The following is a 134,066-nucleotide window of genomic DNA, read 5'->3' on the forward strand; positions in this document are numbered from 1 at the left end:
GGCGAGTAAAGTTGCACGGCAGCCCTACCTTCTTATGGATGAAGGAAGACCCTTTGCTCAAGTCTCCAGAACAGTTTTATCGCCAAGCAACCAACCGCTCGTCCTGTCCTACGCAGCGCCCCATGGGCTATGTAGCCCACTGCGCTGGGTTGCCTACAAAAAAATGCCTTTATCTCAAAGCCGTTGCAAATGCTATGGCTTTTAGATGAGGTTTGTAATAAGAAACGCACCGAACAACACTTAGCTGTTGGGACATATTATGGCGGTTCAATTCTGCAACTGTAACCAATCAGAGATCTCCGTAGGCCAGCTTTGTGAGAATTTTGGACATCAATAAAAGTCCATTCATTTTAGCATGCAGTGTTAAAAGTAAAAACAAACTTGTATGGAAAAAATTGGCCGCGTATCTGCTCCTTTCGTTGCAAATGTCGTCAAAAGACGATAGTCTTTATCGGCTTTTGCGAAGTAAATGCCTCCCTTCGCTTTCCCGCTCACCTCTCATGTTGTTCCTCTTGCGTCGCGCTCCTCCCAAGGTAAAGACGCCAAAGGTTTGCTTAAATCATTTTAAATTTCCCGCGTTCCACTGCTCCAAACCGGTCTCGATGCGAACGCTGCCGTACGACGAAGGCGCGCGTTAATCGAGGCGCCCTACTTTAACGTTTATAGAACCGCGTTTCCCTACTCCACGTGCGTTGCAAGCAGAACGTGGAACCTATCTAGTGGAACCTTGCGTAACTGTTGCCGGTTGATTTCTTAAAATGGCGCCAGAAGCTATAGTGGCGCGGGTGACAGCAGGCGACGGCGGAGGGAATTCTTCTTCTGCAGTTGATGAAGTATTTAATTTCGCAAAAGTCAAGCATGTTTGATTTTTTTTACAAAGGAACACTGCGAATATCACTTCTGTATTGATTTGTCTCATATTTGAGTAATGTCTTGTTCTTCTTCAACAATGTTGACAAGTATGAACCTTACACCGGACATAGATTGGTAGATTTAGCTGTGACTATATAAGACTATTGCGCAGGCATTGTTTTGCTTCGGCCGGGTGGCTGAATCGAGTCACAGACAGACAGACGGACAGACAGACAGAGACATACAGACAGACCAAAATTTCTGGGTTTAAGTAGCCCAAGAAAGACTATCGTCTTTAAAACAGGTGATAATATTTATGCTCACACTGTTATAAGAAAACTTTTTCTCCAAGGTGTTCCATTTATTTTCAGTCCAGTGACAAGCCGTCTACTTAACCCTAGGCTACCAAGCTTTCGTAACCAAGATATTGGCCCAACGAGCTCGTTAGGAAGGTAGTTAAGCGATGTGCAATATTGGGCGAACCGGTAATTCATCTGAAACACTACAGCACAGCAATAAGCAAGGACGAATGCTGCATTCCAACCGGAAACAAGCGTCAGGAAGCACCGCAATGTATGGCGCAGTTCTCGACGTACCTGTGAGCACAAGGTCACATCCATGACCAGGTCAGATACGAGGTTGAGTGCAGTCTCAAGAATAAAGACGATGTCAAAGGCCAACCAGACCCCTGCGCCAACATGGTGATCGTGACGCGCTGTCGATCTCTTATCATGGGTAGCTCGGTAAACTGTTTAGCAGAAGTACTAGGCGCCACTGAGATTACGCAGAGCACCCGAAAAAAGCTGGAAGTGTCCAGAATAGTTTTAATATTAGTGCCTTCTGCGGGTCAATACTAGCCAGTCTTTTTATTACTGCGAAAGCATTGCATGCATTATGCGGCGTAAAATTCGGCGCTGTCCACACCGATAGGTTTAGAAAATGCACGTGCCATGCACCTCATTTAACTGAATGAGAAATGGCTCATTTTGAACATTTCTGCAGCTAGTCATCAACACCAAAAACAAGGACTATGCACAGTATTTCGTGAAATTTTGTATTATGAGATCTCGCAGCCTTCCGTGCGGCTTTATCTTCTGGATCATTGTATTCTCCCTTTCGCTTGCGCTGAACGGCGCCCACAGTCACCCTAACCACCGCGTGATCAAAGCCAAGACTGACGGACCAAGCGCGGGCAAAGCAGCCGTTACACCTCACCCGCCTAGTCACGTGATTCGTTTGCACTGAAGCGCACGCATAGACGGCCCCGCCGGAGAGGCTCCGAGCCAGCGAAGGTACGAAAAGAAAAAGCGTTGCTTGCGCGCCGGTGGCTGAAGGTCACTTGATGCTAGACGAATGACCTTGAAAGATGTAGAGTAGTAAAGATTCCGCTCTTAAAACCTCGACAGGGACGGGGATCGAACTTGTGAACATGGCGTGACAGATCACTACGCAATGTCCACGCCGCAAAGAATAGTGCTTTCGCTGGGCTTTAAACATGGGCGAAATGGGGAGAAAACTCCAACTGAAGCTAACACGAGCGCCCGCCCCTCAGCGTGTAATTAGAGGAGGCTACAAGAAGTGAAATAGAACCCGATTCAAGTTCGGCCCCTCACGAATTCAGAGCGCACCATGGGAAGAATTTTAAAGCACGTCAGTTGATTTAGGTGCCCTCTTCTTCGGGTCTTTAGTTCCACGACCTAGACTCCGGCTTAAGGGGGTTACAGTAGATGAGAAGCGGGAGCAGGGTTTGTTTACATGTAATTACATGGGACCCATGGGCCGTGTTGGTACTGTCGGTCGCAAAAGTTGGTGGGATCTGATGCGCGTGAAGGTGCGGCGCAAACTTGCATCGCTGCGCCATCTGCCGCCCCAGATTAGCGAGTCGAAGTTCAAGAAACTTACGCGCCCGTCGCGCCTTGTATATTCGTATGCCTGCTTCGTTACCAGGTATCTCGGGTCACTAGTTGACCAGAAGGGTGATTCCCTGCAGTTCGCATCGAGTATCCATACTTCATTGTTTTTTTCGTCTGTGTGCCGCCCTGTACTTCTAGCGCACCACCCAATAAGGCCTTGTGCTGTTGGTGGGCGCTCCCAAATAAATAAACAGTAAGAGTGGCGCTCGGGTACACGAAGGAAACGAGCAATCCATATCAGATAACTTATGCGGGGGCAAGGTAGCAACTTCAATTCCAGAAAACCAAGTGGGCATGGGATGGGCATCAAATACGGATAACTGGCAAACGGGCTACCGTCACGGTAACAGAGTGGCTAGGAAGAGATGGAACTGGAAGGAAAGGAGACCACTACCTCGATGGCGAGATGAAACCAGAATATTTGGGTATAAAGAATGAACTAGACCAACACAAGACAGGAATGACTGGGGGGTCACATGGGGAAGCCTTAGTTCTGCAGTAAACACAGAGTTTGGAGGTGGTGATGATGATAATGAGGACACTGACTGACCAAGTAACTGACTGCGAAACTTCGCAAGCACCTCTCTAATTTCCGCCAGGAATAATGGTTTTGCAGGCACTCGGCTAAGGGACTGATACTTTTGCAATCCTGAAGCGGCCTGCGACTGATTCGTAGGGAATCCGATTGGCGAAGGTGCTAATAATGTAACCGCACATTACCATGGCTAACCTGCCCTTGAATCTTCCGGGCGGTGGTGGTTTCCTGGGCCTGTTTTAGCAGCGGTGAAGGATCAGGGTCACTCGTGGCGTTTTCTTGCAGTTGCCTTGAATCATTTAACATAATCTCGTAAAACTCATCACCTGCAAAAGAAAATACGGATCGTCGTGAGCAATTTCACACACATCATCGGAAACTTTGGCTGAAAAAGCGACCGACTCGTCCGTGTACGACGCTTAAAGTGTCCGAGTAGTACGGAGGCCTACGCCCAAACTTTCGTTAGGAAAAGAAACTCGGGCGTAGACAGGGCCAATCAATACCTGCGAGAGTGCCAACACATTGGAAGGGTTGCGCCCGTCTCTTGAAACATAGAAGGGTGACTCAAAAAAAGTACCTTGGAAGCGCCGCACACATGTGATCAAAATATCGCAAGGCTGTCGGCGTAGCTCGTTTTTTTTCCCATGGGCCCCACTTGGCGGCTACACATTGAAACAAACGTATTCAGGGCCGAGTTACGATAGGTCATAGGTGAGGTGATGCCTAAGTCCAGTGAATCGGCCGGTAGTGTCCTGGCCTTGCTGAAAGGGTCCAGCTTCTCCAAATACACGTGACGTGAACACCCCATCAACTTTGTACAGGTTACAGTGGCAATCGCCCTAAATTTTCCGAGCGTATTTTTATCCCGTGAATAATGCGGGTAAGCCCTGCGCGGAATCAATAAGGGAAATTTTTGGAAGATTCATCGCTGGTCCTTCGAGGGGCCATGGAGACAAAGTACAAGTTTCTTTAATTTGAAAGAAAGAGGCTTCAATACCTCACTGAGCTGCATTACAGTCGCGAAAGACGCTTTGAAACCAAAAAACGCTAGACGTAGGGCAAAATTTTGAAATTTCACGCTACATTGACGCAATATGGGCAGGAGAGATGTACAATGGGCCATAATCAAAATTTAATTAACAGTCTGTTAACTGTACTTCATCATTCCGGGGATACTATGCTACGAATTACAAAGCCACCCTACAATCGTCCAGTCATGTTTCTTGGCTATAATTCAGGCCTACGGTCGAAGCGAACAACCGACGTTCTATAAAGCCATAGAAACTTCACTGGAAAGTATCAATTAAGTCGCCACTGCTTAACATGCTTTCATTTATAGCTTCCTTAGTTGTCCGAAGTTTACGATAAAGTTGGGGTCATTGTTATCAGGAGAAAGGCGTCTTATCAATAAACTGTCTTCATCGACCCTTTAGGAATGCGTAAGCATCATATTTTTTCTCCTTTGCAAATTTGAGAACTTCCTGACGCGCACGTTTTACTCCGGTTTAAAAAGACTTCTGTTCAACGTTCCTCGCCCGCTTCTTGCTATCCGCGCACCTTGCCAACCTTGCCTTGCGCTCTGAATGTCTCAGCGGCCACCTTTGCTCGCTCAGTGGGGCACTGGCTGCCTGTCGCTCTATTCGAAGTTCCCCATCATAGGAATACCGCCACCACCGTTTTCTTTCCATCCTCTTTCGCCGCCTACTCGGCCCTGTACTAGCATCACAGTCCATTTTACGTAACGCATCACCGCGCTCGAGAGGCAACGCGACGCGTCCGTACGAGTTCGAGCCATATTTATTACCGCGGAAGCAGCGAGCCGTCGCCACCTAGACTACACTTCACCGTATACTACGCCCTAGTGTACTACGGTATTTTAGTATATATACTACGCGTGCGCGCGCACCGACACACACAAAAAAACGAAAAAAAAAACACTCATACGCCCACGCAAGCGTTTGCAAGCGGGCTGGTGCCTCCCCACTGCAGTTCTGTTGCGAGCCACGCTACGTAAGATACTCCCCGGCACCGAGAGGGAAATGTATCACATGAAGGGCAAGCGCATGCACAACAAGATAAAACTTATATCAAGACCACACATGAGAGTACTTTGCATTTCTGCCAAAACGTCGTGCAGACACGTTGCCAGAAGCTGCAAATGGCCTCCTTGGCTTTCCCTTGATCGTCAAATTCAATGGGCTTTCTCGACTTTGCTCCGACCACGCATAGAGGCTGAGATCAGTTGAGGCAAGCTGACCTCGACACCTACGGTGTACCTACCCCAACCTCACTCATATCCAACCTCTTTTTAAGGTCATCTGCACATGAACAAACCAGTTGCATGTCCTGATCTTACTTTTAATGTTTTCTTCGAAAATGTGACCCACTTTGTACAAGTACAACGAATACTCGAGTGATGCAGCCTGAGGCGCCGTTGTAGGATTCAGATTTCATTTTTTTCCCTTTTGTTGCACATGTTTTTAAGGGCAAAGCTGCTTAGGCGCTTGGGCTGTCGGTGTCTCCTGTCGTCTTCGTCTTTTGATGTAGTCACGGTACTAAAACACCGGGACACTCGTTTTCCAAGGCCTCGCGCTAGAACGGGATTCATTGATTGTAGGATTTAACGCGCCGACGCAATGCAGGTGGTGAGGTGCGCCGTAGTGGAGGGCTCCGAATTAATTTAGACTATCTGGGGATCTTATCTTCAACGTGCGCCGAAATGTCCTACACACGGGCATTTTTGCGTTTCGCCTCCATCAGCAACGCGGCCGCCGTGGCCGGGAATCGAACCCCGGTGCTCGTGGTCAGCAGCAAAACACCTCAGCCACTGAAACACCACGGCAGGTCGTGGTAGAACCTAACGCGTACTACACTTGTTTTTCAACGCCTCGCCCGCTAGAGCACTTCGGGTTGAAAGAGGGGAGCATTTTGCAGAAAAGCTGTATACCTCTACCCCCGTACCGCAAACGGTTTCATCTTTATTGGTAAAAAACGCCAAGGCTCCAAGAATACACATATACACTGCACATATCACCGCTTCCCAGGTTTCACGTTAGGGGTAATGGCCTGGTTTCCTTCGTGATAGGCGGCTTGACTGCTTCCCTTGAATATTCTTAGGGGTCGAACAAAAAAAAAAGAATCCAAAAAGGCTGGTACGTCGCGTATCTCTTCATGTTGTTCTCACGTTTGTTTAAATTTCACGCGCGTCTTGAAAAAAAATTAGTTTACAGTGCTGGATTGACAGCAGGAGTACATCGGGTTCATTGCAATCCTTGATTTTGCCCCTAAAAACTCTCAAAGAACATTTTTCGCTAGTCTAAGCACAGAAGGCTTGTTCGCTTTTAAATGCGGAGCATTTCTTAGGCTCGCCTGGTCCTCCAGCGCACGTTAAAGATCCCCAGGTGGTCAAAATTAATCCGGAGCCCTCCACTACGGCGCGCCTCATCGCCTACGTTGCGTCGGCGCGTTAAACCCCACAATCAGCATCATCGCCTGGTCCTCCGTCGTTGATGGCGGCGCCGTCCACACGCTCACTGCGCATGCGCAACTCTACTCCTTACACCCACAGCTCCGCGATACTACACTATAAAAAAAAGAAATAGTTAGCGACGCCCGGTTTCGATCCCACGACTCTCTGGCCGCAACGGGAGGTACGCGGTGCTCTTCCCACTACGCTACAAATCCGGGACAGGAGCAAGTGCTACAAACGCGCCTTATTTCCTTGACTCATTCAAACTACGTCAAGAAGCTACTGATACAACGAAGGCACGCGAAGCTGAACGTCAACGGAAACGACGAACTGAAAACTTTAGAGGGGGATTCTGAATTTCCCGTATGAAAGCTGTGGGCGGGAAGCGCCACGCGCCTTGCAGCTCAACCAGCCCCGTCCGCAGCGCCTCTGATGCTGATTGTGGCAGGATGCTCCTAGGGATAGGCCATCCAAAGAATCCATCACGAGATAGGTTCGCATTCAACCACCGTCGTCATCTTCCCGTAGGGGAACCGCCGAAGAAGAAGAAGAACGAGGAGACAAAGCTGCGAAGAGGAGGGCGTGTACATTGCTCTCAGCCGGTGCACCAATGTCAACAACCTTTACCTCACCAAAGCTGACGGAGACTACCGATCCTACCACAGAAACAGCATCGACAAGAACATGATGGACGAGTTTCGGCGCCTCGAGAACCACCGCCTACTCACCGTAACACAACAACACTTGCGTGCCTTTGCCACCGGTGTGGACCCGGACGCGGAATTCCCTCTGGCGCTAGTAAAAACCAGATCACTCAACATAACGGCAACACAATGGAACCACACGGAACCGCCACGATGCTTCGCATCCTCATCAGGATTCCCCACGGGAAGATGGTGTAATTTTTTTAGCCATAGAGTTGGTTTGAATATATGGAAAACTAAAACTAAAACAAATTTTTACATGACAATAATTTATCGTGAAGAAATCACACAGCAGACTTCTGGGGGACGAATTCTTTAAAACTACGGCCGTCACTTTGAAACGACGCGGTATTGGCGGGCAGATGCATTCACTATTTCCAGGTTCAGGAGTTGCCTGGAGGGGTCGGGAAACCGTGGAACTAGTGTGGGGCGTCCAGAGAAAGAGCACCTTCGCCAGGGATGAAAAAGACGCTCAAAACGACGCTTACTTTCACAATAGGGCGTTCATTTTTTATGCCGCATCGTAGTTCCTATGTTCTTTCTGATGGCTTGTTGGCCTGGCCTAAATTTTTCTCAGGAAGGCCAGTTAGTATGGTTCGTTTTACTCATTGGACCTACAATCAAGCTGACGTGACCTCAGATGTATTGGGTGGCATTTAGGTAATAAACTTTGTACACTCTCTACACATCGTAAGCTCTCCCTTAGACTCAGCGAGCACCGCATGCACCGTAATTAAAAGAACGAGCATGTCATTTAAGTAAAAATGCTGTAGTTGGTTCCTCTGTCATAGGAACCTGTAAAACACGAAAGTGAAATGCACAGCGAAATCAGCAGCCGAGCATGATTTGCGGGACGGCGGCTGCCTTGTGGGTGTGCTTGGAGAGAGACGTCCTGCTGGCGGGTAGCTTCGGCAGAGGTGTACTGGCATCATTTCTGTGACTGACATGATGTCAGTGAAATCTTGGTGTGTCCCGGCATAAAACACTTTCGTGTAAAATATAAAACCCGAAAACAAAGAACCCTAAGTATAACGTACTCTTTAGTACCAAAGGTTACTTCCCTGCAAGAGAACACTGTGTGCAGGGGTGCACCCTTTGCAGGCTGCTTGCTTCCTTGTTCAGCCGTCCCTTCCGTGACAGATATGACGTGTGTGAAATCTTCGTGTACCCGGGAATAAAACACTTTCGTGCTAAAATTATTGTCGCATTCTTTACCGTTTCAGAAAAGTATGGTCTCTGTTGGCCCAAAGCGTCACAACGCCTATTACACGTACTTACTTTCACAGAATCTTGTGCCAAGTATAGCGTAAAAAAGAATCCAGAAACCGTTGACAACCTGGAAGACAAAAATAAATCATGTTATTTCACTCGGTTAAAGCGGATGCCCAGCTAAGCTTTTACCACACAGTAGAAGTCACGTGAAAGGTATGAGCAAATTTCGTTTCTCGTGAGCAAAGTTTATTTTAGTGCTGACGGTAGTACTCCTCAAAGAATTCGCAACATACATTTAGACCCATTTCCTGCTGAGCCTTCGCGATAAAGGTGGCTTTGTCGGAAGGAGGTTTTTCGACACGCAAACAGAAAAGCATGAAACTTTATCCTTTGTCTTTCTACCGTTCGGACCATTTCATCCTGTGAGTTAAGTAGCATAAATAGAAGAAATCCTTTCTCGACGAGTTCTGGACCTGTGCTGCGCTCAAGCACAGGTCCCAAGCCCAAGTCCCCAGGGAAACGAGCGTCTCGATGTGTTCTGTAATTTTGCGCTCAACTCCCACATCATAGGCCGTTTGAAACACAAGAGGACACACACACCGGGACTGTCGTACTCCAGCGCCTTGCGCTTCAAAAACACGTTTAGCCTCGGGAGGTTTCCTTGACCGACAACAGAAATACATAGAACCAAGCCATATAACCACCTTTAAGACAAGGGGCATCGAAATAAACGGATTATATTTTTGTAGAAATAATACCCGAGAACTCAAACAGGTTCTGTATTATCTTTTTTTATGGTTATTGCCTACGGTATTGCGGCAGGGGGTCTCACAACTCGCACATAGCGTCATTACAGCATCATCAAAATCAAGTAGTGCGCATAATACTGCGTAGCTGCTTTGAAGCTAACACAACCTCCTTTGTTATCCACATCTTCTTTCGATTACAGACATATCATATTTCCACTTTTTCTGAAATTTCTCGCCTTGTACTCAAAGCGCAGTCAAAAAGTACATAGTTCGTGTTTACGCGTGATAGCCTACCGTACGTAGGGACCACTAAAGCATACATACAGGTAAACGAGGATGTAACGAAAGTCTATGTAATGAATTCCTGGATTCGACGGATTGCCACCCCCCTTAAAGCCCGTGCGTTTGTGACCTCTACGGAAGAAAGGCGTTGCGACAGTTAAACCTGATGTAACGAATTCACTACACTGATGAGTGATTGTTGTTTGCCCTTTTTCTGAAAAAATCAGTGGAAGAATGCTCTAATGTTGCCCGCACAGCAAACTACCGTGCGTTTCCACGCGTGTGTTCAGTTTCGGGTAGGTGCTAAGCACGCCTGAGTCTCCACTGCTATCTGGGGTGTCGTTTAATCAGTGATGTGTTCTGCTGCCCAAATACGGAAAGGTTTGTCTCGTCAAGACAAGATCGCAATTTTTAATGCCGTCCCCGCCGGCGAGAACGAAGTATGTCGCCTCCCGATGCAGTATCCCAGGTAGCACGCTCTCAACTACTTGGAGCGCGGAAAAGGGCATCACGTTTGCGAAAGGGTGCCCTTTCAGCGTAAATGTGATTGTTCAGACGCGTTGATGCACCGAACAGTGTCAAGAGGCACAAGTTATCCTTAACATCTGTTTGTGAATGCGGAGGTAAGTAACCTTGTTTCTTTGCAGTAGCGTGTTGTGCCTAAGCACGCTGAATTTGCGCCGCTTCCGATTTCATAGAAACTTTTCGCCTTGCACTCCAGCGCCGTCAAAAGATGCACACTTCGGGTTACCGCACGGTAACCTACCATGCATGGTGGCCTCTAAAACATACAAAACAACCAGACGCAAAACAGTATATTATCGCAATCCAGTTGAAATGAAACTGCAGAGAATTTCGTCGCGATCCTGTTCATGTGAATGTTTCACACCTGTTGCATGTAGCAGTACCTCCCAGGGAAGTTTCGCCAGGGTAATCGTGACAGAACGCGGTTCGACGAACGACTTTGCGAAGACGCTGCCATAAAAATTTTAAAATTGACCTCACAAAGACTTTCCGTCTAGCTTCTAGTCTTTGCAATAAAAGTGGAACCCGATGAGTGCGGGCACTGACGAAGGTGGCAACGATGGAGTCACTACCAGTCTAGGGGGAAAATTCTGCAAATCAGGAAACGGCAGGAGCAACCGCCAGGTTTAACTGCTCATTTCTCAGCAAACAACGTATCATTGGCCATTGAAAAAAACAAGAGGGTTGCGGAGCGCATGATTTTCCTGTCAAAACAATCCATCCATGGCCGCTTGAAACTCGCAGGCAACGGGACTCCGTTTCTTTTGCAGTGAAGCAAAGTCGCTCTACTCAAGCCGTCGTCGGAACGTGAAACATGCGATAAAGAATACTTAGTGACCCGAACCCACACAGCGTAGAACCCCTTGTACTGCGGGCGACCTGATTCGCGATTGCTTATCGTTGCGGTTTACTAAAGAAGATGTCACCTCCCTGATTTGAACTGCGGATAGCATGGCGATGAGATTGAATACACAGTCCTGTATCACGCTCCAATAGTTGTGCATAATGCCAGTTATCTGGCCTGTACTGCCTTGTCATCCAATTTGGCACGCGTGCTGTTCATTGCAAAATTGGGCTTCTCTGGAAAGACGTAGCTAAAGGTATGCCTGGTTTCTCCTATGTATACCGAACGTGAGGAAGCGAACAGCGGCCGAGTCATTGCGTTGAACAGATTTATTTGTACGCGTTAGCGGGAATGAGATACACTGATTGTAGGACTCATGTCCAGCCAGCCGTTGAGTCTACACGTGGTCCTTGAACGGGCGCACCACCACCAGGGCCAATGAAGAAAGCTATCTCTCTCTCTCTCTCTGTCCACGTTGTACTTTTCCCACCAACAGGAGAACTGTCCCTCTTTCCCGTATTGACTCTACGAAATACCATTGCAGAGGAAGTTATTCTTGCAGCGTGAAGCCGCTGTCTCGGGCGTATTTCATGAAGGCAGGCGCATGCCGTGCAGAGAGGACGCTCTGTGGAACACCATGGTGAAATGTCGGTGTTAAAATTCAAATTTTTTTTTCTCTGCTTAAACAAAAACTGTTTCGATTAAACTTTCCGAAATAAACTGCTATGATGTGTACTAGCGAATGCCTTGTATTTGATACTTTTACAACGAGCACAACAATGCGAAATTTAGGGGTGAATATGGGCCACAAAAGAATTTTCCCCAAATTTGACAAATGTTTTCTCGCACATTTCTCCTGTTTTGAGTGTCAATATATTTTTAACGAATTGTCCACAATGATGATATTTAGAAAGAACTGATTCATTGGCTTAGAGAGTGCGCTTGTATTCGCTAAAAAAGTTTCAAATGCGCAATTTGCGTATTTTCGGAATGGTGTACCGAGAGCAAAAAATTGGCCGCGCATCTGCTCCTTTCGTTGCAAATGTCAAAAGACGATAGTCTTTGTAGACATTTGCCAAGAAAATTCCCCCCTTCGCTTTCCCGTTCGCCTCTCATGCTGTTCCTGTTCCGTCGCGCTGATCCCAAGGTAAACACACTAAAGGTTTGCTCAAGGAGATTTGAATTTACCGCGTTCCACTGCTACAGGTGGAGTTCCTCAATGCCAGCGCTGCAGTACGGCGGAGACGCGCGTGAATCGAGGCGGCCGACTTCAAGGTTTATAGGACCGCGTTGCCGTGCTCCACGTACGTTCCAAGCAAAACGTAAAACCTAGCTACTGGAACCTTTCTTTGCTGTTGCCGCGTGATTTCTCATATGACTCCAGGAGGTGGTGCGCGCAACAGCAGGTGGTACTCGTTGTTCTGCAGTAGATGTAGAATATCATTTTCTATTTAAAAACCAAGCATCCAGGATTTTTTTAATAAAGGCACACTGTAAATATCCCTTGTGTACTAACTTCGTGTCTTATATTTGCGTAATATCTTCTTTTTGTTAAACAAAGTTGACAAGTATGAACATATAAACCGGCTTAGACGTTTACATTTGGCTGTGAGTATATAAGACATTGCGCAGTAACATTTTCACTTTGGCCGGGTGGCTAAATCGAGTTACAGACAGACAGACAAACAAACCAAAATTCCCGGGTTTAAGTATCCCAAGAAAGACTATCGTCTTTAAAAATGCAAAAATCTTAGAAAAACGTTGTATAGGGCAGTCCATGGCTTTAACATGATGTCCACGCAAAAATGATGGCGATTGAAAAAGAATTGAATTTTTTATTATTTATTGCCAGACCTAACTTTGCTTTAAACCGTCGAGATAAAAAAGTGGCTAGAAAAAGAAACAAATCTTTTTGGACAAAATTACTTCGAGTGAGCATTGCGGACCATGTAAGGATGAGCCACACTTTTTACTGGATAAATCCGTGATGGTCGACTTTACGGCTGGGACGTTTGGCATGGAATGACCCTGATGTCAACATCGAGGCTATCTGGCGTCCCCTAGTCGCAAGGCTTAGCTTCATAGAACTTGTGAAAGCCACCAGATCGACTCCCGTTCGCGCCAATTCATTTTTGTCATGCTACACTGCTCGCGCCACCTATTAGAACATTTTGTTACTTTTAACTTGGAACACCGCCACAAGGAGGCGCAACGTGCAGTTTAATTTTTTTTACGGCGTATTTTATTATTTACTATTGCAAAAATAAAGCAGCCATGCATTTTCATTTAAAGAACAATACAAATATCACTCATTCACTGATTTCTTGCCTCAAATATGCTTAATGCTTTAGTTTTGTTTGAAAATGTCGGCAAGTATAAACATGGCCACCATACAGAGTAGTGTGCTTGGTGTGCTTTTACACGTGTGCTTGGTGCTTGCTTATACTCCTCGCTGGCACTTTCCTGCTAGCGGGAAAAGCAGTGATCTTGGATAGTCTGGAAAACGATTTTTTTCCTGGTCGTAAAAAATATGCCTCATATAAGTGTACGATACAGAATTGCAGAAGAGTCCATTTATTTTTTGCAGTTGTGATCGTTTCAAACAGAACTGTTTATTTGGAGAAAGGAGAAAAAAAAAGCTGTACAGAAAAGGTGTGCGCCGAACACATAAGTAAGCAAAAATGTCGGTGTTGCTCGAAGCAGAAAAAATCCGCAGAAAAATTCAAGATATACATTCTAACTGTAAAATTTCTTGACTTAAAAAAATGTTATCACTAGTCGGTTCCGTGCCACAGGGCAAAACAGTTCTTCGAAACATAGCTTCGCCATACATGCTTCGCAGAAAACATTGGTTTTCTGCTCCACTTCTTTTTTTTTTTTTTTTTTACGTAGCACAAATCACAGTTTCAACACTTTTGCATTTTCTAGGGTTTGCCTTGAACAGGGTAGTATCAGGTGCTGGACCGGTTTGGCGCATTTTCGCTTTCGGTGCTGAAATCCAATGACAAAAAATTGTTGCCGGAGTAAGCGCTGCTTACGTCATCATAAAAGTCGTGTGTAGAATCACCAAAATCGATAAAAATACGGTGTTTCCGCGGCGTAGTAGCGCGCGATGTCAACACCATCTCGGTATCATGCGAGCTTCCGTTATATGACACCGGCCGGGCTTTAAAAAATTCGCAGCGCGCAACAAAAGGAAAAAAAGAAAGCAGAGGATGTAAGTGTCTTTACTACTCCGTATAAAACACCAGCTTTCAGAGCGCACAAGGAAAGCGCCGAAGTCAAATGGGAAAATGTCAAGATTAGAACTTGAAAGCGTAGACAGTACACTATTGATTTCAATAGGCGTCGGCAGGAAGGCGCTAGTCTACGACATCCTCAAATCGCTGCGACCGCATAACCGCAGCTCGTAAAAGAAATGCCGAGCCAAGAACTGCTTCACTGTCAACTATTGCAAAGACATGTAAGTGCTCTGTGTTGGTTGGGCTTATATATGACGTATTCGGTTGGGCATTTACGAGCGCTCTGGAGTGCTCTGAAAAGCGGCCGCGCCTTCGGTTGGTAGAATTCGAGCGCTCGAACTACCTTCGGTTGGTTCTTTCGGAGCGTCAGCCTCCGACTCGGAGCGCTCCCAACCGCTCTGACTTCGAAGTGAGAGCGTGGCGCAATCTGCCCGGGAGGACGGGTCACGTGACACAAAACGCCGCGGTTTACCACGGCCGGACTGGAGTAGCGGTGAGCCAATTGTTTTGGGTGAGCGCGCACGCGCCTGCCGCTCCTCCTGCCGCTGCGCGCTGCTCCGAGATCGCCGATGCATTCGGTTGGTACGCTGCCTCTGGCGCTCTGATTTCGAGCCGCCTTGGCATCTGGCGGCTCCGAGCAAGAGGACCGGAGCACCCAACCGAATACGCCAATAGTTAATATAGGTTGTGTATATCAGTGTCGTCATGATTGTTGTAGGCAGTAGCCACGTCGAGTGGCTAGGACAAAATACAACTTACATGCTCGCGTCATGCGCCGTGCGAGCAGGGCTACCGAGTGGCTCCTGTCTGGAAGTGAGGGCCGCTCTTCGCCAGAACAATTTTTTTAAAGGCTCTGACAGCGTCATAACAAAATGATAAAAGTTCGGGAATAAAACAAGGAAAAAAAAAGAACTGGTGCTATACAGAAACTAATAACTGTGAACATTTGTCTGCCCCAGCTCAGACAAATGTGTTCCCAAATCCCCGTTCTTATTCGCGCCCGCATTACTACACGCGCGGGAGCCACTATTAGCTATACTCTGGAAACGTTAAAGGGACCCGGATACTTTTCCTTCAACTTTTTCTGAAATCTTAAATGCTTGCAGAACGTAGTCACCCATCCCACCCAAAACTTATATTAGGGGGTCGCAAAGTACCTCAGCCAAAAATTACCGCTGTATGCCCATCAGATAACTTGGAAACTCGCTCAAAGGATTTTTCTCTTTCCCGGTGTTGACGTTCTTCGACCGCTAGATTTACGTCATTAAGGCCATGTAGCGGCTGTTTGTCGGATTTCCTTCAGTTGCAGCAATGAACGCTTTTCGATAGCAACTTTAAAAAAAAGCCAAAAAACAAAGCAGAAATAGGAGGCGTATCTGGTGCGACGAGCAAATCACGCAGCGCCGCTCCGTGATAGCGATAGCGCAGTGGTTCCAGACACGAAGCAAAGAGAGAAAGCGCTTATCGAAAGTGTTGCAGGGTCCCATTAACAACGGATATAGCCCATGTACGGTATCACTCCGCCTAACTGACGGACCCGGATGTCAACGGACGCGCGCGCTTTGAAAGGAGACTGCTATGAATGCGTGCTTTCGTCTCCCTTTTCTCGCGTAGTTGATTTTTCGTCGCTGCAGTAGTGTATAGGCATATTAAGTCTAAAAAATCCCGACAACGGCTTGTACGATGTTCAAAATATTCCCAACAATGCGCTACTTGCGTCGCGCGGAGTAACATCCGGCTGCGGTGATGAGGCACAGCGGCAACTTCCCTAAGCAGCGCTAGTATTGAACCAAAAGTGTAAAACATAAGTATATTAGTCCTTTTTGGTAAGATGACATGTCATCACCCCGATACAAAGGGGAAACCAATAGAAATCATCATCATCATCATCAACCTTGGCGTTCTTAAGTTGTGCCCGTGTATGGTAAACAATTTTTCTGTGCAATGCAAATTGCTGTTGGTGAAAAAATGATGCAAGGGGGGGGGGGGGGGGGTTAAGCAAAGAACCGGAGCACTGAGTAGCATCCCCACTGCGAACGACATTCTGCAGTGCAACAATGGATTTCTGAAGTAGCCGGCAGGTGCCAGTGATGGTGACGCCAGCTGAGAACGCTTGGTTCGTGGGATCAATCCCAAGTACCGGTAAATGCGTTTTATTTTTAAATCTGCTTCGAACGACCCCTTACGCAAGCAGACAATGTTGCGGACGGGTTGCCACCGCAGAGGGCGCATCATGCGCGAAAAATGACTAAAGGCCGAGTGTATGGTCCAGAAGATTAGCCAACTGCATGCCTGGGCCCCTATTCTCGTCGCACTACATTCACCGTGAACTGTAAATTTTGGGAAAGCCTTTGATGATTGGCTTTTAATTTGGTCACGTGTTTCTTGCTGACAAAGCGGTATTGTGTGCTTTTGTTATTTCGATATTTAATGACCTTCGCTGGTACCAGTTATACAGTTTGCCGTATTCTTCTGTACTGAAAGCGCATAATCTTTGGCCGACAATGAATATCTAGACGAAATGCAGCAGGCATGACAATGTAGGCCTGCCTTTGCTATTCAACAACAATACGGCTTGTATGTCACGCCCTCTCTGTGATTGGCTGAGAAGGCGTGACGTAATATAAACATTTTGTGGGAACACTAACGTCCCATACTGGCAACTAAGGCAGGCTGAGTAAAAGTCATGTCGTGTTACGTAACAGCTTGTAAATCGTGGCTGCTGTCGCCGTAAAATAGAGCAAAAAATTTCATCCAACTCCGCTATTATGAAACTTCCGTGAATTGCAGCAGGCGCAGTTTCGCACGACGCACAATTTAAAACTGTTCTCTAGCCAAACAAATAATAGTTCTGACTGCTTCCAAGTCAGCGATAACGACGCATAAAAATAACGTCTCGTATTTTACGTTTGACAATAAAATAGCAATTACTTCTTTGGCGTATATCATTACCATAACGGGGCAGTGCAAGCCTCTCTATTACAAAGAACCCAGCTCATGGTATTTCTCCAAACTTCTCCTAGTAAGGAAATGGGCACATGATCGAATTCAAGAGAAGAATAACAGAAAAATAACTGTTTTATTCATTACTGCGCTGACCGAGGTCGAGCTTGACGAATGAGTGAATCGGCGGCATCGGTATACGCTACGTAGCGTATACGCTACGGCGTTATCTAGCGTAGCGTTTTTTTTTTTTTTTTTGTTCTTTCCGCGTCATACAACCGACCGTTCCGGACGTATTTTTCTGTGATCAGGCCATGAACTTGTACGATAGGTGCAGATGATAGCGTGGCGGAGGTGACGACCGAGAAGGTGATAACGCAACAAAGCTTGAATTAGAGCATAGAGCCAAGCTATATTACTAAAAGCGATGAAAAGAAGTAAATAAGTAGGGCAAGAAAGATTGCGTGAGGTTCTTTAGCTTATTAGCTTAACACCCGCCTTTCACTCGCCTTTGAATCAACGTTACTTGAGTGCTTTGTGTTGTTGAAGCGAATTTTAAACGGAAGAAATGTGTTTTTTTTTTTGCCAGCCTCAGCTGCCGCCCTGATTTTTTAGATAAGGAGTACCGTAGGACCGCACAATGTTCGCTCGCGTCCGTGCGCATAGCATTTACAATCGCAAAAAATCACGCAGGCACCAACACGATTCGAGCGTGTGTCTGGTAGACCAGACAGAGTTAGTGTCAGCCATCATACCCATTGGGCTACGACCTTGAGTCAGTACCCGAGAGTCAAATGGCTTACAGTTTCATTTAGGGAATAATCAAGGTGCAACAGAAGGCTCAAATTGAATGACGGTGGGGGCGCAAATCGAATGTCACTCGGGGAATCAACTTGGAAAACATTTCGAGTCCCCGTACTCCGCACCCTCGCCATCATCCACGGAGTGGAGATGACGCCATTTTTTAACACATACCAAGTGTTTTTATATCTTTAAAGCACAATATCTCATAACTTGCCTGCGATCTTTGTAAGCGAAGCATCAAATTACACTGCGTGTCGTTATGGCCATACGTGCATAGCCTGACTGAATGCTTACGCTTCGCTCACGCTACAAACGGTGAATTCACCGTGAATTTGTGCAGTAGAGTATAGGGCCTCTGTTCCTAAAAATCTTCTTCAACTTCATTCCAAATACTAAAGCTCGCATGGTTTTCAAATGACGTTAGCACATTCAACGTCAAACAAACACTGTACAGCGTCTGCGCTTTATCAGAGAAGCGGGAGGTTCGAACTGGCGCAATGATCCCACAACTGAAAACACTCGGCTTTCCTGTCATCCACACATGCAGAGATTAGAGCATCACTCGACCCCACCAACACGACAAACTATGTTTATCGCACGACAGCAGCAGGTGCTTTATGCTAGCAGTTTACCACTTGGGGCTTTGCGTATAGGTCTGTTCGCTATTACGGAAACCGTAAAGAGCGACCTGAACGCTTCCTCCCTTGCTTTTTCTTTAAAAGAGAAGGCGATGACATGCAAGCTGCACTCGCGGCTGGTTAGTAAAACACGTTATTTTAACATCGCACCTTTAGGGACGACATCGGACGTGGAACGTTGTGTCTGATAACGTGAACGTGCACGCAACGTTTTCTGACAAGACACTCTCTCACGCCGACGATAAAAAATCGTTAGATACTGACTCGCAAGCATGCTGGCTAGTGCGAGTACATTAGAACGTCAGCGGTACTCAAACAAGTGCGGTGTGACAACCGCCTATCAGCTCAGGTCTAGGAAATGTTTTGATGCTCTCAAGTGGGGCTAAGGGAATTGAGGGGGAACAAGAAATTGGCTTGATGCACTCACAATGCAGATGCTGAGGGTCGCCTGCATGAACGACAAGGTGGGCATTGCTGCTGTTCGGGTCGGCGGTGGGCGCGACAAAATGGGGCTGCCTCGCGCAACTTCTTCCAACTCGTAAGGCCCCCCGCCAGCGGCGGAGATTGGCATTCAGTGAAGCCCACCCACGTGCCATGCGTAGAATAATTAAGGAAAAATCGGAATCTCGCAAGTTCCAAACAGCGCAAGAAAAAACGAGACGAAGGCAATAAATGTGTGTCCGTGTGTCCCTTTATGGTGATAGAAGGACAAAACAGTGATCCGCTCGAGCGGGGAATTTTCCCTTTTTAGGAAATTTACGCTGTAATTATGGCAAAAGGGGGAAAGGGAATGTTCAATGGATGCAGAAAATTTTAGGAGTCGTTGAGTAAAAATAAAAATAATGTCAGTAAACCGGACCTCTCACCAATTATTACTTTGTTTTCATTTACAATATTTTTTTTATTTTTTATTTTTTTATTTCCAGGTACTGTTGGCCGATTGGGCCGTTACATGGGGTGGGGTAGAAAACTGACATAACAACCATCATGTCAAGCGTAAAGAAGAAATGCATAGCCGATACAAAATGAATACATCACTATACTACATTCTACAACTTACATGCTGCATTACATACATCACAAAATACACTCACAATATTACATCCTACAATGTACATGAGTCACGTTACAGCAAATACATTCAAATTTACGACAGAACACAGGCGCACGCACGCAAAAAAAAATATTCCCTGAAGACGTCGTCGAATTATTGCTCAAATATCGGCCATGGCGATGATGATGATGACTTTATTTTGCCCACAACTGGGTGAAAGGAGGAAGGGAAAGTGGGGGCCTACCTAAATTCCTCCCTTCCAGATGGCGGCCTGCAGCCCTGGGGCGTCAGTGGCATCTTCCGCCAGTTGGATGAGTGTGATCTGTATTTTGGACCAGGAGCTAAGTAAAGAGGTCTTCCACTGCACCGCTCTGCTAATGCGTAAGTGTGCTCCTAGAGTTCGTGGCTGAGCATGACAAGCCCAAATAATGTGAGTGAGTGCGTTCGCTGGGTGCACCACTTGCATTGATCATTGTAAAATTAAGGATAAATATGTGGCTAAATGTTTCAAGATTGGGGAGCGCATTAGCCTGTAGCTGAAGCCAGACAACAAATTGCCGTCTGTTGGGCATGTGATGCGCTGCGGGATATTTCTAGCGCTCGATGCGATAGTGTTGAGCCATAGTTATAGAGGAGGCTATGGTTGAGCGATGTCCCGGTCAGTAACCAGCCTGTCCCTAGCCCCCTGGTGCCAGCCAGCGTCATCAGGGCAATCCCAGGAGCTCAAACGTCGGGCCGCCTCCTGTGCTAGCTCGTTGTCTGGAAGAGAGGCATGGGCCAGTGTCCAGATTATTTACAAGTTGGGCATATGAGCGGTTTGGACGGAGCGTAAGATGCGTAGGGCGGTATTAGAGACCTTGCAAATTTCGTAATTCCGGATAGGTGTTTTAGAGTCGCTCACGATGGCTTCAGCCATTTTAGAGGCGACGGCAAGCGCAATGGTGGCCTCTTCTCCTTCCTCAGCGTGATTAGTGTAATTAGAGGCGGGTGCCACAGAGTTGCCTTTAGCACGTATTGCCACGATGGCGCTAGCGCGCGTAGGGTGGTAGTCAATGGCGTCAACGTAGCATACGTCAATGTCATCTCTGAAACGCTGGACGGGGCCGATGCTCGGGCATGTCGGCAATCCGGACGGTGCACCGGGTGCATGTTTCTGGGTATGCGGGAAACGTAGATGGCCTTTTGAATGTGAGGAGAGAGCGAAGTCTTGGCTCCATGTTGGTTGGCGTACGGAATGCTTAGTTTCTGGAATAGAAGACGTCCTGTGTGACTGCTAGATAATCGCTGGTATCGCGCTGTGCACTGCGCTTCTACAAATTCCATTAGAGTAATATGGATACCCATAGCCATGGAACGTGCGCAGGATGCCGCGATGGGAATGCCCGTGGCCAGTTTATAGGCTTTGCGTATTATTCGGTCCATTTTACATTGTTAGCTTTCTTGAGGTATGGAGTGACATACGTGATACGGCTTATAATAAAGGCTTCCACTAACAGGATCAGGTAGCGGTGTGTGATTCGTGAAATATGGTGGCTTATTTGTAGTGAACTTGCAGAAAGGGCTTTGATGGTATCCGTATTGGAGCCTGATTGATGATTGCGGATTCCAAGAACACGTATGCACGGTACGATGGGAATAACGCAATTTTGTAATGTGAGCTGAAAGTCTGGAGTTCCTGGACGATGTCGCTTTGCGGGAGGGCGGTAGAGGAGAAGTTCGGACTTCTGCGGATAACACATCAGACCGCGTTCTCCGGCGCAAGCTTCCCCCATGTCGACAGCTTGTTGTAGGCAGTCTTCGATGTGCGCGTCACTGCCTCCAGCCGTCCATAGCGTGATGTCATCAGCGTATAAACTGTGACGTATATGCGGGATAGTAGAGGGAATATAAGGGAGCTTTATCATTGCTTCATTGAATAAAAATGGCGATAGGACCGATCCCCGAGGGATTCCACGATTACCAAGGGAAATGGTAGCCGATTCCATGCCCCCAACCACAAGTTTCGCCATGCGGTCCATAAGGAAGGCCTTAATGTAATCGTACGTTTCAGGGCCCACATGGAGGTCTTTTAGATTGTTGAAGATCATCATGCCGGACGTGATCAAAAGCTTAAGTTCGGGTAGAGTGCCACGAAGGCTGTAGTTTCCTCTGCTTAGCATTACTAGAGGTTCATGATTCGATGTTGTAATTGCAGCATGACATCTTGTGCAAACAGTCATTGCCGAAAAACTAACATAGAGGGTGGAAATAGCTGCGAAGATTATATGTAACGATGGAGACGGGTTAAGCCCACGTGCTCCATAAGTTTCCCTACACAATGTGTGAGCGAAATGGGCCGCAAAATGTCTATGTGAAGGCTTTTTCCGGGTTATGGGATGAGGAATCTAGGCTGCCTTCCACTCCGGAGTCCCAGCAATGGTTCATGTAGTCTGTGAGAGCTGTGAGCGAAATGGGCCGCAAAATGTCTATGTGAAGGCTTTTTCCGGGTTATGGGATGAGAAATCTAGGCTGCCTTCCACTCCGGAGTCCCAGCAATGGTTCGTGTAGTCTGTGAGAGCTTCCAGAGGTGTCATCTCGACTAGGAAAAATTTTCTGAGAAATTTTACTCTGGCCAGAGCGGATTCACTGTGTAGCCCTCGTGCTGCCACGCGCACTTGTGACACACGGTGAGAGGACTGTCCAGTTCCGGATTAGGGCTACCGGTGTTGTGTAGGGGCTGTGTGGTCTGAGTACCCACATACCGGCATTGTAATTACAGCAGGGCTTTGAGTTTGTTCTGCTGTGTAGTTTTTCGACCTCCTGGGTATAATAAAGAGCGGAGGGTGTTCCACGCTTGGGCAACTCCCATACTATGTTCCATGCGACCGCAAAGCACCTCCCAATTTTGCTCCGATACCTCTTTCCCCGCGTGGCAACTCGCCACCAACCACAACGAGACGGCGAACGCAGTCGCGCGAGGATTAGCTGGCCGCGCGGCAGCAGTGTAATCGTCTGCAGACTGGTGGACCGAGACGAAGGACAGGTACGATACCTTTTAGGGTATCACCAAATATTATAGAAATAGTAGGAGGGTTCTGGCACCGCCTCACACCGAGCTAACCAGGGAGGGAGCGCCCACGTTCAGACAGCTGCAGACGACTTCACTGATGACCCCGGTCGTCATGAAGCACATACAGCCAAAACTCTATACGGACGACACGTGCGTGTTGTGTAACAATGCTAGGGCCTCGACCGCCCATTTACTGTGAGACTGTGAAGTGCGACCTAATGAGGCGGAAACCAGGATAGACCTACCCCCGTGGATCCAAGAAGCAGTGCGCAGTTCTGACAAAGACACTCAACTATCAGTCGTCCAGCCGGTCCTGGCGGCCCTCTAAAAGCAGCACCGGAGCGAAAGCTGCGGGGCGACGCCCTCCGGTATACGGGGCAGTGGCGTCCAACCCCGTAGCGAGTAGCGAAGGGGTGGTCCGAGTAGGGATGACGTCGGGATCGACGAGTGGCTACGTCCGGGCGCAGTGCACACACTGTGTCTGTTGCAAGCATTCAACAGTCTTTCGTCCTTCCTTCCTTCCCAATTTTGCTGGGTTAGCCTGGTTGCATGTGCTTCAATTTTGTTATTGAGCCGAGCCAGTCGCCTCTTGAGAGAGTGATTGTGTTTTTGGCGTTGTAGTCGGCTCTGTGTGCTTGTCTAGTCTTCCCATATGTGCAATAGACGACTATCAACATCAGTCAGCCCAGCTTCATCTGATATGATTTTGGTTGCCAGATTGACGTGTTCGTGAAGTTCTGCTACCCATTCCTTGGTATCCTTGATGGGGCTACTGGTAGGGTCGCAGACCACCTAGCGGAAAAGTCGGAACGTATCCCAGTCCATGATATGGAGCTTTCTGCCACGCTGGAGGCGTGGGTGGCATGCTGGTATTGTATTCTACACGATGTAATGGTCACTGAAGCTTTTCGTAACAATTAAGACAATGTGGCTTCTGTGGAATTTTCGGTGAAGGTGAGATTTGGGGTAGTATATAGCGTGATGCTGTTGCCTAGACGAGTAGCATATGTGGGATGAGTTAGGAGTCGGTGATGTTAGGTTACGTTTACTATTGCCAGACGCGGCATTGTAAAAGAGGAGCTGTTTCAGCTTGAGTTCCATCCGTGTATGGCGCAGCACAGTGTGGAGGAGGAAAATGCTAGGTCAAGAAGGGTGAGGGGGGGTGGCGAGGAAGCAAGGAGCCGACGAGCACGTGTGGGGAGTGCGCATTGTGGGTAAGTGGGAGGGTGGGGGGAGAGGAACGCGTCGGGGTTGGCTGCTCCAAGTGATGACGTAAGCTCTGATGTGCAGGTGTTCTAGTTGAGATAGATGGGGTGCGCTCGCCTGCATCAGTTGTCGATCTACCGATAAGGTGGGCAGACCTAAGAAAATCCAAGTTAAACCTAGTGTAGTGTACCAGCTCCGCTGTTTCCTCAGTCTTCACAAGTAGATTGCCAAGATTGTCAAGAAAATTCAAGTTGAAGCTAGTGAAGACTACCAGCTCCGCTGTTTCCCCAGTCCTCACACGTAGATTTCCAAGATTGCCAGTCTTCACACGTATACTGCCAAACGACGGTGGACGTCGATATAATGGAGTGCTTATAGTACCGTCGGACAACATTCCAGACACAGGCCTTTTTAAAGAGTGCGTTCTTCAATAACTGAGCGAAGTAATTTGTGAGTTGTGCTTACGCATTACTACAGGATTGACGAACAGTAAAACAAGTTGCTTTATTCTGGAAAAAGGTTAAACAGTGGGACCAAAATATTTTATTATGGTTACAACGTTATAATGCCATGACAAAAACCAAAAAACATGACAAAAAAAACTGGGCAGAGCTGTGCCAAACACATTTTTGATTGGCACTGCATCTACTTGGAAGAGCCAAGGTCCATTCCAGCACACGACGAACAAATGAAAACGTGAATTATTTCACTTGTGACGCCTGGCGAGATCGATAAAATGAGTGACTGATAAATTATTGCGTAAATGAACTGCGTTTTCGATAAAATGAAGCGCGGTTGTTTTAATCCGAAGTATAAATAAGGCAGGGGTAATGTTACGTAAGTTGGTGGAGTGCTACGAGAACGTTCCAATGCGATTGAAAGTACGTTGAACTGCGATGCAGACATCCCAAACGAGGGCACAAAACAACAAGGGTGTCATTTCGGCAACGCAGAAGACAAAACATAGGCGTAAATTTTACGGCAGCAGCGCGTAACACACAACCTTGATGAGACTTTGAGGGCCCCATATTTCGGAGCTCCGCAATGACTTCTCGTGCCTTCATATCCTGCACAGCAACTTTCAGCGTCGCATTAGTCCACAATACCTAAACGCCGCCGTGCGGCGTATCCGGGCCACACGTAACGCCACGTCTCCTACCACTGTAATATACTATTAGCGTAAAGCCAGAGTCGACGGCCTTTTGATGTGGATGGCCGAGTTGCATCGCGGCTGAAGGCAGGGAGAAAAAATTCACGGAATTGACAATAATTGACAATAATCTGGCTAAGTGTGAAGCTTCCAGATAATGACAACTGGAGGCGATCAATTTTCTGTTCTTGTTTCCCGTGTAACCCCCTTGAGATTAAAACTGACGTGTAAGCCCTCAATAGAAAGTTGCAGGCGGAGGGAGGGGGGGGGGGTTCTTACGATGTGCTTGAGGAACGGAACCAAACGAAATCAGAAGTCAACGGGCTCCTGCTACTCCCCACACAATGACGTCAGCTTTTGTTACGGAGGTGAAACCCTGGTAGGGGATTATTGTCTCAAATCAACGAACGCACACGCCTGCCGTTTCATGCACGGAGGGCTGTGCTGCGACGCGGCCTGTTACGATGCTCGCCCTCCCGAAGACACCTTGATGGACGAGGTTGAAGCTTCCTGCTTGGTCGCCAGTTCGCCAGCAAGTAGGGGTTGCAAAGCCGAGGACTCGATGGAAGGAGATTCGACAGTTTGTGGAGGATAGAGACCAATGTGCCCATCCACCATGCTTGGAGGTGGCGGCGTGTCATGCTGCACAGGGCAGGCGGCTCCTCCTGGTGCAGCGATGGCTCTAGGCTGTGGCGACGGGCAAGAACCGGGCTGCGGCACTGGGCAGAACGTGGACTGCGGTGCAGGGCGGGATTCAGGTGAAGGCTCAGGAGTTACAGCGCATGCCGCAGCCCCTGGATCCACGCACCCTCGGAGAAAATGCTGGTTGGCAGTTCCTTTTGCCAGGCTTTCCCAGTTGGCGTAGAACGTGTATATGCCACCGACGACTCCGATCTCCGCATGTAAAGTTATTTTGTAGCAACAGGTAAGCCACGGATGCTGGACAGGACAGAAGTGTCGGCTGAAGCTTTCTTGTGGTTTACGACGAACCCTTGTAATACGACGTTCGCATTCCAGAAGACAAGTTCGGAATGTGCCCAGATGTACGCCTCATTCCAAACGACGGCGTACTGGGACATTTAAAAGGTCAAGGATAGGCAAAATATTGTGCTGGTTGAGATTAGCTTAGAGTATAGGAAGGCTACGCAAACGCACGGTAACCCGCCACGGTGGCCCAGTGGCTAAGGCGTTGTGCTGCTAAGCCCACATAGGCAGTTCTGAGCCCGAACGTGGTGGCTGATTTTCTGATGGAGACGATAAGCAAAAATGCCGTTGTGTCAAGAATTTCGAGCACGTTAAAGATTCCCACGTAGTTAAAATTAATCCAAAGGCCTTCACTTCGACGTGCCTTATCGCTCAGGTGTAGCTTTGACGCGTTTAACCCCGCAATCAATCAATCAATCAATCAATCAATCAATCAATCAATCAATCAATCAATCAATCAATCAATCAATCAATCAATCAATCAGTGTGTTAATCATTCATTCAATCCATTAAACAAACGGACGGTCTGCTTTTTCGTATCCATAAACATTCAAAAAATAATTTGAAGAGCATAAAAGCGATGTGAAGTCTGAGATAAGAGAGCAACCACGGAAGTAGGGAATCCCGCTAGACACATACATACCAACAGAGGTGTGATTTTCCTAACGATGTTTACGATAATCTTCCTACGAACAAATGTATGTCCCGCGTGCTTCGCGATCACACCGATATAGGGCACGTAGCAAGGTAACCTATACAGATGCTCCTTTGCAGATCTGTTCACTTTCAAACATCTTTGTTTAAAAATACAAAAAACTGGGTGAGGATAAACGTTTTGGCTTAGTTTAGCTGAAAAAAGAGGACTATTTGGGGCTACGAATATTGGTTGAGTGGCCAGGCATCCTCCAGAAGTGTAATAAGGATCCTAACACGTTTAATGTTATGCTTTGGTATTGCCTTGCTCTTAAAATAAAACTATTTAAGGCTAAGAATATCGTTTGACCTATGAGACGACCTCCAAAAGTATAAGAAGGATCGTACCACGTTTAATGTTATATCGCCAGCGTTTTAAATTCGCTGTCTTTTGATTTTCCCAAAACAGAGCGTTGTATTTCGTTCTTTTATCTGTAACGGAAATACGTTTAAAGAGAAAGATAAAACAGATCCGAATCAATTGGCTAGCCAAATATCAACCGAACTCAAGAAAATGCACAATTCAAAGGACCTGTGTTAAAGAAATATGCGCCTAAATCTGATGCCTTGTAATGTAGGGATAAAAAAACCCGAAGCGACTAAACAAAACTTGCTTAATACCTCGCTCCGTCTTTTCTGGATCATGAAAAAATGGCATTTGCACAAAGGTGTACTGAATAGAAAATAATTTGATAAAAAAGGCACTTACATTTAAGCAACGTGTTTTCGGAGACGGACGTACAAGGTTCGATAAACTAGCTCTGCAAAAAAAATGGGGTTGATCCTTCTTACATAGCAATCGGTAAAACACGAAAGTGAAATGTGCTTTCACAGGAGCAATTGAATATTTATTGTACATGGATATGAACTTGCACATCTCTATTTATATTATGTCGGTATAGTACCGTAAGACGCATCAATGTTAGACAACAAATTACATGCGCAAAGCATTGCGTAAATTCGATTAATACCACAGTTGTTCCGAAACCGTGCGAACGAATCCGAACGGGTTGTCAGCAAATCGCTTGGGGCAGTCACGGTTCGCTACAGCGAAAGGAACATGATTTGCGGGTCGGCAGCAGTCTCGTGGGGGTACTTGGCGAGCGACGTCATGCTGGCGAGTCGCTTCCGCAAAGGTGCGAACACTTCGGTCCTGCTCCGTGGCGTGTCATCCAGACGCTTGCGTTGCGATGACCTTATCTCTTGGAACGTGAGAGACAGAGTTCGTAGCTCGGTTCGCAGAGTTCGGAGGACGGTCAAACGCAGCAGCGTACGCTGCCGCCTTATCGAGGCGTCAACTATGGGCGCTCATTAACGTCATGACGCACCACTCCGCGTCTCCTCTCCTAGATGGCAGCACCATCTGAATGGACAAGTTAGAAAGAAGGACATAAGGCGCGTACGTACAGCTATGCTGTACTTGACTTCATGGTTCAGCTAGAGTGCATACGATTTCTATCTTTTCAAAGTGATAGTACTCCGCCGTACGATCTTATCATGGCTCTAGGCCTGTATGCCATTTGGAGGACAAGGATGGTGGTACGCCATGGCGATACTGAAGCGCTCAGTGTGATCAAGTACTTTGCACAAAGTATAACCATTTTTGTACGAGATCCACAAGTTACAAGACCCTGACCACGTGTGGCTGTAGTTTTAGGAGAGCTGTGTACTTTTGATGTTTATTTTAAGTTTTTAAGTCAGCCAAAGCATGGCAGACGGATTTTAGTCGATCCTTGACTTGACGTGTGTTTTTGAGAAACGGGAATTAAAAAAAATAAAAAAGAATTTCACGGTTCAGCTGGCAGAGCGTTTCACTCCTCCCGTTGCGGACAGACAGATTTTGGATTGAATTCTAGCCCCGCAGCGTCAATGGAAGTTTTCCGGGTGATGTCATTTCGGTGACGGATATGACGTCGGCGAGGTTTGTGTACACCGGCATAAAACACTCTCGTGTTAAAATTCACTGTTGCATAGAGCTGTTTAATTTGCTTCCTGGGAATAACAAGAATTTTCTAATACAACTTTGCAGCAAATTTGTCCGTTAAATGAAACCGCGATTGTTTTATTGTTTGACAACCCTACTTTATATCAGCACTTCTACATCGCAATGGAAAACAGTTCGGTAATGCACCTACTGCATGCAATACCGTGCCATTTTAATTGCACCCACAGAATAATGACGCTGTCGCTCTGATTTCTTCGCAAATTCGCTATACTGGTCGGGTTTGCACTCCCCGAGGTGAAGTCCCGCGAACGCCTATGAGCGAGGGAATAAAGTTTCTGCTCCTTGAGAATACCTCTTCATTGCGGACAATCGTTCTCTTCCTGCCTTTCATTTAAATCAGCGCCGTAAAGCACGTTTCATTTTCTGAGCTACAAAAACCTGCCTCAATGGAAGGGGTTCCGTTGTTACAAAATCCGGTTGAATGGAAGAGTTCCAGAAAAGGTTTCGTTCACCCCGAAACCGGTTATACGGAACAGAGCATTGCAAAGGGTTTTGTTTTCCCCAAACCGGTTATACGTAGAGAGGGCACCGGAAAGGAATCTATGTTCCCCAAAACTGGTTATACGAAAGAGAGCATCGAGAAGGGTCTGTTTACCCCAAAACCAGTTAAAAATAATAGAGTATAGGAAAGGGTTCTGTTCACCACAAAACCGGTTACACGGGAGAGAGCATCGGAAGGACTTCCGTTTTCCCCAAAAATCGTTATACGGAAGACAGCCTCCGAAAGGTTCTGTTCAACTAGAAGAAGGTTGTATGGTTGAGAGTTCAAATTTGCTTTTAAAGCGACCTTTACGGGCGAAGCCCCTTAGGGGCTGAGGCTGCTGGCGTCTCCTGCCGCCGTCGTAAACGTCGTTTCATGTAGTCACAGTACTAAATCACCGAGCCACTCGTTTGCGCCTGTCGCGAGAGAGGTTTGTGCTTCAAAGACAAAAGCCTTTTACAGCAAAGCCGTAAAACCTCAACCCCCCCCCCCCCCCAACGGTTTCATCTCCGTTGGCAAAAATGCCAGTGCACCAAGATTGCAGCTCGACAGGAAGAGACAACCGGCCTAATTAGGAACGGAATGAACCCCGCCACGGAGATGGATATACGCACTCGAATGTTTAGCTATGAACCCTATGGTTACTGTTTACGTTAGAATTTTCCCGTTCTTACGCACATACTTTCGGAATCATTTCTTGCTTTTTTGGGCAGTCAGTTTAGGAGTACAATTTAGCGAGAATCCTTCATATCTATTACTAGCGGTAGTACCCGGCGGTGCCCGGGTGGGCCATTATATTAAGAACAGCAATGGGTGTAACACAAGTTCGTTTATTTGTTAGTCGTCATATTAGGCTAGTTCATTGGGAAGTGGTACACACTCGGGAGCTCCTGCCTGCTGTCAGTACATGGGCTTCAACTACCGGCGCGTCGTGGTAATGTGAAACGACTGGCACTCATGATTTACTCCAACTCTCGCTCAACAAACTGCACCAAGATGGTGCGCTCAAGTGAGGGAATCAGTGAGTGAAAAAAGTTTTATTGAGCCGGCGAATTATGAGTGGTTCCCAATTTCAGAAAGCCATGTGATGAGCGGGCAGCCATCGCTCTAGAGGAAGTATTGTCTGGACATCCAGATCGCTGTTAGTCACAAGGTTCTCCCACAGCTCGAGGGTGGGAAAAGTGGATGGAAGAAGGAGGAGCTTGGTTTGCTTGCACTCTAAATATGAAATGATTGAGAGTGCCAGGTTGTAAACACAACTTGAATTCGGCAGGAGATTGCGCTGGGAACACACGATGGAGGCCGACTGGGTGAGGGGTCGCGGAGGGGGAGCGAAGGTTTAGACAATACTAAAAAAGATAAGCTTCTTGCCATGATTCGTGAAAATTTTGTGATTTACTGTTTAAGGGGGGATTGCACTCAGAGCGAACTGACAAATCCGCGTCCTTTACGGGCCCCGATACGTTTAAAGTACCCGCGAATGCATGATGCGAGCTAATCAAAACAGCCACAACACGTTAATCAACAACGCGTTTATAAAATACTACCTATAAACGTATCATTTCTGGAATAATTTTGCCCTGGCGGCTGAATCGAGGGTCATGAAGACAGGCAGACGAACTGACACAGAGAGGCCAAATTTTCCGCGTTTAATGAGCCCAAGAAGGACTATCGTCCTTTAAAAATGCTGATGGTGGGGAGCTGCAGGTGACATTTATCTCTGATAGGAATAAAACCCGACCAAATTATGACAAGTATAATTTCCGACAGAAGGCTGAAAATTACAAGCGACCAGTCCTTGCACAATATATATATATATATATATATATATATGTACGTTGCAGAAAAAATTGCAGATAGCTTTGAATATTATACAAGAGCCTTTTCAACTTCCAATTCGCAAAAAAACAGTAAACCCAGCATAGTAACTGCTAACGACGATAAGGCCGGGACGGAAGCGTGCGACAATATACTACAGGTGCCTTCGGTAATGAATTGATAATGACTCGGTATGTGCATTGCGTTATCAGGAGAAAGCAACGCCCACAAATACGGAATGCCAAAATAATGCAAGATACTCTTCGTTATTACGTTGGAAAGATGCAGGTTCCACTGCCCTTGCGGTGGCGCTTAATTATGCAGCTGTTATTGTAGTGTCTGGAAAGTTCGAAAAATAGTTACTGTCGCTTATTAGTGATAAAATAAGCGAGAGAAAATACATGATGATACTGTCGCTAAAGAAACGAAGTAATGAACGAGCCATACTTTTTCTGGCTACTCTTACCCAAACAGATAGGTGTTTTTTTGGCAAGGCCACATAAATTTTTGCTGGCCTAAAATAAGGCAGAAATACGAGCAACAACCGTTATAATAAACAGGTTCGGTTTGCGTGCTTGCAACTCCCATGGCAAAAACGCTCGCCAATTTTGTTGCTTCAAACGCTCGCTCGAATTCATTTTCGTACCGAAACGACCTGTACCGAACCGCCCTGTACCGAAATGTCCTGTACCGAAAAGACCGTACCGAAACGCCCTGTACCGACCTAGACCCGACCTAGACCCGACCTCCTTACTTAGCTCCTACTCCGAAATACAGATCAAAGTCATCCAACTGGCCGAAGATGCCACTGGCGCCCACGGGCTGCAGGCCGCCATCTGGAAGGGAGGAATTTAGGTAGGCCCCCACTTTCCCTTCCTCCTTTCACCAAGTTTTAGGCAAAATAAAGTCATCATCATCATCGCCAGGGCCGATATTTCAACAATAATACGTCGACGTCTTCAGGGAACAGTCTAAAGGAAAACAAAGTAATAATTGATGAGAGGTCCGGTTTACTGAAATTATTTTTATTTTTACTCAACTACTCCTAAAATTTCCTGCATCTATTGAAGATTCCCTTTTTCTTCTTTTGCCATAATTACAGCGTAAAGTTCCTACAAAAATTGAAAATTTCCCGCTAGGATCACTGTTTTGTCCTTCTATCACCTTAAAGGGACACACATTTATTGCCCTCGTCTCGTTTTTTTCTTGCGCTGTTTGGAACTTTCGGGATTCCGATTTTTCCTTAATTATTTTACGCTGAGCACATGGGTGGGCTTCACTGTATGCAAATCTCCGCCGGTGGCAACGCGCCTCACGAGTTGGAAGAAGTTGCGCGAGGCAGCCCTATCTTGTCGCGCCCACCGCCGACCCGAACAGCAGCAATGCCCACCTTGTCGTTCATGCAGGCGACCCTCAGCATCTGCATTGTGAGTGCATCAAGCCAATTTCTTGCTCGCCCTCAATTCCCTTCAAGCATCAAAACATTTCATCGACCTGAGCTATTATGTGCTTGTCACACCGCACTTGTTTCAGTACAGCTGACGTTCTAATGTTCTCGCACTAGTCAGCATTCTTGCGAGTCAGTCTCTAACGATTTTTTATAGTCGGCGTGACTGAGTGTCATGTCAGAAAATGTTTCCTGCACGTTCACGTTATCTGACACCACTTTCCACTCCCGATGTCGTCCCCAAAGATGGGATGTTAAAATAACATGTTTTATTAACCAGCCGCGAGTGAAGCTTGCGTGTCATCGCCTTCCCTTTTAACGAAAAAGCAAGGGAGGAAGCGTTCAGGTCGCTCTCTACAGTTTCCGTAATTGCGCACAGACCTACGCAAAGCCCCAAGTGGTAAGCTGCTAGCATAAAGCACCTGCTACAGTCATGCGATGAACATAGTTTGTCGAGTGGGAGGGGTCGAGTGATGCTCTAATCTATGCATGTGTGGATGACAGGAGAGCCGAGTGTTTTCAGTTGTGGGATCGTTGAACCAGTTCGAACCTCCCGCTTCTCTGATAAAGCGCAGACGCTGTACAGTGTTTGTTTGACGTTGAATGTGCTAACGTCCTTTGAAAACCATGCGAGCTTTAGTATTTGGAATGAATCTGAAGAAGATTTTTAGGAACAGAGGCCCTATACTCTACTGCACAAATTCACGGTGAATTCGCCGTTTTTGGCGTAAGCGAAACGTAAGAAATCAGTGACGTTATGCACTTATGGCTATGACGACATGCAGTGTACCGTAATTACTGGCATAATGATCTCACTCGCGTAATGATCGCACTCCGAAAGTTTGTCGTCAAAATTCGATTTTTTTTTTTAATTTCCCGCGCAATGTTGTGCGTGCTTGCGGGAATATTTACAGCATATTTAAAAAAAATGTTATTTTGCAGCAGTTATTTTAGGGCGCAGCCCTTTGGCGGCCGTTTCTGGGCTCAGCAGCGTCACCGTCCTAACTGAGTGAATGATGACAAGACGACGGGTGGAAGAAATGCTGTGCCTGAGGACGCGGGTTCGATTCCCGCCAGCGGTAGCCGTTTTCCTGATGGAAGAAACATCCCCCTCGCGAGGGGCACGATCAAATGCAGAGCATTTGCGGGGGCGCACGACGTTAAGTAGTTTGCGTTACGGTAATGTTGTTGCACTTGTGGCAACTGCTGACGAGAGAGCGTGGCGATGAGTGCGTTCCAGCCTCGCCGACAGCCGCCTTTATCACGCCACGATCGCGCCGCGCGCGCGCGATGCTGACGTCACGATCACGCCACAGATGTTGTTGATCCCGCGACGCGCGCGCCCCCACCTGTTGGGCGCGAACCGACCACGGAGAGAGCGCGCGATGCGAGCGGAGAGTAGGCGAGGAGGAGCGGGGCTGACGAGATAGCGCGGCGATGAGCGCGTTCCAGCCTCGCCGACAACCGCCTTTATCACGCCACGATCGCGCCGACAGGGCGCACCTGCGAGCGATGCGGACAACTACGGACGCCAAGAACGGGTGACATCGTGAGTTAAAGAAATGCTCTGCATTTAAAATAAAATGCACGATTTAATTCTTATATCAACCCGAATCCCACCCTTCTATCCAAGCGGTAGTGAAAGCCACCCGGAATGATGACCTTACTACAGGTAGTCGGTCGTAGTTCTCAGAATGATTATAAGTCACTGGCTCCGTCAGAAGAATACAAAAGTGGTCTACCTGGTTGTGAAAGAACCCGGGGCGTGCAAGAGGGTTGCAAAACGATCGCCGCGCCGTCTGATGTTGCACTTCTTGTGTCGAGACGTCGCTGTGCGCGTGTGCGTCCAATGTTCGCAACGGCGCCTACAACCTTGATTGCAGCTTAAACTCTGACTACAGGCAGCGTATTGCGCCAGTGTTGTTTTGCTTTGTTCCCACGCCTCGCGTGCAGTTCGGCAGAGCATTGGCCAGAGCCAGGCCAATTTGAAGCGTGCGCTGCTTGCGATGTCATGATTAGAAAGATTTAAACAGGCCATTTTGAAACGTCGCTGCTTGCCATGTCATGACTAGAACGATAAATCAGTCCAATTTGTAGCACGCGCTGCTTGCCTTGTTATGATAAGACAGATAAAATAGGCCACTTCAAAGCGTGCGTAGCTTGTCAAGTCATGATTAGACAGATAACACATTGCCGCGAGACGTCGTATTTTATGTGTAGGAGTGTCATGGTCCCGGTCGGAGTTCTGCTCATCTTACCTTTCTGGCAGCAGAGCAAGGAAGGTGCCTAATTAGGTATTGAGTAAAAGCAAAAAAAGCAATTAAGGCCACCGGGAAAAAACCGCGTCACAAAGCGGATAAAGAACGCAACACCTAGCGCCAAACCCTACAGGTAAGCATCTTTTCTGCAGGAACCAAAGAAAATGCCACATTATGAAACCTAAAGGGACGCCCATACTTGCGATGTTTCGACACCCGGAGTGAAACGCAAGACGGCTTTGCAATGCATTTTTGCAACCGCTCTTGCGTCCTCGGCTTATTTTCCACATTGTGATCTTTATCGATCACTGATAAAATGGTGGGACAGGCAAGAGCCGACCGTTATTTCGTCCAAGAACCCCCATTCTGTGGATAAATCATTAGAGGTTGTGTGGTCATCCCGCTACCCACCATCTTTATTAGGCTCCTCCTCAGGAGTGGCTCGAAAACCCAGGTTCTGTTGAGGCGCAGTGTCGTTCCTCCTGCTCTTCACTTCCCCATGAGTAGGAGGAGGATGGGGGCTGAGAAGTAATTCTAGAATTGCTTTTATTGCGGAAAAGGGACTCATTGTCCGGCTTGTGGAAATGCAGGCTCAAAAAGGGACGGGCGGGGATAAAGTAGCAGCCTCGCATATAGTTTTTCATGTGCACTCAAAGGATGTGTTTTTTTCATTCCTACTGAACTCTTGGAAGTGTTGCCGATGGATGCAGTACAGACCAGGTGTTTCTGCTACCCGTGCTAGGCATCTTTTAAGTAAATAAATGGATATTTACCGTAATTACCCGATTCTAACGCGCGCCCGATTTTCCTGGCAAAAAAAAAAGCGAAAAAACTTGCACCTCCGATTGTAACGCGCACGGAACTTTGTGAGCAAGAAAAACGAATGCGAGAGAAACGGGCGATTTATTTCTCGATGTAATCCAACTCATCTCACTCCTCGACGCTCTCCGCTGACCACACCATCTCGTCCCTGGTGCGGTCAAGCGCGTTCGCGATGCCACACTTCTGAACGAACGTTCAACCATGGGCGATGGCATGCAGGAAAGAATGGTCGATGGGATCGTGGCCCACGCCTCGCACGCCAATCCCGCGAGCTTCTCCAGAAGCGCACGCTTCAGCCGACCGCTCGTTTTGAACACGTCAGAGCCGCTGCTGTCATTGCTGTTATCAAGCGCAAGTGGAACGATTTGATGATTTGTGTGAACGCTGATAGAAAAGCCTAGGCGCCTATGCCACAGAACAGGGAGGATTTTAGAGAAGCAAAGGTCTAGCTTTGCCTGTAGTGCCAGAAAAAGCGTAGTGGCGGCGTCGTGAACTACCCAGTACGCCCGCTTGATGGCGCTGTAAACACGGCTTTGTAAACATGGCGGATGCTTTTTGCACAGGCCGCTTGAGCTCCTTAATAACATGGCTGCCCTCGCACGGCGGCCGCCGGCTCGCTGCTCCACGACCGGACTCGACTCTCCTCCTCCCGCGCGCGAAAGGGGCGTCGAGTCCGGCCGTGGCTGCTCCTGCTGGCTCCTGGCTGGCACGCTGGTCGCGTGTTTACTTGCGCCGCGCTAGTGAAGTGATGTTACGCCAGGTGACCAGATGGCCTCGACTGGCACAGACCACAGTGAGCAGCAAGTGAGAACAAATCGTTTATTGACATCCGCAAGTTTACAGAGGCCAGGACATCATTTCATTTCGATCGCTGCAATTGTACGTCGCTTTCGTGACAACATTTTCTTTTTTTTGCCATAACAACTCGTTCACTTGCGCTAAGATTTCGAACGAAGGGCACAAATGAAGTATTGACGGCGACAACGGTTTCCTTTGCACCGTCTTTCTAGCGGAGTGCATAACACTCACCTTCTGTTGGAAGAATCGAATATTCTGGCCTCGACAGCTGCCTTCCGATGCGGAATTTCCCACATTTGTCATTCCACAAGCACTCAATTCCCGTGTTTTGCCAGTCCTCTCAACAACTGATGGACGCAAAAGCACATAACAGCAATAACAGTCACGAAACCGGTGCTCCGCGCACATTGAAACGGTCGGCCGTTGCAGCGGTTTCAATTTGAATTGGCGGCTTTGTGGTTGCGAATTCAGAAACGAGGTGGTGCACCAGTCGGCTGTTCGTAAAAAGTTGCGTACATTTTTGCTCAACGGATGTTTGATGCGGAACTTGTTAATAGTATTTTTAAATAACACATTGTAAGCGAACTGTGTGGGCTCTTTGAGTCACAGAATGAATGTTTTGTATTCTATACCAAAAGTAACATTTTGCCTGCGCCGTCTGGTGGGCTTGATGGTCGAAAACAGCGCTTTAGGTTGGTCCAGGTTGGTCACGTGGGGCGTCGATTTTTACGCCGCCTATTCGCCGCGAGCTCGACATGTAGGTGGCGACAGCGTCGCGCTGCTAGTGTGGATGCTCCGCTGAGCGGCCCGTAAGAATGCACACTGTGGGCGCGCTTCGTGCCTTTTTCTCGCCGTATGTGCGCGCGACAGGTGCAAACAAGAGTGGTATGCTGTAGTTCGGTTACTCAACGTTCAATGTATAGCATGGAAGCGGCAGTCAGTTTTCATTATTACGTCAAAAAACGCGACGACTCATCGGGAATTTCAGAATGGCCGTAATTGTGACAATGAACTTGTACGCTGTGGCTCGTAGCAAGCTCGATCTTTCCATACTATGGCTTTGAGCCTTCAATAAAAGCATAAATAGAAACAAATCAGGAAGCCTCGATCTCTGAAATTCAGTTTACAACGGCAATCTCAATCGCTTTCACTGGTAGCATGACGCATTCTTGCATTTGTGGGATGCTCTGAAATGGTAACACTACTTAACTGCCCCGAAATTCATTCTAAGAGCTTACGATATTTTTTGTGTGTTCAAAAGGCAACATAAAATTACTGAATTTTGATCAGCGCAGAGATATAAATGTAACCGCTCTAACGGGTCTTTTAAATGAAATTTTAGCGACTCTGAAGGAAGGTTTCATGAATAACGGTTTTGGATCACTTATTTACGGCTTTCGTCGCAAGTGAACTTGCGAATTGAATTGTCAACGCACGCAGTACAATCAACATCTCATGTTTACCTAGGTTTTCGCAAAGTGACAAGGCTTCTGGGACCTCACAGTGAGCACAAATTTTCTGTGACGGCTGCTCTGTTGACGATTTGCGTTCCTTTTAAAATCTAACAGATGCCTGCAACAGCGAGATGTGTTTGCATTCTTGCGTATAAGGTCGCTTACGAATCCTAAAGACGGCAATAAATGAAGTTGCGCTGTTTCAGATGTAGTAAAACATTTCCTTTTTATTTCTCGTTGCAAATCAGCGTAACGGGTTCCCGGTACCTACTTTGTTTTGCAAACTGAATATCGCCTTTGTCTTGGCATTTAATTCTTGAGGATTGGTTAAAAAATGAAATTCTGCGCATTTCATTTTCTTTTTTCGGGAAAAGGGGGGGGGGGGTGTCCTGCCAACGTTGCAAGAGCAGCGAGAAGAGAACGCATGTAACGCGCGCGAAAAGCCAAACTATGGTTATCAGTATTATTTACAATCGAAACTACACTAGGCGTCGTGTTCTGTAGCGGTGAAAATGCAGTACACGTATTTTCCAAAATGATTACCCCCCCTTTGGTCCGAGATTGTCCAGGAATTGTGGGACGCCTTTTTCAAAATTGTATTGAAAGCAAGCATTGTGGGAAAAAAAAAAAAAAAAACCAGCGAGTCATGCCACACACACACATGTGGGCAACGTGTATTATATATTACGCGTTTTCTCCTCTTTCTTTAAACTTAGGTCCACCTTAAGAGGTTCAGACGTGACCAAATTATGCATTTGGTTATGCTGAGTGAGACACGTTTCTGGACAAGGTGATTCATGTCGGATTTGAAAATGATATAAATGAAAATGACACACAAAATGCCACATGACTGACGCAAACTCACAACTGCTTAATTTTACCGAAACATTCCCCCTAAATACTCTTGCGCATCCATAGAAACGTATTTTAAATAATACGTAAAATTAGCAACTCGATACAGTTGAATAAATGTTTATTCCTCCTCCTGAGTATAACCAACGACTGTCCAAAAATGGTATTTATTTTAGAAAAGGTACGGGAAGGACACGATCACACAGACGCTTGCGGGTGTAAAATACGTGTCCGGTAATGTATGGGCGATAGCGCACGGGTCGTGTGCAGTGTAAATGTTTTTGTTTGTTTCTTCTTTCTATAAGGACGCAGCGCACTTTTACAAGGGTGTGGAATTTGCACGCGTATGCACAGGTCTTGTCGCTTCTTACCCGTTTCGCGTACTAAACTTTTATCCTTTAAATAATCGCCACGCCACCTTCAAAAAGCACCCTTCGACGTTCCCGAAACGGCAGACGACTGCACTCAACAATAAGAAAAGTGCAATGTGTGGAAGCAATGTTTATAACACGTTTCACACTCATGCGGTGACCACAGCGAAGATGTTTCGTGGAATTAAACCAGCGCATTAACGCGCAACGGCCGCTGATTATTGCGTTTCTAGAGGAAACGAGCACGCAGAGGTTACTATGTCATTGCTTACTGCCAAACGAGCACACATATTGGTTGTTTTGTCGTGTGCAGCACGCGTCTTGCGCCGCACGCAACGTGAAAAAGCAGACGACGCGAGAGCGCCATCCACACTAGGAGCGGTTCGTCCCGCCGCCGCCAGGGGCCGACTGTGTTCGCGCTCGGGGCGAATAGGGAAGACAGGGAACGTCCAAGCTTGAGAGGCCTGCCTATGCTTTCTGCGTCCGTAAAATCGTTGCTGTAAGCTTTGGCGCTACCTTGAAATGGCGATGGCGATAGGTGGGACGAAATTTCCGCTGTTTCGGCAGTTTCGGTTTCGTATCCGATTCTAACGCGCATGCAATTTTTCGACCTATTTTTCCGGAAAAAAGTGCGCGTTAGAATCGGGTAAGTACGGTATTTCAGTGATTTAACCTTAGCAAATAAGATCTATTTGAAGTAATAAAGGGTGTGGTTAAGTTCAATCCACTTGTCTCTGGTTCCGCTCTTTGTAGAGCGACGTGAGTGAATTCAAGTGACGTCGCATGGGTAATCGTTGTGGGTGTCGTTTAGAGCTCCGCTTTCCAACAACCTTCACAAAGGGGATTAGCCCACTTTTTTTTTTTTTTTGCTAGAACGGCGGTCCAAAGGCATAATGCGTCACCGCTGACTCTCGGGTCAGCTGGGATGCATTCACGTTTATAACAATCTCGTTAACGTTGCTGCGTGAAAAACGGCACCGCTATTCGCGTTTCACGTTTCTTTTCATATTGCTACGGGCAACTATTCACAAGGGCACATCGGTTAAAAGGAACACAGTAACAGGTTTAATCACCTGTCCGAACCAATCAGTCCCGCGGTCTCTTCCTTCGTCTTCATCTTCCTCTTCTCCAGCCAATCTCTCTGACTAAACTGGCTCACACCACTACGGGAACTGTCCTCCTCAGGTTTCTGTATTCTTGACCCACTACAACAAAAAACTGCAGCGTCCTCTGGGCATGGTTTTAAAGACTAATACCCCGGTTTTAAAGTCTAACCAAAATAAACTACCTCTATTCATACACATAGGCGAAATTTATATTAAACTAGGCAAATTAACCACCTCTTAGCGCAAGTAATCTTTACGTGACTGAACCATTCATCCTCAAAAAACGTGGTTGAAGCCTTTTTCATAGGAATCGGTATAACACGAAAGTGAAATGTGCCTTCACAGGAGCATTTTTTTTTTTTTTGCATATTTATATTACGTCGGTATGGCACCGTTAGACGCATCAAGGTTAGACGTTGGAATGCACGAGCCGAAACTTTGTGTACAATATGACTGAAACCACAGCCCCTTGAAAACCGTTCGAACGAAACGGAACTGAAACCGAAACCGAAAGCACTAGGCGAGGGAGGGTGCCTCAATTCAACCGCGTCCCGCGTACACGAAGAGTCAAGGCACCCTAAAAACTGTCGGCGCGCATTAGTTTCATGATGAACTACTTCGCTTCACTCCTCCTAGATGAATGCACCGCCTAGACGACACCTGAATGAAGGAAGAAGTGGGAAAGATATAAGGCGCGTTCGTAGATATAATAGAGAGTTTTAGCCGCCCGTTTTTCACGGTCCGCTCGGCTCCGATAGCAAGCGGGAGTGCCATTGCGCATGCGTGGCCCACTTGGCCGCGAACGGCATTGGCTCCGGTTGCGCTGAGCGTTCCGCCGATACCGGAGCGGACCGTCGAAAACGGTTAGCTATAACCTGCTAATTGCGCCCGAATTGGTAGCGCAGTGGGCAGAGCGCTGAGTACCTCCCGTGGCTGCGAGTGAGTTCGTGTCTCGAATCTGGGCGCAGCCGCGTTGAATGGAACTTCCTGTTAAAAGATACTAAAGGTTTAATATTATCTTGTTTTGGCAGGAAAATCATGCGTTCCGCAGCCCTTTCGGTCTTTATTCTACTGCCAAAGATGCCTCGTTTACTTAGAAATAAGCAGGTAAAGCTGGCAGTTCCTCCTGCTTTTTCCAGACTCACAGAATTTTTTTTTTTCCAGATGGGCAGTGGCGAACACCAGCTACAGTTTCCTGCTTCTGTTTTTTAATGACTATAACGAGCATGTCACAAATCGCCCAGAGCGAGCCAGGAGCCTATATTTAGTAAATCCTTCGTCCCTGCGTTTCATCAGTGCCCGCTCTTATCGGTTTCCACTTTCATTGCAAATATTAGAAGCTATACAGAAAGTGTTTTTAAGGTATATTTTCATGGCGGTGTACGCCCAAATTCATTCACCCAACCGCGTTTTGTTACGCCGCCCCTGGCGAATCTTTCCTTGGAAGTACAGTTGAACCTCGTTGTAACGAACACTGACATAGCAAATTATCGGCTATAGCGAACTAAATATGAACTTTGGTTGGTCACGCTTCATTTAAATGACACGCATTCTTTTATAACAAAAGTGAAAGTGAGAGCCACGTGCACTATCGGATATAACGGAGAAATATTCGACCAGTAGGCTGAGAAGCTATTTGGAAAAGCTCCGGGTGCCCAAAACTGCAGAAGTAGAAAAGGCCCCTTTGTTTGTGGACACTGTGGAAAACTTCATCCTGCTCAGTGCTTGGAACATCAACCAGAAAAAGATCACATCCTTCTTCGAAAGAATAGGAACGCAGGCCTGTTTCGTCAGAAGAACTTTATTCTGTTGTAACTTCCCGTTTCATGTTCTGGTTCATTGAGCTTTAAATACCACAAGGGGAAAGACAAGGTTAACCTTGTTCATGGTAAATTCGAAGATTAAAAGAATGCGTTTTTGTATCTAGGAACTTTTGCGGGAGTCAGATTACCGAGTGATTTTAACCGATTGTTAGCTCTGTTACAATGCATATCGGATATAACGAAAAATTACTGTACCGACACTACTTCGTTATAGCAACATTCGACTGTAGTGCTACGTGGCAACTGGTGCAAAAAATACACACGTACATACGGATGCAGTTGTCCGCTGTTTATTTCAAGTTTATTGCGGTAATTTTCCGATTTTGCCTCTGGCTGTTTCAAATATATATATCGTGAGCATTCTTTGGCATACTCCCGGCGATGGAGAATTCCGGACGACTATTCCCGCATTTCGTCTTCATCTGTAAATGCTCATCAGTACCAGCCCATGCGGCAGGGTTTCCTCATTTATGTGCATGAACATCACCCTCGTGTGTTTGGGGTTCTTTCTGCTAGAACGCTTCAATAAACGCCGTTCCTGGCCCTCGCCTCTCAATATGCTTTAGTGGTCACCACGTATGGTGTAGGCTATCGCGCGTTAACCTGAACCATGCATCTTTTGACTGCGCTTGAGTGCAAGGCGAAAAATTGTAATGCAGTTAGCAATGGAACAAACCCTACCGCCTGAATATATAGATGCGTATGGTTCAGTGGCAACTGCGTATGGCAGGCCATCGCACGTTAGGCGGCCTGTGTGCATCTTTTGACTGCCCTTGTGGGCAAGGCGAAGCATTTCAAGAAAACTGGAAAGATGATGTAATGTCTGCAATCCAAAGAAGCTGTAGATAAGAAAGGCGGTTACATTAGTTACAAAGCGGCCACACAGTATTATGCCCAATACTTGCTTTTTACTATGCTGTTATGACGCTGTGTCAGTTGTGAGAACCCGTGACCTAAACCCACAGTTAATGACTGTGGGAAAAAGCATAATACCGCACCGATTTGAGTTCTCGGGAATTATTTTTATAAGGCAATTGATTCGTTTATTTCTATGCCCTTTGTTTTAAAGGAAGCTTATATGGCTCAGTTCTGTGTATTTCCTGTTGCCCGCCAAAGAAACCTCCCGAGGCTAAACGTGTTTCTGAAGCGCGAGGCGTAGGAATACGAGAGTCCCGATGTGTGTGAACTGTTATGTTTCAAACGGCCTGTGGTCTGGGCGTTGAGCGAGAAATTACAGAACACACCGAGATGCTTTTTTCGTCGCGAAAGAGCTCGGGCTTCCTCTTGAGCGCGGCACAGTTCCGGAACGCGTGGAGAAAGCATGTCTTCCATTGATGCTACTTAAGTCACAGGATAAAGTGGTCAGACCGGTATAAGGACATAGGCAACGGTTTCATGCTTCTTTTCTACGTGTGAAAAAACCTACTTTCGGCAAACCCACTTTTATCGCGAATGCTCAGCAGGAAATGGCCCTAAATGTATGCGTCTTCCTTAGGGAGGACTGCCGTCAACGTTCACTATAAATGCAATGTGCTCATACCTTTTAGCTAAATTCCGTCGTGTGCTGAAATCTTCGCTGGTCATCCGCTTTAACAGTGTGAAATAGCTTATCATTTTTGTTTCTTTTCCAGTTTATCAACGGTTTCTGGATTTGTTATTATGCTGTGGCTGGCACCAGATACATGGAAAGTAAGTACGTGCAATGGGCGCTGTGACCCTTTGGGCCAACGCCGACTATACTTTTTTCAATTCGTCAAGCGCGTGAAAGTAATTTTTACTGATATGGCATATTCGTTCCTTTAAGCGAGGTGCGTGCAGCGTACGTTGAGCCCAATGGAGGGCGTACAATCTGTGGAGGGGGTACGCAGTTTATTGCCTAAACCCCAGCCAGTAAGCGAGGTGCGTGCAGCGTACGTTGAGCCCAATGGAGGGCGTACAATCTGTGGAGGGGGTACGCAGTTTATTGCCTAAACCCCAGCCAGTAAGCGAGGTGCGTGCAGCGTACGTTGAGCCCAATGGAGGGCGTACAATCTGTGGAGGGGGTACGCAGTTTATTACCTAAACCCCAGCCAGTAAGCGAGGTGCGTGCAGCGTACGTTGAGCCCAATGGAGGGCGTACAATCTGTGGAGGGGGTACGCAGTTTATTGCCTAAACCCCAGCCAGTAAGCGAGGTGCGTGCAGCGTACGTTGAGCCCAATGGAGGGCGTACAATCTGTGGAGGGGGTACGCAGTTTATTGCCTAAACCCCAGCCAGTAAATCTGAGGTCACGTCACCTTGAAATAGATCGAAAAAGTAAAACGAATCAAACTATACTCGCCTTAAAGAAAAACTTAGGCCAGGCCAACATGCCATGAGAAAGAATATGGGAACTACGCTGCGGCATAGGAAAAGAACGCCTTGTTTTAAAAGTAAGCATCGTTTCAAGCGTATTTTTCATCCCTGACAAGGTAGTCCTCCTCTGGACGCCCCACGCGATTTCCACGCTTTCATGACCCCTCCACGCGACTCTTCAACCGGGAAATATTACATGCATCTTCAAGCCAATACCGCGTTGTTTCAAAGTGACCGTCGTAGTTTCAGAGAATTCGTCCCCCAATTCTAGCTTTGTGATTTCTACACCACAAACATTTGTAATGTAAAATTTTGTTTTAGTGCTTCTATTCGATTTTTCACATGTTCCAATCAACTGTATGCCTAAAAAGCCAACAAGTTTTTTGTGCTTAGTCAGACTAAATAAAAATGTATTTAGAGAGTCTTTTTTGGGGCAAAAGAAAGAATTGTAGTGAACGTGATGCACTTCGGCTCTCAATCCAGCAATTTAAACTTATTTTTTTTTCTCAAGGACTTGTGTGAAATTTAAACAAGCTCGGGAAGGTACTTATGAAACCCGCGACAAACCAGCCTTTGTGGGCTCTTTTTTTGTTTATATGCACCGTCCTAAGAGTGTTATAAGGGAAGCATTCAAGGCGCCTATCACGAAGGAAACCGGGCCATCTCCACTAACGTGAAACCAGGGGAGGGCCAAGGCATGCAGTGTATAAGTGTATCCTTGGCTCCTTGGCGTTTTTGCCCAGCGGAGATGAAACCGTTTGGCGCATTGGTGTTTTTGCCCAGCGGAGATTAAACCGTTGGGGGGCCGAGGTATACAGCTGTGCTGCAAAAGTCTGGCGTCTTTCAAGTACGAAGCGTTCTAGTGCGAGGCGTTCGAAAACCAGTGTCCCGGAGCGTTCTTTTAGTACGCGTTACGTTCTATCACGAGTTCGATTCCCGGCCGCGGCGCCCGCTTTTCTGATGGAGGCGGAAAGCAAAAATGGCCCTGTGTACGAGATTTCGGCGCGCGTTAAATATCCCCATGGGGTCAAAACTAATCCGGAGCCCTCAACTACGGCGCGCCTCATCGCCTGCGTTGCGTCGGCGCGTTAAACCCTACAATCAATCAATCACGTTCTAGCCTGAGGCGCTGGAAAACGAGTGTCCCGGTGTTTCAGTACCGTGGCTACATGAAACGATGACGACAGGAGACGCCGAAGCCCGACTCCCCAAGGGGTTTCACCCCTAAATGCCCCATGTGCAACAAAATTGAAACAAAGTGAACCTGAATAATATAAAGGCGCCTAATGCTGCATCATTTGAGTATTCGACACACTTGTACAAAGGTGGTCGCATTTTTGACGAAAACATTAGGAGTAAAATTCTGTGCAGCAACTGATTTGTTTGTTCAGGTTGAAACGAGTTTAAAAAGAGGGCTGAGTAGAGTGAGGTTCGTGTAGGTGTACCGTGCTGAACCCATGTCGAGGTCAGCTTGCCTCAACTGACCTCAGCAGCTATGCGAGGTCAGTCCGAGAATTGCATTCAATTTGACCCTCAAGTGAAAGCCAACGAGGCCATTTGCACGTTCTGGTGACGTATCTGCACTAACTTTTGGCAGAACTGCAAAGTACTCTCATGTGTAGTCTTGATTCCTTGGTTGTGGGGTTTTAAGCACCGACACACTGCAGGCGATGAGGCGCACCGTAGTGGAGGGCCCCGGATCAATTTTGACCACCTGGGGACCTTGAACGTGCGCCGAAACCTCGTACACCGGGCGTTTTTGCTTTTCGCCTTCATCCGAAAAGCGGCCGCCGCAGCAGGAAATCGAACAACCGACCTCGTGCTCAGCAGCGCAACGCCTTAGCCACTCAGCGAACGCGGCTGGTCACGTGTGGTCTTAATTTACGCTTTATCTTGTGTATGCGCTTGCCCATTATGCGATACATTTTCCTCTTCGTGCCGGGGAGTATCTTACACAGTGTGGCTCGCAACAAAATTGCAATGGAGAGGCATCAGCCCCCTTGCAAACGCTTGCGTGGGCGTATGGGTGTTTTTTTTTTCGTGTGTGTGTGTGTCGGTGCGCGCGCACGCGTAGTATACTACAGTACTGTAGTACACTAGGGCGAAGTGTACGGCGAAGTGTAGTCTAGGCTGCGACGGCTCGCTGCTTCCGCGGTAATAACTATGGCTCGAACTCGTACGGACGCGTCGCGTTGCCTCTCGAGCGCGATGATGCGTTACGTAAAATGGACTGTGATGCTAGTACAGGGCCGAGTAGGCGGCGGAAGAGAATGGAATGGGAATGGTGGCGGTGGTATTCCTAGACTGGGGAACTTTGAATAGAGCGACAGGCAGCCAGTCCCCCGCTGAGCGAGCAAAGGTGGCCGCTGAAACAGTCAGAGCGCGAGGCAAGGTTGGCAAGGTGTGGGGATAGCAAGAAGCGTGCGAGGAACGCGAAACAAAAGGCTTTTTAAACCGGAGTAAAGCGTTCGCGTCGGGAAGTACTCAAATTCGCAAAGGAGAAAAAATATGATGCTTACGCATTCATAAAGGGTCGATGAAGACAGTTTATTGATAAGACGCCTTTCTTCTGATAACAATGACCCCAACTTTATCGTAAACTTCGGACAACTAAGGAAGCTATAAATGAAAGCTTGTTAAGCAGTGGCGACTTACCTGATACTTTCCCGCGAAGTTTCTATGGCTTTATAAAATGTCGGTTGTTCGCATCGACCGTAGGCCTGAAATATAGCCAATAAACGTGACTGTATGATTGTAAGGTGACCTAATAACTCGTTGAATAGTATCCCCGGAATGACAAAGTACGGTTAACACACTTATGATTATATTGTTTAGTCATGGCCCATTGTACGTTACTCCTGCCCAAATTACGTCACTCTAGCACGAAATTTCAGACTTTTTCAATGCGTCTTGGGTTTTTTTGGTTAAAAACGTCTTTCGCGACTGTAATGCAGCTGAGTGAGGTCCTGAAGCCTCGTTCTTTCAAATTAAAGAATGTCGTACTTTGTCTCCATGGCCCCTCGAAGGACCAGCGATGAATCTTCCAAAACTTTCCCTTATCGATTCCGCGCAGGGCTTACCTGCATCATGCAGGGGATGAAAAATACGCTCGGAAAATTTAGGGCGTTTGCCACTGTGACCTCTACACAGATGATGGGGTGTTCACGTCGCGTCTATTTGGCGAAGCTGGACCCGTTCAGCAAGGCCAGGACACAGCCGGACGATTCATTGGAGTTAAGCATCACCTCACTTATCGTAACTCGGCCTTGAATACCTTTTTTTCGACGTATAGACGCCACGTGGGGTCCGTTGGAAAGCAGAAATGAACTACGCCGACAGCCTTGCGATATTTTTATCACATGTCGGCGGCGCTTCAAAGGTATCTTTTTTTAATAACCCTTCAGTGTTTCAAGAGGCGGGAACACCCCTTTCAATGTCTTGGCACTCTCGCAGGTATTCATTGGCCCGTCTACGCCAGAGTTTCATTTCTTAACAAAAGCTTTAGCGTAGGCCTCCGTCGTACACGAACGAATCGCTCGCTTTCACAGCCAAAGTTTCTGGTGATGTGTGTGAAACTGCCCACAACGATCCGCATTCTCTTTTGCAGGTTATGAGGTGTACGAGATTCCTTTAAATGAGTCAAGGCAACTGCAAGAAAACGCTACGAGTGACCCTGGTCCTTCACCGTTGGCAAAACTGGCACAGGCCACCCCCAACCAGAAGAATCAAGTGCCGGTTAGCCAGGGTAAAGTGCGATTGGAATATGTGCACCTTCGCCAGTCGAATTCCTTACGATTCAGTCGCAGGCCCCTTCGAGATTGCAAACGTATCAGTCCCTTAGCCGAGTGCCTGCGAGGCCTTTCACCCTGGCTGAAATGAGAGTGCCTGAGAGTCTTCGCTGTCACCTACTCGGCCAGTCAGTGTCCTCATGACCATCATCACCCCCGCCAACCTCTTTATGTTTACTGCAGGACGAAGGCCTGCCTATTTCTTCCAGCTAGTCCTGTGTTGTGGTGGTCTACTCCATTCTTTATCTCAAACTTTTCTGATTTCACCTCTGAATGAGTTAATGGTTTTCCATTCCTTCCAGTTCCATCTCTTAATAGCCAGTCTGTTACCGTGAATGTACCCGGTTTGCTAGTTATCGATGTTTCATGCCCATCACACGTTTACTTGGTTTTCCTATTTCGAGCTGGGTATCGTGCCCCCGCGTTGGTTCTCTTATATGGGTGACTCGTTTCCTGCATGTCCCCAAGCGTTACTCTTACTATCCTTCTGGTTAACGAGCGACCAGAGATACGTGATAACGAAGTGTGCACAGAATTTACAAGGTGCGACTGGTTCGTAAGTTTCTCGAACATTGTACCGGTGGTCTCTGGTGGCAGATGGCGCGATTATGCAGATTTGCCCCATACCCCAACGCGCTTCGCACCCCGCAAACTTTTTTTGCGGCCGACAGTACCAACATGCCCAATTTTTCAGATTATGCGTATGGTACTTTTAATGCATTTTCGAGTGATGCACGATTGAATGCATTGGATGCACGTAGTAGAATTAAAATTGACAGTCCATGTCGAACGGTAGGTTGCAGGGTATCTTTACCCATCTCAGGCCGTCGGCAGTTTGCTCCGAAAGTCATTTTGACGAGCGTTAAAAACGCGACTGGGTATGTTCCTGTAAATCAAATGTGTGTAACTCTGGGGGCCCGAGTAATTGAATGTAAAAACACCTGTTCACGCAAATCATCTTCCATAACCCCCACTAAGCCGGAAGCAAGGTCGTGGGACTGAGGACCCAAACAACAAGGTACCTAAAATACCTGATGTGCTTTGAACGCTTTTCCTGGCGCGCTCTCAAGCCGTGAGGGGCCGCACTTCTATGGGGTTCTGTTTTCCTTCGTGTAACCTCCCCGAATCACACGCTGGTTGGCGGGTGCTCGTTTTGGTTCATTTGGCATTTTGTCGCCGTTTAGCTCATGTTTCAAGCACAGCGACAGCACTATTCTTTGCGGCGTGGACATTGCATAGTGATCTGTCACCCCACGTCCTCAAGTTGGATCCCCGTCCCTACCGAGATTTTTAAAACGGAAGCTTTACTATGCTACATCTTTCAAGGTCATTCGTCGCGTACCAAGTGACCTTCAGCCGCAGGCGTGCAAGCGATGTTTTTCCTTCTCGTCCCTTCGCTAGCTCAGAGCATCGCCAGCTGGGCCGTCTGCGCGTGCGCTTCAGTGCAAGCGAATCACGTGACTAGGCGGGCGAGGGTGTAACTGCTGCTTTGCCGAAGCTTGGTCCCTCAGTCTAGGAAAGGATCACGTGCCAGTTGGCGTGTCTGTGCGCGCACTTCCGCGCAAGCGAAAGATGAATACAATGATCCAGAAGATATAGCAGCACGGCAGGCTGCAAAACCTCATACGCAAACTTTCACGAAACACTGTGTGCATAGTCCCTGATTGTTTTCGCTGGTGTTAACTAGTTATAGAAACGTTTAACATGAGCCATTTGTTCTTGGGTTAAATGGGGCACATGGCACATGCATTTTCCCAACCTATCCATGTGGACAGCGCCGAATTTTTCGCCTCATAATACATGCACTGCTTTCGCAATAAAAAATTACTCGCCAGCGTTTATTTGAGGAGGGCACTAATATTGAAACAATTTTGTCGCCTCTTCGAGGTTTTAAGCATGACCTATTTGCGTAATCTCAGTGGCACCTAGTACTCCTGCTAAAGACTTTACCGAGCTACCCATGATAAGAGACCTACAGCGCGTCGCGTTCACCATATTGGCGCAGGAGTTTGGTGGGCATTCGACATCGTCTTCTTTCTTGAGACTGCACTCAACCTCGTATCTGACGTGGTCATGGAGGTGAACTTGTGCTCACAGGTACGTCGAGAACGGCACCATACATTGCGATGCTTCCTGACGCGTGTTTCCGGTTGGAATGCAGCATTCATCCATTCTTATTGCTGTGCTGTAGTGTTCAAGATGAATTACCGACTCGCCCAATCCTGCATTTAACTTAACTATCTTCCTGACGAGCTCGCTGGGCCACTATCTCGGCTACGAACGCTTGGTGGCTTGCAGTTAAATAAACGCCTTATCACTCGAATGAAAATAAACAAAACACCTTAGGTAAAAAGTTCTGTTATAATGGTATGAGCGGAAATATCACCCGTTTCTCAATACAAGTTTTTTTATACATTTTAGCACTGCATGTTAAAATGAATAGCCTTTTATTAATGTCTAAAATAAGCACAAAAATGGCTTGAGGATATCTCTTATTGGTTGCAGTTGTACAACTGAACCGCCGTAACGCATCCCAACAGCTAAGTGTTACGCGGTGCGTTCCTGACTGCAAATCTTATCTACAGCCATAAAATTTGTGATGGCTTTTAGATAAAACCACTTTTTTCTAGGAAACACAGTGCAGTGGGCTACGCAGCCGCCGGGGCGCTACGTAGCCCACGCCGAATGGTTGGAGGGTTCCTTGGCGATAAAAGTGTTCTGGAGACTTGAGCAAAAGGTATTCCTTGCTCTATAGGAAGCTAGGCCTGCGATGCAACTTTATTCGTCTATTCCGAACGCCAGTGCAGATGCAGTGTTAAAACGAAGGAATTACCGTCCCTTATTTGCTATAAAAGGGCAGTGTTAAAACGGAGGAATTACAGTCACTTATTGGTCATAAAAGCTATCAAATTCTTGTCCCATAGCACACCCCTTTAAAAGGTGTTATGAAAGAAGAGTGTGAAGGTGAAAATAAGGTGGATTTGAACACCCCAAAAATAGTGTGAAGGCTATGAACATGCTATGAAAATGAACATGCTAAAATAAGGGTGTAGGGTTACTGGACACCTTAAAGCGAGAGTGTGTAACCACGTGTTGCAATGGGGATCGGCTGAGCACGCTGCATGATATACTGAATACCTTCCGCATGCGGAGCAGTATATACCTTGCCACAAATGAAATAAGAAGGAAGATCAGCCGAAAACACGCGAATTCGTCGGCTCTCCTTGCTTTTATAGCCAGCAGAAGAAAGTAATTTGCCAGAGTCGGTGGGCTTGTGGCGAAAATGAAACATTTAAGTGCTAATTTCATAATTATCCTGATTACGGTCAGCATAGACAAGTCAGCCCACAGATTTGCAAAAACTTTTGATCATAACGCGGAGCTGCAAAGCCCTGTAGTTATTACGCTAAATACGTCATGTGACATGACCTACCAACGATCAGTTCCACACCCTTTCAATGCCCCCCAAGGCGTCTATTGCTTCACTACCCTTTTTTCTACGTAAAATGGTGTTTGCACAACATTAACAACAACAACAGAAACAGAAATAGGTGTAACAACCCTGCAACTCTTACGACAGCTTTTGGAGTGGACTACGATGCTATAATTGTAGGGTGTGCGTTCATGGAATTTACTTTAAGAGCGAAGCTTTTTAGCAAATTTCAATTTTTCGCGTATGCAGTTAAAAATACCAAGAAAATGCCTAGTGCGCGAACGTTGGCACGGGCCTCGCGGCGAACTCCCTTCCGCAAACAGAACTAAGAAAATGCCTAGTGCTAGTGTGTGCTTGCTTCGCGACTACTGCCCATCGTCCCCTGCACACGTTCAAGTCAAGCATACCCACTTATGGAAATTGCCCAAGATTACAACGACCGCCCGACGCTTAACAAAACCAAGAAAATGCCGAGCGCTCATGTGTGCGTCCCTCGCGGCGACTGCCCAGCGTACCGGGTACACACTTGTCAAGCCAAGCATGCACTTAAGGAGATTGGCCAAGATTGGCCAAAGAAATCCAGCGTTCGCCGTAATCGTGGCAACACTTGCTCGAAAAGAGAAAGACATAGCGTACGCCCCCCCCAAGGGGATGTCCAATGATTTCCCCTTCCAAAAAAATGAAAGCAGTTCACACTTACAGTAACACTGGAGTAAAGGTCGTTGCGGCAGCGAAGAAGAAACCGGCTGATATTGTGGACTTAAATTTTCGTGATGGTCGTTAAGGCTGCGTACAGCTTCGCTACCTTCATGTCTTACGCATTAGTGTAAGCTTCATTATTTTTTGTGTAACATTAAAATATTTTCTGATACCAGCAATAGAGTGAGCAAATAGTGTTGTCTTTCTACTTTATCTAGGGCAGAGTTTTTAGTATGATTAGTACACACAAGAGAAGGTTTAGGTGGCTAACGATGATTGCTGTGGTGTATTATTATCGCAAAACAACTGTTAATAGCATAATGATAATTATATTCTGATGTGAAGGGACCGTACTGCTTTGAAGTCAGAATGTTCGAGGTAGACTTGAACACTTTCAACGAGGAGTGGGGAGCATGTTTTGTACCTCACGGGGTGGAGAACTATATGCGTGGGGTAAATATTTTATTAATCGCCTAATTAAATACTTATTTTATTATTAAGAATGGATCATTTATTATTATTAATTAATAAATCGTATTATCATAATTGTTATTTTGTTTATTTATTTTAAATAAGTAATTCGTATTGTATAGGGAAAATTTTTTGAGACAAAATTATCTAGTATGCTACAAAATAATATTCCAAAACAATTTTGGAAAGCTACAAACCCGTCTCCGGCCCACCAATAAGATTGTATAACGATGACAACGTAGAACTTAGTGATACTGAGTCGTCTGCAGCACTTAACATGGCCTTCTCCTCAGTTTTCACTAAAGAAACCAGCATGAGCACCCCCATTTCGTAGGTTCTGGTCATTAATGAACAAATTTCCCCTATAATATCCACACCTGAAAGAAGAACAAAAATATTCATTTAAATGAAACTATTATCTGCAAGGCGACCGGACGAAATCAACTCCAAAATGCTCAAACTGCGAAATATTCTATTAGTGCCGTGCTCGCATTGCTTTTTTCTCAATCATCATTGTCAAGCTGCATCCCCATTAAATGGAAGCTTGGGAAGATTGTTCCAACCTTTAAAAGTGGTAATAGGTCAACACCGTTGAATTAACGCCCCATTTCAATTACATCCGTACCATAAAAAATATTATCACACGTAATTTTTTCGCTCATCTTTAATCACCTCGATCGCCTAACATTCTCTCCACATCGCAACATGGTTTTCGCAAGGGGCTGTCCTGCGAAACGCCACTGGCCTCATTTGCACATGATTTGCTCGTAAAACTTGACAGCAACATCCAAACAAACGCAATTTTCCTCGATGTTCAAAAGGCATTCTGCAAGGTACCCCATCGTCGCTTAATGTATAAACTATCACTGCTAAATCGTGACCCATTTGCACTTACTGTATCGAAAAATTTCTTCTTGGACGAGAGCAATTTGTCGTAGTCAAGAGCGCACAATCTAACACAGCATCCGTTTTCTCCGGCGTACCACAGGGTACAGTAATCGGGCCGTTGCTGTATTTAATTTATGTTAATGATTTGCCGTCGGACATTTCTAATACATTCGCCTATTTGCGGGTGATTGCCTGTTATATTACGTGTAAGCAAGACCAACTTCATCTACAGAGTGGTCTTATTTGTATTGAAAATTGGTGTAACGATCGGCAAACGTCTTTAAACGTATCAAAATCAAATTTTCATTTTCGGTGTGTGCATGCCCATTATTTCATAATTACACCGTTCAAGGCTCTTTATTAGGCGTTCATATCACCAAGAACCCATCTTGGGCCGTGCACGTGAACAAAGTAATCGCCAGCGCCAGTAGATTTCTCAGCTATCTGCAGCACGCGATGAAATTTGCTCTTTCACACTAAAAACTGCTGGCCTATAAAACACTTATTCGCCCAAAACTGGAGTATTCCGGCGGGATATTGGACCCACACCAACGTTACTTCATCAACATAGAAGCCATCCAAAACCGTGCCGTTATATTAAATTTATCTGATTCTTTTTCATTTACTGGCGCCAAAAGCCTTAAATCGCGTGCATCCTTTCTTCCCCTCAACAAACGTCGGAAACTAGCAAGGCTGGCAATATTCTACAGGTTTCACTACTCATTATCACCAAACCCCTACGTAACGCCAAAACTGCATGCAAACTCTCACACCAAAAACGAACTTCAAGTTTCATACCCTAGCCCACGCGCCAACACTTTAAGGAGATCTCTAGCCCTCAAAATTCATTGCGTATACATTTTGCGTTCAATCGCAGCACCAGTGTCTCAGATCTGCATTTCTTTAAGACAAGGGACTTTCCTTTCTTGCTATACTACCGATCTAGCCAAGCGTTTCTTCTGATGCTCACACCCCTTTCCTCGTTCGAATTGTCTTTTTTGCATTCAGGACACCAGTGGAGCCGACAAAAAACTTGAGTATTTCCTGCCCTGGAAATGCTTCAGTACGGGACTCTGCTACCTCGTGTCCCTTGTTTTGGCCTATTTTAAAGGCAAGGCGGTAAGCAGACGAACTTTTCGTTGCTTTTCGAAGCATTGCGACCGCACGCCGTAAGGCTGGTACCATTAGGCGTAAAACTTACCTCTAACGAAGCCTTAATGCATTGTAACCAAGCATGATAGCTCCCGATCAAAAGGAAAAGGAATCGGTGGAGTTGTGAAAACGCTTTCCTGGAGGTTTCCTATTTGATCCTACATGTGATCCTTGATAATTTAAAAGCTTTTTATTTCAAGGGCAAGGGCACAAGCAGACCAACTTTAAGTCGCTCTTCAAAGCATTTCCGACCGCACGCAGTAAGGCTGGTATCACCAAGCATCGAACTTATCTCTAACGAAGTCTTAATGCGTTGTAACCAAGCATGATAGCTCCCGATCAAAAGGAAAAGGAATGGGTGGAGTTGTGAAAACGCTTTCCTGGAGTTTTCCCATTTGATCCTACATGTGATCCTTGATAATTTAAAAGCATTTTATTTCAAGGGCAAGAGCATAGGCAGGCAAACTTTAAGTCGCTTTTTAAGGCATTTCCGACCGCACGCAGAATGGCTGGTATCACCAAGCGTCGAACTTCGATCTAACGATGGATGGATGGAAAAGACTTTATTGAATAAATCCTGCAGAAGGTAAATACCGGTTGACGGGCCTACCTCAACGTGGCCTAGCGTTGCATCCTCTTGTGGCAGCCCTACTCAACAGGGAACCCTTTGCGGAGTCCGTGCCTTTCGAGTGCCTTGAGAACCTGCTGGATGGCCCACTCTTGATCCGACTTGCTGGGAGAGGCGATGGCGATTTGGAGATCTGCGGGGTATTCTGTGAAGCTGACGCCATCTCGGATGGCGGCACAGTCCCATGGGATGTGCCAGCTATTGGCCGTACCTTGTTTGCAGATGTCACACTATGCACTGGGATAGTCGTCGGGGTACATGTGATGGAGAAGCGCCGGTGTGAGCACCGACGCAGTTTGTAGGCGTCGTAGGTGTACTGCATCTTCCCTGCTTAGAGATTTGTGGGGTGAGGGGAATATCTGGCGAGCAGCCCTCATGTTCTTGTGTTCTTGAGGATTTCTCCGTATCCACTCGGTGAGTCTTCAGTCGCCGTCCACCATTCCCACTCCGGACGGGCACTGTAGGTGGGGGCGCGGTGGGTGAGAGCGCGCGCTTCCCTGTGTGCCGTCTCATTGTGGTTTGGTGCATACGGTGAACAATCTCCCGCATGGCCGATGATCCACCTTAATTCCTTGCGCAGGCCTGGCGAGATTGCTGTTCGCTCTATAATGCGGGCGGCTTGGGGGTTGATGCGTCCTCTTGCGAAGTTGCGGAGGGCTTGTTGAGAATCACTGAGGATAGTGTCGCAGTCCGGTTCGGTCAAACCAAGTCTTAATGCATTGTAACCAACCATGATAGCTTCCGATCAAAAGGGAAAAGAATGAATGAAGTTGTGAAAGAGGCTTTATTTAAATTAAAATATGTTAAAATAAACACCTTTTTTTACTTCTTTTTTCTTCTGCGCTAGAAAACTTCCATCAGTTTTCGCCCTTTCCGACACGCCAGCCAACCACTCTACGAGGAAATTGGGCATGTACATGAAAAAAGATATTAAACTCATAAGCAGTTATGTTCGGCGTATCATTGGAGCCCTATTAGAACTCGCAAAAACCCGACCTGGCATAAATGGACCCCTGATGTTATAATAAGTATACGTATGAGTATGTGCTCACCGTTTCTCGCGTTCTCGTCAGTTATTTGACCTGGTAAAATGCAGATACTAAACCCTCCAATAAATGCAGCTTCGCTTCCCTTGTCGCTAAGTATTTGAGCACCACTATTCGCTGTGCTATTATTCATGCATAGCTTTATTCTTACACTTACTCTTCTTTTCTTTTGTAATTGTGCCTCTCACTCGCATGAACACTTAATGTCTGTTTCTGCGTTAGCATTAAAACCCACGTGCGAAAGAAGGCCACTGCTGTAGGTAGGTGGACAGACCCGGAAAGGACAACAAGCATAAGTAGAGGAGGATAGCAGCGGAGCACCACGGGATTGGGATAGGAGGGTGATACAGAGTCGTAGCCGATGGGGCCGTCCTGCGGCGTGTCACGTCAAGGTAGAAGCGTAGCTGGAGGAGGGGCTCCGAATAGTCATCACTGGGCCAGCTCGGACGTCATCAGACGCGCTTAGAACCGGAGGAAGTCTCGAGGCGGTCACCCTTTCTGGTAGCCATGGTAGCGGCGGCGTTTGTGTCTTTTGTGCTGTATTTCCAGAAATAACGAGGGACGCCAAGCCTTGTACCCGTAATAAGTGAAAGCCTTTGCGAAAATGCGGCAGGAAGAATGCCTGAACTGCAATGAACACGGGCTACTGAAATACACGAGCAAACGCAGCGCCGTTAGGAGATGCTTTGGCATAAATATTCGTTCTTAACCTTTGAACAGTGTCTGTCTTATAACCTCGCGCAAGCAAATAGAGAACGCGGGAAAGCAGCGAAAGGGGATACCTGGCCACGATGTATTACATTGCATACATCCCAGAAATCGCCACTCAATTTTTTCCTATCGTAATTTCTACACTTTTTGTTACATACTGGTTGCATTTGTTTGTTTGCATACATCTCTTGACAAATGAGAAGTGCAATTGAACACTACACGCAAACGATCACTAGTAACACTTCTCCCCGACTGTCCTCTACTTTTCTTAGGAATCCTTAGAAAAGGAGATTCAGCCCACCGCCCGAGCATTGTTTTCCGTAAGTAGTGGTGTTTTGAACTGCTGTCCGTAAGCGTATCGAAATCGAGAAACGAATTCTGAGACTCGAGGACAGGTTTAGTTCTAGATGAGAGTGGGAAATTTGCACAAATTTACAGTCTCTAAGAGAATTGGGTAGGTCTATATTAGAGGTGTTTCGAACTATTTTCTTTAAATCCGGCGGTTTCGTGTGAATTTGTGTGGATCTCAGCGAAAACCAGCTAATAACTCAAGTTTGCTGCACTTTTCTTGTTATCTGCCCGCTGCTGCCTATCCCTTAACCAGAAACTTTTTTTAAAAATTGGTGGCAGCATCGGCGACATTGCAATGATAAGTTTCGCTTCTCGTATGGGGGCGGCGCTGCCCACCACTACAGTGCGGAGGACTTATCACTGCAGAAATACATACCCATATATTGGTACAGTGCGCATCAGTAGAACTTTCTCGACCAATACAGCATATGGAACTTGTGCTTTTACGGATTCAACAAAACCTGAGGACAGTTTTCTCGACTGTTACAAGTGGTGGTCTTTTACTATAGTTGCCAGCTTCGCCCCTCTTTCTGAGTCAAATTAACCAGAAAGGTTACCTGTCGGTATGCCTCAAATAGGTCCCTGACTCACTGGCTATTCGTAGCTTCTATGGTTGCAAACTGCAGTGGCCACTGATCCCTGAACCATCAAAAATGACCAGGAACTACCAGTTCAACATTTTAGACAAAGCGAATAGTTTTAAAAATACTATTTGTCACACGGACTATGAGGCATCCAATCTGCAACAAATGAACGCATTGAAGCGAAGGGCCAATGTTGGCCGAAGTATCCATTTACGGCAATACAGCAGATGTATAGAGAACCGATAGACATTTCTCTGGACGTAGAAATATCACTAGAAGGAAATCAATTCCGAGGAAGGGATGCTCATTACCAAGCGGTCAAGTTATCGCCGAATTCGTTATCGTTTTGCTTTCAGGGTACCAGTCTTGTCATCATGGATGCTGTGGTTTACACAGTGGTGGCTGCAGTAAAGGTAAGAAACCGTGCACTGAAGACCTTAGTAGAACTACGTCAACCCAGATGCTGCAGACCACAACTTGCGCAATAATGTTACCCCCGTGTTTCCAGCGCGTTGACAGCACAAAATGCAAAACATACCTACAAAAGTTTGCTAAAAGGAGTTGATCAAAATTGGCAACACCGAGATTAGCCTGCGCTTCTGATGATCACTTTTATTTTCTTCTTTAAATAGTTTTCAAACTGTCTTCAAATAGTAGAGTGACTGCCGCGATTTCCGTGTTATCTGGAATACCGTCAGTTACGGGCCACACTGCTACTAATATGCACAAGTAGAGCGGTGGTGAAGGCGATGGTGGACTTATCGGAAAAATGATGATATCATCGCAGCCTCAGAAGCACCTGTTCTTTAGTTTCATTGTCAATACACGTATCTTCAAGTTCTAAAGCACGCATCAAAAATTAAAAACTTGTATGCACTGCCTAAAGAACTGTACGAAATAATAACATTTCTCCAGAATGTGTTTTGTGCTGCTGAAAGCTTCCCGCGTTTAGAAAATGTGCATTAAATTTCTTTGCTAACTCTATACTAAAATGTACAAGTACATATATTTTTATTTAGGAAAGCGTACGCGTGATCTTCCAGTTGCCAAAGGGTCCTCCCAAAGCAATGTCGGGCTGTGCATGACCGATAAACATTTGTTGCTATTACAGGGCGATATGGCTTTCTTTAGGACTGCCTTTATTTTTGCTGCGGATTGTGTGACCTCCAGTCAAATCTTCACCACCTCTAGTCATAAAAAATGAGAGAAAAACCCGTTGTTATTCATTTGAAAAGAGTAATTGTCACCCACGTTTTCCGTTCTCTCTTATGTTTCTCAACCGTAACAAGAGGAAAAGCTTGATTACAGCTGCAAAATATTTTTCTAAATAACACCTCATATGGCTTTGAAACATTTTTCGGTATATAAACTTCGGGACAACTAGTTCCAGCCATTAGATAGTTTTAGCGTTCCGTATGATCGGTCTGTTTTGGTAGTTACCGTGTCGACCGGGACCCGGCTGTGCCTGCGCACGCTCTAAAGGCGAGGAGAACCCCCGCCACCCCCTTCCCATAACGAATGCACGGGCATAGCGAAGGCCGGCCGGTGGAACTAACCCTTCTTACCGCGACGAATGCAAAAGTGTCCAGACGGGTCCCGGGCAGCACCGTACACACGTACAACAGGGAGCGTACGAAGTGCTACAACTCTCCATTATTAAAGAGAAGTGAGTAACCCTTGCAGGATTTATTTTTCTCTTTGTGCATATGGAAGCTTTTACAGTCAAACCCGACTATAACGAACCCGGATAGAGCGAAATATGCTATATATCGAACAAAAATAAAGACTGTGTCTAGTCGGTCTTGGGGATGCAGCAGAAGTATCTTTAGGCCGTGATATTTGATATTAATCAATTCTTCATGATCATGGACCCCGTGTACTCGACTAATTAATGTTCGTCGTTCTATGCACTTAAACGGCATTGCGCCAAAAAAGCTAACACATAAAATCGTCACTTCATTGAGGACTCATATTAACGATTCCTTTGCACATCCATCGACACGCCACCACCCCGCGTGTTTTTTCTTTCTAAATATTATTTACGTAACCACGAAATGGAGGGACGTTGACACCATTGTAAAGACTGCACAGAGACACACACACACGCAACCGAAGAAGAAACGTACGACACAGGCGCAGCCGTACGTTACATCTTCTTGGGTCGTACGTTTCTTCTTCTGTTGTGTGTGTATTTCTGCGCAGTTTTTATAACGAACCAGTACCAACTCAGTCAGTTTGTCGTTCTTCTAAGACATTGGCATCACAGGCATACGATCTTTTAGTTAATCCAAAGTGTATCAAGCTGATGTTGTAATGGCTCTAGAGAGGCGTAAATTTCTCCTGATTCATCTGTAACGCTCTGTGCGAGAACCATTTATGTACGCGGTGTTGCATCTATGAATGAGCAACTTCAGATTTTTTTTCTTAGCGAACCGGTCCATTGTTCAAGCTCACACGTTGCACGAAAATTGCATTTCGTGGTCGACTTAACAACAGCGAGGGAAACGCTAGTCTGAAGTAAATGATTTGACGTGTTGTGCGCACATTTTGAGAGCAGAAGCTCTGCTGAGACTTTTGGGATACAACGTGAAACTGTTACATTCTTTTCAATGCGAAAGAAAAAAATCATCGGGAACTTAAGTCTCTTACGGGATTTTGACGTGCTAACGGGCGATTATCGAAGACTTCTTGACGGCTGCATCCTGTTTGCGGTTTCGTCACGTTCACCTGCCGTGCGGCATGCATCCGGATAATTCTTGTTCCATTCCGCACGGTACAGGGTTAGTGCTGTAGTTACCCCACTTGGCTGCAGCTCTGGCAACAGGGGTTCAAATCCCATTCGAACTCAAATGTGTTTCTATACAGGGTGTCCCAGCTATCATGCACCAAGATTTAAAAAAGAGCAATGGCGTTACTCCAAAAAAACCTAGCGCATAATGTTTGTAGTACTGTGTAGAAGCCGGCAGCAATTTGTTCCTTGAGGTGCCTTAACTAATGAATTGTAATTAAGTATTTAACCCGAGAATTACTGTCCTATTCCCTGAAGTGTCAATGAGGCACCCACGAGGGGCATCTAACAGCGCTATTTTCAGCGAAGAACTAATGCGTACTCACTTATTCTGACTGATAAAGAAAACCCGCGAAATATGAAAATACCACGTGACGGCGCTTCCTCGCGCATGTAAAGCAGCGTCCCAAATAAGCTGATTGAAAGCAACTGCTTCGCCTGTCACTCGCCCAAAGAGGCAGCGCGTGACCTTGATAGATAGAAGGAGCAGCAACAGCAAGATTCGCGGGGCGCGTGTGCAGATGAGGCACTAACTCTGTCGCGATTTCCGCTTTCTTTCTTTTGTTCATTACATTCTGGCTAACTCAGAGGCAGCCTGTCTGAGGGCATTGCTTTACGATGCGCGCTAATGCACGCGGAGGCGCCGTCACGTGGTATTTTTCATATTTCGCAGGTATTCTTTATCAGTCAGAATACATCATTACGCAACGAGTTCGTCGCTGAAAATATCGCGGTTAGATGCCCTTCGTGAATACCTACAAGCGCTTCATTGACACTTTAGTGATTAGGACAGTACTTTTCGAGTTATATGATTAATTACAATTAATAATTTAAGTCTTATTAACGAACAAAATGCTGCCCGCTTCTACAGAGTACTGCACACACTATGCTCTAGGTTTTCTTCGAGTTACGCCACTCCTATATATATTTCATTTACTGATTTTCTTTTTATAGCTGCCGTTATTTGGTTCCATTCGTGTAGCCACCAGCAACTATGGTCACTTTTCGAATTTGATGAGACATATAAGGCTTTCCGCCTTAAAGGAGCCATGAAGACAAAATACAAGTTTGTTTTATTCGAACGATTTCGGGTTTTATAGTGTCCCCAGCGCTTGCGCGGCAGCAAATGAAGCCGTATTCACTGAGAAATTAATGAATTTAGGTTAAAATTTTGTTTCTCCCGCCAAATCGTGTGTTCGGGTGACGCCTACAATGAAGTCATAACGGCGCGTATACTAAAGCACTTCAACAGCGCCTTTCGGCTGTGCAGCCTTGCTTGTCGTCAAACCTCCCAGAGTGCGCTAGCATACACTGCACTCCGCCCTTGCTTTGTTTTTGAACGTATTTACACCAGGCTTGTTTTTGTTACGGTGCAAAGTAATCGCTCCGTGAAACAGGGAGTATGCTTGATAAACAGGGTCACGTAAGCCAACGTCGTTTACGCCAACCGGCCAGCGTCGTATAAGACAACTCCAAAGTGTCGGACTGAAGTGCAACTAAAACGAGGATAGTGCGCCCAGTACCAACAGCAGTGCGCATCGGTACTTCTATGTTTACGTGTATTTTCGTAACTTTTGCTGTTTACCGCACCATTCGTACTGCTGTTAAAGGAATATGCATTACATTTTGGCGCAAATAGCTCGTTCGGCAAGCTTCCATTATTGTCGTGAGCAAGCACATTGGGTTTGGAGCCCCCTATTTTGCCTTCAAAACCCTCGTTTTCCCTGTTCTGAAACTTCCGTGCCGACGCAAGCACGGCCGATGAGGGGAGCCCGGCCGATGGCCAACCGGCCAGGCGGAGCTGTGCAGCGGCTGCTAAAAAAACGTGACGTACGACTGAGCAGAGCCAATGGCGCGAGGGCCCCAGTGCCCTGCCCTGTTTTGCTAGGTGGTCTTGCGCCGGGTTGGTGACGTCATTGCTCCCACAGTGCTTCGGATCGTGGCGCCAGAAAGGGCGAACGCTCCAGAAATTATTGCTGGCCCTTTTAGAGACGATAGTCTTTCTTGGGCTACTTAAAGCCACAAATTTTGGTCTGTCTGTCTGTCTGTCTGTCTGTCTGTCTGTCTGTCTGTCTGTCTGTCTGTCTGTCTGTCTGTCTGTCTGTCGGTCTGTCTGTCTGTCTGTCTGTCTGCCGTGTGACTCCATTCAGGCAGCCGATCCTTTATACCCCCAGCCAAATCTAAACATCTAAGTCCGGTTTATATATTCATACTTGTCAACATTGTCGAACAAGGACGAGACATTACACAAATATAAGGCAGAAAATGAATACACAAGGGATGTTTATAGAGTTCCTTTATAAAAAAATCCACATATGCCCATTCCTTTAAAAAAAATCACACTGTCGCCTGCTGTCGCCCGCGCCACTGTAGCTTCTGGTGGCATTCTAAGAACTCAACGCCAGCACTTGCGAAACGTTCCACTAGATAGGTTCCACGTTCTGCTTGGAACCCACGTGGACTAAAGCCACGTGGTTCTATAAACGTTGAAGTGGTGGGGCGCCTCGATTCACGCGCGTCTCCGCGGTACGGCAGCACTGGCCTCGAGGCACCCGGCCTGGAGCAGTGCAACGCGGTAAATTTAAATTTACTTGAGCAAACCTTTAGCGTGTTTCCTTGAGAGGAACGCGACGCAAGAGGAACAACATGAGACGTGATTGGGAAACCGAGGGGAGGAATTTACTTTGCAAATGTCGACAAAGACTTTCGTCTTTTGTCGACATTTGCAATGAACGGAGCAGGAACGCGACCAGTTTTTTTTTATGTAACGGTAACTAGGCTAATATTTAACGCGTTTGAACCATTTTTGCGGCAGTACGTTCCTTGGAAAGTACTCCAGTGATTTCGCACGTAGAATTGCAACCTTTGGGACCATATATAAGGTCCCTTTTATATGTTTCAAGTGCTCTGGTAATGTCAATGATAAAATAAGAACACCACAAGCAGCTTATACTAGATTCACAGAGCTTTTTCACCAAGGCCCTTTTAGGGGCGAGGCCCCTTAGGGGCTGTGGTTGTTAGCGTGTCCCGTAGTCGTAATCGTCGTGTCATGTAGTCACGGTACTAAAACAGCAGGAAACTCGTTTAAGCCTCGCGTCATAACGCAACGCGTAACAAAAAAACAATTCACACTCGTTTACGCATCCCGCTAGAGAACTTCGTGCTTCAAAGACAACACACGTCTACAGTAAAGCGTTATACCTTTACACCACAACGGTTTCATCTTCGTTGGCAAAAACGCCGAGGCGCAAAGAATATACTTATACACTGCATGATTGGCCCGTCCTTAGAATTCATGTTAGTGGAGATGGCCCGGAGTTAAGTTCAAGGTGGATCGGTAAGCCGACGTCGAAATCCAATCAACGATCGTTAACCGACTCGTTAACCGACTGGCTCGTTAACCGACGGCACGTAGCTGACAGCGGTATACTCCAAGCGAAATCAAGATGCACAATATGTACACTTTATTTACACTACGTATTTACAACTCTCAGAGTTCATGATCGCATACAAGAGGTCGGGAAAGGCTCGCGTCGAGCGGTGCTCGGTGCGCTTTCCTCTCCTCTCTGTCTCCTGTTCTCTCCTCTGTCCTCCCCAAAACATCAAACTCATCGGTTTTACCACTAAACCTCCGCCCACAACAGGGACGTCACAACTTGAGAGTGAGGATGGCTCTTTGATTAGCCAACACTAAGCCACTGATTGGACAGAGTGACAAACAAAGCTAGGTGGGTTCAAAATAGTCACGTGACCCACCTCTCACTCTCATACATAATCTCGGAGGTATTCCGCAAAACAAAACTATAACACATTTGAAAATCACCCAACTAAAATCAAACATACCGGCGGCCATCGGTTGCCGGGCGGCTTGCCTTTAAGTATTGTCTGTACCATGCGCGCCTATGATTGTGCCCCACGCCGCCAAAATTCCTTTCCTTTGTTAACACGTGGGGCGCCTAACAAATCCTAGTCGCCTACCCACTGACGCATCCTAGCCACCGAGTCGCCAGGTTTAGACGTGTGACGAATGGAAACTTCACCCAGTAACATAAAGCAGGGCAACTGTCACAGACAGAAGGTCTGGTGCCCTCTTGCTATGTTTGACCCAAGGTTTGACCCCTTGACTGACCTTCAGCTCCCATCCACTTCCGGCTTTCTCATGGTGGTAATCGCGGTGATTAAAATTTCAACGGTCCCCCTCTGCCGGTATCCCAAACGAGCGCAAAGAAATCCTTTTTCGAAAGCTGACATCGCTTTAGCTATTATGGGGTGACCGACAAGTTCGGATGCGTCGTCTCCGGTCCCGCTCGTCGGGTGAACACAAAAGTGCGGCGAATAACAAAGAAGCCTCCACGGTTTCTCCTTACGCACCTCGCGCCCAAGTCAGCTCGGCAGGCGGAAAAACAAACACAATACAGGTAAACCCGCTATGCCCACCGAACGATACCTAGTTGCAAGGCGGCATTATATAGGTGAGGTGCCCGAGCATAACACCCGGGATTTTTTTTTTTTTTGGTACTCCACCCCCGCAGTGAGTAGCGAAAGTGTTGCTTAGTAGAATGCCACCAGGATCGACGGGTGGCTACGTCCGGGCGTAGTGGAGACATTACGCCTGTTTCCGGCGATCATCAAAGTCTATTTCACTTCACTTCGCTTGGTACTCGCCTGTCTGAGTTGTCTCAATTTTAACTGACCATTTTTCATGCTTCACGTAGTGGCAGATATAAGGCATGTAAACGCCTTACTCTTTTACGCTTTTGTGTTTCCAGTGACAGTATTCTGCCTATACTAAGCACTCCCTAATTTATAGTCCATGAAGTGGTGCGTACATTCGAATCACGTTGACATTTTCAAAAGACAGTCTTTTCGGTGAAGTAAGGGAATACGTTAAAATCATGGTGAGGCCGCCCTGCCTTTATAGCGCTTTCTTAATCTACAATACGTGTTTATGTGTGCAAAGAAGGCACATTTTTTGTGCTGGACCAAACTTAACTGCCCCTTGTTGGTCATGAGCTTATTCCTTACCTCTTGTTGCATGCTTATCATCGGCCTCCACAGTGCTCGCACACTTGCCCATAATGTTAAGTGCAAACATACATACGGCATAGCCAACGTGTCATCCAGAAGGTACGCTTATGCTTATCCCGGCTGTCTTGACACGTTGGGCATCCCTAGCTCGGTGATGGCTACAAATGAGAATCGCTGCGCAGGTTGGAGTCATCTTCGGCATGTACCGGTTCTACCGCAACTTCACCACACCGATGAACCCGAGTAACCAGCCATTGGCTCAGCCGGCTGGCCAGGGAACGAGGGGTAGCATCTCCCAACAAGGATACCCAGTTGCAGCTGGTGGAGGAGCCCCCGCATCCAACCCGCCTTACCCAGAGGCCCGTTCCGGAAGAGCAACTGGATCCAGGGGGTCGACAAGTGGGAGGTCGTCTATATCACCTTACCCAGGGGCCAGTGCCGGAACAGCAACTGGATCCAGGGCGTCGAAAAGTGGGAGGTCTTCTATATCACCTAACCCAGGGGCCCGTTCCGGAACGGCAACTGGATCCAGGGGGTCGACAAGTGGAAGGTCTTCTATATCACTTTACTCAGGGGCCGGTGCCGGAAGAGCAACTGGATCGAGAGGGTCGACAAGTGGGAGGTCTTCTACATCAGCCAGAGGGGTGATAAATGTTTAACAAACCGCCTGTGTTACAGTATGGAAATGAAATCATGTATTATTTGAACGAATAACTGCGATTTATTCGACAAGAACTTGTGTTCATTTTGTGTTTTCTCGCCTGTCTCCTTTTCCCTTTCTATTGCTTTGTAGATGTGCAGTTAAGCTGCCTGCAGCAATAAAAGTTTGGTTGTTAGTCAGTGCGATGTCAGGGTTCGGTGATGGGAACAACGAGACGTGCACACGGGGTCAATGACGAGAGGGGCCACAACACAAAGGTGTAGCGTAGATGCAGTATATTACGCAGAGTGGGAAACACGGGGATATGCAGAACGGGATGGAACAAAAACAAAAATGAGAAATAAAAAATGAAGCACAAAGGGAGAGGTTAGCGTGACGACGTCCTTCCTGTCGCAGTTCGGTGGCGACTCGTGAGAAGGGGCACAAGCGTAAAGAAAACCAGAACAGTCTCACTCGTGTAGTCCGTTGTGACTCGGTCGCGAGTGCCTCGATGGTCCCACGCTGATCGGAACGGAAGGCGAGGCCACCAGGCGCAGCAAAAACCGCAAGACGGGGATCCTGGCACTGTTGCCCGGTGCGGTCGTGGATCCGATTGGTGACCAGGAGGTACCTGGCGATGTCTCGGCGCGGTCGCACGGGCGCCGTCGATGGGTGTATTCGCAGCTGTATGCAGGCGCACCCCGAACGTTCGACCACCCAGGAGCCCGGTCGCGTTGTTGTTGTTGCGCCTTTAGGTATGGCACATACCCAATCAGGGGATCGGCCAATCAACAAAGGATGGTTAAAATGAATGGAATTGTTATCTAATCGCGAGACGCTTAGGAAAGATAATCTAGACCGGTTGGAAAAAGTTTTGAAAAGGAAAAAAAAATAAAAATCCTGAAAAATCAAAGCGAGGGTGACCAATCGCAATCATAAAGAGAATCGTTTTAAATTTTCAATGTAGCGCAGGAGGGCAGAGCATACATCCCGGCGGCAGAACCCCGTTTCGGATGCCCCGAACGATAGTATAGCCGGCACTGTTAGGGACATCCCCAAACTGTAAAGCGGCACCTCCAGGGACTGACGTCTCAGTCTGGAAAAACGTCGGCATGTCAAAAGGTAGTGTTCGACGGACTCGTCTTCGCTGCAATAGCTGCACAAAGCTGTTGGCGCCAGACGAGACCTGTGTAAATACCTGTTTAACTTGGGTACTCGACAACGTAAGGCTGTAATAACACCTCTAAGTTGCGTGAAGGGCACCATTCAGGTTTCCATGAGAATTTAAGATGATTAAAATCTCTTAATGATAATAAAACCGATTCTTACTGTACTTGGAGTTTCAGCATACTACGGTACCTAGCTGCTGTTATTAAAGGTGTCGGCTCTACGACGTCTACTACAGACCCAGAAAGTGCTATCCTTGCTAGAGAGTCGGCAGTCTCGTTGAATGTGATCCCTGCATGACCAGAAACCCAAAGAAGGTAAATTTCAGTGAAGTGAGGTGGCAGAAGTGACCGAAACGTCCGCAGAAGGGGAGTGTCTTTAGGGGAATAAAGGGCTAAGCATACAGAAAAAGAATCGGAAATTATCATTGGATATGTAATTGATACATCCAGCTTTCGCAGCGCCAGGACAATTGCCAGGAATTCCGCGAAGAATATGGGGATAACATCACCCAGACGAACCGAAAAGGTCCAGTTAAGGGAAAGGGAAAATATTCCTTTACCGAATTTTTCTACTCGTTGAGAGGCATCTGTATATATTATAGCACCTGGCTGCATGGAGGCCAAATAACCTTCGAGAAGACGATTGAGCAGTCGGGCTGGTAAAAGTTTAGCATTTTTGGGGAAAATGTTCCGGAACTTGATAGAAAGAGGTGAACTCCTGTCAGTATATGGAATAATCTGATTTATTGCTACACCCAATGGAGAAAGGAAGCTCTGTACCAAAATGCTTTGTGGACATAAGGAACTGGGCCATTGGTGCACCATAAACGCACATGGTTCTGCAATAAAGATAAACTGCTCCCTGTTCACCTCAGAGCTATAAGCTCTCAGAAAAGTTTCAACAGTCAGTATCTGGAACGTATTAAGCAGAGGAGGAACGCGCGCTACCAAGTAAACTACTGCATTTGCTGCATTCTTAGGCAACCCTAAGCAGCAGCGAAGAGCCGGGCGCTCCAGAATAACCAGACGATGAAGCTTATTTTGCCGAGACGCCAGACATCGGGGATCCATGCATGTCTAATAGAATAATTGATCATTTTAAGTAAATGATTGGGAGCCTCGTCAAATAATAATTTCAGCATTTCAGTTGTAATGCCATCTGGGCCAGGAGCTGCAGCAGTCAATTTAGTCATGACGTCAGCGAGCCCTGAGAGCGTTACCTCTATGAAGTCGTGACCGTCTACCACGTGTGGCGGAGTAAATGACATCGCCAAGGAAGACGAAAAACGAGCTTGAAGCCCATCAGCTATCGACTCTAGGGTCTCTGAGAGTTCACTTGAAGATAGCACCACAGAGTCTGTATTATCTGGAGAGGGTACTGCTTTCCGCCATCGAAGAAAGCGAAAAAGCGCACGCTTATTGTTAGGCTTGGAGAGACACAAAGATCGATCTGTGTCATAAGTCTGTTTAGCATTAGAAACAGCGCGTTTGAATACCGCTGAAAAATATTTGTAGTTGCACCAGTTAAGCGGGGATAGGTTCTGGCAAAGTTTCTTCCAGGCCGCCTTTCTTCGTCTAAAGCTGCCCGAACATTCTTCGTCCCACCAGGGACTAGGCAATACTGACTTCTTCGACGTCACTTCAAATAATGACGACTGAGCTGAAGTGGAAAGGGCGGTAGAGAGGCCTGTCGCACATTCAGCTTCATTTTGTGTGACCAGAGAAGACAGGGACTCCTTCAGAGAGGTTTGAAACTCCTCCGCATCTTCCTCTTCTATGGAGGCGCATACCCATTAGCGAGTGATTGGCCTCGTCTCCTTCCGCTGTTTTCTTTTCTGAGCCTGTTTCCTTCCTGGAGCTCATTCCATTACCTACGGCTTTAGAAAGTGTTTTTGGGGTGACGCCACCCCCACACTTTCAGAAGACATGGGTGGGTGAAAGGTGGTGCAGGTAAAGAAAATAAAAGCACTGTTCGCGTAGTCAACGGATTTTGCGAACCGGCAGTAAGCATCGTCTGGAGCCCACGACACCCCACTGCAGAGACGCCAGAACAGGGTTGAAAACTTTGACTTCTATCCAGATGCTTATGTTGATCGTGGCCAGTATGTGCACTATGGGCTTGTCGTTTTGCTTGAAAACAGACTTTCCATCACGCACAGGCAAACAGTAGGCAGCTATCTCGTAGGAGCGACGCCCACTTCACTTTTCGGATTTTCTGTCTTGCACGGCTGACAGGTCCTAAGAAATCTTCGGACTTCGGCGTACATTTTCGGCCTATAAAAATCCCGGAGAATTCTTTTAGTTGTTTTGAGGAAGCGATGATGACCTGGTACTCCTCCATGAGCCTTCTTCATTAACGCGTCTCTGAAATAATGCAGAATTGCAAGTTGCTGAATGGGGTGGCCAAATGGTAAGACGTACCGATGGTACAGAAGCTCCTTTTGCCAAACAAACTTGCAAGGTTTCTCTTTATCGGAAGAGGACTCTGCCGTTGCCATCTTAATGCAGTTTTCTAGCGTCTTGTCCAGCTGCTGCTGTTGGCGCATCTCTTTTCTTGTAACACCGGCGGACATGATGGGACTTGCTGGCCGGTTATGCTGTCCCTTGTGATGGACGTGGCTGGTGTTCTCGCCGGCTGAGGAGAGATATGCTTCTCCACCGAGCGCCACTGGATTCGCTGGATGCCTTGGTTGCTGTGGCTTCCATGCAGGGTTAGGACTATTTGGGTCCCTAACACCTGGTAGGTTTCCAAGTGTGAGGTCGTACAGGAGATCAGCCATGCATTTGGCCAAGACTTTTCCAGTAAAGTATGGAGTATCCACGTGAATGGAAGCCTCTTCAAGTCTTCTTGTGGTATTGTCCACAAAACGGACGGTTGATGCACGGCCTGTAAGGCAACTATCAGGGACTAGATTTCGTCGCACGATGATGGCGTTGCTGCCGGTGTCCCTCAGAACAGAAACTTGTTGTCCGTAGATCTCACCGGTTCCAACAGGCATACGCCTCGCAGCACTTCTCGTTTGGAGCTGGCGTTGTTTTTTATGCTGGTAACGTGCTGTTGCCAATGCGCCTTTATTAGTGTGGTGCTGTTGCAGTTTGTCGTGACGACACTTCTCAATAGCGCAAGCCGACACCGGCTGTTTATCAGGAGGCTTAGAGCGGTAGCTGTCTGCGTGATGCCCTTGTTTTCTGTAGCTTCCGCAGTGGATGTTCAGGCCTACTACTCTGCAGTTTTGCGCGCTGTACACAGTTTTTCCACATAAAAAGCAGATGGGAGCTCTCTTGGAAGGCAGGTCTGCATGTGGCTCTTTATTTTTGTCCCTGACCTTTCCCAAGTTTGTCAAAGCTTGGGCTTCAAGGAAGCGATCGCAAGCTTCAGCCATCTCTTTCGTCGACTTGTAGTCCCTTTCCTTAATGAAAATGGCCAGCTGGGACGAGCAACACTTGGAAAACTGCTCCGCGATCATCTTGTCGCGTAACGCTTCGACCATCTTGGGAACCCCAGACGTTTCGAGCCATCCTTCAAAATAACCGGAAAGTCGCTTAGCGAACTGAGTTCCTGTTTCGCTGTCCCCAGCTTTCGCCTGGCGGAATTTGTCAATGTACCCTTGAGGGGTAAAACGAAACCGCTGGAGGAGCGCCAGCTTGACTTTTTGCTAATCCAGATAATCTTCTGGCGTCATCCTCCCGATGACGAAGAGCGCGTCTTGTGCTCAATCCGACGGCCCTCTTATCTTCCGGACATTTTTGAGCTGCAGCGACCCTCTCGAACCTGAGGATGTAAGCGTCCAGGTCGTCTCTGCGCTCATCAAACAGAGGAATGAAGTTATGCGGGCTCGTCGACATGGCAGGCACGGTGTTTGGTTGGGCTGCCAAGGAGCTCTGCCAGGGCCTTTAAACATCGCGCAACCGATCCTGCTCCGATTTAACCCATTTTCGCAGTTCGGCATCGCGGAAAGGTACCTGGCGATGTCCCGGCGCGGGCGCTTAGCGGACGAACGTTCGGGGTGCGCCTGCATACAGCTGCGAATACACCCATCGATGGCGCCCGTGCGACCGCGCCGAGACATCGCCAGGTACCTCCTGGTCACCAATCGGATCTGCGACTGCACCGGGCAACAGCGCCGGGATCCCTCTCTTGTCGTTTTTGCTGCGCCTGGTGGCTTCGCCTTCCGTTCCGGTCAGCGTGGCACAATCGAGCCACTCGCGACCGAGTCGCAACGGATTGCAGGAGTGAGACTGTTTTCTGGTTTTCTTTACGCTTGTGCCCCTTCTCACGAATCACCACCGAACTGCGACAGGAAGGACTTCGTCACGCTAACCTCTCCCTTTGTGTTTCATTCTTTTATTTCTCATTTTTGTTTTTGTTCCATCCCGTTCTGCATATCCCCGTGTTTCCCACTCTGCGCAATATACTGCATCTACGTTACACCTTTGTGTTGTGGCCCCTCTCGTCATTGACCCCGTGTGCACGTCTCGTTGTTCCCACCACCGAGTCCTAAAATATCACAGGCAGCGTCGTGTGTGCGTCTTCTACTCTGCGTCCCGTTAATTAGCATTGTTCTTCCATGTTTTAGATGAGACTGCATCTCATTCACTCGCCTTGTCCATGAAGCGTCGGCGTTGTTGTCGTCCGCCCCTCCCCCATTCTCCTCGCCGCGCGAGCTGCGCTTTCCGCCGCTCACCCCCTCTCCTCTCCGATGCCCCTCTCTCGTCCACACCCCTCCCCCTACACTATAAAAAAAATAATAGTTAGCAGCGCCCGGTTTCGATCGCACGACCCCGTGGGCGGAACGCGAGGTACATGGTGCTCTTCCCACTGCGCCACAAAACCGAGACAGAATCAAATGCTACGAACGCGCCTTATATCCTTGACTCATTCAAACTACGTCAAGATGCTACTGATGCAACGCATGATGGGGCAATGATTAACACTTGCAATAAAAGAAAAGAAGCTCCCACTTACAGCAACAATGATGGAGTAAAGGTCGTTGCGACTGCGAAGCCCCAAGCATACCTCTTAGAGAGATTGACCAAGATTGGCCAATAAAACATATTAATAATTATAAAACATAATAACCATACGCGTTCCCGACACGTTTCACGCGATTTCAGAATCAATCCAACGGAAACACCAACTGAACCCCACGATGCGTCGCATCTACACAGGGTTCCCCTCGCGGGGAGGTGGGCGAAATTTTTTCAACTTGCTCCAACCAGCCCACTTGCTTCCCGTTCTTAGATTACAGAGCACAGAAAAGGTACTGACCTAAATAAATCCGGTAATTACCTTGCAGTCGCAGCGCTGAATTGAACAGTGATGGATGCTGTTCCCCGGAAGCCCACGTGGTTTCATGTTGGTTTCGAAGGCACAGAATCCACCAGACACTACCTCTGACTTCCCCGGTATGCTGCACTTCCTACAGTGTCAAGGCAGTACCTAGCGCAGTCTCGTAGCAATTTAAATTTCTACACACACCATGCACGTATAGCGTGCGTGGCCCTTTGTGACCTTTGTCCAAAGGTTTAGGCAATTCTCCGTTTTCTGCCAAGTGCCCGCGGTTCTCCTCCCTCCGAAAACGATATCTTGAGGTTCTTTTCTGCCGAATGGGTCTTCCTTTGTCGGTTTGTAAATTACGGTCATTTACGGCTTTGCGGTTAGGTTTCTTCCACAGGAATGTTTTTCGCGCCCTTCACTCCTTTATGTCCTAACGAAGTCTCTACTAAACCTACTTATATCTACTACACCTACTTATATCTACAGGCACATGCCATCATTCTTCAAAGTTGTTACATTCCTTTTTCCAAAACTTTCTCACATTGATTTTGGCATAGCTTTACTTCTTAAATTTCTGGCCCCAATGAGATGCCATTCCGAGTTGGTCTATCCCCCACAGCGGGTACGCGACATTGTTTCTTGACTACACCCGCCCATGAGGGGTTACAGGGTAACGAGGCGGCCGCTCCTTTTGAAAGGAGTACCCCACACGAGAGAGAGCCGGAACATTCGTACGCCCTCGCTGCTTACTGTCAGTGCCCAGACAAATTAACGCCGTATAGTCTTCACCGAAGATCAACGCCTACGCCCCACCCCAGATTATGTGCTGAAGAAGCGAGAAATGTTGGGAAAATACAGATCAACACCTACTTACATATGTCCACACTTTCACTTATGTTCCCAGAAAGGCACAATGAAGACTGCAAATAATGCCACCATATAGCCAATTTGTTCCATAGAGCTTGGAATTGCCTAATTACATGGGCCAGAAATGGCCACAAAACCTCAATATGGTCCTCGGATGAACCCTTGTCCAGTTCGGACCCTGCACAGCAGCTTGCGCTGCTTCGTAGGGCCACGGCTGGCCAAATAGTTCCTGGGTTGTTGAAATTTGTATCCCACCCTTGATCTCTCCCCTTCCCCTTACCCATTTTACAAAATAAAGCTTACTACTACTACTACTACTACCAAACAACCAACCAATCCCGTATCTATTCGTGGAACTTTCTGAACAGTAATCGATCTCAACGTAAGAATATCGCATACTTAAGCGAAACCAGTTATTGCGATTTAGCGCCGTGTCGTCTTTTTCATTCGTGCCTGTTTCGTGAATGCTTTGTCTACCAAGATTATTACCTACCAATTAGCGAAATTGATCATTCTGCTTGTCGCGTAGCAGGGTAAGAAAGTAATCATTCTCCCCTCCTTCAAACGACGACGATGGTTGCACGCGAAGCTTTCTCGTGATAGATTCTTTTGTTAGCCAATCCCACAGTATGTGGTGCCACAGAGGTACGCGCCATACTTCTAGAATACCGGCAGCAACTCTCACTCTGTAGGCCTAACGTTTGGGTGTGGAATGTGCGGCGCGAATTGGTACCTGCTGCCTGGCGTTCGCGTCGGCAATGTAGAAACAGAACTATCGGATAGTTGCATGCTCCAAAACGCGGGCTACCCAGATTTGATTTCGGCCAGGACAAGCGTTTATCAGCCGTGCTCCTCAAGTGTCCGCGGGAATAAGTCAACACTGCCATCCGGAAGCTACGGCTGAGACAGGCAGGTGTGAAGGCTCTCCTGAATATGGAATACGCGCAGCACCAGCTGAAGTGTGAAAACAAGGACAATGAAAAGACGGCCGAGGGCCCTATTGTCGACTGCAGAAGTTCGCAGGGAACTGGCCATGTTTCTTCCGTAAGCGCGACGTGAGCAATCAGTGACGCGATGTTCCTATAGTCATGACGACATGCAGAGTAATTTGACGCTTCACTCTTGAAGATCACAACAAGGTATCAAATAATGCACCTAAAAGATATAAAAACGCTTGGCACGTACTATAAAAGTTAAGACGGTAGCTTAGGCTGGCAAGAGAAACACATTTCTGCAGGTCAAATTGGCGTGCACATAACAAGGCGATCGAGTAACGTTGATCCAAAAGCGAGCGAAAGGCGGATGTTGAGCTAAAAAACGTCACACAATTTTATTACTGTATCTATTTATTTCTTTAAATCGCTTTTAGTAACATAGTTGGGCTGTCTGCTTCAATGCAATCTTTGTTGTGTTATCACCTTCCCGGCCGCCACCGCCGTAAGCTACTGTCTGGTGCAATCTTACAAGTTTATGGTGTGATCACATAAAAAGAAGGCCGTCACCATTTATTGTATGACACATAAGAGCAGCGAAGCGCTGCAACTGATAGCCGAGGAGGGTACCGACGTCGCCGATTCACTCATTCGTCAAGCTCAACTTCAATCAGCGCTGTAATGAACAAAACAGACACTTTTCTCTGTTATTTTTCTCTTGAGTTCGATCATGTGACCCAGAAGCTTACTAAAAGGAGTGTGGACAACTGCCGTCCATTGGGTTCTCTTTGTGAGGGAGAGGCTTGTACTGCACTCTTATGTTGCGGTTACACCAAACGAGATATTTTTATTTCATTGCCAGATATAAAAGCAAAATACTGCACGCTATTTGCATGCTCTGTGATCGTTCACATGGAAACAGTGAAAACTATTACTTTTTTCGGTAAAAAACTGATTTAAACTGCGCGTCATGCGAAACTGCGCCTGCTGCAAATTCACTGACATTTTACCCGGCGAAGGTCGGTGAAATTTTCGCCCTATTTCGCGGCAAAAGCAGCCGCCTATTTAAAGCTGTTACGTAACAATATGTCACTTTTACGGAGGCTGAAGTTGCCAATGTGTGACATGATCGTTCCCACGAACTGTTCAAATTACGTCACGCCTTCTCAGACAATCACAGAGAGGACGTGTATTACAAGCAGTATTGCTGTTGAATAGCAAAGACAGGCCGGCGTTGTCAAGTCGGCGGCATTTAGTCTAGTTTTTCTTTGCCGGCCAAGAATTATGCGCTTTCAGTAAACTGAACTAAGGCAAACTTTAGAATTGGTGCCCGTAAGCGTCATGAAACGTCAAGACGACGAAAGCACACACAAACGCTTTGCCAACCGGAAGCACGCGGGCCAAACCGAAAGCCAATCAGAAAAGGCTTGTGGCAAATTCTCAGTTCCCTGGGAATTTGTGCATTCAAGAATAGGGCACAGACGAGACAAAAGAAAGGGTACGCGAATTCAGCAAGTGCCGCACCTGTGAGGCGAAGTTAATGGTCGGAAGTGGAATGCTCTGTGGACTGTCGCCAGCTGTGCTCGCCACTGACGCCATCACACCAAAGCAGCCCTCCCATCGTAACTAATGCCGGCACCAACATTGTGTCACATAATAAAACCAAGGCCATAAAATTATCGGCAATCGCTCAAAAACGAAAAAAGGTGTAGGGTATGAGCAGAAACAAAAAAAATGTCTCTCTATTAAGAAATGAAACCCGGTGAATAGCGAATTATTACACTAATTTTAATTTACTTTCGGAATTTTCCGCGGCACTGTCACCGCTGGAAGGGGTGTGCGGCACGGCAATGATAGCACCACGCGACGAAGATAAAAGTGCCACCAAAAAAATATTTAAGGTCTTCCTCGAGAACACAAAGGCAAGAATCCACAGCAGCGTTCTACTGTGAAGCGACAGAGACGATCTCACAATCGCAAAAAATACCAAAAATCTTCAACGAGTTATCCCATATTGTAAAACCCATAATCAGGGAAAAAGCAAGAGCGTTAGCGGAAGTGATAAGACTGATGCACGTACTGATTGAGCCGGATATCGTACATCCTGCTACCCTCACCAGAGAAAACCAAAAAAATGCCTTCATCAGGACAGCATAACGAGCAGCCCTCAACCTCCCAATTTTCACGATCGGTTAAAAGGTCCTGAAATCGGATCCTTATAACGCTTTTATAGACAATATACAGTCAAACCCGGCTATAACGAACCCGGATAGAGCGAATTATGCTATATATCGAACAAAAATATTTCAGTTACAGAAATAGATGGGGAAAATATTCCTTATAACGAAGTTCACATCCGATATATCGAACTCTGCGCGCCTAGAATGATTGCCGAAATGCATGGTTTTGAAGCGACGATTGAAATGTGGATGGGCCACGACCACGGAGCAAGAGCCGCGACTGAGACATTGCGCCTCGCACGCAGTGACGTGATGCCCGACACTTTCCGTAACTGTTTCCGACGCGCGGGACTCACGATGGAACCCGCAAATTCCGCGAGTCCGGACCAAGACAGCAGCATCGGTGAACTGTGGGAAGAGCTCGCCAGCGCTCCCGATGATGTCGCGGTCAAAGCCGCCCGACGCTTACAATGAAGCGCTTTCGGCAGTCGATGTGCTCCGCCAATACTTTTTTAGATTTTGGAGGACGCGCACTTGAACTGGTACAAACAATGTTTCGTGTAGAGAATGATATGCTAGTTGAAGCCGCCAAAACGAAAGTGAAAACAAAAATCACCGCTTTTTTGCAAAGTAGGCAGTTAAGGCGGAAAGTAGCTTTATTATCTGCAATAAATGGCTTATTTTGTGTCTGGTAATGCCTAATTTACTGTGTTCGTTTCTGCATGCGGGGATGGCGGAGTTGGGGGGTGGGGGTGGCTCCCGCGGATTGCGAACTCGTAACAATAGGTTCGTTATAAGCGGGTTCGGCTATATCGAACTATTGGATATATCGAACTAATCGCAGTGCATATTCCAGTTCGCTATAAACGGGTTTGACTGTAGAAGCAACACCCCTAGCTCAAAGGAAGCGGCCATGAAAGAAAAGTGGGACGGGCTGTCAAATGCAAGAGATCCCCCCTCCTCCTTGACGCATTGATGTACATGTCAGCGATCAAGCGAGCAGTCATAAAAGCTTTAAAAGCGAAATCACTGTATCCAAACCTAAACAAGGACAGGTGAGAAGCAAGGATCAAATTTTTTCATCAAAATCCCAAAACCATGCAGTGTATACAGCAATCTTGAACGTACTGAAGTACTCAGGAAACAACTGTCGCAGTGGACTCGGTAATCTTCGTGACTGCATGACCTACCCCCCAACACACAGGGACGGAAGAAGCGGAGATTGGAGCCATCCTCTTGGCAATCCAACTAGCAAAATTATCAAATAGAAACACAAATGTCATTAGAGATTGTCAATGCAGCATTTAAACATAATTACAGACAGGTTACCTAAATGTTACCCAAGAGTTCTCCCATCTCCAATCAATGATGTTCAAATTACATGGACACCCGAACGCGAGGGTCTTGAAGGAACCGAGGATGCCGACCAAAAAGCTGTCGAACTCACGTGCCATGCTCCTTGCGACCACATCTGCCACACTCGCCTCCCCGAAAAATACGAAGAACGTCCCCTATTTCCATGCCTACGAACACAATCCTCTCTGTTCCACAAAGGGCTCCAAGGCTGAAAACTCGCAAACTGTGCGCTTGATACAAACCAATCTATATATTCACAAATCCATTTGGGTGCAGATGTTTGGTAGGAATAAAGTCATGCGACGCAGCAGAAGGTGCTAAGAATCCCTGGACCTGGAAGGCGGCCATTTACCCCGACGTTTACCCCGAAAACTTTATTTAGCGAAGCGAGTATAGAGGTGTTGTTCGAGAAATTAAAGGGCATAACTGGGATGTTATAGGGCTTAGTGAGGTTAGGAGTACAGGTGAAGCCTTTACGGTGCTGAAAAATGGACACGTCCTATGTTACCGTGGTCTAGTGGCCAGAAGAGAACTGGCAGTGGGAGTTCTAGTGAATAAAAGCATAGCTGGCAACATAGACGAATACTATAGCATTAACGAAACGGTAGCAGGTCTTGTAATTAGGCTAAATAAGAGGTGCAAGCTCAAGGTGGTGCAGGGCTACGCGCCCACATCCAGCCACGTCGACCAACTACTTAAACGCTTCTATGAAGATGTAGAATCGGCAATGGCTAAATTAAAAACACGGTATACAGTAGTTATGGGAGACTTCAATGCTAATGTAGGCAAGAATCTGGCTGAAGACAAAGCAGTTGGGAACTATCGTCTGGGCTGTACAAATAGCAGGGGGGACCAACTAGTCGAGTTCGCATAACGGAATAACCTACGAATCATGAATATCTTCTTCTGCAAATGGGAGAGCCGGAAGTGGACGTGGAGGAGCCCGAATTGGGAGCATAAAATTTAAAAAGACTTCATATTTTGCGATAACCCTGGCGTTGTGCAGGATGCGGAAGTGCTCGGACGGGTACGGTGTAGCGTACACCGTATGGTAAGATCTCGAATTAGGATAGATTTGAGGAGGGACCACGACAAGCTAGTACGAAAGAAGCCGAATAATGAGCTAACAGTAAGACGTAAAGTAGAAGAATTCAGGATTGCGCGTCAGAACCCATATTCAGCTCTTACCGAGGAGGCAGTCTACGGCACAGGCAGACAGCGACAATCTTACACGCATTATCACGGAGTGTGCAGTAGAAGTAGGGGGCACGATAGCTAGGCCGGATTCTGGAAAACTTTCCCAGGAGACGAAAGATCTAATTAGGAAATGGCGAACCATGACAATCCCCACCCCATCTGAAAGAATATAACCGGTGTAGATTTCGAAGTTAATCTATAAGCGTAGGACAGCTGACATACGGAAGTATTATAGGGAGAGGATCGAATATCCTGTACAGAATGGATGCAGCCTGAAAGCAGTGAAAAGTAGTCTTGGCGTGGGGAAAAATCAGATGTATGCACTTAAAGATAACCAAAGCAATGTCATCACAAATAGGTATAAAATAGTCGCAGAGCAGAGGAGTTCAATAGACATCTGTACCCTAGCCGGGATATTCATGATAATCCCGAATGAGAAAGTAGGTCTGAGGAGATAGCATCTAACCAGTAACGAAAGATGAAGTAGGGAAAGCTATTAAAGAAATGAAAGGGTGCAAAGCACCTGCGGACGATCAGATAAACACCGACCTCTTGAAGGATTGCGGGGAAATTGTATTTGAAAAACTGGTCAACCTGTGTATGCCTCATGACCGCGAGGGTACCTGAATCTTGGAAGAACGCGAACGTCATCCTAATCCATAAGAAAGGTGACATGAAGGACTTGAAAAATTACAGGCCGATCAGCTTACTGTCAGTCGTCTACAAGGTACTTACCAAGGTTCTCGCTAACAGAATTTCTGCCACCTTAGATTTCAGTCAACCTAAAGAACAAGAAGTGTTCCGTAGGCTGTTCAACAATGGACCATATTCATACGATCACTCAGGTGATAGAGTAGAGCGCGGAGTATACTGAACCCCTATATATAGATCATACTTAAAACTGCGCATTCGAACGGGACAGTGAAAAGAAGACACACGACGGGTGCAGTCTTCTTTTCATTGTCCCATCCGAATGCGCAGCTTTAAGTAAGAATATGAACCAACTAGCCCAACAACATGCTTTGCTGAACCCTATATATAGCCGTCATAGATTATGAGAAAGCAGTTGACTCGGTCCAAACATCAGCAGTCATTCAGGCATTACGAAACCAGGGTGTAGATGAGCATTATGTAAGAATACTAGAGGATATTTACAATGGGTCCACAGCTACCATCATCCTCCATAAGGAGCGCAGTAAAATACCTATAAGGAAGGGCGTCAAACAAGGAGACACAATCTCTCCAATGTTATTCACAGCATGTTTACAAGAAGTATTCAGAACATTGGATTGGGAACAGGCGGGAGTAAGGGTTAATGGAGAATACCTCAGTAACTTCAGATTTGCTGATGGTGTTGCCTTGCTAAGCAACTCCGGGGACGAATTGCAAAGCACGCTTTCCGCACTGGACAAACAGAGTGGAACCGTGGGCCTGAAAATTATATGCAGAAAACTAAACTAAAATAGGTGGTGAGGCAGTGGAAGTGGTAAGTGAATCTATCTACCTTTGCTCACATTCTACCGGTCTCAAAACCAGGCGTTATCACTAGGTGTCTCCCACGCAGTGCGGAGCACGCCGCTCTAGCGTTATAGACAAGCCTTTTGCCGACTGTACATCAGCCTGACTGCAGCACGTAACTCGGCAGATCGTAATTGTATTTCCCTTTTTATTGTTCCATTATTCTTCCGCTTTAACTTTTCTTATCATTCAAATCGGGGTCTCCCTTGCAAGAACTATACAAGGGCCGTTCGGCGCACAATAGTGGGAAGCTACGGGTCTACTTAAACCACCCTGTGCCCCTTTCACTTGGGCTATAACTATCGTACGCACAGGAGTCCTCGTTTTTCACTTCAGCCAAACGGCCATTGATGGCACTGGATAAATAATGAACTTTCAGCCGACACATCCTTTATTGAGAGCAATCTAATTAACCAGCTTTAAATTCTTACACTTGAACACGCGTATTTTAATACCTTAATTTAAGTTTGCCGCCCTCACCTTTTTTTTTTTCCTTTGTTGCGGTTCATCAATGGTTACTACCATATCTACTACGCGTATATAGGCAACCGATACATGAGTGGTAAGGCCGCCCAAATGGCGCTTGTACCACATCTGGGTGGCTTCTCATGGCCAATTATTGGCCACTTCGGAATTGTGTGCTGATAAGTATTTCCGTTCCTTCTTCTTCAAAAAGGGTGCAGAGATGAGAATGAAAGAGGTGACAAAGGAACGCTGACGACGAATCTTTTGTCTTGGTATAAAGCCTTGTTGTCTTGTTAAAAGCCTTGCCATAAAGACAATAAATAGACGAAAAACCAGATACCGCAAGCACTGCGAAAGAGTATATAACGCTCCAGCTCCATATAGATAAAAAAAAGGCTTATTTCAGCGACAAGACACAAACAAAAGGAGATGATCATGGTTACCATTTAGTACAAGACAAGGCCTTTTCAACCGGCTGTCTCTTTAAATGACTTGCACTCTTACAACAGAACTCGGCAAAACTGAAGCCGCTAACTAGTACTCACTAAAATTATATTTTTCCTCAACAACTCATTCGGGCTCACGCTCACCACTCGTGTTCACCACCAGCGCTTACTCTCGCTTAGCTCTCTACTCGTCCTCACCACTCACACTCACTCGCGCTTACGTTCATTACTCGCCCTTACCCCACGTACTCACTCGCACTCCCGCACGTCCACTCATACTTACTCATGCTCACGCTCATTACTCGCTCTCACCACTCACTCACTCGCATTCCCACTCATCACTCGTCCTCCCCGCTCGTAGACACTCGTGCTCACGCTTGCCACTCACCCTCACCACTCGCAATCACTGGAACAGACAGGCAGACAGACAGACAGACAGCAAAACTTTCGGTTTTGGCAGACAGGCAGCAAAATTTTCAGGTTAAAAGCCTTCGTGCAGAAGCGCTCGCGTCTGCGAAGCGGTGCTGCCAAGAAAGGAGCAGCCTTCAAACGAAGGCGCGCAGTCACCGGTTGTTGTATGGACATCCGTGACGAAGCATTTGCGCGCCGCTCACGAATAACTTCACCCGGCACAATGACCTTGCACTCAACTTCGCCATGTCGCGGCGCCACCGGCGTTATCCCTAGCAGTTCACAAATTATATGTTTTTTTTTATATCTTTATATGTAGAAGAGGTTGTAAGAGCCATTTTCGACAGTAGTAATTGGTTTTCTAATTGCAAGAAATAGAGAGGGCTCTACTGCCATCACAAAAAAAAAAAAAAAAACTTACGAATTGCTTACACTGCTACTTGCTGATACAAGTCAGGGTAATTCACACACGCTGTCACGGTACACGAAGCGCAACAACGTGCACAAAGTGCAGCTGGGAAAGTCATGCTATTTCCCTAACCAGTTTTCCGTAGCAGCTGTGGATATTGTTAACTCCCCACGAGCGGATTATAGATTGTTTACGTTCAAGGGAAAACAACGGTTTAAATAGTAAGCTTACCGGCAATCTTGGTTCCATGCTCATCCATTCTTCAAGTCAGCCGGCGGCCCACAACTTCCGCAGGAAACTTCTTGCATCATCAGCATCGTCAGCTAACGCACAAGTCCCAGAACTTGTCCTCTAAGTTGCTACTCACTTGCAGTCTCCTCCATCCCCACTGTGACTGACAAAAACAAAACTTATGCGAACTGCAACATCCTAGGCGGATAATTTTTGTTGTGGTCAACTTGCCCACCAACATCTGGTTTGTAAACGGTAAACTTAACCAGTTCTCACCTTCGAAAGTCTCCAAACAGCACGAAAGTTTTCACCTCTCCGTGGGTTTCACCACAGTTCATAGCGCAGCGAATACCGACGGAAACTGCGCAGCGCCAACGACGGATAGCAGTCGTCGTGTAGTCCACACGGAACTTCCCGAACCACGTCCCTGCCACAGCTACACATATTCGCACAACTTGCACACCCATCGAGAAAGATATGGCCAATAATTTACACGAAGTTTCCACACAGGCAACTACGTAAAAGAGGCCAAAATGCAAGCACTGGGACGAGGCCACTCCGCGCATCCCAGACGCGCTGCGGCTGAAGCATCGTCTGCGAGCGAAGGCAACTGGCTGTCTAGACAGGCGTGACGCAGCGTCTTCGCGCGGCGGGCGGCGCACTAGCACCGGCGTCGGGCAGAAAACTCAACGCCACACGTCATGGTTTCGCCGACGTTGTCGCAGGCAGCTCGCGAGCGCTTGCATCTCAAAAGCATTGCAAGCTTTGCAAGTCATTACTGATTACGGCAACCATCTTCTCGTCGGGACGAAGGACAAGCGAACGGCTGTTGGCCCACGTTTGGAACAACCCCTAATCACATTCCTGCTCCCGGCCCCGAATGTAGCGATTGATGACGACGGAACAAAAAAAAAAAAAAAAAAAAGAAACGGCACCGCTGCATGCCGATGAAAGTCGTCGTGCACGATGGTTGCCGATAGAGAAGCCCCACTGAATACCTTCTGTGGCTGACAAATTGCAATTGAACCGTCTTAATTAGGTCTAGTGATTAACCCGTAGCAGTAGCTCGTGACTAAGGCGTTGTGCGGCTGATCTCAGGGACACCGATTTGATCCCGGCTGCTGTGGCCGTTTTCTGACGGCAAAAAAAAAAAAATTGAGAGCACCCGTGTGTCGATATTCTGCGAAACTTTGCTTTTCTGCTGAATAATGCTGCTGACGAACCACGACGAGAATAAATGCACACGAATGAGAGATACACAGATTCAGTGAAAAAAAGTTGACTTAATCCTCACCAATTTCTCAAATAGGGTGATACTGAGTCGTTGAATAAAGCAAAACGATAAATTGTAACACGATCCAAAATCCAGGGAACGTAAGGAATAGAATAACGTTTTTATAGGGTTTTTTTGCACGTACTTTTGGTGCGCGGACATATCAGCACACAGAGGATTAGGCCCCCGGAAGTCTCACTGCAGGGAAATTTAGGTACAAAGATTCTGGCGGGCCAATAATTGACGGAAAAAGACAGCAAAGTGAACAGTTAAATTACAGGTTTGTTGATGTTGCTATTATTGTTTTTATTACGCATAGTCATAAACGATTTCTTAGAAACGATTTCTCCTGTAAGGATGTATTAAGAATGATTCGTCGATCCCGTTGTAGGATTTATTTTTAATCATCATCTCCAAGAATTTTTCTAAGGGTGTATCTGTGTTCTTATTATGGTTATTTTACGCAGAATACATATTAGATGCGACTGCATCTCATTCACTTGCCTTGTCCCTGCATCCGGCGTCGGCGTTGTTGTCGGCGTCCGCCCCTCCCCCATTCTCCTCGCCGCGCCAGCTGCGCTCTCCTCCGCTCACCCCCTTTCCTCTCCGATAGCGAACACTCTCTCGCGAGGGGCATTGGATTGGATTCGATTGGATTGGCTTGGCTTGGATTGGATTGGATTTTGATTGGATTGGATTAAAGTGGATTGTGTTGGATTGTGTTGCGTCATAGCCGCGGCAGACGCACTGGCGCCGGCGCGTCCACTCACCGTTATGCGCGCTATAAAACGCGGTGCCTGCGCCGCTACGCTCCATCGTTCCAGCGCCGTTCCTCCGCTGTCCAACGCTGCAACGTGAACCCCCTATGCGTCGCATCTACACAGGGGTTCCCGCGAGGGGAGGTGGGAGTTTTTTGCACACACTTTGTGAATCGTTTTCTCCAGAAACCATTTATTAATATTTGCTTACAGATCCTCTTTATCTAATTACTATTCTGTCAGATTTGCGCTAAACATTCCTTTAAGTATTGTCGGAAGTAGGAACGTTTTTTTAGTGAACCTATAGAATGTGAGCTTCAGCGATATCAATCAGCAGCCGTGTCAGCCGGTACCACTCGATTGTTGTGACTGCAGGTAACACTCGTGAGTGCACCCGCCTCGGTGGCTCAGTGGCTAAGGCGTTGTTCTGCTGAGCACGAGGTCGCGGGTTCGATTCCGGGCCGCGGCGGTCGCTTTTCTGATGGAGGCGAAAAGCAAAAACGCCCGTGTGTTCGAGATTTCGGCGCACTATAAAGATGCCGAGGTGGTCAAAATTAATCCGGAGCCCTCCACTACGGCGCGCCTCATCGCCTGCGTTGCGTCGGCGCGTTAAAACCCCACAATCTATCAATCACTTGTGAGTGCGGACGGGGCTCACGGCAAGTGGCGCTCTGACTTGCGAGTGGTGAGTGTGGCCCACGGCGAGTGGGCCACCCTCACGCTCGCTCGCTCGCACTGGTACTCGCCAACCCAAAGCGATGGTGAGGATCACTCTCCATTCACTCGTGGGTGGTGAGTGAGTGCTGCCGTCAGACAGACCGACAGACACAGACAGACAGATACAAATTTTCGAGTTTAGGTGGCCCACGGAAGGCTATCGTCTTTGAAAATTTGCCCTTTCAAATCGCGTTGCGGTGACGTCTCATATTGTTGAACTCGTCCGCGCAATGAGAGCCCGGTCAAGGCGAGGAAGTGCAAGCGCCAGACCCAGCGCGCATAGATCGAGTGAACTAGAAAACCATGTGCCGTCCCGGATCGACTGGCCCTCTCGACCAGCAGAAGTTTATCTTGAGGGAGGGAGCTGGACAGCAGTATCTCCCACTGCTCAGGAGTAGAGGAAGGAAAAAGAGGTGGGAGGTCTGGGTTCTTGACGCACTCCCATATTATGTGCCATAGAGTGCCTGATTGAGTACAGAATTTCATTGTGCGTCGAATTGTGTGGGAAATAACAGATGAATCCTGACTGGATGGGGAAACGTATTTGTCACTATTAGGACAAGCCCCTCACAGAATCGTCGGCTGCAGTGTGCGAGCTTTCACTTTGTGTACAGACCGTTCTGCACAGGTTTGTGCTAAGCATGGAGAACGCGTTCACTGAATGCTTCAGTCTTCTTGAGCTTCATTTTGATAGCATCCTTGACATTTTTATTGTGGTGAAGGCTAAGCAGCAGTGTGAACTTGGGTGCAGTGATCATTGTAAGGCTGTTGCGGCAGAGGTGCGTTTTACCTCACGACCCGCATTCACTTCTACATCAAAAGCATCAACAGAAGCAATGCAAAAAGACGGCAATCTGCAAAGTATGCTAAACTAGGTAAATGCCCGTAGTACTGGACCAAATTGCGAAATAAACTGTGACAGCTGACTGAAAGGTAACCTGTTCTATCTCGTTCACTGTATGTGTATTATAAAAATTTCAATCGGGTTTGAAAAAGGAGAATTTGGGCCATTATAGCTGTACACAACTTTGCTTAACATGTAGCATTGCATGTAAGAGTGAACATTGGTTACTGTTCTTTTTATAGTAATTATAACAAGAAATAACTACAAAATAATTTGTATTTCGCCATGATAGCACCTCTGATCTCTGAAAAATAGTAAAGACTCCATACCATATTGGCAAGCAAGCAGCAGTTAGTTTCGTTTTTGTGCTTCCTTTTAGAAGATTGGGGGTGAGGGGGGGGGGGGGGGTCAACGCGCTTTTTTGCGCACATGCGCTGAATAATACATCAGAGTTGACTGCAACAACCCGGCTAAAAAAATTGTCGCTTTTAAACGCTGCTATACGAGCTATGACGTGTTTTTAGAACCGCGATGCACTGCCCTGTGCAAGGACTAACAGTCCATGCTGAACACCTGCCAGCTCGCGAAAAGTAAGTAATTATCGTTCGTCAGGCAATATTCGACGTGTTGCGGAGAACACAAGTGACAGTTAATTGACATTCAGAACCGCCCGCGCCAGATATAAAGCTCGAGGTGAATCAAAATCGCGGATAGCGGAACTAAGGTACCTTCAACCATAACGGCTCACCACATCGAGGCCACAGTTCTCGTGCTCGACCTGGAGCAGCAGTAAGTAGAGCAAAAATCACGTTTGGCCGTTTAGAATCTTGCTTAGCTTCTGAATGCCTTTGAAAGCCGAAAGAGAAGGCGAGAACAGGACAGAGCAAGGCCAGACGCGTAGTCTCACTGCGCCAGTCCAGCTGCGAAAGGGCGCAGTCGCGCCACCTCGCGGTGTCAACGCCAACCGGAGTGGCTCAGCGCCACCGCTCGGGACACTCCCCTATTCTAGTTCACTCTACATGGGAGCAATGATGATGATGATGATGACGACGATGTTGATGATAGTGATGATGTTTAGCGACTTCCCCTTTGCAACCGGGTGGTGTTGCAGAGTGACTTTAGTTTTAACGCCTTCACCTCACCAGTTTTAAGCTCACCTTCAACATAAAATTTATTCTTTACGAGGCATCACGAGGCGTGCTAGTCTCACGTATTCTTTTCGGAGGCCTTCCTGGCTTCTCCGGTTTTAAAACAAAGCTTTCTACCTCTACCAGCCAACGGTTCTTTAGCGGCGTGCGGGACAAGAAACTCCCAACACGGCTGCGGAGGGAAGGGCGGTTTTCACTCACGGAGCCCAGTGTAGATGGCGCGGCGAATTTACCCAGCGTTCCCCGCGCGCTCACGCCTGCGGGCACATCGACGCGGCCCGGCTTTGTCGTCTTTGTTTCGGGCCTGTTTAGGCGCAGCTTCGCGTCTATTGCTCGCTTCCTTCGCACGGCTTGATTAAATTGTTCGACAGCACCTCCTGGGTAACACCCATACACGACGGAATTGAGTGGTCGTACGGCAAAGATACGTTAAAGACTGGTTTGCAGGGCAGGAAAACAAAATGTAGAGACTACATACAGGCATCTGGCCGCTAAACAAACACTACATTTTGCGCACTGCTTGCCACGAATGGGACTCCGTTTTCTGAATTGGTGAATACCAATTCGGTTGTGTTCTAACAGGTATTATAAAAGGCGAAGGGAGCAACTGGTTCTGATAAATAGCGAATATAAGAGTTCCCTCGGCTTTCTCGCAATTCTCAAACTTACTAAACTAACGAGTTTAAATCGGTATAAATTGAAATCACTAAGCTCACATGCTGAATTGTTTCGGTGTCCACGCTTGTGTCGCGCGGTGATGCAGCCCCGAGGTAGCACATCGGGATGGCTAGGTTCCGCTGCCTCACCCTTCGAATGACGCTCCTCGCCGTTTTCTTTCTGCCGACGCACGTCCGGGCTACAGCGGCGGCGTCCGCCGCTCTGGCCAGGCCGTGGCCGACGCTTCTGCGTTCGGTACGCCGCCTCAGCGAATTCTAGGTAATGGCAGGCAGATTTTCTGGTCTCAATCTTTGTTGAGCCACGTGTGTGAATTGAAGTGACTTCGCATGGGCAATTGCTGTAGGTGTCGCTTGCAGCTTTGTTTACTAACCACCTCCACAGCGTGGATTGGAGCCAATTTTTTTCCCCACCCTTTCCTCACTTACCATGTATGTGACGAGGAGGCTACCTGTCCCCTGTATCCAAACCCGACGTGGAGGCCCATAATTTCGGCGACGCCGGCGAATATGTTAGCGGCCATGCTTCTTCTCTCCTGCAGATATGTATTCTTATCTAGGACGCCATGCGACGGAGCTGCAAGAAAACGAGACGAGCGCAGCGCACTTGGCTCTATGGTAGCCCAGCATCAGCAAGACTCCCCGCCACGTCGTCCCGATCAGATTAGCCACGGTAACGTGTGAACAGTCTCCCTTCATCGGTGGTTGCATTTGCCACAATCCAGCTGCCGGCCGCTTTCAGTTTGGCAGCTAATTTTATGAATTAGCCCGAAATGAGTTGCAGCGACAATTCTTAGTCTAAATTACTCTACATATACGTGTAGGACAGGGAGCGGGTCTGTGTCCCCTTCTGGTTATCAACACATTAGGGTAATTCGTCTATGCTGGCTTATCTGCGATATCCACTGGCCAGAGCTGACTCCGTCAGCTTCTTTACTCGGTGTATTTTTATGAAGATATTGCCACAAGTGCTCTGCCCGAACTCTTACGCAGGGTCATTATCCTTGGTAGTACAGATGACACCTAAACTGGCAGTGAGAGCAAAGAATCCAAAAACGCCTGCCCATCTAACACGTGCCGGGCGTCGTCGCCTTTTCTGCCCCCATTTTTCGGGTAGTGGGACACACCCTGGCAAGGATAATGGCCCTGCGCAAAAGTTTAGCGAGATCAGCGTAATATCTGCACTATCAGCACTATCAGCAAGATCAGCACGATATCTCCTAACCACGACCAATGTTGGTCGTGCTCCTAACGCTGCTCAACAAGCAGTATCCGCCAACAATTGCGTCGCACAACAGGAAATAAGTCGGCTGTTTTTCCATTCAGTGTTGACTCGTTTCGTGTTAATGTTACTTTTGTGACCAAGGCTTTGTTTTGCTTCACCGTCATCAAAATCTCGTTTAAAGGTCCACTGATTTTTCACAAGCTTGCAGAACAATCCTATGAATGTTGAAACCAGGCTGCATAGCTCTCGCTTCCTGACAAACTGGCTTTCAACAATGGCTGCACGCAAGGAGAGCATGCTGCTCATGCCTATGCCAATACACAGGGAAAAAATTTTCATCCTTATCGCATAACAGCGCCGACGACTTTGTCTGTAGCACTCGTACGTGGCCTGCCTCTGCACACGGGACTTGTATGGCAGCCGTTCTTACTGCAACAAACTCGTCCTTTAGACTCGCTCGATTGCGACATGGTTAAGGTAGAATACAAAAATATAAGCAGAGAAGACTGGGGGTTCACCGACAATGTAGAATGGGATCCATCTATCTTGTTTCGATCTTCAGTAATTAAAAGTAAGTCGTGGGTTAACATCCAAAGTCGCCATGGAAAGCTAATGTTGGGAAGGAGACATGAAGCGTTCATGTTAAAGGTACTTGTACGCGCGCATACAATTGTATGTGCCCATGTATTCGTACGTGTTTTAAACCTGCTCCCCTCTTGCTGACTGTAAACCCCTTTGAAAATGCACTGACTATTACAGTACACCCAAATGCAAAATTTGTGCGCAGGCGTTATATGTGGTCATGGCGCATATCTGCCGCGTCTCAGGAAGGGATAGTGTAATCAGCGAACGTACAACGGCGCCAGCGGCGCGCTCTAGTGTGCCGTTATGTCGCAGCGCGTCGCCGCCGCCCAGCATGTCTCGCACGCGTATATGCGTTTCCTAGTCAGTGCAGCCAGCCGTCACCTGAGCTTGCTTATGGGGGTTATATCACAGCGTAAACGTACCCAAAGCATACAAAACCACCCGAACTGAAATAAATAACATCCAAAACGGACCTGCAATGGTTGAAAACCACGGCGTAGAAAAATGTTCAACAGAAATAACCGAAACCGACCTAAAAGGGGAAAACCCGCAAGAACGTCCGACAAGCAGTAGCTGAAACTGACCAAAAGGCAACGAAAATACCCGAAATCCCATTTATAATGCATAACGATGTCATAAATAGATTATATGCGTGATAACAACTGCTAATATTCAAATATGACAGACCGTTAAATAAAAAAAAAGCTGTAAGGGGATTTGAACCCAGGTTACAATGTTTGCTTCGCAGGAGCGGAACAACAACAAAAAAAAATACTACACTACGAGACCAAGCGGCTCTGAGCGGTTATATTGAGGGCCACATGCACGTGGACATAGCTTCAAAAAACGACCAATCAAGCATGCGCCTAGATATAAGAGACAAATATAACAAATATAAGAGAACAGATTCCCCGTTATCCCTTATGCTGGTAAATAAGATTCCTTCCCTGGAGCAGCGTAGGAAAATCGCCCGACTTAAATTTTTGTTTTTACTTTATCGCAACAAACTGAATGTAAATGCGCGCGCATATAGTCAGCCTTTCTTGAGTCGCACATCCAGAAATCGGCATGCGCATAACATCCTTCCTTATCAAACTCGTACGAACCTTTTTAAATATTCCTTTTTTCCTAGAACTATTGTTGATTGGAATTCGTTGTCTGAAAAAATCGTTTCATCGGAATCTGTAAGTGTCTTTGAGAGTGCACTGCTGACTGATCTGGAAACGCAGCCAACCAATCAACGACCTTGTCACATTTCCTTTGTATTTTGTCTCTTTTCAAAGGGTGATGTTTTATTGATGCCCTGTTATCTGTTGTTAGCAGTAAAGTATTCTGCACACCTGGCATTGTTTTCGGAGACTTCTATGGTGTCTTCTTGATGCGATGTGTATTGAACCCTTCTGTAAGGTGTGTTATTTTGTTCCTTGGCTGGGTTAAACCATTTTTCGATGGTTCTAGTTATGCCGATCCGTCTATTCCTTCTCTATTTGTTACTTCTGGTGCTTGTGCGCCCTTTGGCTTCTGCCGTGCCACAAATTGTATATCTGCATCACCATGTTCCCACCTGCGTGGTCCTCCGTGACCGCAGTATACTGTAAATAAAAATAAATAAATAGATGGCGCCATGGGTCGCTTGGCTGTGCTGACTACGAAACACATATATACGTGTCTCGCACGGCCTCGGCATACTGGCCTCCCCCTCACACTTCCGCCATACATTCCTCCTACGCTTTCCTGCTCGCGATATCTCGCATATCTTCGGTGTCCTCCCCGTTCGCTCGGTTACAACAAGGCCGATGGCGACGTGAAACCGCAGGAGTGGGCACTAACGTGCTGCGCACTAAAATGCCCCATGGAGTGTGCGTCCGGTCTCTTTTAATGCTGATAGTGGTACTGTAGGGTGCTGCCTGCACGAATGCGGTTCCGTATAGCGCAGGGTCTGCGATGCATCCCTCCAATTTCTCGGACGGGGAAGGGGGTCATGTGGTCCTGCCCCTCGGGGTGGCGCACTGGCTAAGGCGATTTTGCTGCTGAGCCCAAGTACACGGGCCGATCTTGGCCGGGGTGGCTGCTTTTCAGATGGAGGCGAAAAACGAAAGCTCCTGTAGGCTGAGATTTCGGCGCACGTTGAAGATGTCGGCGCGCCTCATTGCTCAGGTGTAGTTCGATACGCTAAATGCCAAAAATTTTGAATTTCAGTCATGTGATCCTGGTGGGGTTATTATATCTGGTGGGGTTATTAGATTATATCCCGTTGGGTTACACATCAATCATGCCACCGGGGCCATGGAGTTGCGCCTGAACAATTCTCAGATCGGTGTGATGCCGGATGGCACACCAAGCAAGACGAAGAACCCGGTGCCATGACTCTGCTATTCACTCCGCTTTTCTCGTTATTGATGAGCACTATTAAACGCTGCTGCCTTGCGTGTGAAGAACGCTATACGCTCAGCACGGCACTGTAAGGAATCCGTGTGTACGAGATTTCGGCGCACGTTAAAGATTCCCAGGTGGTCAAAATTAATCCGGAGCCCTCCACTACGGCGCGCCTCATCGCCCGCGTTGCGTCGGCGCGTTAAACCCTACAATCAATCATCACTGTAAGGAGTGGTAGACATGACGCCGAATAATTGACTCCTGTGTTGAATCCATAATTTTGCGTGCCTACATCAGGTCAGAAGGATTTGTATGCTTGCCACATTTACTTATCTCGAACAATGGTGGCATTATCTGTGCATGTCCTTTTTCCTATCTGTGTGTACATTGCGTTTCACTCGTTCCGGTACTTCAGATAGGTCTATCCGGCCCAAGCCACAACATTTCTCTTTAACAGCCTGAGCTTGCAGTTGCTGGAAACGCCAGTAATGAGAAACGTTAGCGAAACGGAAAATTAATTAACGCGACAGCTTGAGAGTCCAGAGAATGTCAACGTTTGATACCCAGGAGCATGACTAAGAAGACAAGGGGCGGCTCCCGATGTAGGCTCGGTAGTGCTACATTCTTTGGCACTCCAGGAATGGGGGGAGCGGAGAAAAAGAACCTTATTTGTATTTGTCACTGTGCGCAGTTCAACTCTCTGTGGTACCATACACGTGGCATAGCACACGGGACATCGGGAAAACCTATCAAAGTCTCACGCGGCTGTCCTGACGGGTTGGGCTTCCTTCTCTCGGCGCTTGCGGCCAATGAGCGCCGCAGTGCGCAGGTCGGAGTTCTACCACAACTTCGAAACGCTGGCGAACCAGAATATACATCCGCTGTAACAGCCGACAGGCCAGGAAACTACGGGCCACAATTTGCAGCCAGGAATTCAGGGGTTGTTCCTCAGGCAACGCCAGTACCCGACCCGACGTTCCCGGTGACCGCTCCCGGAACAGTGCCGGCGCCCTTGGTAGATGATCCTACAGTTCCTCCTTCGGCCTACAACCCTCCTTACCAATAAATGCTACTCGATTCGATTATTCCACAAAAAGGGGGGTTTCCTCCCGTTCGTGACCCCGCTGTCGAGCCGCTGGCGGGGCAGCAGCCAGTGACACAGCAAGGGCCACCACCGCGCAGTGGCCGACCTCGTAAATTCACGGCCTCTGACTCGATGCAGCCACCCGGCCAAAGTGAAATAAAATCTGCGCAATAATCTTATATACTCACAGCCAAATCTAAACGTCTAAGTGCGGTGTCAGTGTTCACACTTGCCAACACTGTTGAACAAGACATTACACCAACATGAGGCAGACAATTCATACATAAGTAATATTTGCCGTGTTACTTTATTAAAAAGTCATGGATGCTTGTTTTTTTACGACAGCAAAATGAAATACTAGATCAACGCCACCTGTATAATCCTTGCCTAACGCGTGAGCGAAAAATGGCCAAACAGCCACTCTCCTGTAGCTCTCTCCTACCCTTTCCCTCTCCGTAACCTTCGTACGTGCTTTCATGTTCGCCAGCCATCGCCGCTTCTCGGAAACTATGCAAAATAGTTGAAAGTTTCTCTAGCGTTCCCCAGGTGGCGCTCCGACGCCTTCGAGGCAAGCTGACAGACACATGTCGTAGAAATGGGTTCAGTGTTCGGGACTCGCGAGCAGTGACGTAAGGCGGGACGTCCGCCAGCGCGCGACACATAGCGGATGAGTGCCTGAACTAAGCGTCCCTACCGCTCCCATTGGAAAGCGGGTGACGAGTTAGGCAATGTTTATACAGGCGGCGTTGACTAGATCAACGGCAGGAAAACGTTGCCTGCTGTTGCCAGCGCTACCTCCTGGCGGCATTTAAGAAATCAAACGGCAATGAGAACGAAAGGTTCCACTAGTCCCCGTTCCACTTGTATCGCTTGTGCAGTAGGGCAACAGGGTCATATAAACGTTGTAGTAGGGTGTCCCGATTACCGCGCCTCTAGGCCGTACGGCAGCGCTGGCATCGCGGCACCCGACTTGGAGCAGTGAAACGCGGTAAATTTAAATTGACATGAGCAAACCCCAAGCGTGTTATCTTGGGAGGAACGAAACAGGAAAGGAACAGCATGACAGGCGAGCGGGAAAGAAAAGGGAGACCTTTACTTGGCAGGGGCGCCAGTCGACTATCGTCTTTCGGGGACATTTGCAACGAAAGGAGCAGATACGCGGCCATTTTTTCCTCCCCACCATGCACCATGTGCTATTCAGTGTAATCTATTCTCCTCTGTAAAGCTATTTGGCCCTGAAGGTATAAATAAATAAATAAATAAATAAATAAATAAATAAATAAATAAATAAATAAATAAATGATACGATCAAATGGAACTAAGGGTTCCACTACAGTTCCTTACTCATGTTTTTGGCAATGGTTTTACTAGGCCAGCGGCCGTCAATCCCACAAACAAGATTCCGTGACGTCTCAGAAAAATCGCTGAGAAGTGCTGGGAAGCCGTCACTGCTTCAGAAGTTCTCTTTCAATTTCGAGTATGTTTTTGAAGTTTGCGCAAAAATTGGTGTCTTTGTTATCGGGGCGAATCAGTCTTCTTAATGAACCAAACATGTATTATGTCCTCATGACCCCTTTAACTGCTCACGTTTAACCCCATGTTTCCCTCCCGCAATCCTATACTTTGTTGTCAGCTGTACGCTCCTTGGTCTCACCGCATTTATGTGCCTCATATTCAGATGCTTAAATGCTTGTGGTACCGTTTTTGCCCCCGTGTTTTTGAAGCCTATTCTAAAATTGTATTTTACTTTGCGCCTACTTGGCTTCAGAGAACGACCAGCGGCACAAAAAACAACCCTCTTTCTTCGTTCGTAGTCTTAGCGTGGGCCCCTGTACATAGAATTACCTGCTTGGGTCTGTGGTCGTTTGTGGACACAACATATCGCTGGCACGCGCGTACGTATTTGCGTTATCGCGCAGCGCCAAGCAACGGCCGGGTAACCTTCACAAGCTGATTAGCGCCACAGCTTCGTGAGAGTGGACATATGCCAATGTGATAGGAAGTTGGTTGTGATGGCGCTCTTCCAGTCCACGGCCGCCTAGTTACGAGAGCGACGCCGTGATTGTGAGAGAGCTCCATTCGCGAAGGCGTCGTACAAGCAGTGTCGATCACAGCAATGTGGTAGTATCCCAATTTCGTCGAAGCATGGTCACAGCAGCTCTGTATTTTCGCAATATGAGTTCGAACTATTGTCCGCCATTTTTAAAGCGAAGCTTCCTATTTCTCACTGATGGCGTCGACGTCCTAGCAAAAGGCACTGCAGGAAAGCCAACTTCACACAAAGTGCTTCACAAAACGATGATGATGATAATGGCTCCCCACAAAGCCACACAGAGCTCATCCAGAAAGAAACACTTCCCGTGGTCGGAATCGAACCTGGGTCCTTGGCGTTATGAAGCCGACGCCTATCCGATTGCGCCATTTCGAGACGGTCGAAGCAGTTTGCATTTTGGATTTCGCCTTCCACTCAGATGCGTGGGACAAAGCTTCGCGTTTTAACCATATTTCTCTTATAAAAGGGGCTTTGATTTTTTTTGGTAAGTGAAGCTTATATGGCTAGAATTCCGCATATTTTACGCGTCTGCGAACACAAACTCCCGAGGCTACACGTGTTTTCGAAGCGCGAGGCGTTCGACAGCACGAGACGTTGAAAAGCGCACGTGCCGCTGTGTGTCCCCTCATGTTTCGAACGACCTACCATTTTGATGATGACCGTGCAGTTACAGAACACAGCGGGGTGTTTGTCGTCCTTAAGAAAGCAGCTAGACACTTGGGCTCGAAAGTGGCACACGCCCCGAACGCCTCCAGAAAGCACTTCTCTCATTTATCCTACTTAACTTGCAGGATGGAGCACTTTGAGTGCGGCGCGGGAGTAGGTTATAGGCTTCCGTGCATTTTTTTTTTTCGGCATGCTCAAAGTACCTTGAGGCAAAGCCAACTTTACGGCGAATTCTCCGCAGAAAACGGCAGTACAGACTCGCTATGCAAGTAGCGAATCAGAAATGGGAAATGGGGGGCTCGGTTAATTAAGCCAGAATAAGGGTTGGCAGTCAAGAAAACCTCGGAAAGCAAAGGGGGGAATGCGGTAGGTCATAGAAATAGGGGCGGTATTCTCGTAACCGTCCCTTTTGAAAACGTCCCTTTTGAGTCCCTTTCATCGTGACGTACTTCCGGTTAAGCAGTGGACGTTGGCAGTAGGTTTGCCGCGCTTGCCTTACGTCACTTCCGGTTGTTTGCTTTTAGCCAATCAGGGCTCGCCAAAAGGGACACTTTTGAAAGGGACGCAAAAGGGACAAAACTCGAGAATACCGCCCCAGATGAATTTTTTGAGTCGGAAAGAAAGAGGTGAAAAAAATGCCCGCCGGGTGGGATCCGAACCCACGACCTCCAGAATACCGGTCTGGTGCGATGACCACTACGCTACCAGCGGTGCTGTTTCCCCACCACTTTGTTGGGTATTTATGTTAAGGTATTTTTTGTTTCCTGCACTTTGACTAAAAATATTCATCTGTTTTTATAACCTACCGCATTCCCCCCTTTGCTTTCCCAGGTTTTCTTGACTGCCAACCTTTATTCTGTCTTAATTAACTGAGCCCCTCATTTCCCATTTCTGATCTGATTCGCTATTATATATATATATATATATATATATATATATATATATATATATATATATATATATATATATATATATATATATATATATATTTCTTCACTTTCTTTCTTTCTTTCCAAATTCTTAATCTGTTTCAATGATCTACCACATCCTCCCCTTTGCTTTCCGAGGTTTTCTCGACTGCCAACCCTTATTTCTGTGTTATTTTCAACGAGCCCCTCATTTCCTATTCTGATTCGCTACATGCATAGCGAGGGCCTCTGTTCTGGCAGTCTTGGTGCTATAGGGAGCTTAAGAGGGTTCAAAGCTGGTCGACCACTCTGGACATGTCGTAGACACTCGCGTCACGACCCGGGGGTTAAAAAGAAGGTCCCCTTCACCCCGAGTAGTCCGAATGGCGCTGGCTACCACCCCCAAGCACAGGAAACAAAAATACCTAACATAAATAGCCCAGAAAGTGAAGGGAAAATCGCCCCGCCGGTAGCGTAGTGGTTATCGCACCAGACCGGTATTCTGGAGGTCGTGGGTTCGGATCCCACCTGGCGGGCATTTTTTCTTCACTTTCTTTCTTTCTTTCCAAATTCTTAATCTGTTTCAATGATCTACCACATCCTCCCCTTTGCTTTCCGAGGTTTTCTCGACTGCCAACCCTTATTTCTGTGTTATATATATATATATATATATATATATATATATATATATATATATATATAGACACCTTAGTCCTCTCAACTCTCCTTCGCCCTCGAGGTGTTAGCGCCGAGGACATTTTCAAGAGAGGGCTATTCTGAGCAGTACAATAAACAAGATACTATACAGGTATGATTCTCGCGAAACAGAACGCCATCACCAGGGTAAGCGTCAATTCTGTTACGCCACAATTTTGTTGAAGGACTAGTCGCCCACTTTATTGTCTTTTCGGCATTGAACGCTGTGTAAACGAAACCTGCACGTTTCTTTTTCATCAGCTTAATAATGTTTAATCACCACTGTCATGTTATCCACCGAATTATTCTCACTGTTATTGTACCTGTCTATTCTTGTATGCCCACCTGCTTTGGTCTCAAAACGAGACTGGCAGTATTTCAAATAAATAAATGATAAAATGGGGCATGCCTCGAACCTTGGAAAAAAATGCATGCGCGAGAGGAATGCTCATACATTAAGTATTAGCAGAAAGAAATAACTTTAGACGGTTAACTTCATTAATGACTGAGCTTTACTGTAATCAGTGCCACTATTTTGGCTTTATAATTTCATCCATGACAGGAACGACCGCTTCGAAGACTTTATCCGGGTCGTCTTCGGCCGACACCTGAAAAAACAATCACGGTGTCGGTGACATTGGTGATTTCGCTGTGCGTAAATAAAGCACAAACAATGGCGGCCATGTTTCACGCAGGTTTTAGGGATTTCGTGCAAGTTTCCCCGCTCGCTTCCTTACGCCCGCTTCTGGGCTCTAGTATCCTTCAGTACACTCTAGTGGGGCCGTAAAGAGGCAGAATCATAGAAGGAAGAGTGACATTCGCCTCTCGCCAAAAAAACTACGCGTTTCCAGGGCATCTGTATCTTTCTCCGATTGTTTTGGTTGAGATTATACCCTGCAGCATATTTTTCCTTGTTATGCGGCCTTGTGTAGCAGCTAAATATTTATCCCAACCCAATGACAAAAACTAACAGACCGTCACCCCCTGGTTTTAATTGCAGTTTTTTGCCATTGAGTTTGTCTTGTTCATTTAACAAGCCCTTAATTCTCAAACTTTATTAGGTGTATAAATAAATAAATAAATAAATAAATAAAAAACAAACAAATAGATAGATAGATAAAAATAAATAAATAAATAAATAAATAAATAAATAAATAAATAAATAAATAGATGTAACTTTATTAGGGCGGCCTCATTTCCGAAGCCGCCCGCGTGTCCGGGAACCCAGGTCACATGTACGTCCACATTGTTTTGTACGTAAAGTGCACGGCAACTGCTCTTAATTTGATGAGTTAGGCAGCCGTTCCGTGGGATCTGCTGTAGTTTTTTGATGGCCTGAAGGGAACCTGTGTAAATGGTGAGGCGCGTCCCTGGGGGAAAGGCACCTTGAGACTCTTGTTGCGATAAAAAGTCCAGGGCCATGTGAATAGCGCGCAACTCCAGTTCACAATACGTGGGGCACTCCTGATCATTGTACTGGAGCACCAGGCCACGGCGCACGTCACATTGAGGGTGGTAGAAAGCAATGCCTGCGCGGTGGGTGGTAGAATCCCAGGAGACGTCTGTGAAAATGGCCCCAGGATCGGCATCGGCACGGGCAGCCTGAGCAGATCGCTGGAAAGCGTGGGACGCTTTGGTAATCTTTCGGGTAGTAAGATTGAGCAGGCAGACATTTTCATCCTCCCATGGTGGAATCTTTGGAGGAATGTTTGGCAAGGCGGTATGGTGCATGGGGGAGTCCAGCAATAGAAAACGTTGACCAGAAAGAGTCCATGTGCGGCGCCTTGAGTGATTACGCCTCCACTCTTCGATAGTCGCAGCTATTGCAGGAAGACGAGAGAAAAGATGGAGCTCTTCTACCCGCGCGTGCCGAGGAAGGCCTGTAATAACACGCATGGCTACTCGGTAATAAATCTATATCTAATAAAAGAAGTGCCCGACTGACTGACTGACTGACTCATCAACGCCCAGCCAAAACTATTAGACCTAGGGACTTGAAATTTCACGAGTTTATTTGCGTCATTGAGTAGGTGCTGACAAAGGCGGGTTTTTCAGAAATTGCCCTCCTAACCGAAGAAGAGGGCGAAATTGTGGTTTCGCGAATTCGTGATTTTCTCGGTGACCCATTCACATATCGAAGCGCTTTTTGCTGATATAAGTAGCCCTTAAGAATACCTAAAAAGTGGTTTTTGGATTTCGCCCTAACCTACACCAGCGAGGTGATTCCGCATTCCGGAACTAAAATGGTGTTATTAAAGATTCTCAAATAAATCTTTCACCGATTCAGTAATCCAACCGATTTTTATTAGAATATGTTACTCATAGAAATGCACAGAACCATTTTTAAGGATTTCGCTCTGCGACACCGCTAAAAGGGTCAAATTGTTTTTACAAATGACATGGCTGATGAGCCAAAAAGGCCTGACAGGTTATGTACACGTCTATCCAAACTGCTCTTTCAAACGGCTACAGATTGCAAGGGCACATTCTGATTACGGTCTTGGAGGTCAATATTTCTTAAAATTTTAAAAATTCCACTATGGAGAGAGTGAAAAGTGGTAAAATAATTTTTCACATATTAATTTTTTTTACCGCCCGCCATCTGAGATATCGAACTGGTTTTTGTTGAGATAGGCAACTTACTATCGTATCTCAACACTGTTATACAACATTTTTTAATGACACCCTCCCAATAGAGGCAAGCGGGATTTCGGGAAAACAGTGTGTTTTTACACTTTCATAAATAACCACCCAGCCAGTTGATATCTCCCATTCGTTTTTTCTTGAAAATGCTGCCCATTTAATTGCCCCAAAACCACTTTCAGGATTTTGTCCTAACATGCGTATAAGAAGATCAGCGAGATTTTTTAATCTGCATCCCTTTGGACGTACAATTCAGTTGAGTTTTCCCGCGTTCGCTTAGCGGTCGCCATCTGTTGACACCTTCGGCAACTACGCTTCTCCCGTAGGAGCAGGTGTCATATATCATAAATGTAAAAGAGAAGATGTACCAGTAAAAAGCGCAAAGGTTAGCCCTCGGCATCTGCTGGGATTTCCTGCAACCTCGCGCCTCCCGTAGGGAGCCCATGTTACTTATGATAAAACTGTACCGATGAGCATCGTTCATATCTTCTGAGATAGCGCTTCCTACGAGGAAGAATACCCCTCACCCAGCCGGCCTCCATCATGTGTTCCCAGCCCAATCTCCTGCCGAATTCAAGTTGTGGTTGCAACCTGGCACTCTTCCTCATATCATATTAAGTGTGCAAGCAAACCAAGCTCCTCCTTCTTCCATCCACTTTTCCAAACCTTGAGCTGTGGGAGAACCTGGTGACTAACAGCGATCTAAATGTCCAGACAATACTTTCTCCAGAGCGAAGGCTGCCCACTTATCACATGGCTTTCTGAAATTGGGAACCACTCCCACTTCGCCGGCTCAACAAAACCTTTTTCACTCACTCACTCATTCGCTCAAACGCGCCATCTTGGTGCAATTTGTTTAGCGAGAGTTGGAGTAAAACACGAGTACCAGTCGTTTCACATTACCACGACGCGCCTGCAGTAGGAGCCTATGTACTGACAGGTGACAGCAGGCAGGCGCTCCCGAGTGTGTACCACTTCCCAATGAAGTTGCGTAATATGGCGACTAACAAATACTAATTGCTGTCCTTAATATAATGGCCCACCCGGGCACCGCCGGGTACTACCGCTAATAAATAAATAAATAAATAAATAAATAAATAAATAAATAAATGAAACTTTATTGACACAAGGATGGCGACTCGGCCTATGTGGGAGAGGGTGGTGTCAGTTTGGGAAAACTTTACATTCTCAGATGAACGCCAGTAGCGAGAGCGAAGTCCCACAAGGAGGCAAACACCTGCTTGGCTGTGGCTGCGGGTGGGTAGAGCCAGTCCGTCAAACACGTAACGCTGCTGTGTTTGCAAGACGCGCACATCGCCGGTCCTTCAGCTGAGCAGCCGCCGCCATTTTACGCATACGTTATAAAAACATTGCGAAATCTCCAGTCTTCCTTGCCAAGCCTAAGTTTTAGGGAAAGTACGGCAAGTGAAGTGTGCGAAAAATTGGCAATAACCCAATTAGACAACCAACAGATAGGAAGGTCACGCGGTGTCCGTTGGCATCAGCTGACTTCGGCGGCACTTCCGGCTGATGTTCGGGATATCGGATGGTTACGTGGCTGGGAAGTTCTCCCGACGTGTGATCGTCTGGCGAGATTCGGTGTTGTGCGTTCCGCACGGTGTCCGCACTGCGGCCACGCTGAAACATCAGAACATGCCTTGTTTCACTGTCGTGTAGCGGCAACGTTCTGGACTGTATTAGGCAGGATGTTCGGACTCACACTTCGAATGAACACTCGTTCAAATGATGTGTTGGTCAACTTTCTGATGTGCGCTGGTGCTTTTGTTCTGTGGAGAAATCGTGGTGCTGCATGTCTTCGAGCCCGGCCGCAACGGGCAATGTTCCCACTGCTGTGGCGTGTCCGGTCGATTCTGAGAGTCATTTGGAGCATGAGTTGGCAGCTCTAGGGGAAGAAGCCTTCCTCTTGCGTTGGTCTACGCGCTTTATAGTGGTCAGGAGTAACGTCCTGAGCGTTTCTCTAGTGCCGTACTGAGCTGAGTTAGTTTATGAACTGTTTTTCTGAACACTGGTGAAGTTTGTGTGACTTGATTTGTAGTGGCTTGTTGACCACGCCAAAAATTTTGTGCAGTGTGTAGTATGACCATGTTATATTCAAACTGATTGGATAATTTTCTGTTCTTAGGGCAGCGCTGTTATCACTAGTCGCTGCGCCCTGATATGTGGGTTATAATAAATTCTCTTTACACCCCCCCCCCCTCCCCCCGTTTGCAAGACCTGCGCTCCGCGTGTAGACCCGGACACGTCCAAAGGAGATGTTCAACGGTCGGTGTGGCTCCTAAAGAGCACGTGACGCACGTGGGTGGTGTCATGGCCGGCGGAGGTGAATTGCTTGCGGTAGCGCCAGGGAGAACGGGTGGCCGCCCTTTTTTTGGTATGTAAGAACGCCACTTGAAAAGGATGTCCTCTGTAAGCGCCGCCCTAGAACGAGCCTTGTGGATCAGAACCTGAAGGCCACGTGGCAGTCCTGTAGGTAACGGGTAGTCATTGGCAGGGATGTGGTTGTGCAGTCGAGCTCTAGCACATCGCTGGTAGGTGGCACGGGCTTCAAAAGGGTCCAAGTTGGGGTCGTGATGAGGCAAAACTGGGTGGGCGCGGGTGGAAAGAACATCGCTCGCCAGGGCGCGCGCGGCCTCCTTGGTGGAGTTAACGCAGTGCCCTGGCACCCAGTCTACCCGTATTTGTAGTCCTGTTGTACAATGTAGCCTTCGGGCAAGCATCTTAATGGACGCACAGATAGAATTCTGATAAGGCACCCGGCGCAATCCGCGGAATGCCTCCTGGCTGGCTGTGAAGATAGTTGCATGAGGCTGGTTGGTAGGCCAGTGAGAAATTTGAAGTTGTCGGACAGCCAGTAATATCGCTTCGAGTTGGAGGTGGGTAGACGATGGCGCGGTTGGGTATTCTTGTTGACAGGCGGCTTGAAATGTCGAGTGAATGGCCGTTAATCCGGCAGTATTCGTGGTGGGGTCCCAAGTGGCGTCGGTATAAACAGCGCTATGTGGAAACCGCTCGGTCATTTCAGATGTGCGTCTGTGTTTGTTGGGGTGGTGAAGCGTAGGACCGGTGAAATAAATAAATAAATAAATAAATAAATAAATAAATAAATAAATAAATAAATAAGCAGGCATACTTGTGCTGTCAGGGAAGCGCAATTGCCCTGTGGATTTCGGTAAGCCTGTTACTGCGTGCCATATATACCTCCGTTGCCTTAAGTTATCGCTTTAAAAATATTGCAGCCATAATGAAAGGACTAACTCGGCTTCGCAGCGGGCGCATATTCCAAAACCATGCACAACCTGCTTACCTCCCACGGAGGGACATTGGACGCATACAAATAAATGTTCCATTCACTCGCACTACAGAGCTAGACGGAAATCGGATCTTTACTACAAGAAAAGCGCGCCGGTGCGGGCCATCTGTCCAATACTGAAATGTATTTTCCACACGGGACGAAAGTCGTCCTGCGAGGACGCATCAACGAAATACTGGAGAGTGAATCCTGCCCAAGGAACGGCAGAGGTCACGATCATTCCCGCTCCCAAACCCTTCACAGACCCCACCAACCTGCGCCCGATATTGCTGATAGCTATATTCTGCTAACTGGTGAAACGGACGGTGCAACTTAAATTACAGTGGTGTTTGGAACATTCCTACAGCCTGCACTATACTCCCAAATCAAATTACGACACCACCTGCCGACCAAGTAAATCGTTAACCACCCGCACTCAGTCCAGCCCATTTTTGTAGCCGGGATCAAACATAAGGAAGCTCTTCGACACAGTGCCACGCGATGACGTTATACATAGTGCAGTAGAACTCCACATAGGAAAGGTAGCAATGAACATTACTCGCGACTTAATGCGAAACCGAGTAGGCCAGGTAAGCGTGGAAAATAAGTTCAGACCAGGTACCCAAACGCCGTGGGCGTACCCCAAGGGTAAGACTCGTCGTCACCGACCCTTTTTAACATGCCAACAGCCAGTTCCATATCGACTCGCTAGGCTACTAAGCAAGCTTAAAATATATATGTCATGATTTGGGCCCGTACGGGCTCATCCGGAGAAAAAAAAATCTCACGCCATATCCACAGAATGAATGATGATAAGTGGGGCGAAGCTCGAGAGGGGGAGATCATCGGTAACCGTAACTCTCCCGCGAAAGTTCGCCCATTACATCATTAAGAAAGACGTAAGACTGTGTGCGTACATTGTACAAATCAACTTTTATTTTCGGAGTCAATGCTCCCAGGCCCAGACCTGGTGAAAGACCCCGCGCCATCGAGGACTACCCCGCACCTCCACCACAATTTGTCACGTAGGATGGGACACAACGGTAAAGAAAGAACTTTTATTTAGGGCGAACTTGTGCCCGAACAAGACGAGAGGAAACGAGCAAAGGTCCTTGCGTCTCGTTCGATCTCCGAGAACGACTGCCTGCGTTCGTGGCGTGATCTCTTGCGTGATCTCCCCCTCGCAGTGCACGTGCGCTCGCGCCTCCGTTGGCGAACACAGACAAGCACGCGCTCCCGGTGCCGAGTTTGCGCTGCCGGTTGCAGCCGGTTCTTGCGCGTGCAACGCGGCCCACTTTGCGACATCTCCGAAAGCATGCGGCGGTCACGTACCACGAGACACAAGGGATGGACAGACCCATGGCTTTAGGAGCTTCGCCCCTAAAAGAAACACTACACAGGTACAGCGAGGTAGAACGGTGCGTTCGAGAAAGTAAGGTAATTTTAGATCGTGATGATGTCCGCAAAAGGCAGACAAGCAGACGCAGTTCGGAAATCGGCTAACTTCCGTGTAAAACGTACCAAACCGCATAGAGAACACAGAGGAAACAAACAAACAAGAACACATCGATGAAAATTGGATAGGCCAACATTTGGTTTAATATTCCTCAAGGAACCACAGTGACGCTACAGGTAGAGCTGGAGGCAATAACACCAGCCGTGCCCCACACGTTGACCAACAACACAAAACGGCCACTGAGACTTGCACGAACTCGCAGGGCTCCGCAAAACAGTGCACTAGGTTGATCCTGAAAAGTGACTAAAATCACCTTTTGTACTGTTGCAAGAGAAAGAACAAAATATTTCGCTATCAAGTCGGCGTCCCCCACAAGCGAATTCGTGCTCCGCGTTTAACTAAAAGAACGAAAAACGACAAAAAACAGGTAAACGAGATGACGCACAGTCGAGCGTCGGCGAATTCAATGCAGAGGCGTTTAGTTTCCGTGCTTTTATCTTGGGGTGCAGTCCTACCCAGAAACATTCACTCAGACCGAGCACATTGTCGATTAAACAAGAACAGTCTAGAAAAGGGACGACACGAATGCATTGATATTCTCTCATTAAACAGGATAGCCTGACGCAGCCTAACGCCTCAAGGAACACACTGACGTCCCGCTTGCAACATAGGATAAAACAACCATGCATGGCAAGGGTCTTTCAACAAAACAAAGAAAACAATTCACATAGCATGGTTCACTGAGATATCGTAAAGAGTGGAAGGAAGGACCCATTGCCAGCGCGAGCAGCGGCTGTGGACCCCGACCGAGACTATCTTTGAAGACCGCTACAGACCACCCGCTCCACCAAAGCAACACGGACTGAACGACCTCACTTTGTACAGGCCACAGATATATCGCTGACATGCGGAAAGCAAGATCAGTGGCTTGGCTTCTGTATGTCTCGCAGCCCGACAATGACGTGATGAGAGCTTGAAGTAGTAATTCTGGAAGAGGCCCGCCCAAGGTCCAACTTGGAATGGACCCGCCAACCCATGATATCCATCAGAATCCTCGCCTCTAGCACTGTATTGTGGATCCGGGATCCCCGCCGGACAAACCCCTCGGTGTACGAAGGACGCACGCAAACCCCAGCAGCAGCCTGGCCAGCGGACATTCCTAGTCCCCGTGGCACGACCCCGGTGCAGTCTCACCGCCGCTACCCCTGGCCCTTCCTCTCGTGGAGGCTTAATGTTCAGTGCAGATGATTCTTCCTTTTCAATGCGCAATTTAGACGTTTTCAGTCGACCAATAAATCGGCAGGAATGAGAGCCACACTGCGCAAGCAGCCGCGCATAATAGGCCAGAAGGCGAAAATTGTCCCCTCAGTTTTCGCCGAACCTCACAGCACCTCGCTGCCGTTCGATAATTGAGCTGCGACTGGTTAGCACTATTTTGCGCCACTTCAGCGAGGGAACCGTGACGTGACGCTGTGCTTCAAAAAGGGCCTCAATGCCACCTCCGCGAGTTTACCTCTGAATATTCTCAGCTTCGTTCACTCGCTTGTTGTGCAGCAGAGAGAGAGAGAGAGAGAGAGAGAGAGAGAGAGAGAGAGAGAGAGAGAGAGAGAGAGAGAGAGAGAGAGAGAGAGAGAGAGAGAGAGAGAGAGAGAGAGTTGGGATTCAGGCTAGCGGATGAGGACCGCCGTGAAGCGCAGCTGAGCTTGGGCTGCGTGCCACCACTTGGCCTTTAGAAACGTGTCGTAAGCTTCTTAGCCACCTTTCATTGTTTCAGTTCACAGGTGCGCGTACGTATGTCTTTGCAATAGTGGGCCCCGTCACGCAGTGGTTGTCTGCAGATAACGAGATACACTAACAAAAAGTGCGGGCCTTTCGATCCATGAGCTTCATGGCCGCGCATTGTCGGAAGCATCACACGGGTGGTCGGTGAGGAAAGGATGATTCCTTTGGTAAGGTTCACAAATGTTTTGATTCCCGCCCAGGTAACGAGAGGAGCGAAACGGGGACCAAGGTCATGTTTCGGGACGCAGCCGCATCTCGCAGACTCCCTCGAAAGCAGTTGTTGGTACACTGGACACAGTTTTTGGAGCATACTGGACACAGCGGTGATTCTACCCAGCCCGGCAAGAAGCTGTAAGAAGTTGCGTGTTCAGTCTCAGCTGGTGTAGCAACAGTGCGCTTGTTTAGACCCCGCGGAATCCGAGAATAGCACTTAGGGTCTATAACATCTACCTATACGGTTGCTTACGCGCGTTACGACCGACGTTGGCCCCGAAGTTGAGGGAAGGTAGGCCGCAGGGAAAGAGCGCCCCTATTGAGACGGTGTCACTTGCTCACAATGAACTACGGTCCCTTCTGTAGCCACTTGCAGAGTAACCCAGTATCTGCACGGGCCCACTGTGGCATGGGCGCTCGCGCGCCGGACCATGTAGCCGTGACAAGACCCAGCTGCTTCGCAAACATTTTGCAGTCAACGTCAGATAGGTGGTAAGCTCAGCGGGTCAGAATTCCTAGCCTGGCTTTGTCGATTTGTCGAGAGGCGGAGAGAGAAATAACTTTATCCATACAGGGCCCGGTTAGGCGGGGCGGGTAGCCAGTAGCCGCAGCCCCGCAGCTTCCCAGCGAGCTTGGCTGCTCTGTCCATCAGGGTTTTCTGCGTCGTCAGGTCAGAGCAGCCCAGCGCCGCCTCCCACAAAGCTCCGGAGTCATAATTGGGGATAAGGGCAGGCCTACTTGTGCGCTGCGGTGGCCGTATAGTGCCACATGGTGGGCAGTTGGGAGAGGAGAACAGCAAGGGGTGAATGCGATGAAGGAGATTCTGATTGTAAGAGCCTCCAGAGCCGTTTTTCCGTGTAGGTAAGGGAAGGTTGGGCGGGTGGTATCGACGTGAGAGAGGCGGTGAGCTTGCCAAGCGCGAATGGGAGTCCTTCTGCTCGAAGTTGGACCCGAGGAAGCCGCTTTCCAGAATATGGCGCCTCGTTCGAAGCCTGCGGGCCCCACCAAGTCAACTGCACCCCTTTAGCTCAATTGCCCTCAGCACGAACACGACTGACCTACACGTCGCTAACGCCTTCTGTAAGAAAATTACCACGGCGCCGACACCTGTACCACCATCATCTTCGCCCCAGAGCGAGGATTCCCCAGTGATGTCGTGTGCCATGGACGTTCCATTCTCAATGGCAGAACTGCTGGCTGCACTAGCCTCCATCAAAAAATCCACGTGCCCAGGTCCGGACGACGTCAGCTATACAACCCTTTCGCATTTAGGCGAAAAGGGGAAAGGCTGCCTTCTAAACGTTTTTAACCGCTCATGGGAGACCGGCCGACTAGAGCCGAAATGGAAACACGCCCGCATTGCGCCAGTTCTAAAGCCAGGGAAAATTCCAACGGCCATAGAGTCTTACCGTCCCATAGCCCTCCTGAGCTGTGTCGGCAAACTGATGGAGAAGATGGTGCTGTATCGCTTGGACTGGGATTTGACAGTCAGAAATGTATACCCGCCACAGATGTCTGGCTTCCGCAAGGGCCGCAGCAGCATCGATAATGCCATTGCCCTTGCAACCAGCATAAAACAAGCTAAGTATCGGCGGAACATCATCATTGCTGTGTTCCTGGACATCAAATCAGCCTATGACTGCGTAGCGCATGATGCTATTCGCTCGGCGATGAAGTCTTCAGGAATAGGAGGCCGCATGTATGCATGGCTATCAGGCTATCTCTCCGATAGGTATGTATACATGTCAACACACAGCGGCGACTCAGCACTGTACAGAGTGACTCGAGGTGTTCCCCAGGGCGGGGTGATAAGCCCCACGCTGTTCAACATCTCCATTATAGGCCTGGAAAAATGCTTGCCCCAGTCGGTTGAAATCTCCTTGTACGCGGACGACATTTGCATATGGAGCTCTGGCCGAAACAGACGTGTGCTGCGGTCGAGACTGCAGCGAGCAATCAACTCCATTGTATCGTTCTTGGCAGCCCGAGGAATGGAAATTTCGGCTAGCAAATGTGCTGCGTTGGCGTTTACGAAGCGGGACCTCACGCACTACCGGCTCACTGTTGGCGGCACTGACATTCCATACCTTCCCAGCTATAGGTTTCTGGGGGTGACATTCGACAGGTCACTCACCTGGTCACCTCATGTCCGCCATCTCAAGGAGAAGCTTACCTCAATCGCCCGTATATTCAGCATGCTCTCGAGAAACTCCGGCGGTTGCTCCGTTAACTCTTTCCTTCGGCTCTACGAAGCGCTGTGCGTTGGCCTCATACGCTACAGCATCGCCATTGTGGTCCCGCTTTCTAAAGGAACTATCAAGGCTCTAGAGTCCATGCAAGCACAGATTTTGAGGACTTGCATTGATGTTCCGAAAACTACATCTACTGTTGGAACATTGACGGAATGCCGACGTCTGTCACCCTTGGCTCTCGGCACGCAGGAGCTTCTCCGTGTGCGACTGCGTATTGTGGCCAGGCAATGCGACCACCCTTTAGCGCCAAGTTCAGTCCCTGAAGTGTGCGACTTCCTGCCGCAGCATTACCAGCCGCCATCACTTCATCTCCACCCGCCCTGGATGTTCCCGCCCATGAAAATAGTGACCACGGTGCCCGGAATTACACGCAAGGAGCATTTTCCACCTGCCGCTCTACGGTTTTTTGCTCTTGAATATATGTACAACACATACGGAGGTCATACACATCTGTACACTGATGGATCGGTGTCATCCACATCATCCACTGTCGCAGTGTGGATACCTTCGTCCCGCACCACCCTCAGTGCCATGCTCAGCCACAAAACATCATCTACGGCCGCCGAACTTGCAGCTCTGCGGATGGCCTTGGCTCACATCATCGAGCAGCCGGCACGCACGTGGGTCATCTTCATGGACTCTCGGGCTGCACTGCAATGTCTGGCGTCTTTCCCCAAAGATCAGCTTGTGCTTGATGTACAAGCTTTACATCTTCAAGCTCTGCAAGCGCACCATCAAATAGCACTTCAGTGGCTCCCTGCCCATTGCGGGATAACTGGAAATGTGAAGGCGGACGTTGCAGCATCCAAAGCGCATGACCAACGCGGATCAAAAATACCGGTGCCATTTTCTCGCAAAGATGCTTCAGCCCTTGCATCTAGTGTGGCATGGAGCATGCAGCGATCGCTTTGGGCAGACGCATCCCGCCATTACGCGCCCCTCTACTCTATCGACCCGCATTGTAATTTTAAGATGCCACCGGGACTATCCAAGCATGATGAAGCAGTACTGCACCGCATGCGGTTGAACGTCGCCTACACGCGATACTACTGCTACAAAATCAATCAGTCCTCCTCGCCTCTGTGCCCACAGTGTGGTGTGCGTGAAGACCTCCAACACCTAATATGTGACTGTGTGCGCTTTACTACACAAAGAGTGTCTCTCGCAGTGTCCCTGGGCCGGCCGCTGTCCGCAAAACTAGAACTGAGGGACGTATTAGGTCCTTGGAACTCTTCCAAACGTGTCGCTCGTGCAACGAAAGCCTTATTGGCATACCTAAAAGACACAAGTCTTGATCAGACTTTGTAATTAGTTAAAATCATATGTATTCCTCTTCATCATTATAATTATCATCGTCATCGCATTCATATGGCGTAGCAAGCCAGGCATCTTAGCTGGGCTGACATCGCCAGTTTTCATTAAAGACTGTTCTCTCTCTCTCTCTCTCTGATTATTTCGTGTTATCTAAAGAGGCTGCGCTCCGTGTGAGGCAATGCATGGGCTGGGGTATTCCCCGGAGGTGAGTGCTCGGGCTGTTTTATGAGCCGTCCCATTGCCTCCAAGCCCGGTGTGGGCAAGAGCCCAGACTCTAAGCCTACAACGTCGGACTCACTACAGGTAAGCTCGTTGCAGAATCACTATCCATGCTAGTACGACACTGCCTCCATAGACGCTGACGGCCAACTGAAACTGCGGGCGAGATTTTTATTGCACGCGCTTTTTTTCGTGTCTTTTTTTTTTTTTTTTTCTGATGCCCGCGGCGCGGCGTAGCCACTTGGAATTGAGAGCGCGCAGAGGGTAATACGCGCCGGTGGAAGTGGCCAGTTTCAAACATCGGCGCGTGATCATGTCTGAGGCCTATATACGCATTTGCGGGATTATAATTCGATTGCACAATGATTATTAGCGCAGTGGAGAAAGGGGTCTACACGGGTATTCCACTGCTCAATATAACGCCTAACAACGCGCTTCGACGTCTAACGTCGTAAACCGGTACCAGTAGCTATCTTTCTAATACCCTGCTTGCTCTCTCTCTCTCTCTCTCTCTCTCTCTCTCTCTCTCTCTCTCTCTCTCTCTCTCTCTCTCTCTCTCTCTCTCTCTCTCTCCGACTTACCTGGGTTTCAGGCAATCTACTCACCGATTCATTTTGCGATTTCAGCCTACTATTTCCACACGTAAAATGCTCGGAGTCAAGAGTAGCCCCGCATAGAGAGTAGCAACCGTCCATCCCTTGCACACAGGCGTAATGCAGCGTGTCTCATGCGTAGCGCCATCTGGCGCACCCACGGGACGAAGCTTTATCGGCTGCATGCCTTTGCGGCTTCGACTGCGTATATAGCTTAGTGGCTGAGCAGGTGTGTTAAGAAAGGACGGCAAATGTCAGTGTAGTATCAGTTTTATGGAATGAGCCTGATTTGAAAAGGGTCAAGCTTCTACATCTCACGCTTCGAAGTGTTTTTTTTTTTTTTGGATAGGAGGTGCGTGGGATATGGCACAGGGTGGGTGGCTCTAACGAGATATAATTGAGGCCACTCCCGGCATGATTTTAATAACAAAAATAGGCTCGTGTCCATTACACTTCTAAAAAAGAGTCTATTTTATTTTCAAGCAGGGCACAAGAAACGTAGTAGATAGAAGTGCTTCCATCAGCATCCGGAGGCCTCTTTTATGTTTCCTTCATTGGCTGCAGATTTTCAGGGTTCTCTTCAAAATCGTTCGCGATGTTGAAAGCAGCGCGAATTTCGACATGCGTCTTGACCTTTATAATGTTGGCGACTATCTTGCAGACGGCGTCGGAAAGGCTCCGGTGCAAGCGTTCTGCGGCCAATAGAGTTCAAATAGCTCAGTCAGTCGTGTCCACTTTCAGAAATGCCTTGTCCCAGGGGATATGTCGCCAATCGGCTGCACTGCACACTCATCGTTCTTCACGGCTTGTAGCGTCGCTGGGTCGTTCTTGTGATGGGTGGCCCATTCGATCATCTTTTTCAAGGCATCTGATGTGACTATCGGGAGGTCCACCCCGTCGCCTTCATACATATCCGTTCCGAAGTCCTGAAGAATGTTTTTAATTGTTCCGAACGACTTTGCCACTTCCACGTCGACGTTAAAGACTCCAGCGTCGGAAGCTGCAAGCTTCCGACGCTGGAACATTAATAGAAAGTAATAGGGAACATTAGGTATGACGCATTAACGATGCTGTCGCGGTCTAATCTATGGGGCTAATGGAAACGCTAAGAGACGTGTACTGCGGGGAACGCCAGCTTCCGAAGATGTCCTGAGAAAACAGGGCCCAAATGGTTGTCCTCTTATATACCACTATTCACCCGGCTTGGTTTCAGAACTGCCTGTGAGACCCGATAGCGGGTCTCAATGGGTACCCCAATACACAATACACCAAAATGCAGCATTCGATCTATTTGGCGACGAATGTTCGCAGTGAAACGTGACATACCTGCTAGAACTGGGAAGCACTTGGCCGAGTGGACGACACTTTAAGACCTACTGAAGCAGCTGATAGGACAATGACGACACCCTCAACAAAATTCCTAAGCGAGATAATGATGACGATGATGATGATGATGATGTTCCTTAATTCTTCTGTTTCTTAATTATCTTCCTCTTCACAGTAGTGGCTCATACCCGCAGAGAGAATTGCCCAGGGCTCGAGAACAGGCTTGTTAATAATGCATGGATTAATAACACCAATAAGAAATCATGTAAAAAAAACAGGTACAGTCTGTAGGGGCAAGAGGGTAGATAAGGAAAAGCAGGTATTTCCAAACAGTCTTCCGGCGTCCGAGGTGAAACAATGAAGTACGGAGAGAAAGTCTTTCTTTACGTGGCTGAGACTGCACGCGCCTAGCGAATGAAGTACGGCAGCTTGCAGATCATGACTGAGGCGTTCAAATGGCGCAGTACGATAGATAATTATCCGCAGATATAATGGGAAAATTCAGAGAAATAAATGTCAAAGTATTCCGGTTAGTTGCACTTCAGGAGAGCCTCTGTTGGTGCTAATCCAGTCCTGCTCAAATGCAATCGAAATTTTTGGATGCGGCATCTAAGAACGCGGTGCCAGACATTTCGCATTGGTCGGAACGTCAGAAAGATGAATTCAATTTACATTTGAACTGAGCATACTCTGGTGTGTTTGTAATAGCGTTGGATAGGCCACTGAACGAGCGATGGCGTTCAGAAGCATGTCGCAGCTGCGGAGGCCAGATTAGGGCACACGTGCAGTCCGGGGCCACCTTAAGCGGAGCTGGCTGAAGAATTCGCAGTCTGATTGAGCACAATAGCCGTACTTCCAGGAATGGAACACGCGCACATCATGCATAAATCGGAAAATGGTGCGAAAGAGTACTTGCATGAGTAAATATTTTAACACGAAAGCGTTTTATTCCTGAATACACAAAGATTTCGCTGACGTCATATCCGTCACGGCAATGACGCCAGCACAACGAAGCAAGCGGCCTGTAAAGGGTGCACCCCTGCACACAGGGTCTTCTTGAGGGGAAGCAACCTTCAATACTAAAGGTGACGTTATAAGTAGGGTTGGTCGTTTTCGGGTTTTATATTTGGCCGTGTCTAGAGTGCCGTCCGACGGTATTATAAGCATTCCACTATGTCGACGTCCACCGGTGTTTTATGGCAAAAATGCCACATCTAGCACTACATCGCTCTAGATAACGTAAAGGTAGACAACCTAACCTAAACATGACATAACATGACCTAAGGCACACAAAGAAATCATTTAAAACATGAAAACTAACCTAAGCCATAAAAATTATTGTTCAATTTAAAGATGAAAAAAAAAACGATTGACGCCGAGCCGGTTTCGAACCTCTGTCCATGGGCATGCGAAGGTAAGACGGATCCTCTACACTAAAGCTGCAGACGCTTTGGCCGTAGCTTGCCTAGTGTTATATATTCGAATGTCGTCAGACGGCACTGTAGCCATGCCTGCAGCGATCAGCTAGAGTGCCGTCGGACGGCACTCTAGACACTGCGTTTATATTTTAACACGAAGGTGTTTTATGCCGCGATACACCAAGATTTCACTGACGTCATATCCGCCACGGAAATGACGCCAGTGCACCTTTGCCGAAGTGACCCGCCAGAAAGACGTCGCTCACCAAGCACACCCACAAGACAGCCGCCGATCTGTAAATCATGCTCAGCTGCAGATTTCGCTGCACATTTCACTTTCGTGTTTTACCGATTCCTATGACAGAGAAATCAACCACAGTTTTTTTATATTGCTCACACAAAGTAAAAAGCGACAGCATCAATTATAAAATTATATTCAACACTGAGTTAGGAATTTTTCGTATGGCCAGAGCCATAGCAGAGCTTCCTCGTGGATGGGCGTGTAATCAGCCACTTTAATTAATCCAGGGCGCTAGAGCAATTAGACATCGCTGCTTTAGCTTCATATTTCGAACCATCAGTGCCAATAACAGCATGGCAATGCAAGGCGTTAATTATAAACTATGCTCGTGGCATGCTTTGAAAATACGTCCTTCGCGTGAACTAGAACTTGTTTATCTCCCGCCGATGGAGGTCTGATGCAGAAGTCAACTGCAGTTCGGTAAAGGAATAAATTCAGCGAAGGAAGCGTATTTACGGCGAAACCGATGTCAAGGAATTAAGGAAGGAAAGTTGGGCTAGTTGGTTAGACGATAATGGGCGCATTTTACTAGCGCAAAAGACGGACCACACGAGTAAGAAAAACAGGACGAACGCGGATAACACGAGTAAGAAAAACACAGGACGAACGCTAGCGTTCTCTAGCGTTCGTCCTGTGTTTTTCTTACTCGTGTGGTCAGTCTTTTGCGCTAGTAAAATGCACCCATTACCGATGTCAAGAATGCGAGGGCTGTGAGAATATGGCCTGCCTTCTCCTAATCGGGGCTTCTGCCATCTTAGGTACGTTTGTACTGACAGATGTGGCAGTGGCGTAACTAGATGGGACGGCGCCCATGGCAAATATATTTTCGCGCCCCTCCTGACGATAATGGTAGTAATTACAAATATTACAATATCATCATTATTAACAGCTGTTGTATAAGCCCTAAGTTCGGTGTTGCAGGAAAACAATGCCAAGAAAATGCCGAGCGCTCGTGAGCGCGTGCCTCACGGTGACCGCCGAGTCCCGGCTCGCGCAGTGGGTTTAACAAAAAAAATTCCAGCGCTGTCGTCAAGCGCTGCCGTGCATGCAATTCTTGGTATGAGGAACACGAGGATATCGATACATATAACGATAACTACTACAAGCACAGTCCAAAGTAACGACGGAACATGCAAATAAACAATTTCAAACTTGTGCAAATGCATGGTGATGTGTACTTCAAGGTTCACGAAGAAATATATCCTGCAGCTTGGCTATGGTTCAAGCCTTGCGCGACTTAGTGCAAGCTTGGTCAGTTGAGCTGGTAGAAGTCTACAATGCTGAGGATGACTTTGCATCCACCACTCGCCCGCGATGCATATGATGACGATGCACATGATGACGATTACTAGCACCGTAACTGTGCAAATAAACAATTATACTGAAACTTTACTATGAGTGCGGCAATGGTCACCTACAACAGCTTCACCATTCATGTCTTAAGCCTGAGTGTAGGCTTTCCTGAATTTTTAATTTTAATTTAAGTGCAAAGAATTCTAGACACTATAGTTGGGCGATAGGCCCGCAGCTGTGGACTTAATCTGGCAACAAAATCCCAATGCTGCCCGCGCGTCGCCTGCTAGTGGCAGTACTTTCCTAGTTTCAGTGACTCTAGTGTGTGCACCCCACAGCGTCCCTTGTGTGTCCCCCCTTTTCATTCTTGTCTTCCTCAGCGCTGTTCGTTCGTTACAATGTACCGACAAGTCCAAACTAGCAATCTCTTCAACGGCGACTTACTTTTGGTGCTGCGCCGCCCTGCTGCGATTTTTTCCCTCGGGCACCAGTTGGGCGTACTCGGCTCGGCGCCCCCTCCCAAGTAGCGCCAGGGGCAGTTGTACCCAACGTTTGGTTGTACCCCCCTGCCCCCCCCCCCCCTCTTAGTTACGCCACTGAGTACAGTTGAACTTCGTTATAACGGACACTGATATAGCGAATTATCGGCTATAGCAAACTAAATACGAACTTTGATTGGTTACGCGTCATTTCTACGACACGTATTCTTTTAAAACGAAACTGATACCGTGAGAGCCACATTCAATATCGAATATAACGAAGAAATATTTTACCAGTAGGCTGAGAACCTACTTGAAAAAACTCCCGGAGTCCGGAACTGCAGAAGTAGAAAAGGCCCTTTTGTTCGTGGACACTGTGGAAAACTTCATCCTGCTCAGTTTTGTGAATAGCCACCGGACAGCGATCACATCTTTCCTCGAAATAATAAAAACGCAGGCATTTTTTTTTTTGTCAAATAAACTTTTTTCTGTTGTAATTTCGCGTTTCATGTCCTGGCTCATTGAGCTTGAAATACCACAATGAGAAAGGTAAGGGTTACGTTGTTTAGTAGGTTCCAATCTTAGAATAATAATTTTTGTGTCAAGGATTTTTGCGGGACCCAGATTGCCTATTGGTTTGGGCCGATTTTGTAGCGTTAGCTACACTGGCCGAGGTTGAGCAGTTTCGCGTGGCTCCTGGAGAGTCGTGCTGCGTATGCGCGAGGAGCAGTGACGTCACACGGCGCCCAAAACGTTTCTCGCTGCCCACACATCCCACGCGCCCAGCGTCTTCGCCGACCTCCGTTCCACACGTGGCGGCCCGGTCCCCTTGATGATCATGCGAGGGGTGGCCGAATGTGGAACCGATGACTCGTGCGTCGCAGCAACACCGGCGTGCGCCTGTGGAGCCAGCTTAGCTCTGGGGTTATTGGTGACACTGCGCCGGGGCCGCTTGATAAATATACATTCCACATAATGCGTATACCGTGTGTGTGTCATTGAAGCAGCAGTAAGCACGATAATCAAGCCAATCGTAGACAACCAGGAAAGCTAAGAATAACCAGCTGAACCTTATCTCACGCTACGTATGTCCTGGCATAGCCCAGCTACGCCACTGCTGATTTTTTTAACTCCAGTGTTACAATGAATATCGGTTATAACGAACTAAATTACTACAAGGCTTACTGGACTAAGGCGTCCCACAACGGAACTCATACAGTTGATTAAATGTTTATTCCTCCTTCTCCTGTCCCGATACTATTTCGTTATAACGAGGCTCGACTGTAACGGTATTCGTCTTCTTTAGGAATGACCGCAGTCAACGCTCGAGAGAAGTAAAATTCGCTCATTCCTATCCACTGAATTCTGCGCGCCACAAAACTTCGCTGTTCATCCACCTTCACAGAAGGGAATGGCTCATGACTTCTGTTAGGCACTCATTTTCTGAAGTTTCGTGAATTGACAGTGCTCTAAGGTATAGCCAGAGTCCAAAAGGATTGAGGGACTCTGGTATAGCTAAACTCCTGACACTTCGGATAAGAGCGCTTCTTTTTAACACGAAATTATTGTATGCCGGGGTCCACCAAGATCTAACTGACGTCATATCCGTCACGGAAATGACATCGCCAGAAAAACTTTGATTGATGCGGCAGCGCCGGGATTCGAGCCGCGAACTCTTTCGCCGCAACGGAATACGGTACAAAACGCGCTGCCGACTGCGCTATGAACAGACGCGTAAATAGGACGACAAACGCGCCTTATAGCCTTCCTTCCAGATGGTGCTGCCATCTAGGAGAGGTGAAGCGAAGTAGTGCATCATGACGCTAATGAGCGCCGACATTGGGCGCCTTGATGCCAGCGCCTACGTGCACGGGGGACGCGAGCGTAAGCTGCGGAGAAGCCGACTTGCGGATGTCGCGCTCGTGACACGGTCCTCTGCTCCGTTCGCTGCAGCGGACCGTGTGTTCACCGTACGATTCGCTGACAACCCGTTTGGTTTCGTTCGCACAGATGTTTTGCGAGCGCCTGCGGTTTCAGTCGGATTTATGCAATGCTCCTACGCGCGCAATCCAGTCTCTGACGTTGATGCGTCTAACGGTGCCATACCGACGAGATATAAATAGCGACGTGCAAGTTCATATCGATGCACAATAAACATTCAACTGATCCTGTGAAGGCACATTTCACTTTCGTGTTTTACCTCTTCCTATGGAAGAGGGATCAACTACATTTTTTTTTATAATTAGCAACTCCAATAACTTTTACCGTGCTTTGAAACCTGGTCTTCGCTGATCGACATATCTAGCTCACGGAGGCACAGAATCTCAACTTTGGCGTTTTTGAACGGCTTCGCGCGAAATTTGTCAAGATATGTTTCGACGCGTGCATATAGGGGCCCATTTTTTACACGCGTCTTTGCTGTCCAAACAATAAGCCCTTCGAGAAAGATAAAAAATGTTTGCCTTTGTCCTGGTACTTTTTACGTTCTTGAAAATATGACGTCATTCGAAACTGCTTAAAAATGGACCATCAATTGTATTCCTGTCTCTTTCATTTCTAGAAGAATGAGATAAAAACAACACAGCCAGCAACAAATGGTAAAATATGTTTTAGGGATAAATTTAAAAATTCAAAGAGCTAAAATGGCGCTCGTTGTCTTCATTCGGTTACGATCGCGAATTGGAAAACGGTGGCTAGACGTTTTAGCACAGCGGCCGGTAGCGTACGCTACGCTATACTCGGTGACAACTTAAGAACGGCACCGGAAGTTGCCGCTGTGCCTTATCACCGTAGCCGGATGTTTCTCCGCGTGGCGTAAGTAGGGCGTTACTGGGAATATTTTGAACATGGCGTGAGCCGTTCCCGTGATTTTTTGGGCTTAATATGCTTATAAACAGGGGCGGATCCAGGTTTTTTTCTGAGGGAGTCAGCTTCTACCAGTGATGATGATGATGACGATTATGATAAAAAGGAGAATGAGGATAGTAGCCTTTTTTATTCACTGAAATATTTCAAACCACAAATACAAGAAATAGAAAAAATATTCAACTAGACTTTTTCTACGACCTGAGGGGTCATCTTCTATGGGGTACAAATTCCCAAATTGAAGGGGGGTCAGGACATCCCGACCCCCCCCCCCCCCCCCCCCCTCTGGATCCGCCAATGCTTATAAACGACTCCAGTGACGACAAACAAACTGCGTAAGACAAGGCAGACGATATTACGCATTCATAGCAAACCCCTTTCAAAACGCGCGCGCACTGACGTCACGGGTCCGGCGCTTTGGCGGAGTGATACACTACATGAGGTGGTGCCGTTCTTGAGTTGTAACCGAGTATAGCGGCGGCGAGTACTGGGACTCGACTGCGCATGCGCGCTAGAGATACAAGTTTTCATAAAATTTTAGGGGCGCAAAAGAAAACAGGTTTCTTTCGTGTTTTTTTTTTCGCAAAATATAACAAAATTGAAAAAGAGACGATTTCGCACAGATCTATAAAATTTCGACATACTTCTTAAGGCGGAAGCCTTACATGTCTAATCAAACTGGAAAAGTGACCGTAGTTGCTGGCGACTACACGAATGAAACCAAGTTACGGTCGCTGTAAAAAGAAAATCAGTAAATGAAATACACAGGGTGAACAAAGTTAAGTCGACAGGTTTGTTTTTTTTTTTTTTAAATAAGCGCTAAGATTTACACGAAGACGACCTATACAGTGAGGTTATGCGCCCGGGGGACACATAAATAGGAGGAAATTTTTGATTTCGGAAGCTTAATGAACTAACATTGATTAATTACCTTTTTAGTGGTTGCAGTAATCAGGCATGTTTGTATTCGAAAGTTATACGCGATCATGTTTCTACGCAGTTTCAAATGGCAAAATTCTTCTAGCGCATATGTAACCCGAGATATCAAACGGCGAAGTTTAATTGCCGTTCGCGTGATTACGCATGCAAGACAGTCTGCACCGGCGCAAAGCTCCTCCCTTCTGTGACGTGCCTGCTGTGAGCGGTGTTTAGTTCGACAAAGGGGAGGAAAAGTGATAACTGGCACCCATTCATTCTTGGCTGGCGTCATCGCTATCTGCAGTACTCGGGACCGCTATCGAAACAACAACAAAAGGAAGGAGCTATGCGCCGGTCTTGACTTCTAGCATTCGTAATCATGTCAACGGCAATTAAACTTCGCCGTTTGATATCTCGGACTACGGATGCGCTAGAAGAATTCTGCCAATTGAAACTGCATAGAAACACGATCGCGTATAACTTTCGAATACAAACATGCCTGGTTACTGCAGCCACTAAAAAGTTAATTATACAATTTTAGTTAATTAAGCTACCTACACAAATATTTACCTCCTAATTAGGTGTCCCCCTGGGCGCCTAACCCAAGTAGCACAGAACATTAGAATAACGTTATCTGGAAGTTGCGAAAGTTTAAATAACGTTAAATGTTACGAGGCAATGTTTATGTAACGTTAAAAAAAAACATTCAATGTTTATGTTATGTTAGAAACGTTATTTTTACGTTGAAAACAAACATGTATGTTAACGTTTTGTTCCCAACATTTATTTAACGTTTAAGAAACAACTTAAAACCAATGTTAGAAATACTAATGTTATTACAATGCTCATACTCAACATTAAAGTAATGTAAATATACAAACATTATAATAACGTTCAGGACATGTTCAGGAAACAACTTATCACCAATGTTAGAAATGGTAACGTTATTAAAATGCTCAGGACTCAACATTAAAGTAATGTACAAATTGAAACATTATAATAACGTTCAGGGCATGTTCACGGCAGAACATTATTGGGATGTAAAAATGTAAACATTATTATAATGTTAAGAAGTACCCGCAAAGCAACGTTATAGGTAACATCTTTATTGCGACATTATTACAATGTTCAAGGCATAACGTTGAAGTAATTTTAGAAATTTAACGTTATTAAAATGCTCGAGGTAATACTGTCAGGTAACATAATAAATCTGAACATAAGCATAACATTTATGTTACAACGGCTGGGTGATGTTATGCTTGAAGCATTAGCGAAATGTTCAAACTAATGGCGCAATACAACTGGCTTTTACCGAAGTCTTCAGGGGTACAGGGGGTCAAAACAAGTCCTCCCCCCGAAATTTCTCGTGAGGGAAGTGGGGAGGGGGGGTCATCCAGGACGGGTGATTCGCGCGAACGTGAATCGCACGCGCCAGATAACGCTTCCAGGCTCCAGCACGTACCGGTCGGTTCTTCTGGCTTCCTCTTCACCATTTTGACATATTAAAGGGGGGGGGGGGGGCGGAGGATATTTCGGGTTATTTCCTTATTTCACATATATAGAACTTTGCATCTCGTGCCGTCGGCGTGTCGCCACCGATTCTGCTATCTTTGGCGTGTCTTCCGCGGCCAACTTCCAGGTCGTTTGAGCAGCTCTGGCGGCTCAACCCCCCCCCCCCCCCCCCCCCCCAATCCGATATAAAATCCTGGCTACGGGAATGCTTTTAAAAATCGCAGCCACATTATTTCAGTGCTTGACTGCATTTTGACGCCGCCGGAGATGTGCTGAGACAAATGTTGTAAGTGTGTATGCGTGCGTGTTTATTTTGTGTTATGAGCCCAGCCCAGCCCAGGACATGGGCAAGCCAACGTGTTCAGGAGGATAAATTACAGCGCCAATCGTGTCATCAGTTGTGGTTTTGGCCGCTGCGAGTCCGCGTGAAACATTTCTCAGGCAAGGCGGTTTTCCCCTCAGTTGCCTTTTGTTCCCTCACAGGAATAGCTCCGTCAACAACCGGTCCCATTTATGACCAGTCCTATTGTTGCCCACCGCCGCTCCCCTCGTTTTGCAAGGCGTGTATCATGCGGGTGCGCGCGGCGGGTGGGGGCTTGCTCCCCCTCTCAAGAACTGCAGGGGAAGTGCGTCAAAAGCCTGTTCTTGTGTCTTGTATTCCGGCGTGAGGCTGCCTGGTATTTTTCTTTTCTGTCATCTGCACCGAGCGCAAGAAAGAGCGACAGCACAGAGCAGCAGAAGATGTTTTGCGTCATCGAGAGAAATACACTTGTTGCCGGGAAACAACGATTTGCAAGTCAAATGCAGGTTACTTCAAATATACACGAAAGCACGCTTTTAACTATTTTCAGTAAGCATCATATGAAGTTAAATTTATTTTAGGAATTGACTAGGAATGATTAGGATGAATGACTAGGATGAATGAATGAATGAATGAATGAAATAATGAATGAATGACTAGGAATGAATAGGAATAGAAAAAAAATGAATAGGAATTGACAGTGTTATGTGTAATTTTTACATTCCTGTCACGTTTGCACCGCAAATTCTGCGCCATTGAAGCAGAAAACAAAAATGCGAGAGCTGCTTCTTATCAATGCGGCAATCGAATTAACACCCATTGGATGATTTGGTAGATCTGTAACGAACTCACACCTACAGTGAAAGCCAGAGTTGCCCTGCGCATGCAACGCAAGACTGCGACACCGCAGTTTCGCGTTATTTTGTTTCGCATTAGCCATATAAAGTACAACAGCATTGTTATGGTGCATCAGCCACAGAGGAAGAAGACACGAACGCCAGTGCCTAGCCTGCTCGAACGTGTGCTAAATTGTAGCCAAAACAACACGCTGGGCGTGCTCAGATCGACTCTGAGGTGTACATGTATTGAAAAGGAAGAAGCCGAAGCTCTGGCGTTCTTGGTCTGCGCGGGTCCTTCTGTTCTGTAAATACGCCTTGTTGGTTGATGGATTGTAGGGTTTAACGCGCCGATGCAACGCAGGCGATTAGGCGCGCCGTAGTGAAGGGCTCCGGATTAATTTTGACCACCTGGGGATCTGTAACGTGCGCCTAAATCTCGTACGCACGGGCGTTTTTGCTTTTCGCCTCCATCGGAAAAGCGGCCGCAGCGGCCGGGAATCGAACCAGCGTCCTCGTGCCCAGCAGCACAACGCCTTAGCCACTGAGCCACCAAGGCGGGTGTAAATACGCCTTGTAAATACATCTTCGTTTCACGTCTTCCTCTCTGTAACATTTTGGTGGCGGTTGCTAACCATATATCCATGCTCCTGCCTTGAGCCTATACGAGCGCGTAAGTGCTCACTATCGATGATACCCTACGCTCACTCTCGCGCTACAAACGGCTAGCCTCCTGGTTATAAGTTTAGTCGGGAAATCGACTTCATGATGTCGATGGGCGGTGGACCCTAGGTGAAATCAAGCACCGGGACCCTTGCGAAGTATCTAACCATGCAAGCTGTACAGCCTTCCTTTGTAGCCGCATAACTGTATTTCTAGAGTGGATTTCAACTTTTAACATCTACGTATATAAACTGCACTCCGCTGTCGCTCCAATTCCTCCCCATAGCGCTGCGCTGGCGGCACGATTGCTGCCTAAATATTTTGATGTCTGCTGCTGCGGTGTTGTTAATTCACTGCAAAAGCTATAATGTTTGACAACTGTATTACCTTTGATGAAACTTCATAAAAATATTTAGGCGACGAAATTGAAACTTTGAAAACTTCCCTTTGCGGCAGACGTAATCAATTCTTCAATTTTGATGCAAGCCTAGGTTTATCCGCCGTGTAAAAGCACGCACCACGTCGAAATATAGAGTTACGCGTACAGTTAAACCTGTATGTAAAGAAGTTGATAAAAATTCAAAATTTTCGTTACATGCAGGTTTTCATTATATGCAAGTTTCGATTTAAGGCACCCGTAAATGAAGCCGAAACTAAATCAGAATACTTGACATCAGGGACAGTGAACTCTCCCTTCAAGAATTTATTTCAGAGTGAAAAAAATGCTCTATTTGCGGCTTCTGCTTTTCCACGAAGTTTTTCAGTACACGGCAGTCCAAAGAATCAAGGTCACTTATACCCCTGTATTCGCAAGCGTAACGTAACTATCAATTTTGCCTTTTGACACTCTTCGCTGCTTTAACCAGTTTCAAGGAGCAAACGTGTGCTGAAAGGGCGCCTTTTCGCGAACTTGATGCTATTTAATTGTGCACTCAAACTTTTTGAGAAGGTGCTAGCTGGGATGCTGTACCGAACGACAACGTTGATCCTACTTGCCTGCGGAGACGGCACCTGAAATTGCGAGCTTGTCTTGAAAAGACAAATCTTTTTGTTTTCTAGTAGCAGAACTCATCACCAACGAACCTACACCTCAGAAATCAGTGGAGACGCGCGAATATACTCACCGACAGTTGGGCCTAGCACCTAAGCGACACCATACTCACATTGGAAACACACGGTAGTTTGCAGCGCGGGCAATGTTCGCTAAATTAGTGCATATCTCCAGCCAATTTTTCAGAAAAAGTGCAAAAAACGATGGCTCATCAGCGTAGCGAATTCGTTACATGAAGGTGTAACTGTTGCCATGCCTTCGTTATATAGAGGTCAGGTCGAAAACGCATCGTTTTCAATGAGGCTGGCAATGGGGATTTGAAAAACTTTGTTAAATCCAGGAATTCGTCACATGGAAGTTAGTTACATCCTGGTTCAAATGTAATTGAAATGACTCCTTTTTTCCCATTTTGTGCCTTGCAGACATTGTGCTAACTCAAAGCCCGAATTCTTCTCACAGGCAAGGGCAAGACGATTAGGAAGTATTCGAGTCCTTATAATCAGCCGAAGCGCAATGTTTAGCCTCCAATTACGCGAACTTCGTTTAAAACCTTGAGTTGCGTTTGTTGTTGAAAAGCTGCGTACCCATATTTTTCCCATCATCGTGTGCGGCGTAAGGACACGAAGACCTCGAAAAATGGGGAGGGTGAGGGAAGAGGGGGGGGGGGGGGGATCGAGCCTTTCAGCGCCCACTTTGTTGGCGCCTATGCCATCGAGCTAATTTGAAACGAATCATCCGATCTCAGTGTCTCCCTGTTACTGTTATGACGGGGTCTGGGACATTTCGGTGAAGCACGTTTCGGCGCACGGGCTTTCCGATGCACGGACTTCTCGGTTCAAAGGCATTTCGATGCGAAAACATTTTGAAGAACAGATATGGTTACTCGTAGTGTGCTCCTAACGTGCCACGATGGAAGAAGACAACGACGGTAGAAAACGACGACGAAGCGTTTGAGTACGCAAGCAGTACACGTGCAGTTTTCTGGAAACAGCGGTAATAAGACAACGCCAGCGGTGCGCTAGCTGTCTCGAGCAGGTCATGTAAAATATATTTGTTGGTACTAGCCACCTACTTCGGTCTGGTTCTTGTATGCCTTATTTGCTTTGAACGTATTGTTGTATTTTGATTTTGGTAAATCATATGTCGTGAATGACTATTTACTGCACTTACTGAATTTTTTTATTATATTAATGCCGCGTTTCAAAAGTTTATCTTACGATTTGTGTCCATTGTTAGGTTTTTCTTTAACACACTTCAAGCAACACCTATTATAAAGCAGATTTATTTTACTCGTTGCGGCTTATTTCCTATTAAGTTGTGGTTCTTTGGGCAGGGGAGAGATTGCTCTAGATTCACTCAGAAAACATTTTAGAAAACATTAGAAAGAGCAGTTTCTAGCCGTAATATCCCGTAATTTGCGTAATATTCCGTGATTTACTGTGAAATGATATCCTATTATTTCTAGTCGTGAGACTATGTAATTTTCGGAGCCGTTTAACGGGGGAGGAAGAAGGAGGGGGGGGGGGGGGGGGGAGATGGACTCCATGTGCGAAGGCATTCCTGGCGAAGGCATGCTTTATCGGCGATCAGGCGAGAAATTACGTAATCGTGTTCGCTAATAGTGCTCAAGGCTGCAGGGGTAACTCGCTTGTTTAAAGCATACATGTACGAAAAAAAAAACCCTTTTTTGTAGTTATGTGACCACACAGTTATTCCGTACGCACCAGCCGGACTGGTTAAGTTGCCCACAATTCTTTTTTCATCGAAGTTTGATATTTCTGACTAGTGAATCAAAACGTTTAAGTTCTAGTTTACAAAAAAAAAATGCCACTGGTGTTTTTTTTTACAAATTTTCTCCCTACACCACTCGTATTTCATGTTTGGTTATGAAGCGTTCCTTGATCCGGGCATCACGATCAGTCTCGTTCAAAGTCAATCTTGTTCGCGAGTCCTCTTCATTCTGTTCGTTGAGACGAGCAGGTAAGGCTGTCTTCACTTTGCGATGTAAAAGGCGAACTTCGCGGCGCTGTCCCCAAGGGCGGGTGGAGAAGTTTCCCGTCGCATTGTGCGACGTTCCTTTGTGTAGCATCCCCCTCGCGGCTTTTTGTTCATTCAGACAGGTTTCAGCCGCAGACAGCGGCTGCGGAAAGTTGCTTGGAGATCCACTGCCTTCTCGCCCCATATGAGAGGGAAAGAAAAAAGGGCAAGGGCTCAAGGGGTCTTTTCTCGCCACTGCCGACAGCCGACCCCGTGCGCACCCAGCTCCAGTCGTTACACCGGATCGTTTACCTGGAACACTGCAGTTGTAGACGTAAGTATATGCGCAAGCGCATGCTTGTTCAGTCGTAGCCTGTTCGATGGTGTTATATCTTTCTCCGTGGTCTGTCCAACCGAGACCCGTTTATCGCTGGATATTCAAAGCGAAGCGCCAGAGGCAGCGTTTGGGCAATGTAAGCGACATACAAGGAAGGTGTGCAGGAGCAACTCGTGAGTATTTTCTTGCCCGTGCACACTTGCGACGAACAACGCGATTTCTGTCGCGGCGACAAATTGGCCGAGACCGAACGACAAAACGGATCGCCGGGCGGCAAAAGTTTCCGAAATCGCGTCTCATCGTCGCAAGTGTGAACGGGCCTTTGAACTATATAGTAGGCAGTATTGATGGAAGAATCGATGTTACGGGTACGTTGCATGGAAACGATTTTTGTTCGTTGCATGGAAACGATTTTTGTGCGCTTTGTGCAAAGCAAAGTGAATTCGGATAACTAACCTCGCCCAAACTCGAATGATCTTCACTTCAGCCGGGCAAGTGAGGTAGAGGCTTGGGCACGCGAAACAAAATAATGTGCGCGTCACGTTAGTTCGCTGTGCGAAATTTTGAAAAAAAAAAAAGCATTACATTTGCCCCTAATTGCCTGGCGATGCGATAATTATGTTGGGAACGCCGGGGTTCCTTAACATGAAAAAAAAAAAAAGGGGGGGGGGGGTGCAGCCAGTGCAGCTACTTCGGAATATAGTCGATACAAATGCAAACGAACAGGTCAGAATGCACCCCTTGGTAGCCTATTTTGCCGCTGGTTAACTTAGACGGTATGACGGTGTACCTATCGCAAAAAGTTCGTCAGACTTCTGGGATATATTGTTAAAAGCTGCAAACCTGAGCCTTTTGTCGTAGCTTTCTTCGCTGGCGAGTAAGCAACCAGACAACCTGCGTGATTATATAGCCAACTTTGTTAGAAAGGGGCACTTTGAGGGCTGAAGGTGTCACAGAGGGTGGGAAAAAGTGCGCTGTTCGAGTACATGCGTTCGTTTGCGACTTACATTTTTGAAATGCATTAAAGCAGCATAGCGCGTTCTTGAGTTGTGAGAAATGCACCCCAAAAGGCTGGTAAATAGCAGCTGGTAAAGAGTCGAAGTCACTTTCATTGCAGGCTATGGTTTTCAAGATACCCTCAAACCGGGAAAGCCGCGGAGTTCATCGACGATGAGTGCCAATCCCGAGACCATAGAAACTGGTAAGTAAATATTGTGTAAATGGCTAGCGGGTTTAGCGAATCAAAATGGAAAAGCAAATTCAATCGATAACGCACAGCACAACAGGAGCTGGAATGACCAGGGCAGGTGCCACTTTCAACTAAGCCGATAAAGATCCGAAGGGGGGAATCGGGGTTAAGAGGTGTGGGAGGTACTTGGTCATGCTAGCGATCACCCACTCCCTCTAAAGGGAACCGTTCCGCCCAAAAGAGGTCACTCTGGATACAGAATTTTGCCTACTGCGCGTACTTTATCAGAAGTTTGGAACCAACACGCTTTCATTGGGGCTGCATTGATCATGCACAGCCGCCGTTCGCCGAAATAAAACCGACATGCTTCGAGCAAAAAGGCTAGTTCTAGTACTGTTCATCGGTGGTGCGGTTTCGAACAGCTTGAATCAAAGGCTTTTACAGCCGTGGTTCCAGGCGCTCTTCCCAACTTTTGAAAAATCCTGTAAATGCTCAGCAGTGATGAATAACAGCTGCGTTTCATATGACGAGGTAACAACGCCGAGCGTGAAAAAACAAAAACCATGGTTAAAGTGAACGCTAACAAATTTAGTGGCTGCAATGATACGCATGGCTTTGACTGAAAAACAGAACCTTCTTGCATTCGTGCAAATAAAAAAAAAAAAGAAGAATGCCCGGGTTGTTGTAAAATGCTCAAATTCTTCCTCCTTTCTTCCCCTAGCCAGTTCCAAGCATGTATTAAACATGTCACACAACTCTTTTCAGTGCTGAGAAAGACTAGGATCGAAGTTCGTTTATGAGTTCCCACTTTGGTTCCCTTTATTACGTAAGTAAACTTGGACCATTATACACATTCGTGTTTAATGGGTGTTTCTTTTGTGTGAACCATCTGTAATACCTCTGTAGCACTTTGTGTTCTTTTTTAGGTGAAAGATCTGCCGGACTGGAGGAGCAAACGTCGCTTCTACAACCAAGCGAATTTTCAGATGGGTTGTTTCGATTGAGGTAGCGGTCATCTATACAGTTGGACAGGAAGAAAAGAAGAAAAAGGTCCGAGAGGTTAGTATCCGTTCCCGAATAGTATTTGGTGAGTGTAGAAAATTTCTGAGAGCGTATTTTGATTTGTTTTAGTAGTTCAATTTATGAACTGCTATGCAGCCCATAACTAGTCGCGCCCTATGCTTTCCAGCTGCTGCTGGTGTGACGCAGGTCACAGTCTATAGCGGGCCACATCATTGGTGACTGGATCCACTTTGCGAATATTGGGCTTACAGGAACCCACAAGGTAAGCAATAAACTAATATTCTCAAAATTTAATAGTGCATTTATATTTAAATGATTTTCATCCTAATCTCTGCCTAATAAAAATACATGAACCATGCAGAAGACACAACACTCCGCTAGCGAGCGACTTTGACGAATAGTCACTAACCTGTATAGGTTACTGACTCGGGAGATTCAAGTTGGGAGTCAGGTGACCCAAAATTTTGTGCGCTTGCTTTCTTCTGGTCATATGGTTAGCACGAGTTGCTGCGTAGCTGCTTGTTCAGTTACTCTCCTTTTAGTGCGTGCGTGTGTGCATGTGCGTGTGTGTGCGCTCGTTAACTAAACAATCCTTAGGCGGCGACTACTTTTTCGCGCAAAAACCGCCTACTGCCGCAGCGTACTGAAGTAGGAATTGTTTGCTTTTTCCACACAGACGCAGCCAGCCCCTGGATGGAGCCTCCTCTCCTGCACAGCAGCAGCAATGGAATGTAAATAAAAAAAATGTTGTAACCATGCAAAAATAAAATAAAATTTTATTTGAAATTTCACTTTTCCTTGTTATTTTGAAAATGCTTTAAAATATATCGTAACCGGCAAACGTGGATAACAGAAACAATGCTCCACGATACACATTCCACACGTTTGGCAAAACGTCACTGTAACGTTCCTGGTCCACATTCTGAAAAGGTTTTGCAACGTTAAAAGATTGTTTCAAGCGTGTTTTCTGCAACGTTAAGTAAATGTAAATCCAACATAATTACTATGTTGTCGAAATGCTTCCTCACAGTTCCAATAATGTTTGACGAAACGTTACTGTAACGTTTTTTAGTTGTTCTTAAAATGTTTTTGTAGGGTGCTTCTGCAACGTTAGGTAAACGTAACTCCAAAAGTATTTATATGTTGTAGAAATGCTTTCTTAATGTTCGCATAACGTTTGGCGAAATATGATGTAACGTTTTACATTGTTTTTAAACGTTTTTTGAACGTTATTAGCTTGTTCGCTGCAACGTTAGGGAAATGTAACACTAACATTAATAATATGTTGTAAAAATGTTTTGTGGACGTTTAAATAATGTTTGACAAAACATTACTGTAACGTTTTTGATAACATTAGTTAAACATTTCAAAAAAATGACATTAAGAACATTGCTCTAACGTTAGCACCAAACAAAAAAAATACGTTCTTCTAATGTTTTGGTGCTACTTGGGGTACGTAGAGGTGGTCTTCGTGTAAATCTAAGCGCCTATTTTAAAAAAACCTGTCGACTTAACTTTGATTACCCTGTATATAGAAACACATTTGAGTTCGAATAAGATTTGAACCCCTGTCGCCAGAGCCGAAGCCAAGTGGGGTAACTGCAGCACTAACCCTGTACCGTGCGGGATGGAACAAGAATTATCCGGATACGTGCCGCACGACAGGTTAACGTGAAGAGATTGCAAACACGATGCAGCCGTCACGAAGTCTTCAATAATCGCTGGTTTGCACCTTCGATCCAATCCCTTAAAAGACTTAAGTGCCCGATGAATTTTTTCTTTCGTAATGAAAAGAATTTAATAGTTTCGTGCTGTATCACCAACGTCCCAGCAGAGCTTCTGCTCTCAAAATGTGCGCACCATAACACTTCAAATAATTGATTTCAGAAAGCGTTTCCCTCACTGTAGATCGGTGCATCACAACGAATTTCCCCGGAAAAGCTCCGTCTGTTTTTTTCGACGTTACCCTGGTTGAAAAATGCGAAAAAAACTTGTTTTTTTTATGCTTTATTTTGCTTTTCTTCAACCGCTCACATCTCTAATGCACGCGGGCGGGGGGGTCGCCTGTCTCCGGAACGAATGCGTGCATGCGCAGTCGGGTCCCGATACCGGCTGCCGCTAGCGTAGCGTATGCTACTGGCTACGCTAAAACTCACCGTTTGTTATCAACCGCAGCCGAGTCCGGTCCGCACGGCCAGATCTAGCGGCCGCGGTACGCCGGGTCCACCGTTCACCACCGCCCTAATTTCCCCCAGAGTCCCTCCTCCGACAGGTCAATGTAACAACCACGATAAAATATGACTTACTCTTCGCACTGGCCATTCTGTGGGCGATACCACAGAAAAGTGTTGAGCTTTATTCTGTGGACCAGACCACAGGGTGATGTTCCGCTGTGAGCTACCCCTAAAACGACCGCGCTCGTTCGGCTTCCGTGGCGCAGGGGTATAGTCTCGGGTTTTATCGCGAAGCCTAGCGTTCGAGCCCCAGCAGTTCCAAGTTTTCTTCATTTTATTCAACGTGGATATATGTTCTTGTAAGTCAGTTCTACGCCTTATTTTTGAAATAAGAGTGGTTTGCAACCTTTGAGATCGGTTTGTAATACCGTGGTACGGTCCACATAATGAAGCTGAACATTAAATTACCGTGTGGTCTGGTCCACAAAATAATGCTGCACATTATCTTTTGGTCTTGTCCGCACAATAGGCACTGTCTCTACTCTTTCATTCGTTTATGCGAAGGGTCTTCATTCGAAGCAAGGCTATGAGAACTGGTTAAAGATGAAGTGAGTACCGCGATTAGGGTTAGAGCTGAATTTAAAGTGAAGCAACGGTGAACTGTTCACTTAATTTATAACGTTCACTGTTCACTTATATCCATCCCTACGTGTTTGCTTTTTGTACTGAAGTGTTGGCCTCCAAGTCGTTTTTCTTAAACAGATATCACAATTGTGCAAATGTGCACTTCGTGCCACTGTTTGCCAGAATGTGTGTTCTATTTTACAGACATGTTTTGTTATCTTCCTTGCTGGCCTTGCCCACAGACCCACTTTATGCAATATCCTGAAAAAAAATAGATAATGACTATGATGATGATAAACGTGACGTTGGTACCGAAGTGGCCTGTGCGCGCGCAGCATTCTGTGTGGCCATTTTTCCGCCTCTTATGTAACGTACGCACTACTCCTTCAACCCAAGAATACCACTTTCTAAAATATTAAAAAAAATTGCCGTTACTAGTTTTCTTTTCCTTTCGGTGCGCTCCAGCGCATTTCGTTAAATACGTCTTACGGCTCATATAGTATATACACTCGGGCGCGTGACGCTCAAAGACGTTCGCATTTACTGGAGTACATTTTACAACCGCAGCGGCCCCAAATTCACGCGCCTATGCGCAATCAATCTGAGCGCCGTCAAGCCTTTCGGCGCACCTGCATGCCGGGAATTTTGTAGACATGTCTTTTGTTCAGTCAAATTTCTCGTCGACTTGATGGACGTTAGAAAGCGGCGCGCTAGCCTGCCCTGTTAAATTTCATATGACCGAGCTCGTGTCTGATGGGCGCAGTAGAACATCTAAAGCATAGGCATTTTTGGCGAATACCCAGCCGCAAAAGCGGACATTTTATGCCTACCAAATTAATGCGTAATTAGTCTAGTTAACACGTGTAATAATAATAGCGCAGATGCAAAGAATTTGTGCCTTGAGGGTCCATAAGGAAGAATTCAACGCGAAAAATGGTACAGAAATTTTCTGAGAATTGTCTACGTAAGCATACTTTGCAACTGAACTGAATTGGTGTAAATCGAGCTCCTTTAAGGTCGGCTTCATTAATATACACAAACACTTTGCTTGGAAGACACTTCACCACTGTACCTGAAATAGGTAAAAAGTCGTCTACGCCCGCATCGGCCTTGGCATATTTTTTCCTGGAGCATGTTCACACCAGTTACCCTATCCAGACCACATCCATGTGCGCACGAATGGATCTGTGACTTCGGCCTCTTCGGCAATCGGCGTACGGATTCCGTCAGCGGGATGGTCCTTAATTTAAGAGAAGGTCAGCCACAAAGCATCTTTTACTGAGCTAGCAGCTCTCAGAGCAGCACTCCTTTACATAAGCGGAGGTACTGCTCGGCAGTGGGTAATTCTTTCAGATTCCCGGCCAGACTTGCAAGTTTTAAATAGGCCGCCTGATGGCCGCAACCAATTTGTATGTGATTTGAATCAGATATACACATATACACATACACGTGTGTGTATATGTATATAACGTTTATTTTGTAATGTTTTTCTCGTGTGTCTCTGCTGTCTTTATTTATCCTATATATATATATATATATATATATATATATATATATATATATATATATATATATGGGTTCGGTCGTGGGTTCGGATCCCACCTGGCGGGCATTTTTTCTCCACTTTCTTTCTTTCCAAATTCTTTATCTGTTTCATTGACCTACCACATCCTCCCCTTTGCTTTCCGAGGTTTTCTTGACTGCCAACTGTTATAGAAATAAGTAAGAGTTGGCAGTCAAGAAAACCTCGGCAAGCAAAGGGGAGGATGTGGTAGGTCAATGAAACAGATAAAGAATTTGGAAAGAAAGAAAGAAAGAAAGCGGAGAAAAAAATGCCCGCCAGGTGGGATCTGAACCCGCGACCTCCAGAATACCTGTCTGGTGCGATAACCACTTCACTACCGGCGG

The 134,066-nt window shown here is 47.0% G+C and overlaps 1 protein-coding gene and 2 long non-coding RNA genes across 6 annotated transcripts; 2 read left to right on the top strand and 1 right to left on the bottom strand.

Annotated features, from left to right (window-relative positions):
• Positions 1–1,354: 1,354 nt before the first annotated feature.
• On the bottom strand, positions 1,355–83,680 carry LOC144153169 (uncharacterized). The gene is made up of 5 exons (XM_077684817.1): positions 83,083–83,680; positions 8,752–8,809; positions 3,486–3,626; positions 1,449–1,540; positions 1,355–1,384 (listed from the first exon to the last, which is right to left on the bottom strand). The coding sequence occupies exons 1-5, from the start codon at positions 83,104–83,106 to the stop codon at positions 1,355–1,357; spliced, it is 345 nt and encodes a 114-aa protein (XP_077540943.1). The 5' UTR covers positions 83,107–83,680.
• On the top strand, positions 54,701–66,852 carry LOC144151962 (uncharacterized). The gene is made up of 4 exons (XR_013319019.1): positions 54,701–54,814; positions 57,505–57,552; positions 58,524–58,580; positions 66,166–66,852. It is a non-coding gene; the product is annotated as an uncharacterized LOC144151962 (long non-coding RNA).
• Positions 83,681–126,685: 43,005 nt separating the features above from the next.
• LOC144152214 (uncharacterized) lies at positions 126,686–130,805 on the top strand. Of its 4 annotated transcripts, none has more exons than XR_013319103.1 (3): positions 126,686–127,145; positions 128,266–128,349; positions 129,103–130,805. It is a non-coding gene; the product is annotated as an uncharacterized LOC144152214 (long non-coding RNA). The 4 variants fall into 4 exon arrangements; XR_013319105.1 differs by having other exon boundaries at positions 129,264–130,805; XR_013319102.1 differs by lacking the exon at positions 126,686–127,145 and having other exon boundaries at positions 127,838–128,349; positions 129,103–129,396; positions 129,527–130,805.
• The last annotated feature ends 3,261 nt before the right edge of the window (positions 130,806–134,066 follow it).

This window comes from Haemaphysalis longicornis, unplaced genomic scaffold, assembly GCF_048455015.1.
Source record: "Haemaphysalis longicornis isolate Haplotype H1 unplaced genomic scaffold, Haemaphysalis longicornis Haplotype H1 scaffold_9, whole genome shotgun sequence".
NCBI lineage: Eukaryota > Metazoa > Arthropoda > Arachnida > Ixodida > Ixodidae > Haemaphysalis > Haemaphysalis longicornis.

Excerpts from the sequence above, each read along its gene's own strand:
- LOC144153169 (XM_077684817.1), bottom strand. The coding sequence starts at position 83,106 with ATGAGCATGGAACCAAGATTGCCG. Across the intron at positions 1,541-3,485 it reads TCAAGGGCAGGTTAGCCATG|GGGTCTGGTTGGCCTTTGAC; the intron begins GTAATGTGCGGT and ends ATGTTGGCGCAG. Across the intron at positions 1,385-1,448 it reads ATGTGACCTTGTGCTCACAG|CATTCGTCCTTGCTTATTGC; the intron begins GTACGTCGAGAA and ends GTTGGAATGCAG.